Source organism: Heterodontus francisci, chromosome 9 (assembly GCF_036365525.1).
Source record: "Heterodontus francisci isolate sHetFra1 chromosome 9, sHetFra1.hap1, whole genome shotgun sequence".
Taxonomy (NCBI): Eukaryota; Metazoa; Chordata; class Chondrichthyes; order Heterodontiformes; family Heterodontidae; genus Heterodontus; species Heterodontus francisci.
This window is the reverse complement of record NC_090379.1, coordinates 112,747,728-112,891,906: the sequence shown is the minus strand read 5'-3', so window position 1 is coordinate 112,891,906 and position 144,179 is coordinate 112,747,728. Positions and strand designations below refer to the sequence as shown.

Below are 144,179 nucleotides of genomic sequence, written 5' to 3'. Positions count from 1 at the left end.
ATTATTAGGGATGTGTTAACAGAGAATTTTGAAAATCACTAATACGATTAGGCAGAGTCAACACGGATTTATGAAAGGGAAATTGTATTTGACAAATCTGTTAGTTTTTTGAGAATATAATTAGTAAAATGGATAAGGGGGAAACCAATGGATGTGGTGTATTTGAATTTTCATAAAGCATTCGATAAAGTTTCATAATAACACAACAGGTTATTACACAAAATTATAATACTTGGGATGGAGGTAATATATTAGCATGTTTGAGAATTGATTAATGGACAGAAAACAGAGACCAGGAATAAATGGGACATTTTCAGGTTAGCAAGCTGTAACTAGTGGGTACCGCAAAGATCAGTACTTGGGCCTCAGCTATTTACAATCTATTTTAGTGACTTAGATGAGGGGACTCAGTGTAACGTATCCAAGTTTGCTGTCAATGCAAAATTGGTGGGAACGTAAATGATGAGGAGGCTGCAAAGAGGTTGCAGGTTGGGTGAGTAGGCACTAACCCATTAATGGACCCTACCTCAGTAATGGACCCTATCCCAGTAATACATCCTACCCTGGTAATCTCAAACTACTCCCACTGCTCTGCTCATTCCCCATAGCCCTGCATTAATCCCAAACTAATCTTACTTTTCCGTTCTCTTCTCAAAGTTCTGCATCAATCCCAAACCTAATCCCTGCTTTAACCACTCCCTGTGGCAAAGCATTCCCCGCTCCAACAATCAACCTCTCCTCACTCTCAGTGACAATCTCAAATTGATGACCTGTTTTCACTGACTCCCCAACTAGAAGAAACAGCCCCTCCCTATTCACTCTCAAACCTTTTCATATTTCTAAAAAAACCTCTACGAAATCCCCTCTTAGCTTCCTCTGCTCCAGTGGAAACATTCCCAGTTTCTCAAGTCTCTCCTCATAATTAAAGTCTCCCATCCCCGAAATGTGGCAAATTGGCAACAATTTGGATTTCTTTAGAGTTTTTGTTCCATCGTCGACTAATTCCCCAAAGAGGAGGGACTGGGTAGTGCAGTGGGTTAAAATACAGGGCCAATCCAGCTGAATTTGCCACCTGTAAGAGTCTGAAGTGATATGAGTTTGGACAAACCCAACCCAGGTCCCAATAGATGATAAATCTCAGCACAAACCGTTGAAGTATGTGGTGCGGGAAATGGAACTGACACTGAGTTACTGACCAGGGGCTAATTCTGGCTACCAGCCAGACTGGTGTACTTCGGGCACAGAAACAAGATACTTTATTCCGCATCCAACCTGTGCTATACCTGGAAGCAGCCAAGACTGAATCTGGTTCTGAGGAGTGTTCGAATACCAGTATCATCACGTCCTACCTGGACCTAAATATATAAACACACACATCAATATCTCAACTTAATCAAAGCCAAGATCTAATCAGGGTGCTTGGGTGACATTCAAGACTCTGTCGGAATGTGGAGGCTGGATTCAAGCTAGAACTTGCTCCTTGCTACCATCTGAATAGGGCACTGTGTGCAGAACACACCGGTTAATACACAGAGTGAGCTGAGAGACCCAAGAAAGCACAGATAGTAACATTACTGTTCCCATACTTGCCGACATGAATGGCACTTCAAGATCATTAAGTGATATTTCAGGAGATTTACAGCACTCAGTACATCTTATCAAAAAATGTGTTATTGCCAGGTACAGTTTATAAAACAAGGTCCATGTGTCCACATGATTGTGTCATTTGCGACAGGGAAATTCTTTGAGTTGTTCCTGCTCTCGCTCCGCTGACATTATTTCACCTGACAAGTGATAGGAATAATGCATACCTGCATAATCGAAGAATGAGCAGGAAGGGAATTCCCGAATGAGCAACAAGCTGGCAGCCAGGATCTCAAGCACAGAGAGAGAGAGAGAGACTGTTATTGCCCAGGAAACAGAAACCCGCATCAGAACAAGCACAACCATCCCTTTTACTACCAAACTCCTCCCAACTCCCTCAACCCCACTGCCAAACTCCCTCAACCCCACTGCCAAACTCCCTCAACCCCACTGTCCAACCTCCTCAACCCCACAGTCCAACCCAGTCAACCCCACAGTCCAACTCCCTCAACCCCACTGACCAACCCCCTCAACCCCACTGTCCAACCCCCTCAACCCCACTGTCCAACCCCCTCAACCCCACTGTCCAACTCCTTCAACCCCACTGCCCAACTCCCTCAACCCCACTGTCCAACTCCTTAAACCCCACTGCCCAACTCCCTCAACCCCACTGACCAACCCCCTCAACCCCACTGCCCAACTCCCTCAACCCCACTGACCAACTCCCTCAACCCCACTGACCAACCTCCTCAACCCCACTGTCCAACTCCCTAAAGCCCACTGCCCAACCCTCTCAACCCCACTGTCCAACTCCCTCAACCCCACTGACCAACCTCCTCAACCTCATTGCCCAACTCCCTCAACCCCACTGCCCAGCTCCCTCAACCCCACTAACCAACCTCCTCAACCCCATTGCCAACTGCCTCAACCCCACTGTCCAACTCCTTCAACCCCACTGCCCAACTCCCTCAACCCCACTGTCCAACTCCCTCAACCCCACTGACCAACCTCCTCAACCCCACTGCCCAACACCCTCAACCCCACTGTCCAACTCCTTCAACCTCACTGCCCAACTCCCTCAACCCCACTGACCAACTCCCTCAACCCCACTGACCAACCTCCTCAACCTCATTGCCCAACTCCTTCAACCCCACTGTCCAACTCCTTCAACCCCACTGCCCAAGTCCCTCAACCCCACTGTCCAACTCCTTCAACCCCACTGCCCAACTCCCTCAACCCCACTGACCAACCTCCTCAACCCCACTGCCCAACTCCCTCAACCCCACTAACCAACCTCCTCAACCCCATTGCCAACTCCCTCAACCCCACTGTCGAACTCCTTCAACCCCACTGCCCAACTCCCTCAACCCAAATGACCAACCTCCTCAACCCGACTGCCCAACTCCCTCAACCCCACTGCCCAACTCCCTCAAGCCCACTGCCCAATCCCCTCATCCCCACTGCCCAACTCCCTCAACCCCAATGACCAACCTCCTCAACCCGACTGCCCAACTCCCTCAGCCCCACTGCCCAACTCCCTCAAGCCCACTGCCCGATCCCCTCATCCCCACTGCCCAACTCCCTCAACCCCACTGACCAACCTCCTCAACCCCACTGTCCAACTCCCTCAACCCCACTGCCCAACTCCCTCAACCCCACTGCCCAACTCCCTCAACCCCACTGTCCAACCACGTCAACTCCACTGTCCAACCTCCTCAACCCCTGTGTCCAACCCCGTCAACTCCACTGTCCAACCCCCTCCACCCCACTGCCCAAGCCCCTCAACCCCACTGCCCAACTCCCTCAACCCCACTGACCAACCTCTTCAACCCCACTGCCCAACCCCCTCAACCCCACTGTCCAACTCCTTCAACACCACTGCCCAACTCCGTCAGCCCCACTGACCAACTCCCTCAACCCCACTGACCAACTCCCTCAATCCCACTGACCAACCTCCTCAACCTCATTGCCCAACTCCCACAACCCCACTGTCCAACTCCTTCAACCCCACTGCCCAACTCCCTCAACCCCACTGACCAACTCCCTCAACCCCACTGACCAACCTCCTCAACCTCATTGCCCAACTCCTTCAACGCCACTGACCAACTCCCTCAACCCCACTGACCAACCTCCTCAACCTTATTGCCCAACTCCTTCAACCCCACTGTCCAACTCCTTCAACCCCACTGCCCAACTCCAACAACCCCACTGTCCAACTCCTTCAACCCCACTGCCCAACTCCCTCAACCCCACTGACCAACTCCCTCAACCCCACTGACCAACCTCCTCAACCTCATTGCCCAACTCCCACAACCCCACTGTCCAACTCCCTCAACCCCACTGTCCAACCTCCTCAACCCCACTGCCCAACCTCCTCAACTCCACTGCCCAACTCCCTCAACTCCACTGCTCAACTCCCTCAACTCCACTGTCCAACCTCCTCAACCCCACTGCCCAACCTCCTCAACTCCACTGCCCAACTCCTTAAACCCCACTGCCCAACTCCCTCAACCCCACTGTCCAACCCCCTCAACCCCACTGTCCAGCTCCTTAAACCCCACTGCGCAACTCCCTCAACCCCACTGACCAACCTCCTCAACCCCACTGCCCAACTCCCTCAACCCCACTGCCCAACTCCCTCAACCCCACTGTCCAACCTCTTCAACCCCACTGTCCAACCTCCTCAACCCCACTGCCCAACTCCCTCAACCCCACTGACCAATCTCCTCAACCCCACTGCTCAACTCCCTCAACCCCACTGCCCAACTCCCTCAACCCCACTGTCCAAATCCCTCAAGCCCACTGCCCAACTCCCTCAAGCCCACTACCCAACCCCCTCAACCCCACTGCCCAACTCCCTCAACCCCACTGCCCAACTCCCTCAAACCCACTGTCCAACCTCCTCAGCCCCACTGTCCAACCCCGTCAACTCCACTGTCCAACCCCCTCAACCCCACTGCCCAACTCCCTCAACCCCACTGACCAACCTCCTCAACCCCACTGTCCAAATCCCTCAAGCCCACTGCCCAACTCCCTCAAGCCCACTGCCCAACCCCCTCAACCCCACTGCCCAACTCCCTCAACCCCACTGCCCAACCCCCTCAACCCCACTGCACAAGCCCCTCAACGCCACTGCCCAACTCCCTCAACCCCACTGCCCAATCCCCACAACCCCACTGCCCAACTCCCGCAACCCCACTGACCAACTCCCTCAACCCCACTGACCAACCTCCTCAACCCCATTGCCCAACTCCATCAACCCCACTGCCCAACTCCCTCAACCCCACTGCCCAACCTCCTCAACCCCACTGCCCAACTCCCGCAACCCCACTGACCAACTCCCTCAACCCCACTGACCAACCTCCTCAACCCCACTGCCCAACTCCCGCAACCCCACTGACCAACTCCCTCAACCCCACTGACCAACCTCCTCAACCCCATTGCCCAACTCCATCAACCCCACTGACCAACCTCCTCAACCCCATTGCCCAACTCCATCAACCCCACTGACGAACTCCCTCAACCCCACTGACCATCCTCCTCAACCCCACTGCCCAACCCCCTCAACCCCACTACCCAACTCCCTCAACCCCACTGCCCAACCCCCTCAACCCCACTGCCCAAGCCCCTCAACGCCACTGCCCAACTCCCTCAACCCCACTGACCAACTCCCTCAACCCCACTGACCAACCTCCTCAACCCCATTGCCCAACTCCATCAACCCCACTGACCAACTCCCACAACCCCACTGACCATCCTCCTCAACCCCACTGCCCAACCCCCTCAACCCCACTGCCCAACTCCCTCAACCCCACTGCCCAACCCCCTCAACCCCACTGCCCAACCCCCTCAACCCCACTGCCCAAGCCCCTCAAGGCCACTGCCCAACTCCCTCAACCCCACTGACCAACTCCCTCAACCCCACTGACCAACCTCCTCAACCCCATTGCCCAACTCCATCAACCCCACTGACCAACTCCCTCAACCCCACTGACCATCCTCCTCAACCCCACTGCCCAACCCCCTCAACCCCACTGCCCAACTCCCGCAACCCCACTGCCCAACTCCAACAACCCCACTGTCCAACTCCTTCAACCCCACTGACCAACCTCCTCAACCTCATTGCCCAACTCCTTCAACCCCACTGTCCAACTCCTTCAACCCCACTGCCCAACTCCAACAACCCCACTGTCCAACTCCTTCAACCCCACTGCCCAACCCCCTCAACCCCACTGCCCAACTCCCTCAACCCCACTGCCCAACCCCCTCAACCCCACTGCCCAACCCCCTCAACCCCACTGCCCAAGCCCCTCAAGGCCACTGCCCAACTCCCTCAACCCCACTGACCAACTCCCTCAATCCCACTGACCAACCTCCTCAACCTCATTGCCCAACTCCCACAACCCCACTGTCCAACTCCTTCAACCCCACTGCCCAACTCCCTCAACCCCACTGACCAACTCCCTCAACCCCACTGACCAACCTCCTCAACCTCATTGCCCAACTCCTTCAACGCCACTGACCAACTCCCTCAACCCCACTGACCAACCTCCTCAACCTCATTGCCCAACTCCTTCAACCCCACTGTCCAACTCCTTCAACCCCACTGCCCAACTCCAACAACCCCACTGTCCAACTCCTTCAACCCCACTGCCCAACTCCCTCAACCCCACTGACCAACTCCCTCAACCCCACTGACCAACCTCCTCAACCTCATTGCCCAACTCCCACAACCCCACTGTCCAACTCCCTCAACCCCACTGTCCAACCTCCTCAACCCCACTGCCCAACCTCCTCAACTCCACTGCCCAACTCCCTCAACTCCACTGCTCAACTCCCTCAACTCCACTGTCCAACCTCCTCAACCCCACTGCCCAACCTCCTCAACTCCACTGCCCAACTCCTTAAACCCCACTGCCCAACTCCCTCAACCCCACTGTCCAACCCCCTCAACCCCACTGTCCAGCTCCTTAAACCCCACTGCGCAACTCCCTCAACCCCACTGACCAACCTCCTCAACCCCACTGCCCAACTCCCTCAACCCCACTGCCCAACTCCCTCAACCCCACTGTCCAACCTCTTCAACCCCACTGTCCAACCTCCTCAACCCCACTGCCCAACTCCCTCAACCCCACTGACCAATCTCCTCAACCCCACTGCTCAACTCCCTCAACCCCACTGCCCAACTCCCTCAACCCCACTGTCCAAATCCCTCAAGCCCACTGCCCAACTCCCTCAAGCCCACTACCCAACCCCCTCAACCCCACTGCCCAACTCCCTCAACCCCACTGCCCAACTCCCTCAAACCCACTGTCCAACCTCCTCAGCCCCACTGTCCAACCCCGTCAACTCCACTGTCCAACCCCCTCAACCCCACTGCCCAACTCCCTCAACCCCACTGACCAACCTCCTCAACCCCACTGTCCAAATCCCTCAAGCCCACTGCCCAACTCCCTCAAGCCCACTGCCCAACCCCCTCAACCCCACTGCCCAACTCCCTCAACCCCACTGCCCAACCCCCTCAACCCCACTGCACAAGCCCCTCAACGCCACTGCCCAACTCCCTCAACCCCACTGCCCAATCCCCACAACCCCACTGCCCAACTCCCGCAACCCCACTGACCAACTCCCTCAACCCCACTGACCAACCTCCTCAACCCCATTGCCCAACTCCATCAACCCCACTGCCCAACTCCCTCAACCCCACTGCCCAACCTCCTCAACCCCACTGCCCAACTCCCGCAACCCCACTGACCAACTCCCTCAACCCCACTGACCAACCTCCTCAACCCCACTGCCCAACTCCCGCAACCCCACTGACCAACTCCCTCAACCCCACTGACCAACCTCCTCAACCCCATTGCCCAACTCCATCAACCCCACTGACCAACCTCCTCAACCCCATTGCCCAACTCCATCAACCCCACTGACGAACTCCCTCAACCCCACTGACCATCCTCCTCAACCCCACTGCCCAACCCCCTCAACCCCACTACCCAACTCCCTCAACCCCACTGCCCAACCCCCTCAACCCCACTGCCCAAGCCCCTCAACGCCACTGCCCAACTCCCTCAACCCCACTGACCAACTCCCTCAACCCCACTGACCAACCTCCTCAACCCCATTGCCCAACTCCATCAACCCCACTGACCAACTCCCACAACCCCACTGACCATCCTCCTCAACCCCACTGCCCAACCCCCTCAACCCCACTGCCCAACTCCCTCAACCCCACTGCCCAACCCCCTCAACCCCACTGCCCAACCCCCTCAACCCCACTGCCCAAGCCCCTCAAGGCCACTGCCCAACTCCCTCAACCCCACTGACCAACTCCCTCAACCCCACTGACCAACCTCCTCAACCCCATTGCCCAACTCCATCAACCCCACTGACCAACTCCCTCAACCCCACTGACCATCCTCCTCAACCCCACTGCCCAACCCCCTCAACCCCACTGCCCAACTCCCGCAACCCCACTGACCAACTCCCTCAACCCCATTGACCAACCTCCTCAACCCCATTGCCCAACTCCATCAACCCCACTGACCAACCTCCTCAACCCCACTGCCCAACTCCCTCAACCCCACTGCCCAACTCCCTCAAGCCCACTGCCCAACCCCCTCAAACCCACTGCCCAACTCCCTCAACCTCACTGACCAACTTCCTCAACCCCATTGCCCAACTCCATCAACCCCACTGACCATCCTCCTCAACCCCACTGCCCAACTCCCTCAACCCCACTGACCAACCTCCTCAACCCCACTGCCCAACTCCCTCAACCCCACCGCCCAACTCCCTCAACCCCACTGCCCAACTCCCTCAACCCCACAGCCCAACTCCCTCAACCCCACTGTCCAACCTCCTCAACCCCACTGTCCAACTCCCTCAACCCCACTGTCCACCCTCCTCAACCCCACTGTCCAACCTGCTCAACTCCACTGCCCAACTCCCTCAACCCCACTGTCCACCCTCCTCAACCCCACTGTCCAACCTCCTCAACTCCACTGTCCAACCCCCTCAACCCCACTGTCCAACTCCCTCAACCCCACTGTCCACCCTCCTCAACCCCACTGTCCAACCTCCTCAACTCCACTGCCCAACTCCCTCAACCCCACTGTCCAACCTCTTCAACTCCACTGTCCAACTCCCTCAACCCCACTGTCCACCCTCCTCAACCCCACTGTCCAACCTCCTCAACTCCACTGTCCAACCCCCTCAACCCCACTGCCCAACTCCCACAACCCCACTGCCCAACTCCCTCAACCCCACTGCCCAAATCCCTCAAGCCCACTGCCCAACTCCCTCAACCCCACTGACCAACCTCCTCAACCCCACTGCCCAACTCCCTCAACCCCACTGCCCAATTCCCTCAACCCCACTGTCCAAATCCCTCAAGCCCACTGACCAACTCCCTCAACCCCACTGCCCAAATCCCTCAAGCCCACTGACCAACTCCCTCAACCCCACTGACCAACCTCCTCAACCCCACTGTACAAATCCCTCAAGCCCACTGACCAACCCCCTCAACCCCACTGCCCAACTCCCTCAACCCCACTGCCCAAATCCCTCAACCCCACTGCCCAACTCCCTCAACCCCACTGTCCAAATCCCTCAAGCCCACTGCCCAACTCCCTCAACCCCACTGTCCAAATCCCTCAACCCCACTGACCAACTCCCTCAACCCCACTGTCCAAATCCCTCAAGCCCACTGCCCAACTCCCTCAACCCCACTGCCCAACCCCCTCAAACCCACTGCCCAACTCCCTCAACCCCACTGCCCAACTCCCTCAACCCCACTGTCCAACCTCCTCAACCCCACTGTCCAACTCCTTCAACCCCACTGCTCAGCTCCCTCAACCCCACTGTCCAACCTCCTCAACCCCACTGCCCAACTCCCTCAACCCCACCTTCCAACCCCCTCAACCCCACTGCCCAACTCCCTCAACCCCACTGTCCAACCCCCTCAACCCCACTGCCCAACTCCCTCAACCCCACTGTCCAACCTCCTCAACCCCACTGCCCAACTCCCTCAACCCCACTGTCCAACCTCCTCAACCCCACTGCCCAACTCCCTCAACCCCACTGTCCAACCCCCTCAACCCCACTGCCCAACTCCCTCAACCCCACTGCCCAACTCCTTCAACCCCACTGCTCAGCTCCCTCTACCCCACTGCCCAACCTCCTCAACCCCACTGCCCAACTCCCTCAACCCCATTGTCCAACTCCTTCAACCCCACTGCTCAGCTCCCTCAACCCCACTGTCCAACCTCCTCAACCCCACTGTCCAACTCACTCAACCCCACTGCCCAACTCCCTCAACCCCACTGTCCAACCTCCTCAACCCCACTGCTCAGCTCCCTCAACCCCACTGTCCAACCTCCTCAACCCCACTGTCCAACTCCTTCAACCCCACTGCTCAGCTCACTCAACCCCACTGTACAACCTCCTCAACCCCACTGTCCAACTCCCTCAACCCCACTGCCCAACCCCCTCAACCCCACTGCCCAACCCCCTCAACCCCACTGTCCAACTCCTTCAACCCCACTGCCCAACTCCCTCAACCCCACTGCCCAACTCCCTCAACCCAACTCCCTCTACCCAACTGCCCTATTCCCTCAACCCCACTGTCCAACTCCCTCAACCCCACTGTCCCACTGTCCAACACCCTCAACCACACTGACCCACTGTACAGTTCCATCAACCCCACTGTCCAACCTCCTCAACCCCACTGTCCAACTCCTTCAACCCCACTGCTCAGCTCACTCAACCCCACTGTACAACCTCCTCAACCCCACTGTCCAACTCCCTCAACCTCACTGCCCAACCCCCTCAACCCCACTGTCCAACTCCTTCAACCCCACTGCCCAACTCCCTCAACCCCACTGCCCAACTCCCTCAACCCAACTCCCTCTACCCAACTGTCCTATTCCCTCAACCCCACTGTCCAACTCCCTCAACCCCACTGTCCCACTGTCCAACACCCTCAACCACATTGACCCACTGTACAGTTCCATCATTTCCACTGCCCAACTCCCTCAACCCAACTCCCTCAACCCGACTGCCCTACACCTTCAACCCCACTGTCCAACTCCCTCAACCCGACTGCCCAACTCCCTTAACCCCACTGCCCAACTCCCTCAAACCTACTGCCCAACCCCCTCAACCCCACTGCCCTATTCCCTCAACCCCACTGTCCAACTCCCTCAGCCCCACTGCACACCCTCAACCCCACTGTCCAACACCCTCAACCCCACTGCCCTACTCCCTCAACCTCACTGCCAGACCCCGTCAACCCCACTGTCCACCTCCCTCAACCCCACTGTCCAACTCCCTCAATCCCACTGCCCAACTCCCTCAACCCCACTGCCCAACTCCCTCAACACCACTGTCCAACTCCCTCAACCCTACTGCCCAACCCCCTCAACCCCACTGCCCTACTCCCTCAACCCCACTGTCCAACCTCCTCAACCCCACTGTCCAACTTCCTCAACCCCACTGTCCAACCTCCTCAACTCCACTGCCCAACTTCCTCAACCCCACTGTCCAACCCCGTCAACTCCACTGTCCAACCCCCTCAACCCCACTGCCCAACCCCCTCAAACCCACTGTCCAACTCCTTCAACACCACTGCCCAACTCCCTCAACCCCACTGACCAACTCCCTCAACCCCACTAACCAACATCCTCCCACCACCCTCAATACCACTGACCCACCCTTCCCACCTCCCTCAACACCAATTACCCACCCCCTCCCACCACCCTCAACACCACTGACCCACCCTTCCCACCTCCCTCAACACCAATGACCCACCCCCTCCCACCTCCCTCAACACAACTGACCCACCCTTACCACCTCCCTCAACACCACTGAAACACCCCCTCCCACCACCCTCAACACCACTGACCCACCCTTCCCACCTCCCTCAACACCAATGACCCACCCCCTCCCACCTCCCTCAACACAACTGACCCATCCATCCCACCTCCCTCAACACCACTGACACACCCCCTCCCACCTCCCTCAACACCAATGACCCACCCCCTCCCACCTCCCTCAACACCACTGACACACCCCCTCCCACCGCCCTCAACACCACTGACCCACCCCCTGCCACCTCCCTCAACACCACTGACACACCGCCTCCCACCACCCTCAACACCACTGACCCACCCCCTCCCACCTCCCTCAACACCACTGACACACGCCCTCCCACCTCCCTCAACACCACTGACCCACCCCCTCCCACCAACCTCAACACCGCTGACACACCCCCTACCACCTCCCTCAACACCACTGACACACCCCCTCCCACCTCCCTCAACACCACTGACACACCCCCTCCCACCTTCCTCAACACCACTGACACACCCCCTCCCACCTCCCTCAACACCACTGACACGCCCCCTCCCACCTCCCTCAACACCACTAACCCACCCCCTCCCACCAACCTCAACACCGCTGACACACCCCCTCCCACCTCCCTCAACACCACTGACACACCCCCTCCCACCAACCTCAACACCGCTGACACATCCCCTCCCACCTCCCTCAACACCACTGACACACCCCCTCCCACCTCCCTCAACACCACTGACACACCCCCTCCCACCTTCCTCAACACCACTGACACACCCCCTCCCACCTCCCTCAACACCACTGACACACCCCCTCCCACCTCCCTCAACACCACTGACCCACCCTTCCCACCTCCCTCAACACCACTGACACACCCCCTCCCACCTCCCTCAACACCACTGACCCACCCCCTCCCACCTCCCTCAACACCACTGACACACCGCCTCCCACCTCCCTCAACACCAATGACCAACCCCCTCCCACCTCCGTCAACACCAATGACCCACCACCTCCCACCTTCCTCAACACCAATGACCCACCCCCTCCCACCTCCCTCAACACCAATGACCCACACCTCCCACCTCCCTCAACACCAATGACCCACCACCTCCCACCTCCCTCAACACCAATGACCCACCACCTCCCACCTCCCTCAACACCAATGACCCACCCCCTCCCACCTCCCTCAACACCAATGACCCACCCCCTCCCCAACTCCCTCAACTCCAATGACCCAACCCGTCCCCAACTCCCTCAACACCAACGACCCACCCTTCCCACCTCCCTCAACACCAATGACCCACCCCTTCCCACCTCCCTCAACACCAATGACCCACCGCCTCCCACCTCCCTCAACACCACTGACCCACCACCTCCCACCTCCCTCAACACCAATGACCTGGACCTTCCCACCTCCCTCAACACCAATGACCCACCACCTCCCACCACCTCAACACCACTGACCCACCACCTCCCTCAACACCAATGACCCACCCCCTCCCACCAACCTCAACACCGCTGACACATCCCCTCCCACCTCCCTCAACACCACTGACACACCCCCTCCCACCTCCCTCAACACCACTGACACACCCCCTCCCACCTTCCTCAACACCACTGACACACCCCCTCCCACCTCCCTCAACACCACTGACACGCCCCCTCCCACCTCCCTCAACACCACTGACCCACCCTTCCCACCTCCCTCAACACCACTGACACACCCCCTCCCACCTCCCTCAACACCACTGACCCACCCCTCCCACCTCCCTCAACACCACTGACACACCGCCTCCCACCTCCCTCAACACCAATGACCAACCCCCTCCCACCTCCCTCAACACCAATGACCCACTCCCTCCCACCTCCGTCAACACCAATGACCCACCACCTCCCACCTTCCTCAACACCAATGACCCACCCCCTCCCACCTCCCTCAACACCAATGACCCACTCCCTCCCACCTCCCTCAACACCAATGACCCACTCCCTCCCACCTCCCTCAACACCAATGACCCACTCCCTCCCACCTCCCTCAACACCAATGACCCACTCCCTCCCACCTCCGTCAACACCAATGACCCACCACCTCCCACCTTCCTCAACACCAATGACCCACCCCCTCCCACCTCCCTCAACACCAATGACCAACCCCCTCCCACCTCCCTCAACACCAATGACCCACTCCCTCCCACCTCCGTCAACACCAATGACCCACCACCTCCCACCTCCCTCAACACCAATGACCCACCACCTCCCACCTCCCTCAACACCAATGACCCACCACCTCCCACCTCCCTCAACACCAATGACCCACCCCCTCCCACCTCCCTCAACACCAATGACCCACCCCCTCCCCAACTCCCTCAACTCCAATGACCCAACCCGTCCCCAACTCCCTCAACACCAACGACCCACCCTTCCCACCTCCCTCAACACCAATGACCCACCCCTTCCCACCTCCCTCAACACCAATGACCCACCGCCTCCCACCTCCCTCAACACCACTGACCCACCACCTCCCACCTCCCTCAACACCAATGACTCGGACCTTCCCACCTCCCTCAACACCAATGACCCACCACCTCCCACCACCTCAACACCACTGACCCACCACCTCCCTCAACACCAATGACCCACCCCCTCCCACCTCCCTCAACACCAATGACCCACCCTCTCCCACCTCCCTCAGCACCAATGACCCACCACCTCCCACCTCCCTCAACACCAATGACCCACCCCCTCCCACCTCCCTCAACACCAATGGCCCACCCCCTCCCCAACTCCCTCGACATCAATGACCCACCCGCTCCCCACCTCCCTCAACACCAATGACCCACCCCCTCCCACCTCCCTCAACACCAATGACCCACCAGCTCCCACCACCTGAACACCACTGACCCACTCCCTCCCACCTCCCTCAACACCAATGACCCACCACCTCCCACCACCTCAACACCACTGACCCACCACCTCCCTCAACACCAATGACCCACCCCCTCCCACCAACCTCAACACCGCTGACACATCCCCTCCCACCTCCCTCAACACCACTGACACACCCCCTCCCACCTCCCTCAACACCACTGACACACCCCCTCCCACCTTCCTCAACACCATTGACACACCCCCTCCCACCTCCCTCAACACCACTGACACGCCCCATCCCACCTCCCTCAACACCACTGACCCACCCTTCCCACCTCCCTCAACACCACTGACACACCCCCTCCCACCTCCCTCAACACCACTGACCCACCCCTCCCAACTCCCTCAACACCACTGACACACCGCCTCCCACCTCCCTCAACACCAATGACCAACCCCCTCCCACCTCCCTCAACACCAATGACCCACCCCCTCCCACCTCCGTCAACACCAATGACCCACCACCTCCCACCTTCCTCAACACCAATGACCCACCCCCTCCCACCTCCCTCAACACCAATGACCCACACCTCCCACCTCCCTCAACACCAATGACCCACCACCTCCCACCTCCCTCAACACCAATGACCCACCACCTCCCACCTCCCTCAACACCAATGACCCACCCCCTCCCACCTCCCTCAACACCAATGACCCACCCCCTCCCCAACTCCCTCAACTCCAATGACCCAACCCGTCCCCAACTCCCTCAACACCAACGACCCACCCTTCCCACCTCCCTCAACACCAATGACCCACCCCTTCCCACCTCCCTCAACACCAATGACCCACCGCCTCCCACCTCCCTCAACACCACTGACCCACCACCTCCCACCTCCCTCAACACCAATGACCCGGACCTTCCCACCTCCCTCAACACCAATGACCCACCACCTCCCACCACCTCAACACCACTGACCCACCACCTCCCTCAACACCAATGACCCACCCCCTCCCACCTCCCTCAACACCAATGACCCACCCTCTCCCACCTCCCTCAGCACCAATGACCCACCCCCTCCCACCTCCCTCAACACCAATGACCCACCGCCTCCCACCTCCCTCAACACCACTGACCCACCACCTCCCACCTCCCTCAACACCAATGACCCGGACCTTCCCACCTCCCTCAACACCAATGACCCACCACCTCCCACCACCTCAACACCACTGACCCACCACCTCCCTCAACACCAATGACCCACCCCCTCCCACCTCCCTCAACACCAATGACCCACCCTCTCCCAACTCCCTCAACACCAACGACCCACCCTTCCCACCTCCCTCAACACCAATGACCCACCCCTTCCCACCTCCCTCAACACCAATGACCCACCGCCTCCCACCTCCCTCAACACCAATGACCCGGACCTTCCCACCTCCCTCAACACCAATGACCCACCCTCTCCCAACTCCCTCAACACCAACGACCCACCCTTCCCACCTCCCTCAACACCAATGACCCACCCCTTCCCACCTCCCTCAACACCAATGACCCACCGCCTCCCACCTCCCTCAACACCAATGACCCGGACCTTCCCACCTCCCTCAACACCAATGACCCACCACCTCCCACCACCTCAACACCACTGACCCACCACCTCCCTCAACACCAATGACCCACCCCCTCCCACCTCCCTCAACACCAATGACCCACCCTCTCCCACCTCCCTCAGCACCAATGACCCACCACCTCCCACCTCCCTCAACACCAATGACCCACCCCCTCCCACCTCCCTCAACACCAATGGCCCACCCCCTCCCCAACTCCCTCGACATCAATGACCCACCCACTCCCCACCTCCCTCAACACCAATGACCCACCCCCTCCCACCTCCCTCAACACCAATGACCCACCAGCTCCCACCACCTGAACACCACTGACCCACTCCCTCCCACCTCCCTCAACACCACTGACCCACCGCCTCCCACCACCTCAACACCACTGACCCACCCCCTCCCACCTCCTTCAACACCAATGACCCACCCCCTCCCACCAGCTCAACACCACTGACCCACCCCCTCCCACCTCCCTCAACACCAATGAACCACCGCCTCCCACCTCCCTCAACACCAATGACCCACCCCCTCCCACCACCTCAACACTGACCCACCCCTCCCACCTCCCTCAACACCACTGACCCACCCCTCCCACCTTCCTCAACACCAATGACCCACCCCTTCCCATCCCTCAACACCACTGACCCACCCCCTCCCACCTCCCTCAACACCACTGAACCACCCCCTCCCACCTGCCTCAACACCACTGACCCACCACCTCCCACCTCCCTCAACACCACTGACCCACCCCCTCCCACCTCCCTCAACACCACTGACCCACCACCTCCCACCTCCCTCAACACCACTGACCCACCCCCTGTCACCTCCCTCAACACCACTGCCCCACCCCCTCCCACCTCCCTCAACACCACTGAGGCGCCACCTCCCACCTCCCTCAACACCACTGACCCACCCCCTGTCACCTCCCTCAACACCACTGACGCACCCCCTCCCACCTCCCTCAACACCACTGACCCACCCTTCCCACCTCCCTCAACACCACTTACCCACCACCTCCCACCTCCCTCCACACCAATGACCCACCCCCTCCCACCTCCCTCAACACCAATGACCCACCCCCTCCCACCTCCCTCAACACCAATTACCCACCCCCTCCCACCTCCCTCCACACCAATGACCCACCGCCTCCCACCTCCCTCAACACCAATGACCCACCCCCTCCCACCTCCCTCAACACCAATGACCCACCCCCTCCCACCTCCCTCAATTCCATTGACCCACCCTCTCCCACCTCCCTCAACACCATTGACCCACCCCCTCCCACCTCCCTCAACACCAATGCCCCACCCCCTCCCACCTTCCTCAACACCAATGACCCACCCCCTCCCACCTCCCTCAACACCAATGACCCACCCCCTCCCACCTCCCTCAACACCATTGACCCACCGCCTCCCACCACCTCAACACCAATGACCCACCCCCTCCCACCTCCCTCAACACCAATGACCCACCCTCTCCCACCTCCCTCAACACCAATGACCCACCACCTCCCACCTCCCTCAACACCAATGACCCACCCCCTCCCACCTCCCTCAACACCAATGTCCCACCCCCTCCCCAACTCCCTGGCCATCAATGACCCACCCCCTCCCCACCTCCCTCAACACCAATGACCCACCCCCTCCCACCTCCCTCAACACCAATGACCCACCACCTCCCACCACCTCAACACCACTGACCCACTCCCTTCCACCTCCCTCAACACCAATGATCCACCACCTCCCACCACCTCAACACCACTGACCCACCCCCTCCCACCTCCCTCTACACCAATGAACCACCGCCTCCCACCTCCCTCAACACCAATGACCCACCACCTCCCTCCTCCCTCAACACCAATGACCCACCCCCTCCCACCTCCCTCTACACCAATGAACCACCGCCTCCCACCTCCCTCAACACCAATGACCCACCACCTCCCTCCTCCCTCAACACCAATGACCCACCCCCTCCCACCTCCCTCAACACCAATGACCCACTGCCTCCCACCTCCCTCAACACCAATGACCCACCCCCTCCCACCTCCCTCAACACCAATGACTCACCCCCTCCCACCACCGCAACACCACTGACCCACCCCCTCCCACCTCCCTCGATACCAATGACCCACCCCCTCCCACCTCCCTCAACACCAATGACCCACCCTCTCCCACCTCCCTCAACACCACTGACCCACCTCCTCCTCACCTCCCTCAACACCACTGACCCACCGCCTCCCTCCTCCCTCAACACCAATGACCCACCTCCTCAACACCTCCTCCTCACCTCCCTCAACCTCATTGACCCACCTCCTCCACACCTCCTCCTCACCTCCCTCAACACCACTGACGCACCCTCTCCCACCTCCCTCAACACCACTGACCCACGTCCTCTCACCTCCCTCAATCTCTTTGACCCACCTCCCTCAAAACCACCACCCCTCTGCCCCAGACTCCACTGATCCATTTGCTCCATCGGCACATCAAATCAGCTCATCTCTCAATTCCACCGAAATATCTCCCCCACCCCGTCAACCCAGCTTTTGACTAAATCACTCTCAACAGGAGGAGGGATCTCAGTAGAGTGTAATGAGATCTCTCACTGATAACAAGAGGCTGGCCTATCAATTCAAATTCTAAGAAACTAACAGTTTTTATAGTTGTGTCAGTCATTGGTTCGCTCTGATTAGAAAAGGACTTGTGTTCTTTCAATCTGTCTCTCTAACTAGCAGTGATATATTAATGCTGTCTGAAGATAGGCAGCTGACTGGTATCATCATGTGTGAAGTGAGCTACATGTAATAGCTTGTGCGAGCATTGCTCTCAGTGAGTACACCAGGAGCAACCTCAGAGACAGATTGCACTGAGCACGACCCAGTCTAATCCCACTCTTCTGTACTCTTTAATATCTCACCCAGTCTAATCCCACTCTGCTGCTCGTTGCCTGTACCCTTTAATATCTCACCCAGTCTAATCCCACTCTGCTGCTCATTGCCTGTACTCTTTAATATCCCACCCAGTCTAATCCCACTCTGTTGCTTGCTGCCTGTACCCTTTAATATCCCACCCAGTCTAATCCCACTCTGTTGCTCATTGCCTGTACCCTTTACTATCCCACCCAGTCTAATCCCACTCTGTTGCTCGTTGCCTGTGCCCTTTAATATCTCACCCAGTCTAATCCCACTCTGTTGCTCGTTGCCTGTACCCTTTAATATCCCACAGAATCTAATCCCACTCTGTTGCTCGTTGCCTGTACCCTTTAATATCTCAAGCCGTCTAATCCCACTCTGTTGCTCATTGCCTGTACCCTTTAATATCCCACTCAATCTAATCCCACTCTGCTGCTCGTTGCCTGTACTCTTCAATATCCCACCCAGTCTAATCCCACTCTGTTGCTCGTTGCCTGTACCCTTTAATATCCCACTCAATCTAATCCCACTCTGCTGCTCGTTGCCTGTACTCTTTAATATCCCACCCAGTCTAATCCCACTCTGATGCTCTCTGCCTGTGCTCTTTAATATCTCACCCAGTCTAATCCCACTCTGTTGCTCGTTGCCTGTACCCTTTAATATCCCACTCAATCTAATCCCACTTTGCTGCTCGTTGCCTGTACCCTTTAATATCTCACCCAGTCTAATCCCACTCTGTTGCTCGTTGCCTGTACCCTTTAATATCCCACTCAATCTAATCCCACTCTGCTGCTCGTTGGCTGTACTCTTTAATATCCCACGCAGTCTAATCCCATTCTCCTGCTCGCTGCCTGTACTCTTTAATATCTCACCCAGTCTAATCCCATTCTCCTGCTCGCTGCCTGTACTGTTTAATATCTCACCCAGTCTAATACCATTCTCCTGCTCGCTGCCTGTGCTCTTTAATATCCCACCCAGTCTAATCCCACTCTGCTGCTTGCTGCCTGTGCTCTTTAATATCCCACCCAATCTAATCCCACTCTGTTGCTCGTTGCCTGTACTCTTTAATATCTCACCCAGTCTAATCCCATTCTCCTGCTCGCTGCCTGTACTCTTTAAAATCTCACCCAGTCTAATCCCACTCTGTCGCTTGCTGCCTGTACCCTTTAATATCCCACCCAGTCTAATCCCACTCTGTTGCTCGTTGCCTGTACCCTTTAATATCCCACCCAGTCTAATCCCACTCTGTTGCTCGTTGCCTGTACCCTTTAATATCTCACCCAGTCTAATCCCACTCTGTTGCTCGTTGCCTGTACCCTTTAATATCCCACAGAATCTAATCCCACTCTGTTGCTCGTTGCCTGTACCCTTTAATATCTCAAGCAGTCTAATCCCACTCTGTTGCTCATTGCCTGTACCCTTTAATATCCCACTCAATCTAATCCCACTCTGCTGCTCGTTGTCTGTACTCTTTAATATCCCACCCAGTCTAATCCCACTCTGTTGCTCGTTGCCTGTACTCTTTAATATCTCACCCAGTCTAATCCCACTCTGTTGCTCGTTGCCTGTACCCTTTAATATCCCACTCAATCTAATCCCACTCTGCTGCTCGTTGCCTGTACTCTTTAATATCCCACCCAGTCTAATCCCACTCTGATGCTCGCTGCCTGTGCTCTTTAATATCTCACCCCGTCTAATCCCACTCTGTTGCTCGTTGCCTGTACCCTTTAATATCCCACTCAATCTAATCCCACTCTGCTGCTCGTTGCCTGTACCCTTTAATATCTCACCCAGTCTAATCCCACTCTGCTGCTCGTTGCCTGTACTCTTTAATATCCCACCCAGTCTAATCCCATTCTAATCCCATTCTCCTGCTCGCTGCCTGTACTCTTTAATATCTCACCCAGTCTAATCCCATTCTCCTGCTCGCTGCCTGTACTGTTTAATATCTCACCCAGTCTAACACCATTCTCCTGCTCGCTGCCTGTGCTCTTTAATATCCCACCCAGTCTAATCCCACTCTGCTGCTTGCTGCCTGTGCTCTTTAATATCCCACCCAATCTAATCCCACTCTGTTGCTCATTGCCTGTACTCTTTAATATCTCACCCAGTCTTATCCCATTCTCCTGCTCGCTGCCTGTACTCTTTAATATCTCACCCAGTCTAATCCCACTCTGTCGCTTGCTGCCTGTACACTTTAATATCCCACAGAATCTAATCCCACTCTGCTGCTCGTTGCCTGTACCCTTTAATATCTCACCCAGTCTAATCCCACTCTGTTGCTCGTTGCCTGTACCCTTTAATATCCCACTCAATCTAATCCCACTCTGCTGCTCGTTGCCTGTACCCTTTAATATCTCACCCAGTCTAATCCCACTCTGTTGCTCATTGCCTGCACCCTTTAATATCTCACCCAGTCTAATCCCACTCTGTTGCTTGCTGCCTGTACTCTTTAATATCTCACCCAGTCTAATCCCACTCTGCTGCTCGTTGCCTGTACTCTTTAATATCCCACCCAATCTAATCCCACTCTGTTGCTCACTGCCTGTACCCTTTAATATCTCACCCAGTCTAATCCCACTCTGCTGCTTGCTGCCTGTACTCTTTAACATCCCACCCAGTCTAATCCCACTCTGCTGCTCATTGCCTGTACTCTTTAATATCCCACCCAGTCTAATCCCATTCTCCTGCTCGCTGCCTGTACTCTTTAATATCCCACCCAATCTAATCCCACTCTGTTCCTCGCTGCCTGTACCCTTTAATATCTCACCCAATCTAATCCCACTCTGTTCCTCGCTGCCTGTACCCTTTAATATCTCACCCAGTCTAATCCCACTCTGCTGCTTGCTGCCTGTACTCTTTAATATCCCACCCAGTCTAATCCCACTCTGATGCTCGCTGCCTGTACTATTTAATATCCCACCCAGTCTAATCCCACTCTGCTGCTCGCTGCCTGTACCCTTTAATATCCCACCCAGTCTAATCCCACTCTGCTGCTTGCTGCCTGTACTATTTAATATCCCACCCAGTCTAATCCCACTCTGCTGCTCGCTGCCTGCACCCTTTAATATCTCACCCAGTCTAATCCCAATCCGCTGCTTGCTGCCTGTACTCTTTAATATCCCACCCAGTCTAATCCCAATCCGCTGCTTGCTGCCTGTACTCTTTAATATCTCACCCAGTCTAATCCCACTCTGTTCCTCGCTGTCTGTACTCTTTAATATCTCACCCAGTCTAATCCCACTCTGCTGCTCGCTGCCTTTACTCTTTAATATCCCACCCAGTCTAATCCCACTCTGCTGCTCGTTGCCTGTACTCTTTAATATCCCACCCAGTCTAATCCCACTCTGCTGCTCGTTGCCTGTACTCTTTAATATCCCACCCAGTCTAATCCCACTCTGATGCTCGCTGCCTGTACTATTTAATATCCCACCCAGTCTAATCCCACTCTGATGCTCGCTGCCTGTACTATTTAATATCCCACCCAGTCTAATCCCACTCTGATGCTCGCTGACTGTTCTCTTTAATATCCCACCCAGTCTAATCCCATTCTCCTGCTCGCTGCCTGTACTCTTTAATATCTCACCCAGTCTAATCCCATTCTCCTGCTCGCTGCCTGTACTGTTTAATATCTCACCCAGTCTAATACCATTCTCCTGCTCGCTGCCTGTGCTCTTTAATATCCCACCCAGTCTAATCCCACTCTGCTGCTTGCTGCCTGTGCTCTTTAATATCCCACCCAATCTAATCCCACTCTGTTGCTCGTTGCCTGTACTCTTTAATATCTCACCCAGTCTAATCCCATTCTCCTGCTCGCTGCCTGTACTCTTTAAAATCTCACCCAGTCTAATCCCACTCTGTCGCTTGCTGCCTGTACCCTTTAATATCCCACCCAGTCTAATCCCACTCTGTTGCTCGTTGCCTGTACCCTTTAATATCCCACCCAGTCTAATCCCACTCTGTTGCTCGTTGCCTGTACCCTTTAATATCTCACCCAGTCTAATCCCACTCTGTTGCTCGTTGCCTGTACCCTTTAATATCCCACAGAATCTAATCCCACTCTGTTGCTCGTTGCCTGTACCCTTTAATATCTCAAGCAGTCTAATCCCACTCTGTTGCTCATTGCCTGTACCCTTTAATATCCCACTCAATCTAATCCCACTCTGCTGCTCGTTGTCTGTACTCTTTAATATCCCACCCAGTCTAATCCCACTCTGTTGCTCGTTGCCTGTACTCTTTAATATCTCACCCAGTCTAATCCCACTCTGTTGCTCGTTGCCTGTACCCTTTAATATCCCACTCAATCTAATCCCACTCTGCTGCTCGTTGCCTGTACTCTTTAATATCCCACCCAGTCTAATCCCACTCTGATGCTCGCTGCCTGTGCTCTTTAATATCTCACCCCGTCTAATCCCACTCTGTTGCTCGTTGCCTGTACCCTTTAATATCCCACTCAATCTAATCCCACTCTGCTGCTCGTTGCCTGTACCCTTTAATATCTCACCCAGTCTAATCCCACTCTGCTGCTCGTTGCCTGTACTCTTTAATATCCCACCCAGTCTAATCCCATTCTAATCCCATTCTCCTGCTCGCTGCCTGTACTCTTTAATATCTCACCCAGTCTAATCCCATTCTCCTGCTCGCTGCCTGTACTGTTTAATATCTCACCCAGTCTAACACCATTCTCCTGCTCGCTGCCTGTGCTCTTTAATATCCCACCCAGTCTAATCCCACTCTGCTGCTTGCTGCCTGTGCTCTTTAATATCCCACCCAATCTAATCCCACTCTGTTGCTCATTGCCTGTACTCTTTAATATCTCACCCAGTCTTATCCCATTCTCCTGCTCGCTGCCTGTACTCTTTAATATCTCACCCAGTCTAATCCCACTCTGTCGCTTGCTGCCTGTACACTTTAATATCCCACAGAATCTAATCCCACTCTGCTGCTCGTTGCCTGTACCCTTTAATATCTCACCCAGTCTAATCCCACTCTGTTGCTCGTTGCCTGTACCCTTTAATATCCCACTCAATCTAATCCCACTCTGCTGCTCGTTGCCTGTACCCTTTAATATCTCACCCAGTCTAATCCCACTCTGTTGCTCATTGCCTGCACCCTTTAATATCTCACCCAGTCTAATCCCACTCTGTTGCTTGCTGCCTGTACTCTTTAATATCTCACCCAGTCTAATCCCACTCTGCTGCTCGTTGCCTGTACTCTTTAATATCCCACCCAATCTAATCCCACTCTGTTGCTCACTGCCTGTACCCTTTAATATCTCACCCAGTCTAATCCCACTCTGCTGCTTGCTGCCTGTACTCTTTAACATCCCACCCAGTCTAATCCCACTCTGCTGCTCATTGCCTGTACTCTTTAATATCCCACCCAGTCTAATCCCATTCTCCTGCTCGCTGCCTGTACTCTTTAATATCCCACCCAATCTAATCCCACTCTGTTCCTCGCTGCCTGTACCCTTTAATATCTCACCCAATCTAATCCCACTCTGTTCCTCGCTGCCTGTACCCTTTAATATCTCACCCAGTCTAATCCCACTCTGCTGCTTGCTGCCTGTACTCTTTAATATCCCACCCAGTCTAATCCCACTCTGATGCTCGCTGCCTGTACTATTTAATATCCCACCCAGTCTAATCCCACTCTGCTGCTCGCTGCCTGTACCCTTTAATATCCCACCCAGTCTAATCCCACTCTGCTGCTTGCTGCCTGTACTATTTAATATCCCACCCAGTCTAATCCCACTCTGCTGCTCGCTGCCTGCACCCTTTAATATCTCACCCAGTCTAATCCCAATCCGCTGCTTGCTGCCTGTACTCTTTAATATCCCACCCAGTCTAATCCCAATCCGCTGCTTGCTGCCTGTACTCTTTAATATCTCACCCAGTCTAATCCCACTCTGTTCCTCGCTGTCTGTACTCTTTAATATCTCACCCAGTCTAATCCCACTCTGCTGCTCGCTGCCTTTACTCTTTAATATCCCACCCAGTCTAATCCCACTCTGCTGCTCGTTGCCTGTACTCTTTAATATCCCACCCAGTCTAATCCCACTCTGCTGCTCGTTGCCTGTACTCTTTAATATCCCACCCAGTCTAATCCCACTCTGATGCTCGCTGCCTGTACTATTTAATATCCCACCCAGTCTAATCCCACTCTGATGCTCGCTGACTGTTCTCTTTAATATCCCACCCAGTCTAATCCCACTCTCCTGCTTGCTGCCTATACCCTTTAATATCTCACCCAGTCTAATCCCACTCTGATGCTCGCTGCCTGTACTATTTAATATCCCACCCAGTCTAATCCCACTCTGATGCTCGCTGACTGTTCTCTTTAATATCCCACCCAGTCTAATCCCACTCTCCTGCTTGCTGCCTGTACCCTTTAATATCTCACCCAGTCTAATCTCACTCTGCTGCTCGCTGCTTGTACTCCTTAATATCCCACCCAGTCTAATCCCCCTCTCCTACTCACTCCCCTTGCACTTTAATTATCCCACCTAATGTAATTCCACTCTCCTCATTCTCCATAGTCTCCATATTCTTTAACCAGACACCCATCTCCTGCTCACTCTCCATAACCTTTAATATCCCAATCAGTTTAATCCCATGCAACTTGTTTATATTCCCCCCTGTTAATTCTCCATTCAGTTATTATATTCACCGTTTATTTCCCCCCCCAACCGTTTATTCCTCGTTCAGTTTATATTCATCTGTTTATTCCCCAGTTTATATTCTCCCTGTTTAATATCCATTCTGTTATTATATTCCCCATCAGCTTCTGATTTGTTCAACCATACCCTCACCTTCACATTTGATGCCCTAGTCCCCAATAAAACCATTACTCTCTCTCACTCTGGCTGCTCCCCGATACAGCTCTCATCTGCACTCCCTTAAATCCTAGGGATGCAGACTTGAACGGATGTGGCAGACGACTGGTTTAACCATCACTGCCAGATCTGGCTGGACCACATAAAGCACTGGATCATCCTGGAATGCAAAGATAACCCTTGGTTTCTTTTCTCTACAGCAAACTGTCTTAAAACCCTCTTCCCTCCACCCTCACCTCCAACAATGATGTGAGGAGCTCATGGGTTTTTTGTCACTAAGATTGAGACCATCCAATCAGCTGCCTCTGTCGCTTCCCTCCCTTCCACTAGCTCACAAAGTCAAACTTCCTCTAAAGATTCCGCCTGCCCTAGCCCTGAACTCACATCTTTCTTCAGTTTCTCTCCTATCTCCCCTCATGCCCTCTTCGAACTCATCTTGTCCCTGTGACCCACCTCCTGCCACCTTGACCCTATTCCCACTAAACTGCTGATCACCCAACTCCCCCTCCTGGTCCCCATGTTAGCTGATATTGTTAATGGTTCTCCCTCTTCAGATATGGTCCCTCTCTCATTTAAATCTGCTGTCATCACCCCCTCCTCAAACAAACAACCCTTGACCCCACTGTCCTTGCTAACAACCACCCCATCTCCAACATCCCTTTCCTCGCCAAAGCCTTTGAACATGTTGTTGCCTCCCAAATCCAAGCCCATTTTCCCTGCAATTCCATGTTTGAATCATTCCAATCAAGTTTCCACCCCTGCCTCAATAATGAGGTAGAAAAAACAGAACGGCAGAGTATTTCTTAAATGGTGAGAGGTTGGGAAGTGTTGCTCTCCAAAGAGACCTGGGTGTCCTTGTTCACGAGTCACTAAAAGCTAGTATGTAGATACAGCAAGCAATTAGGAAGGCAAATGGTACATTGGCCTTTATTGCAAGGGGATTTGAATACAGGAGTAAAGATGTATTGTTTCAATTGTATAAAGCCTTGGTGAGACCACTTTATAGTGTGTATGGTTTTGGGCTCCTCATCTAAGGGAAGGATATACTTGCCATAGAAGGAGTGCAACGGATGTTCACTGGACTCATCCCTGGGATGACGGGATTGTCTTATGAGGAAAGATTGCAGAAATTGGGCCTGTGTTCTCTCGAGTCTCGAATAATGAGAGGTGATCTCATTGAAACTTACAAAATTCTAACAGGGTGCGACAGGGTAGATGTGGATAGGGTGTTTCCTCTGGCTGGAGAGTCTGGAACCAGGGGACGCAGTCTCAGAATAAGGGGTAGGCTATTTAAGACTGAGCTGAGGAGGAATTTCTTCACTCAGAGGGATATGGAAGCTCAATTATTGATCATGTTCAAAACAGAAATCAATAGATTTCTAGATACTAATGACATCAAGGGATATGGGGATAGTGAGGAAAAATGGCGTAGAGGTCGATGATCAGCCATGATCTGAATAGCGGAGCAGGCTAGATGGGCCAAATGGCCTACTCCTGCTCCTATTTCTTATGATCCTTTGATTCTAGCTTTTACCAAAGTCACAAAAGACATTCTATGTAACCATGACAAAGGTAAACAATTCCTCCTTGTCCTTCTCAGCCTGTCTGCAGCCTTTGATACAGTTGACCACACCATCCTCCTACAACACCTATCCAGCATCACTCAGCTGGGTGGGACTGCTCTCACCTGGTTCCATTCTTATCTATCTAATCAAGCCAGAGTATCACTTGCAATGGCTTCTGTTCCAGTTTCCTTACCTGTACCTTTGGCATCCCCCAGAATCTATCTTTGGTCCCTTCCTACTTCTTATCTACCTGCTGCCCCTCGGTGACATCATCTGAAAACATGGCATTAGTTTTCACATGTACACTGATGACACTCAGTTCTACCTCACCACCACCTTTCTCGGACTCCTTCACTATTTTTAAATTATCAGACTGCTTATCAAACATCCAGAACTGGATTGGCAGGCGTTTCTTCCAATAAAATATTGGTAAGACCAAAGCCATTGCCTTCAGTCCCTGCTACAATTTCCGCTCCCTAATTACCAGCTCTATCCCTCTCCCTGGAAACTGTCTTGAGGCTGAACAAGACTGTTTGCAACCTTGGTGTCATTTTCAACCCCGAGATGAGCTTCCGGCCATGTATCCATGCCATCACTAAGATTGCGTATTTCCATTTCTGTAACATCACCTGACTCCACACTGCCTCAGCTCTCTGCTACAGAAACCCTTATTCCTGTCTTTCTTACCTCTAGACTTGACTATTCCAATGCACTCCTGACCAGCCTCCTACATTCTACCCTCTGTAAACATGAGGTCATCCAAAACTCACACCAAATCCCCATCACTCCTCTGCTTGTTGATCTACAATGCTTCCCAATTAAACAACACCTTTTTAAAATTCTCATCCTGGTTTTTAAATCCCTCCATGGCCTCACCCCTCCCTATCTCTGTAACCTCCTCCAACCCTCCGAGATACCTAATTCTGGCCACTTGAGCATCCCCGATTTTAATCGCTCCACCAGTGGTAGCTGCACCTTCAGTTGCTGAGGCCCTAAGCTCTGCAATACCCTCCCTAAACCTCTCCACCTCTCCACCTCGCTTTCCTCCTTGAAGACACTCATTGAAACCTACCTCTTTGACCATGTTATTGGTCTGACCTAATATCTCCTGATATTTTGTTTAACAATGCTCCTGTGAAGCACCTTGCGATGTTTTATTACGTTAAAGGCGCTTTATAATTATGAGTTGTTTTTGATAAATATTAACTAGGAAGCCAAGGAGAACTCACCAGCTCTTCTTCAGAATAGTGCCAAGGGATCTTTTATGTCCACCTGTGAGGGCAGATGAGGTCTCAGTTTATTGTTTCATCTGAAAAATAGCATCTCCCTCAGCATTGAAATGTCAGCTTAGATTATGTGCTCAAGTTTCTGGAATGGGACTTCAATCCACAACCTTCTGATTCAGAGAACAGAGTGCTACCCACTGAGCCATGTGACACCAGAGGTAAAGGTGCTAACTGTAGGGCCCAGAGATAGTTGCTTGACACCAGCTGAGGTGTTCCACTGAAAGTATGAGCCACACAGAGTACAATAAGCCTCACAGGGAAAGAGAGCTGGAAGAGGACCTGAGTGGGATATAATGAGGGTCGTGCGGTGTGTAATCAAGGGGAAACAAGTTCAGAGAGATCTCCAGATACCTTGTGTGAACAGTCCACACAATGCTGAATGTTTCCATATGATACACAGCTGAATCTTAGCTCACATCTCAGGAACAGATCAATATTTATATACAGTAAATAACATCTACCGCAAGATACCATCGGGATCAGTGACCACAAGCGAGTATGGGGGAAGGACAAGCCATGTAAGGTCAGGGAGACAGCAAGGGCACAGTTTACCAGTGTTAACTTACCTTAACTAGAATCATAGAATGATACAGCACAGAATGAGGCCATTCTACCCATCTTGCCTGTGCTGGCAATTTGGTAGAGCTATTCAATTAATTCCATTCCCCTGCTCCTATGCATAGCCCTGAAAATTTTTCCTTTTCAAGTATTTAAGTATTCAGGGATCTAATCCTCTCCTCAGATCTATCCCTTCCTCAAATCTAGCCCTCCCTTAGATCTACCACTCCCTCAAATCTACCACTCCCTCAGATCTACCACTCCCTCAAATCTACCACCCCTCCTACCTACCTACCCTAGTGTACTAGCCCTTCTGGCCAGGTGCATCAGCCCACCTACCTACCCGTGTGTACCAGCCCACCTACCTAACCTCATGTAAAAACCCACCTACCTGTGTGTATCAGCCCACCTACCCGTGTGTACCAGCCCACCTACCCATGTGTACCAGCCCACCTACCCACCCTCATGTAAAAACCCACCTACCCGTGTGTACCAGCCCACCTACCTACCCTCATGTAAAAACCCACCTACCCGTGTGTATCAGCCCAGCTACCCATGTGTACCAGCCCACCTACCTACCCTCATGTAAAAACCCACCTACCCATGCGTACCAGCCCACCTACCCATGCGTACCAGCCCACCTACCTACCCTCATGTAAAAACCCACCTACCCGTGTGTATCAGCCCACCTACCCATGTGTATCAGCCCACCTACCCGTGTGTACCAGCCCACCTACCTACCCTCATGTAAAAACCCACCTACCCATGCGTACCAGCCCACCTACCCGTGTGTACCAGCCCATCTACCTACCCTCATGTAAAAACCTACCTACCCGTGTGTACCAGCCCACCTACCCATGTGTACCAGCCCACCTACCTACCCTCATGTAAAAACCCACCTACCCATGCGTACCAGCCCACCTACCCGTGTGTACCAGCCCACCTACCCATGTGTACCAGCCCACCTACCTACCCTCATATAAAAACCCACCTACCCGTGTGTACCAGTCCATCTACCTACCCTCATGTAAAAACCTACCTACCCGTGTGTACCAGCCCACCTACCCATGTGTACCAGCCCACCTACATACCCTCATGTAAAAACCTACCTACCCGTGTGTACCAGCCCACCTACCTACCCTCATGTAAAAACCTACCTACCCGTGTGTACCAGCCCACCTACCTACCCTCATGTAAAAACCCACCTACCCGTGTGTACCAGCCCACCTACATACCCTCATGTAAAAACCTACCTACCCGTGTGTGCCAATCCACCTACCTACCCACAGGTAACAGCCCACCTACCCGTGTGTACCTACACATGGGTAGCTCTGTTAATTAATGATGGTATTAGTGCAATAAAGAGGGATGACCTAAGTTCAGGAGACCAGGATGTAGAAACAGTTTGGGTAGAGATGAGAAATCATAAAGGCCAGAAGTCAATTGTGGGAATGGTGTACAGGCTACCTAACATTAACCACACGGTAGGACGGGGTATAAAGGAAGAAATAATAGCAGCTTGTCAGAAAGGTACAACGATAATTATGGGGGATTTTAACTTACATATAGACTGGAAAAGTTAGATGGGCAGAGGTAGCCTAGATGAGGAGTACATAGAATGTTTTGGGGATAATTTCTTGGAACAATACGTTCTGGAGCCAACCAGAGAGCAGGCTACACTAGACCTGGTATTGTGCAATGAGATATGATTAATTAATGACCTCATAGTTAAGGTGCCCCTAGGTAGTAGCGATCATAATATGTTTGAATTTTGAGGGAGAGAAGAGTGGGTCCAAGACTAGTATTTTAAACTTAAATAAGGGCAATTATGAGGGCATGAAAGCAGAGCTAGCTAAAGTGAACTGGAAAATCAGGTTAAGGGATAGGTCAATAGAGATGCAGTGGCACACATTTAAGGGGATATTTCAGAATACACAGAATAGATATATTTCAACGAGAAAGAAAAATTTCAAAGGTGGGACCCGCCATCCGTGGTTAACTAAAACAGTTAAAGATAGTATCAAACTTAAAGAAAAAGTCTACAATTGCGCAAAGATGGGGGACAGGTCAGAAGATTGGACAGAATATAAAAAACAGCAACAAATGACTAAAAGATTGATAAGGAAGGTAAAATTAGAGTACGAGAGAAAGCTAGCTAGAAATCTAAAGACAGATAGTAAGAGTTTCTATAGATATTTAAAAAAGAAAAGAGTTAACAAAGTGAGCATTTGTCCTATAGAAAGTGAGTCTGGGGAATTAATAATGGATAATAAGGAGATGGCAGATGAACTGAACAGATATTTTGCATCGGTCTTCACTATTGAGGATACAAGTAACATCCCAGTATTAGCTGTAAGTCAGGAAATGGAAGGGAGGGAGGAACTCAAGAAAATTACAATCACCAGGGAAATGGTACTGAGCAAATTGTTGGAGCTGTCCCCGGGTCCTGATGGACTTCATCCTAGGGTGGTAAAAGAAGTGGCTAGTGAGATAGTTGATGCGTTAGTTTTAATTTTCCAAAATTCCCTAGATTCGGGGAAGGTTCCGTTAGATTGGAAAATAGCCAATGTAACTCCTTTATTCAAAAAAGGGAGGGAGACAGAAAGCAGGAAACTACAGGGCAGTTAGCTTGACATCTGTCTAAGGGAAAATGTTAGAAGCTATTATTAAAGACATTATAGCAGGGCATTGAGAAAAATTCAAGGTAATCAGGCAGAGTCGACATGGTTTTGTGAAAGGGAAATCATGTTTAACCAATTTATTGGAATTCTACCTACCTACCCATTTGTACCAGCCCACCTACCCATTTGTACCAGCCCACCTACCTAGCCACATGAACCTGCCCAAGTTAACGGGGACTCTGCATCTGGCATCTAGGTAAGTCCGGGGGGAATTTGTGATCATGGGAATTGGGGGAAAACTGGGGCAGCAGCGTACCAGGATAGTTTTATCACTGAATCAGGAAGGGACCTTGACCATTGATTAAACCCACAGCAAGAGAATGGCGGCCCTGTGGAAATTTACGGCTTTGATTCAAGCACCCATACAGTGCGGAGGGAGTTAAAATCCCCCCTAATTCAGGAGACAGAAAACAAATTCCATGTTAGGGGGGGGGGTCCCAGGGACCAATATGATCATAGCTCAGAGGGAGGGTGCAGTGTCTATCTCTCATGGTACCAAGGTCCATTGGTAACATTCACTCCCAAGTCAAAATGGTACAGTTCACCCACGCCCGCCCCCTGCCCCCACTCCCTGTCCTCACTGTGTACCCTAGGTGTTCAGCCTTGTGTACTGTACACACTGAATGTGATACCTAATATTGTGTTGTAACCAAAGGATAATTGCAACAAACATATCGAATGCCAGTGCTCGCCAGCACTCCTGGTCAAAGAAGTGACAACATGCTCGGCCCTTGGCTCATTTATAACCTGTCTAGAAATGTCCCTTTTAATTCCCTTTCTGCCAAAGGGTGACAGGGCCTCAGTCACATCCAGACAGCTGCAAGAAGCAGCAAACTCAGCAACGGACACAGGATTCTGCTTGCAGAAGGAAATGAGATTGTTTACACAGTTTTCCGAGATTAGAGCCCTTTGTTGTGAGTAAATTGGGATCTCAAAACACAAGAGGAGCAAAGGGCAATGGACAAAACCGGCAGGAAAAGTGCCAGCGGCTGGAATTCGCTGTCATAACAAACACCTTGTCGAGCTCTCTTCACTTTTACTGAGAGGTAATTGGAGCTGTCAAGGTCTCACTCACCCTTCCTGTTTTCTAATCAATAGCTTAACTTCATGGAGCAGACTGTCTAACCAAGCGCAAACAATCCAATTCGGTGGAGTTTCTGTTTCCCAGAAGTCTGCAGCCCCAGTTCCCCTCCTGCCCACAGGTGCTGACTCAGTTCCACCAGCACACGGCAACATGCCCTGTGGAATGACACAGACTGGCCAAGCACCGAGTGTCATTAATGCCAGCCTGCGTATGGGAACTCCTGCTCCTCCAGAACTATTGGGGTCTTCTCAGCACACAATAGGAGCTGGACTGGTATGGAAAAGGAAGCAGTGCAATTGTTAGTACCTGGGCACTGAACTGAAAACCCCGGTGTCTGCATGTGACACAGACAGTTGGCATGTCTTCAATGTGGGAGGGGTACTTGTGTAAGATGATAGAAAGCAGACTGCAACAATGGCACTTTACCCCACTATGAGGGACAGAGACATCAAGAGCATGAGGTGTATCATTGAGAAGTATTCAAAACTATTTACTGCTGGAACAGTGTACAGGGAGAGAGTTCATTGTAAAACATTTCACCTCATCTAAATAGATCAGGTCGCTATACCGGGGAAGATTGTTCGGTGTAAAGCAATGCACCCTGTCTAAATAGAGCAGTACAGTGAACGGGGTGACTATTTATTATTGAGAAGGGATATAATTTTTTTTTATTCATTCAGGAATATGGGCAATGCTGGCAAGGCCAGCATTTATTGCCCGTCCCTAATTGCCCTTGAGAAGGTGGTGGTGAGCTGCCTTCTTGAACCGCTGCAGTCCATTTAAGGTAGGTATACCCACAGTGCTGTTAGGAAGGGAGTTCCAGGATTTTGACCCAGCGACAGTGAAGGAACGGCGATATAGTTCCAAGTCAGGATGGTGTGTGACTTGGAGGGGAACTTGCAGGTGGTGGTGTTCCCATGTATTTGCTGCCCTTGTCCTTCTAGTTGGTGGAGGTCGCGGGTTTGGAAGGTGCTGTCTAAGGAGCCTTGGTGCATTGCTGCAGTGCATCTTGTAGATGGTACACACTGCTGCCACTGTGCGTCGGTGGTGGAGTGAGTGAATGTTTGTAGATGGGGTGCCAATCAAGCGGTCTGCTTTGTCCTGGATGGTGTCGAGCTTCGTGAGTGTTGTTGGAGCTGCACCCATCCAGGCAAGTGGAGAGTATTCCACCACACTCCTGACTTGTGCCTTGTAGATGGTGGACAGGCTTTGGGGAATCAGGAGGATTCCTAGCCTCTGACCTGCTCTTGTAGCCATGGTATTTATATGGCTACTCCAGTTCAGTTACCGGTCAATGGAAACCCCTAGGATGTTGATAGTGGGGGATTCAGCGATGGTAATGCCATTGAATGTCAAGGGAAGATGGTTAGATTCTCTCTTGTTGAAGATGGTCATTGCCTGGCACTTGTGTGATGCGAATGTTACTTATCAGCCACTGATCAGCCCAAGCCTGGATATTGTCCAGGTTTTGCTGCATTTCTACACGGACTGCTTCTGTATCTGAGGAGTCACGAATGGTGCTGAACATTGTGCAATCATCAGCGAACATCCCCACTTCTGACCTTAATGATGGAGGGAAGGTCATTGATGAAGCAGCTGAAGATGGTTGGGCCCAGGACACTACCCTGAGGAACTCCTGCAGTGATGTCCTGGAGCTCAGATGATTGACCTCCAACAACCACAACCATCTTCCTTTGCGCTAGGTATGACTCCAGCCAGTGGAGGGTTTCCCCCTGATTCCCATTGACCTCAGTTTTGCTAGGGCTCCTTGATACCATTCTCGGTCAAATGCTGCCTTGATGTCTAGGGCAGTCACTCTCACCTCACCTCTTGAGTTCAGCTCTTTTGTCCATGTTTGAACCAAGGCTGTGATGAGGTCAGGAGCTGAGTGGCCCTGGCGGAACCCAAACTGAGCGTCACTGAGCAGGTTGTTGCTAAGCAAGTGCCGCTTGATTGCACTGCTGATGACGTCTTCCATCACTTTACTGATGATTGAGAGTAGGCTGATGGGGCGGTAATTGTACGGGGTTGGACTTGTCCTGCTTTTTGTGTACAGGACATACATGGGCAATTTTCCACATTGCAAGGTAGATGCCAGTGTTGTAGCTGTGCTGGAACAACTTGGCTAGGGGCGCGGTAGGTTCTGGAGCACAGGTCTTCAGTACTATTGCCAGAATATTGTCAGGGCCCATAGCTTTTACAGTATCCAGTGACTTCAGTCGTTTCTTGATATCACGCGGAGTGAATTGAATTGGCTGAAGTCTGGCATCTGTGATGCTGGGGACTTCAGGGGGAGGCCGAGATGGATCATCAACTCGGCACTTCTGGCTGAAGATTGTTGCAAATCCTTCAGCCTTATCTTTCGCACTGATATGCTGGGCTCCCCCATCATTGAGGATGGGGATATTTGTGGAGCCACTTCCTCCAGTTAGTTGTTTAATTGCCCACCACCATTCACGGCTGGATGTGGCAGGACTGCAGAGCTTAGATCTGATCCGTTGGTTATGGGATCACTTTGCTCTGTCTATCGCATGCTGCTTACACAGTTTGGCATGCAGATAGTCCTGTGTTGTAGCTTCACCAGGTTGACACCTCATTTTGAGGTATGCCTGGTGCTGCTCCTGGCATGCCCTCCTGCACTCTTCATTGAACCAGGGTTGGTCTCCTGGCTTGATGGTAATGGTAGAGTGGGGGATATGCCGGGCCATGAGTTTACAGATTGTGGTCGAGTACAATTCTGCTGCTGTTGATGGCCCACAACACCTCATGGATGCCCAGTTTTGCATTGCTAGATCTGTTCGAAATCTATCCCATTCAGCACGGTGATAGTGCCACACAACACGACGGACGGTATCCTCAATGTGAAGGCGGGACTTCGTCTCCACAAGGACTGTGCGGTGGTCACTCCTCCCAATACAGTCATGAACAGAAGCATCTGCGGCAGGCAGATTGGTGAGGATGAGGTCAAGTATGTTTTTCCCTCGTTTTGGTTCCCCACCTCCTGCCGCAGACCCAGTCTAGCAGTTATGTCCTTTAGGACTCGGCCAGCTCCATCAGTAGTGGTGCTACCGAGCCACTCTTGGTGATGGACATTGAAGTCCCCCACCCAGAGTACATTTTGTGCCCTTGCCACCCTCAGTGGTTCCTCCAAGTGATGTTCAACATGGAGGAGTACTGAGTCATCAGCTGAGGGAGGGCGGTAGGTGGTAATCAGTAGGAGGTTACCTTGCCCATGTTTGACCTGATGCCATGAGACTTCATGGGGTCCGGAGTTGATGTTGAGGACTCCCAGGGCAACTCCCTCCCTACTGTATACCACTGTGCCGTTACCTCTGCTGGGTCTGTCCTGCTGGTGGGACAGGACGTACCCGGGGATGGTGATGGCAGTGTCTGGGACATTGTCTGTAATTTATGATTCCGTGAGTATGACTACGTCAGGCTGTTGCTTGACTAGTCTGTGGGACAGCTATCCCAACTTTGGCACAAGCCCCCAGATGTTAGTAAGGAGAACTTTGCAGGGTCGACAGGGCTGGGTTTGCCGTTGTCGTTTCCGGTGCCTAGGTCGATGCCGGGTGGTCCGTCCGGTTTTTCATTCCTTTTTGGAATGGGGGAGGAGATGGCTCAGTATATTACGTGGAGGAGATGGGGGGATATAATTGATGAAAGCTTGATGAAGACATTGAGCTTGATGAAGACATTGAGCTTGGTAAAGACATTGAGCTTGGTAAAGACATTGAGCTTGATGAAGACATTGAGCTTGGTAGAGACATTGAGCTTGGTAAAGACATTGAGCTTGATGAAGACATTGAGCTTGGTAAAGACATTGAGCTTGGTAGAGACATTGAGCTTGATGAAGACATTGAGCTTGATGAAGACATTGAGCTTGGTAGAGACATTGAGCTTGGTAAAGACATTGAGCTTGGTAGAGACATTGAGCTTGATGAAGACATTGAGCTTGGTAAAGACATTGAGCTTGGTAGAGACATTGAGCTTGATGAAGACATTGAGCTTGATGAAGACATTGAGCTTGGTAGAGACATTGAGCTTGATGAAGACATTGAGCTTGGTAGAGACATTGAGCTTGATGAAGACATTGAGCTTGATGAAGACATTGAGCTTGGTAGAGACATTGAGCTTGATGAAGACATTGAGCTTGATGAAGACATTGAGCTTGATAAAGACATTGAGGTTGATGAAGACATTGAGCTTGATGAAGACATTGAGCTTGGTAAAGACATTGAGCTTGATGAAGACATTGAGCTTGGTAAAGACATTGAGCTTGATGAAGACATTGAGCTTGGTAGAGACATTGAGGTTGATGAAGACATTGAGCTTGATGAAGACATTGAGCTTGGTAGAGACATTGGGAAGAAATCACGCTCTGAGGCGCTCATTTTATTGTGCGCTAATCAGCCTTCTAAAACTCAAAAATGGTGTCCACAATGCACGTGCACACTTCTGATAGGAGTTTTGCTGGATGCCATATTTGTAAAGGGGTTTGCACACACATACACACACGGCAAACCATGAGGTGAGAGTGATTGCCCTGGTTATCAAGGCAGCATTTGAATGAGTATGGCAGCAAGGATCCCTAGCAAAACTGGAATCAATGGGAATCAGGGAAAATTCTCTGCTGGTTGGAGTCATACCTAGTGCAAAGGAAGATGGTTGTGGTTGTTGGAGGCCAATCATCTCAGTCCCAGGACATCACTGCAGGAGTTCCTCAGGGTAGTGCCCTAGGCCCAACCATCTTCAGCTGCTTCATCAGTGACATTCCTTCCATCATAAGGTCAGAAGTGGGGATATTCACTGATCATTGTATGATCTTAGATTTTAGATTTTTAGATTTAGAGATACAGCACTGAAACAGGCCCTTCGGCCCACCGAGTCTGTGCTAACCATTAACCACCCATTTATACTAATCCTACACTAATCCCATATTCCTACCACATCCTCACCTGTCCCTATATTCCCCTACCACCTACCTATACTAGTGGCAATTTTTTAATAATGGCCAATCCACCTATCAACCTGCAAGTCTTTTGGCTGTGGGAGGAAACCAGAGCACCCGGAGGAAACCCATGCAGACACAGGGAGAACTTGCAAACTCCACACAGGCAGTACCCAGAATTGAACCCAGGTCGCTGGAGCTGTGAGGCTGCAGTGCTAACCACTGCGCCACTGTGCCGCCCTGAATACCAGTCGCAACTCCTCAGGTTCTGAAGCAGTCCATGTTCATTTGCAACACGTCCTGGACAATATCCAGGCTTGGGCTGATAAATGGCAAGTAACATTTGTGCCACACAAGTGCCAGGCAATCACAATCTCCAACAAGAGAGAATCTAACCATCTCCCCTTGACATTCAATGGCATTGCCATTGCTGAATCCCCCACTATCAATATCCTGGGGGTTACCATTGACCAGAAACAGAACTGGAGTAGCCATATAAATACCGTGGCTACAAGAGCAGGTCAGAGGCTGGGAACCCTGCAACAAGTAACTCACCTCCTGACTCCCCAAAGCCTGTCCACCATCTACGAGGCACAAGTCAAGAGTGTGATGGAATACTCTCCACTTGCCTGGATGGGTGCAGGTCCAACAACACTCAAGAAGGTTTGGAAGGTGCTGTCTAAGGAGCCTTGGTGAGTTGCTGCAGTGCATCTTGTAGATGGTACACACTGCTGCCACTGGTGATGGAGGGAGTGAATGTTTGTGGATGGGGTGCCAATCAAGCAGGCTGCTTTGTCCTGGATGGTGTCGAGCTTCTTGAGTGTTGTTGGAGCTGCACCCATCCAGGCAAGTGGAGAGAATTCCATCACACCCCTGACTTGTGCCTTGTAGATGGTGGACAGGCTTTGTGGAGTCAGGAGGTGAGTTACTTGCTGCAGACTTCCCAGCCTCTGACCTGCTCTTGTAGCTACAGTATTAATGTGACTGGTCAATGGTAACCCCCAAGGGTGTTGGTAGTGGGAGATTCAGCAATGGTAATGCCGTTGAATGTCAAGGGGAGATGGTTAGACTCCCTCTTAGTGGAGATGGTCTTTGCCTTGCACTTGTGTAGTGTGAATGTTACTTGCCACTTATCAGGCCAAGCCTGAATTGTGTCCAGATATTGCTGCATGCAGGCACAGACTGCTTGAGTATGTGAGGAAAAGTGAATTGAACTGAACACTGTGCAATCATCAGTGAACATTCCCTCTTCTGACCTTATGATGGAGGGAAGGTCATTGATGAAGCTAGGTTGGGCCTAGGAAACTATCCTGCAGGAACTCCTGGGGCTGAAATGATTGGCCTCCAACAATCACAACCTTCTTCCTTTGTGCTCGGGATGATTCCAATCAGTGGAGAGTTTTCCCCCTATTCCCATTGACTTTAATTTTGCTCGGTCTCCTTGATGCCAAACTGGATCAAATGCTGCCTTTATGTCAAGGGCAATCACTCACATCATCTCCTGAGTTCAGCTCTTTTGTCCATGTTTGGACCAAGGCTGTAATTAGGTCAGGCACTGAGTGGTCCTGGTGGAACCCAAACTGTCAGTGAGCAGGTTGTTGCTGAGTAAGTGCTGCTAGATAACACTGTCAATGACACCTTCCATCACTTTGATGATGATTGAGAGTTAGACTTAGAACTGGCTGAAACGATTGGTCGACCAGGACATTCCTGTTTGTGGATTTTGGGAAGGAGGTAGAAGCAGCTATTCGGGATTGCGGGGCCATGAGGTGGGAAGCTAAAGAGGGAAGATCTCCAGAGGAGATGAGGTCAGTGACTGGCCTGGAGACAGTGGCTTGATGTTCGCTGGTGAAATCATGGTCCAGGGGGAGGCAGGAAGGAGTGTAAGTGCAGTTCTGATGAAAATCACAGACCTGAAACGTTAACCATGTTTCTGCCTCCACAGATGCTGCCTGACCTGCTGTCTATTTCCAGCACTTACTGTTTTTATATGCTCTTCTACACTCCTCATTGAACCAGGGTTGGTCCTGTTGTTTGATGGTAATGGTACAGTGAGGAATATGCCAGGTCATGAGGTTACAGATTGTGATTGAATACAATTTTGCTGCTGATGAGGGCCCACAGCATCTCATGGATGCCCAGTTTTGAGCTGCTTGATCTGTTCAAAATCTATCCCATTTAACATGGTGGTAGTGCCACATAACACAATAGAGGGTATCCTCAATGTGAAGACAGGACTTTTTGTCTCCACAAGGACTGTGCTGTCGTCAATCCTACCAATACTGTCATGGATAGATGCATCTGCGATAGGTAGATTGGTTAGGCTGAGGTCAAGTGGGTTTTTCATCTTGTTGGTTCTCTCACCACCTGCCACTGGCCCAGTCTAGCAGCTATGTCCTTTAGGACTCAGCCAGCTCGGTCAGTAGTGATGCTACTGAAACACTGTTGGTGATGGACATTGAAGTCTTCGACCCAGAGTACATTCTCTTCCCACTGCCTCCTGAGCATGTACCTGGGGGACCTCCTGCCCCACTACAGTACCGGACATCTCTCCTCCATTCCAACTCATCTGCTAAGACCTCCAGTGCAGTGTCTGAAAACCTTGGTGCACGTTCTCTACCATAGTCGTCCATTGTTGAATCTCTCACAACACACTTTTGAAAACATTCTCAGCACCTCCAGCAGCCACAATATACCTCTTCTTTAAGAGGTGCAGGCTGCCTTTAAGTAGTGATAGATACTCATGATAATGGCGCCCCTACTAATGAATGCAGGCAATGAACAGTGTGGAGAGTGCTGGCTGTATGCATCAATCATGGAAATGAGCAGGATGCTTGTAATTGATGTCCTGCCTGCATTGCAATCACTCGGCATGGGTTAACTGTCCATCGCGATCCTTGCGTATATTTTCAAGGGTTATCCGATTTAACCCCTATTGAGCTTAATGAAGACATTGATGAGGGCTTGGTGAGTATACCAGAGACTGAGGACTGGGGTTGGATCGAGACTGAGGAAGAAGAGACTGGGGAATGGTTGTTGGAAGATTAAGGAATGCTGGTCAGGAGACTGGGAAATGGGAATCAGGGAGACTGGGGATTGGGGGTCAGGGGAATGGGGATTGGGCAATGCGGGTTGGGGGAACCAGGGTCAGAAATGGGTGTTGGTGGGAATGGAGATGGGGGGAAAAGGGAATGGGACAGGGGAAGTGGGGTTGGGGCGAATGGGGAATGGGTTTCAGGGCAAGGCGGAGTTGGGATGGGTGGAGAAAGTCAGATGGGGTGTGGGTGGGGTCCAGCATTTCCTGTTCTGGGAGCAACAACAATAACATGGTGAGTGGGAGCAGTGCTGAGAGAAGTGACCAGTGGAGGACTCGAGAGCGAGCGAAACCTGGGGAACTCACTCTGGGTAAATACTGAAAGATTGGTTCTATCGGTGGGAAAAACAGGAACACCCAGTGAGAAGGAAGGTTCCCGAACTGAGGGCTATTAGACCATGGGGTGTTTCACCACGTGGAGCTATTGAGGTAAGCACCAAAACATAATTTAAAATGGAGTGGGATAAATGTTTGAAAAGGAGGAATATAAAAAGATCTATGGGAAGGATAGAATTACAGGAGAGAGCACCAGCTCCAGGGGCCGAATGGCCTCCTTCTGTGCTATAAATAACATAGATGCATTAAAGGGAAAGCTAGATAAACACATAAGGGAGAAAGGAATAGAAGGATATGTTGATAGGGTGAGATGAAGTCGGGTGGGAGGAGGCTTGTGTTGTGGACCATTTGGGTCCAATGACCTTTCTCTGTGCTGTAGACCTAATGTTACTCTTAATTTCTATCATTCTGTGTAAACTCCTCTTTATTGTGTCCGAGCTCAGGGCATGATTTAGAAATGTTGGTGCAGAACTGACTTTAAGACACTGTGCCCAATGAGAAGTGCCCCAAAACACTGAGCCCATTGCCCTTTGTACAACCTCTCAGTTTGGTTCAGCTCAGTCTGAGCTGGCCAGATCTGGCGTGTGAAGTCCAGGTACAGCTCAGCTCTGACTGTGGCTCCCATTTCAAAATGTCGCCTTCACATGAAAGCTGAACCCAAACCTGAGGCCATGGAGATAGGGAGAGAGATTAAGCCTGTTAAAAGTGGCATCGACTGGGAGCCTGACCTCACTTGGTGCAGTGCAGGGAGATTCTGAGTGTAGCTACAGGGTGACTATCAGTAAGTTATAAGATTACTACTAGTTAGGTGTGTTACAGAGAGTTATTGTATTATTGTTGGTTATGAGCAGAATCTGAGCGTTACTAGTATGAACATTAGTTATCAGTACAATTTCAGTGGGTTACTATTAAGTATTGGTGAGATCAAAGCTCCTCCTACCTCTGATTTCCCCTCTGCGAATCCCTCCCTTGTCCTCCATTGCTCCTCCCCCTCCTCAGTCCTGCCCTCCCTGCCCTCGGTTCCCCCCCCCCCCCCACCCCCACCGCCCCTCAGTCTCTCCCCCTGACCCCAATCTCTCCCTCTCCTCCCACATACTCCTCCCACCATCCTCTCCCATTCTCTCCCTACCCCCCACTCCCCCAGTCCTTGGTGTTCCAGATTTCCACTCTCCTTCATATAAAGAAGTGCTTCCTGAATTTATCCCTGAACAGCCTGGCTCTAATTTTGAGTTTATGCCCCTTGTTTTCAACTCTCCCACCAGAGGAAGTACTTTCTCTGCGTCTATCAAATCCTTCCATCATTTGAAACATCTCAATTAAATCACCTCTCAATCTTCAAGGGAATAGAAATCCTCATAATTTAACCCTTTTAGCTCCAGCATCATTCTGGTGAATCTGTACTGCACCCGCTCCAAGGCCAATATAACTTTGCTGAGAAACTAAGCGCAGTACTCCAGATAAGGCCTAACTAGAGCTCCGTACAACAGAAGCATCACTGTACTGTACAGAGCTAGGAGGTAAACTGGAAACAAATGAGGGAACAATCAAGCACTTTCTGTAAAGGGAACCTTTTCCCTAGGGGGCCCTCCATCGACAGACATTCCTGATGCTGCTGCTAGCTTCATTCTTTCCTTATGCATTTCCCAACAGTCAGAGGTTGTGCTGTTCTGATGTGAGGAACATGAGTTCCTATGAGTCTCTGCAGTACGCCTCACAGTATAATGTTAGCTCCTGGGCAAAACACATCTTTGCAACTCAATCCTTCACTCCGTGTGTTGCCATGGCAGCCCGTGTCAACAAGCTGCATCCCTGAAATGATACACAAACAGAAGCCACACAGTCAGGAATCAAACAAGGCCAGTGACAGAGAGATGGGACCTTCAGCTGGTGTGTGCTGGGTGAGCTGGAACTGCCAAAGACTGTCCTTAGAATGTGTCACTGAAAGAGGGAAAGAAAAGAGCTGTCCAGAACAAGACTGTGTCAGCTTTCATTGTGCTGATTAATTAGCAGACACTATTTCCAATAAATAATTGATTGGTTTGTTTACCTATAATATTCCTCTGTGCCAGTCTCACCGGTTCCACACCTGTATCGCCCTGTGCCAGTCTCCGCCACTGGGATAGCAGGCAGTGCCCGGAATGATTCTGCCTTTGATCCTCCTTGCACACTGTGAGGACTCACCAGCTTGTTGTCGCTGCTTCTCACTGTTATGGAGCTGAGAGTTGACACAACAGATCAGTGTGGGCAAGGAGTGGGTCCAGGGCAATGGCCAGACTCCTGCCAGTATGAAGGTCACACATTCAAAACTACTGAGCTTGTTTGCTGGTGTACCAATCGCAGCCAATAGAGTCCCAAACCCAATAGAACTATCGTAACTTGGTCTCATAAAGCAGTTAAAGGATCTCATTCTGTACACTGCACCTCTCTGCTGTCCATCCAACTGTGTGCGATTCACCAGTGAAGATGACGGCCATTACTTAAATATACACCATTGGTCTGGAGCTATACTGGCCGGTAAGGGCTAGTATTTGACCTCCGAGGCTGAACAATAGGCTGATTGTTCTCAGCCAAGGCTGCAGGAACAGCCCTCCTATCGACCTCAGTGCCTGGGCTGGTGAGGGGAAAACCTGGCAGGACTCTCACTGTGTGTTGCCATGCAGTGACCCCCTGGCACTCCGCCCTCGAGAGATCACCATGTGTGGGGGCAGCAGAGGGAAAAGGAAAGGGGCTGATGGCGAGTTGTGATGTCACCTACCCACCCCACTTCACTCCCCCGTTAAGTAACCCATTGGCACTGCCTTCAACCAGGAAGAGGGACTGGCTGCCAGCGAAACTGAAGGAGAAATATGTATAATTAAGACAACTTCATTTAATCAATGGATCCCGGGTCTGATTGAAATATAATTCGGAGAAATGAGAGATCATGCACTCTCGGCAAAGAACAAGGATTGGAAACACTCTCTAGATAATGGAACATGAAACATTTCCCATGGAACAGTTCAGAAAGCCAGGTTTTTGGAAGTGGAGTATTTATTGATAAAAGGGATCTCTTTCCCCAGTGAGTGGTGAGAACGTGGAACACACTGCCACTTGGATTGATTGAAACAGAGCATTGATGCATTTAAGGGAAGGCTTGATGTATACTTGAGGGAGAAGGGAATAGCAGGATAGGGAGTCAGAATGGGGTAAGCTGGTTAGGATGGGAGGAGTCTCGTGTGGAGAACTGTAGGGCCAAAGGACATGTTCCTGTACTACAGATTCTAAGTAAAGTTGTAAAAATAAAACACAGATTGGTGTCCTCATTTTTGTGAATAGGGGCACAGAGTACAGAAGAGGTGATGCTAAACAGTGGTCAGGTTACAGATAGAGCATAGAGTCCAGTTTTAGACACCTTACAATAGGAACATACATAATTGGTGTACAGGAAAAGAGCAGCTGGGCCAACAAGCCTATTCCGAGGATGTCAATGTTATGGAGAGAGTGCAGAAGAGATTAACTAAGATGATCCCAGGTGTGGAGGGTTTTAGTTATGGGGAGAGGTTTGAAAAGCTGGAGCACCAGTTATCAGTTCAATGATAACACTCTCTTCTGAGTCAAAAGGTTACGGGTTCAAATTTCACCGCAGAATTTTGAGCACAAAGTCCAGGCTGACATTCCCCACTGCAGTACTGAGGGCACTGTCAGAGGTGCCGTCTTTAAAATGAAACAACAAACCGAGGCCCTGTCTGCCCACTGAGGTGGATGTAAAATAATTCACTGCACTTTGAAGAAGAGCAGGGGAGCTCTTCCCAGTGACCTGGATAATATTTACCCCTCAACCAACATCGCTTATTGCTATTTTTGTGGGATCTTGCTGTGCGCAAATTGACTGCTGCATTTTCCTACGTTACAACAGTGACTACACTTCAGAAGTCCTTCACTGGCTGTGAAGCTCTTTGTGATGTCCTTAGACTGTAAAAAGCGCTTTTAAGGAGTTTCATCTTTTCATTAGAACAGAGAAGTTTAAGAAACTATAGAGGGGTTCAAAATTTTGAGGCGCTTTGAGAAAGTAATTCCGAGGAAACTATTTCTGTTGGTCGGTGAGTTGGTTACATAAGAAGATTAAGATTTTTGATCATCAAAAGAACAAAGGGAGAGGGTTGTTAGGACATGGGATGCTGATAGCGTGGGAAACAAAATTTATAGTAGATTGTAAAAAGGGAATGTTACAACCAGGTGAGAGGGGTCTAGGGGTTCTCTCTCATAGAGCATGGCTACCCCATCAGAACCCGAACAGACCCGATGACATGTGTCGGGTTTGGGTCGGGTCAGGTCTCTCTTCTGGGTCCGGCATTCGGGCTCGGGTCGGGGCGGGCTGGGTCGGACACAGTACTGCCTTTTGGTCAGGGAGCGAAAAGCTTCCAGATTTGAACAGCCAGGACGTCAAGGCAGGAAACATGCATCCAGACTGTGCACTAGTCTGCAGTGAGCGATTCCATCCAAGATAGAGCATGACCTCTTTAATATAATCAACTTCATTCTGGTGGTCAGGTTGGGTCGGGTTGGGCGCGGGAAAAAATCAAAGAACTCGGGCCAGGTCGGGCTCAGGTCGGATGTGGTTCTGTCGAGCTTGGGTCGAGTTTCAGTTGCAGACCCGAGCAGGCCTTTACCCTCTCAGCCTTTGCCTGGTTTAACCGTAATAGGGTTTAATTTTTTAAAACACCGTGTTTTAGCTCCCCCTTAGTGAATCCTTGTTCACCGCTTTCCAATGGTGAGGCAAAGAAATCAATTCAGACAAATCTTCTTAGATTTTAAACAAGAAAGGCGGAAGTTTATTAATCTTAAACTCTAATCCGGTTACCGACTACGAATATGCCATGCTTGCATGCATATGCGATAAACACACTCGCAGATAGAGACAGAAAAGTAGAAAAGAATAAAGGGGAAAAGCTTGAGGCAATAGATGGGTTTCTATTTTACTGTCCTTTGAGTTTGCTGTGAAGTTTTTGGTTGCCGGTGAGACTTGCAAATCTTTGGGGCCCAGTTCATGCTTCAACTTGTTTCGAGGTCGGAGTCTTTTCTCTCTCAAGGTTTACGTGTCTTCCGTGGTTTGGGAGAAAGCCAGAGAGAGAGAGAGGCTTCCTTGTTCCAGGTTCCAGTTCAAAACTGCCTTCAGGCTCTTTCTCTGTAGCGCAATTCAAAAAACCCCAGGTTGCCCAGCAGGTTAGTCATGTGACTAGCTGATTTGACCACTTCTGTTTGTGGATTCTGCCATCTTAGCAGTCGTCCTGGAATGTGAGCTTCCTCACCTTCCTCACCATTTTGGGTTAAGTGGACCAGGTAATAGTCCTTTGTCTCTCCAAGCACTGTCTGTTAGTATGCAAATATTTTTCCAGCCAAGTGTCTGGTGATTTTCTTTTTAACAAGTCCTTTCTTCACTGCATCAGCAGTTTAAAATCAATGTTCATATAACAAAATTAATATGCCACATTCTTGGCAGGTGAGGGTCTGCATGACAGGAAGTAGATAATTATATGGAACAGAAAAAAATTGAAAGCATGTGGAGAAAGGGAAGGGGATTGGGACTGAAAAAGGAGGCATAGGGATGATGGTCCGAATGGGGAAAGGGGAATAGGGCTGAGGGGAGAAATCTTCCAGAGAAAGGGCACAGGGATGAGGGGCCGAATGGAGGAAGGACAGGGAAAATGCGTGCTGTAAAAGTTCAATGATTATTCCAAACACTGATATATTATAAATACAAATAAAGGTTTTGTAATTCTGAAACAAAAACAAGAATTCTGGCAATGCAGGAGTCAGTCTGAACCAGATAGCTCACTGTTGTCAGTAAAGGATTTCCCTCAATATTACCCTGTCTTTTCCCTGTTCAGATGTCGAAACGCCTGCGGTGTTTTTCCAGCATCTTTTTGTTTTTATTGAGATAATCTTACACCTGTGGAGAGCTTTATTTTATAGGTTTGGGCCTCTCTGATATCCAAGCATCTTGCTTTGACTGAGTGAATGATGCAGGAGGAGACCCACAGACCAGTGTAGATAGACAACTGGGCTCAGGGGAGTAGAGGGTAAGAAATCCTCTTACCCATTGGCTACTTTAATTGGTGAACAATACTCGGGCACCCATCTGCATTACAGCAGGAATACACCACGGACCTTTCCACTTGGTACCAATATATCCTGATCCTGGGAGATAACTGCCTACTTCCAGGATGGCCAGTCCATGGGGCCTTCATTCAGTCAATTTAGAATAGGCTGCAGGTCCTAGAGTGAAGGAACTTTCATTTATTCAGTGTCTTCCATATCTTCAGCTTGCATAGGGCTCAGCGGGGGGCTCAGCGGGGGGGTGGGGTGCGGAAAGGGAGGTTGGGTGCTCAGCAGTCTAGTGGGAATAGGGTCAAGGGAGTAGGAAGTGGGCCTCATGGAAAAGATGAGCTTGGAAAGGCATGGGAAGAAATAGGAGAGAGGCACGGGAGGGAGGGGGTTCAAAGTTTTTCTTGGGTAGGCGTGCATAATGGGTGATAACACACTGCGTGCCCATTAGACACCCACCCTTCTGATGTTCCATTTGGTTGGCTTCAATAAAAGTCCATATTAGGCGGGGAGTCTAACAGGCGGTCAATGCAATACTGCCGGCTGTGCACTATTGCCCAGGAGGAATTTCTACCCCATGGATTCAGGCCTGGGGGAGGGAGGGTGGGGGCAGGGGCAGCTGAATGGACAGTCTCAACCTTAGCGATGAAGACGTCTATGAGGTCCTTGTAGTTGTTGTTGGAAGTGAGGGTGGAGGTGGCAGGGGAGAGAGGATTAAGGAGAAGGTGGGTTGTGGAGAAATAAATTCCAGGGCTTTTCATAAACACACCAGAAACAGTACCCATTTGAAACACGCCAGCACTGTAAATTCACTTAAGCGGAAGCAGTTTGGCAATGCAATTAACAACGCCACTAAACATGTAACAAATCCCTCTGACTATGTACTCTCAGAAAGCGAGAAGTTTGTTCTTGCGCATGGTTTCAATTTTGGTGTGCTTTCATCCCAAATCAAACGGGAAGAGGTATTTGCTGAATTTGAACTCCTCAACTCCCAAATTTCCTGCCACAAACTAGTGTCCACTGAAGACGCTGAATCCTTGAAAGGATGTCTATACAGGCATATTGCAGGATTCTGAATGACATGTCTGATTTCCACATACAACGTGAATGTCTGATAGTCTGTGAGGCCTTAAGACCAACCTGGACATACACATCAGTAAACCTGACAAAGGGATGGGAATAGTCATCCTTAACAAGCATGACTATATCAGCAAAATGCACGCCATTCTTAATGACGGATCCAAATTCGTATCCATTGGACCTGCCGCTCAACATGACTGGACAGCCTTGCTCGAAAGTAAGCTTAAAAAACGCTCGCTAGACTTGTGTAAGAGCAATGAGCTGCCGGTGATGTATATGACCGGGTTCGTCCTCACAGCTCGCCGCGTCCACGTATGTATGGGCTGCCCAAGACATACAAAAGTGATGTCCTTCTACGCCGTATCTAATCTATGACGGGTTCTGCACAACATCAATTGGCCAAATGGTTGGGTGAATTGTTACAACCAGTTTTGAGCAAGTTCTCCACATTCATGGTGAAGGATTCCTTCACATTTGCGAAGACCATACAGGACTTGCATATCGATAGCAATGACATGTCCATGTGCTCATTTGACATTGCTAGCCTATTCACCAATTCACTTAAGGAAGCCATAGATATTTGCACTACAGCATTATATCATGGCGATCTATATCCACCACCATTGCATGAATCAGTATTCATTGAACTTATGAACTCGGCAACGCACACAGTTGAGTTCAGTTTTAATGACACCATGTATGCCCAAATAGACGGTGTTGCTATGGGATTCCCTCTAGGTCCAGCTCTCGCAAACATCTTTGTTGGGTTCCATGAGAAACGTGTCTTTGAGGGAATGACACCAAACCTCCTACCTCTTGCATATTTCCGATATGTAGATGATACATTTTCTATATTTGAATCCACAGCTGCATGCAATAATTTCCTTACACGTCTTAATGGGCTCCATCCTATGCTCAAATTCACCTTTGAAATGCAGCAGTCAAATGAGCTCCCTTTCCTTGACGTACTAGTTGAGAAATCTGCTAATACGTTCTCTACCACGGTCTACCGCAAACCTACCTTCACTGGTCAATACACGCGTTGGGATTCTTACAGTTCCACGTGCTATAAGATTGGCCTTATCGGCAACCTCGTAAATAGGGCCTGAGCCATTTGTTCACCATGCAAGCTTGATGCTGAAATTGGGCGAATCAAAGACATCCTGCGTGACAATGGCTACACTGATCAGATCATTTCTCGCTGTATATCACGCAAACTTATGAACGGGCCTAAGGCCATCATTTTCAGCCCTGAACAGTGCCCAGTCTACCTCAGATTACCCTGGAAAGGTAACATATGCCAAAAATTTGAGCAACTGGTGAAACTATGCAGTAGCAACACCTGTGTTGTCACCACTAACAGGATGCTGCCTTCAAGCCAAAAAACCATCCTGCCTATCACACAAATGAGTAATGTGATATATGAATGTCAATGCCAGTGTGATGCTAGGTATATAGATCGTACATCCCAAAGACTGGTGGATCGTATCAAACAACATGTCCCTTCCGCTGTTCACAATGGGAAAGGTACAGGCCATACCCAACCAGCCCGTGCTTGAAAACTCCAACATTAGATGTGATTCTGCGATTGGACAACATTTGCTAAATAATCCTCAGCGTGCTAAGAATTACGCTAACAACCAATTTAAGATTGTCAGTTGGGCTCGCAGTGTGGTACATTTGTGCATACTGGAAGCTACATATATTAATACACAGGGCCCTGTTCTTTGCAGACAGAAAGAACATGTACACACATTGTGCCTGTTTCAGCTAAACAAAATAAGTGACAGCCATTTGTTAGTGCATCCCTCGGAGCAATGCCTTGACCAATCAGAGTCAAGCTGCCTGGTTTAAATTTCAAACAAAGCTCGGCAGTTAACTGTCAGTCACCGTACGCTGGTGTCTTTGCCATGGCAATGCCTCTACCAATCAGAGTTCACTTGCCAACCAATCAGCACTCCCTTCTCATACAGTATAAAGTTGCCGTTTGCCCTTACATTGGTATTCTTATGGATTGTCCTGATGAATGCAAGACAAAAAGCTTCGACAACATGTCTCTATTTTCAGCAATACAAAAGGGAAATTCTGAGATAGGGTAGAAGGCAGGAGACAGAGAGAAAGAGAGAAAGGGGGACAGAGAGAGATACACAAAGGGGGGCAGAGAGAGAGGAGGGAACAGAGAGAGAAAGGGGACAGAGAGGGGGTGCAGAGAGAGAGAGAAGGGGGACCGAGAGAGTGGGGACAGAGAGAGGGAGAGAGAGAGAGAAAGGGAACAAAGAGAGAGAGAAAGGGGGACAGGAGAGTGAGAGAGGGGACAGAGAGAGGAGGATAGAGAGAGAGAAAGAAAGGGAGACAGAGAGAGAAAAAGGGGGCAGCACGCGCGAGAGAGAAAGGACGATAGGGGGGACAGTGAGAGAGAGAAAGGGGGACAGAGAGAGAGAGAAAGACGGACAGAGAGAGAGAGAGAGAAAAGGGACAGCGAGAGAGAAAGGGGACAGAGGGAGAGAAAGAGGGACAGAGAGAGAGAAAGAGGGACAGAGAGAAAGAGGGGGACAAAGAGAGAAAAGAGAGAGAGAAAGGGGGACAGAGAGAGAGACAAAAGGGGGCAGAGAGAGAGGGGGACAGAGAGAGAGAGGGGGGACAGAGAGAGAGAGAGAAAGGGGGACAGAGAGAGAAAGAAAGGGGGACAGAGAGAGAGGTGGGGACAGAGAGAGGGACAGAGAGAGAGAGAGCAAGGGGGACAGAGAGAGCGATGGGGGATAAAGAGAGAGCAAGGGGGCACAAAGAGAGAGAGAGGGGACAGAGAGAGAAAGAGCGGGGACAGAGGGGAGACACAGAGAGCGTGGATGACACAGAGAGAGGGGGAACAACACACAGAGGGGAGGAACAATACAGCGAGGGGTAACACAGAAAGGTGGGTCACAGAGAAGGGGGACAGAGAGAGAGAGGGAGAGACAGAGAGAGTCAGAGAAGGAGAGAGAGTGATCAAGATCACTCCTGACAGATGGATATCTATCCAGAATACTCTGCATCACTACAAGTGTGTGGGTAAACATTGACTACTTGTGCAAGCAAGAAAAATGCCAGGTATCTCACTAAATCAGTGTCCATCATAGTGACGAGAAAGTAAGCCAATAAATTAATCTTCTCATTGTTCACAAAAATGAACATTTGTTGTTATTTTGATTAATAGTAAGATACATTTTTAATGCCTTTATCTTTCTGAAATAGTCTCACCAGGCCCCTATGTAAGGCAAAAATTGTAATATGAACATACGAATTAGGAACAGAAGTAGGCCATTTGGCCCCTCTAGCCTGCTCCGCCATTCAATAAGATCATCGCTGATCTGTTTGTATTTCAAATTCCACACTCCCATCTACCCTGATAACCTGTGATTCCCTTGCCTAACAAGAATCTACCTACCCCCGACTTAAAATTATTTAATGACCCCGCCTCCACCACCTTCTGAGGCAGAGAGTTCCAAAGTCGCACAACCCTCTGAGAAAAATAAATTCTCCTCATCTCTGTCCTAAAAGGGCGACCCCTAATTTCAAAACAGTGTCCCCTACTTCTGGACTCCGCCATAAGAGGAAACATCCTTTCCACATCCACCTTGTCAAGACCGTTCAGGATCTTATAAACTTCAATCAAGTCTCCCCTCACTCTTCTAAACTCCAGTGAAAACAAGCCCAGTCTGTCCAACCTTTCCTCATAAGACAACCCGCTCATTCCAGGTAGCAATCTAGTAAACCGCTTCTGAACCGCCTCAAACGCAAAGCATAACATCCTTACTTTTATTTTCAATTCCTCTCGTAATAAAGGATAGCATTCCATTAGCCTTCTTTATAACTTCTTGTACCTGTATACTAGCTTTTTGTGATTCCTGCACGAGAACACCTAGATCCCTCTGCATCTCGGAGTTCTGCAGTCATTCTCCGTTTAAGTAATACTCTGCTTTTTTATACTTCCTGCCAAAGTGAACAACTTCACATTTTCCCACATTATACTCCATCTGCTAGATTTTTGCCCACTCACTCAACCTATCTATATCAGACTGCAACCTCCTTCACAACATACTTTCTTACCTATCTTTGTGTCACCTGCAAATTTAGCTACCATGCCATCGCTCCCCTCATTTAAGACATTGATATAAATTGTAAAAAGTTGAGGCCCCAGCACTGACCCCTGCAGGACTCCACTCATCACATCCTGACAATCAGAAAAGGACACATTTATGCATACTCTCTATTTTCTGCCAGCCAGCCAGCTAATCTTCTATCCATGCTAATATGTTATTCACAACACCATGAGCTCCCACTTTGCGCAATAACCTTTTATGTGGCACCTTGCTAAATGCCTTCTGGAAATCCAAGTACAGTACGTCAATGGTCTCCCCATTAGCCACAGTGCATGTTACTCCTTCAGAGAACTCCAATAAATTGGTTAAACATGATTTCCCTTTCACAAAACCATGCTGACTTCCCGATTACCTCAAGTTTTTCTAAGTGCCCAGCTATAGCCTCCTTAATGATCAATTCAAACACCTTCCCCACGACAGATGTCAAGCTAACTGGCCTAAAGTTACTTGTTTTCTGCCTCCCCCACCACCACCCCCTTCTTGAACAGAGGGGTTATATTTGCTACTTTCCAGTCTGATGGAACCTTTCCAGAATCTAGCGAATTTTGAAAGATTAACACCAACGCATCTACTACTTCATTAGCTACCTCTTTTAAGACCCTAGAATGAAGCCCATCAGGACCTGGGGACTTGTCAGCCCGCATCTCCATCAGCTTGGTCAGTACCCCTTCCCTAGTGATTGTAATTTCACCAAGTTCCTCTCTTCCTTCCACCTCCTGATTTATAGCTATTACTGGAATGTTTTTTGTATCCTCTATATTGAAAACAGAAGCAAAATATTTGTTCATTTCATCCATCATTTCCTTATTATCTACTATTAACTCCCCATTCTCACTCTCTAGAGGGCCAACACTCACTTTACTTACTCTTTTCCTTTTTAAATACCTGTAGAAACTCTTGCTATCAGTTTTTACATTTCTAGCTAGATTCCTCTCATACTCTAATTTCTTTCTCCTGATTAACCTTTTAGTCATTCTCTGCCGTTCTTTATATTCTGACCAATCATCTGACCTGCCATTCATCTTTGCGCAATTAAATGCTTTTTCCTTAAGTTTGATGCTTTCCTTAACTTCTTTAGTTAACCAGAGCTGGTGGGTCCTCCCCTTAGAATTTTTTTTTATAGTAGGAATATACTTATTCTGAGTATTCTGAAATATCCCCTTGAATGTCTGCCACTGCTTCTCTATTGATCTATCTCCTAGCCTAGTAACCCAGTTCACTTCAGCTAGCTCAGCTTTCATGTTCACATAATTGCCCTTATTTAAGTTTAAAATACTAGTCTTAGACCCACTCCTCTATCTTTCAAACTGGATGCAAAATTCAATGATTTTGGGGTCCCTGCTACCTAGAGGTGCCTTTACTCTGAGGTCATTAATTAATCCTGTCACATAACACAATAGCAAGTCTAATATAACCTGCTCTCTGGTTGGCTCCAGAACGTGCTGCTCTAAGAAACTATCTCAAAAGCATTCTATGAACACTTCATCCAGGCTACTAATGCCAATCTGATTTTCCCAGTTTATATGTAGATTAAAATCACCCATGATTATTGTCATCCCTTTATCACAAACACCCAATATTTCTTCTTGTATACTTCGTCCTACATTGTGGTTACTGTTAGGGAGCCTGTAGACCACTCCCACTAGTGACTTCTTTCCCCTACTATTTCTCATCTCTACCCAAACCAATTCTACATCCTGATCTCCTGAACCAAGGTCATCTCTAACTATTGCATCAATACCATCCTTAATTAACAGTGCTACCTTTCCACCTTTACCTAGCTTCCTATTCTTCTTAAACGTCATATACCCTTCAATATTTAGGACCCAATCCTTGTCATCCTGCAGTCATGTCTCCATAATGGCTATCAGATCATATTTGTTTACTTCAATGTGCGCTATCAGTTCATCTACTTTGTTATGAATGCTACGTGCATTCAGATACAGAGCCTTTGGTCTTATAGTTTTGTTATCTTTGTAACATCTAGTCTTGACTGTTGGTGTGTTCTTAGAATTTTTCTCTCTGTCCCTTCCTGCCATTCTCTGACCTTCATTTCCCATATTACTATTCTGCTCTCCTGCCTTGACTCTACCCCTTGGTTTACTACATCTACCCAAGCTTGATCCCTCACTGCCCATGTTTAGTTTAAAGCCCTCTCTACTTCCCTAGTTATACGGTTTGCTAGAACACGGTCCTAGCACGGTTCAGGTACAAAGTGTCCCAACGGTACAGCCCCTACTTTCCCCAGTGCTGGTGCCAGTGCCCCACAAACCAAACCCCACTTCTCCCACACCAATCTTTGAGCCATGTATTAATTTCACTAATCTTACCTGCCCTCTGCCAGTTGGCACGTGGCTCAGGTAATAATAGAGATTATTACCCTTGAGCTTCTGCTCTTCAATTTGGTGCCGAGCACCTCATACTGTCAAAGCAGAACCTCTTTCCTAGTCCTACTTATGTCGTTGGTACCTACAGGGACCACAACAACTGGATCCTCCCCCTCCCCACTCCAAGTTCCTGTCCAGCCCTGAGCAGATGTCCCGAACCCTGCCACCAGGTAGACAACAGAGCTTTCTGAACTCAGACTGTGGCCCCCATGCAAAAAGGTTGCACACCCCTCATCCAAAACTCATTATTGGAGCCTTGTTTTGGATTGAGTGCGCTATTCTAAAAAATTGTTTACAAGAAAACTCCCAAACCCTTGAACTCACTAATAAAAATAAGTAACGTCTCTAGAAAATGTGAAGCTGAAAACTCTCAGTGATCTGCCTCTGTTTGCAATGAGTTAACTGTTTGAAGTTGAGACGGATAATATTCGGTATTTGGCCATTCCATTAATGTACCACAGCTGCTGCTGTCTGTTATGGTACAGGCTCCTTCCCTGCAATCAGACCACAGAGAAAACTCGGGCTCTGTATTAATTCTGGGTGTAGCCACCAATTTATCAAGGTGATAAAAGTGAGACAGAAACTGGACTGTCACCAGCTCCCTCCCAGTGACTGACAACCTGGGTAATGCATGCAAAGGAGGAGGACCCCCACCTTCCTCCCTCCCAGTGACTGACAACCTGGGTAATACATGCAAAGGAGGAGGACCCCCACCTTCCTCCCTCCCAGTGACTGACAACCTGGGTAATACATGCAAAGGAGGAGGACCCCCACCTTCCTCCCTCCCAGTGACTGACAACCTGGGTAATACATGCAAAGGAGGAGGACCCCCACCTTCCTCCCTCCCAGTGACTGACAGCCTGGGTAATTGAGCCTCTATTTAAAGGGAGTTAAGGCGCGCAGGCGGTGCAGCTGCAGTGAAGTGTCAGAGAGAGAGGCTGGTGCCTGGATGCAGCCTGTCCCCCATACACATACACACATACACACACACACACACACACATATATACAACACACACACACATCCAGAGGTACGGGGATCTTACCGGAGCAGGAGTTTGGCTCGGATTGACACCTGGTTTGGAGGTTGTTGCGGGAGTGGGGACCAGCTGCAATTTGTCTTTGCCCTGCCTGTCCCAGGATCAGCAGCTTTTGGAGAAGCCAATTTAAAAGCCCGATCCTGCTGATACAACAGATCTGTTTGTTTTGGAAAAGGGACACAAAGCTGCCAGTGGGAGCCGAGGGAATCACAAGCAAACCAGAGGAAATTAGCCGAGCCTTGGAGAATTATCGGTGCCCAGGAGAGGCGTGGGATGGCAGCTTTACCCAGCATTGGCACCGCTTTTTTCCTACTCCTTGTGCCCCAGGTAAACCTTCCAATTACTTCCTCCTCCTGTATTTTACCCCTTACCGGAGGCTACATTCTCCTCTCCCCCACATCAGCATCCCTTTCACCGTTTCTTCCCACCCTCTCTTTCTCTGCCTTCTCTCCAGCCCTGTCACTCTCTCTCTTTTCTCTCCAGACCTGTCACTCTCTCTCTCTCTTCTCTCCAGCCCTGTCACTCTCTCTCCTCTCCAGCCCTGTCACTCTCTCTCTCTTCTCTCCAGCCCTGTCACTCTCTCTCTCTCTTCTCTCTAGCCTTGACTCTCTCTCTCTTCTCTCCAGCCCTGTCTCTCTCTCTCCAGCCCTCCCTCTCTCTCTCTCTTCTCTCCAGCCTTGACTCTCTCTCTCTCTCTCTTCTCTCCAGCCCTCTCTCTCTCTCTTTCTTCTCTCCAGCCCTCTCTCTCTCTCCTCTCCAGCCCTGTCTCTCTCTCCTCTCTGGCCCTCTCTCTCTCTCTCGCCCTCTCTCTCTCTCTCTCTAGCCCTGTCACACACTCTCTCTCTCTCTTCTCTCCAGCCCTGTCTCTCTCTCTCTCTCTATTTACTATGTCTGTTGTATTTTTAAAGGTTTCCAGCAGCGGTACCTTCGAATTGAAGCTCCAGGAATTTGAGAATGGCGGGGGGTTGTTAGCGGCTGGCAGTCGCTGTGTGCCCGAGTGTCGTACCTTCTTTCGGGTTTGTCTCAAGCACTTCCAGATGGTGGTGTCCCCGGAGCCCTGCACCTACGGCAGTGTGTTGACCTCGCTGCTGGGCAGCAACTCGTTCAGGGTGCTGGCGAGTCAGGAGCCGCTCAGGCTCAACTTCACTTTCAAGTGGCCGGTGAGAGCATCTCTGTTGAAGCTGGGCGAGAGAGAGGGCGAGCGGGACAGGATCATTACTGTTTCATATTAGAGAAGGCATCCCACTATTAAATGAAGCGAAATTTCAGAGTGAGATTCAATCAGATTGTGAAGTGTGAGGGTGCCTGGGAATATCAGCTTGGAAAAAGCCAGCAATTGAATAAACCATGTAGAGTTACTGTGTCCTGAGCCTTGAGACCCACTTCAAGAGAGAGACAGAAACACAGAAATAGGCGCACATATACACAGATACACACAGAACACAGTTATGTGATTCTGTGAAACACGCACACACAGGAGACACACAAACATTCACGTAGAAATACAGACAGAAATACACAGCCTCAGAAAGGCACTTGTACTGAAATACACGGGTACAGACGCACACACACACAGATACATACAGACAGAGACACACCGATATAGAGACGGTCACACACAGAGACAGAGACACAGACAGACAGAGAGAGACACAGAGATTCACAGAGACAGACACAGGCACCACAGAGATATACAGACACACGGAGCCAGTGATGTTTAAACCGTTACTGAATGCACACATAAAGAACCATCTTTCCCTTGTCCCCAGTACGGAGTAGCAGGGACACGCTCTTAGACAGGAGAATAACCAGGGTCTGGTCGGAAAAGCAGGCAGAGAATGGGAATGGGAAAGCTGGACCGTGTGCCCGGTGCGGTGAGAATGGGGGAAATTGCAACCAGCTCGCTCCTTGCAACTCAAGCTATATTTAATGTTATTCATATTACAACAGATGCAGATTACTAAATGACCGTTGCTGATTCTAAGTTTTTGCTTCTTCTATTTGACAGGGAACTTTCTCTCTGATAATCGAAGCCTGGAATTCTCCCTCTAAGCAGCCGACCCCCAGTAAGTGCCCGGCATTCAGAGACCGCGAGGGGGCGGTAGCGGACCGCACCTTGTGCACATCAGCACTCAGTAATAGATCCCTCAGTAATAGATCCCTCAGTAATAGATCCCTCAGTAATAGATCCCTCCGTAATAGATCCCTCAGTAACAGGTCCCTCAGTAACAGCCCTCAGTAACACAGCCCTCAGTAATAGATCCCTCAGTAACAGGTCCCTCAGTAACAGCCCTCAGTAACACAGCCCTCAGTAATAGATCCCTCAGTAACAGGTCCCTCAGGAACAGCCCTCAATAACACAGCCCTCAGTAATAGATCCCTCAGTAACAGGTCCCTCAGTAATAGATCCCTCAGTAACAGATCCCTCAGTAATACAGCCCTCAGTAATACAGCCCACAGTGACAGAGCCCTCAGTAATACAGCCCTCAGTAATACAGCCCTCAGTAATACAGCCCACAGTGACAGAGCCCTCAGTAATACAGCCCTCAGTAATACAGCCCTCAGTGATACAGCCCTCAGTAATACAGCCCTCAGTAATACAGCCCACAGTGACAGAGCCCTCAGTAATACAGCCCATAGTAATACAGCCCTCAGTAATACAGCCCACAGTGACAGAGCCCTCAGTAATACAGCCCTCAGTAATACAGCCCTCAGTGATACAGCCCTCAGTAATACAGCCCTCAGTAATACAGCCCTCAGTAATACAGCCCACAGTGACAGAGCCCTCAGTAATACAGCCCTCAGTAATACAGCCCACAGTGATACAGCCCTCAGTAATACAGCCCATAGTAATACAGCCCTCAGTAATACAGCCCACAGTGATACAGCCCACAGTGATACAGCCCACAGTGACAGAGCCCTCAGTAATACAGCCCACAGTGATACAGCCCACAGTGATACAGCCCTCAGTAATACAGCCCACAGTGATACAGCCCACAGTGACAGAGCCCTCAGTAATACAGCCCACAGTGATACAGCCCACAGTGATACAGCCCTCAGTAATACAGCCCTCAGTAATACAGCCCACAGTGATACAGCCCTCAGTAATACAGCCCTCAGTAATACAGCCCACAGTGATACAGCCCACAGTGATACAGCCCTCAGTAATACAGCCCTCAGTAATACAGCCCACAGTGATACAGCCCTCAGTAATACAGCCCACAGTGATACAGCCCACAGTGACAGAGCCCTCAGTAATACAGCCCACAGTGATACAGCCCACAGTGATACAGCCCACAGTGACAGAGCCCTCAGTAATACAGCCCACAGTGATACAGCCCACAGTGACAGAGCCCTCAGTAATACAGCCCACAGTGATACAGCCCACAGTGATACAGCCCTCAGTAATACAGCCCTCAGTAATACAGCCCACAGTGATACAGCCCTCAGTAATACAGCCCTCAGTAATACAGCCCACAGTGATACAGCCCACAGTGATACAGCCCTCAGTAATACAGCCCTCAGTAATACAGCCCACAGTGATACAGCCCTCAGTAATACAGCCCACAGTGATACAGCCCACAGTGACAGAGCCCTCAGTAATACAGCCCACAGTGATACAGCCCACAGTGATACAGCCCTCAGTAATACAGCCCTCAGTAATACAGCCCACAGTGATACAGCCCACAGTGATACAGCCCTCAGTAATACAGCCCTCAGTAACAGAGCCCTCAGTAATACAGCCCTCAGTGATACAGCCCACAGTGATACAGCCCTCAGTGATACAGCCCTCAGTAACAGAGCCCTCAGTAATACAGCCCTCAGTAATACAGCCCACAGTGATACAGCCCACAGTGATACAGCCCACAGTGATACAGCCCTCAGTGATACAGCCCTCAGTAACAGAGCCCTCAGTAATACAGCCCTCAGTAATACAGCCCTCAGTAATACAGCCCACAGTGATACAGCCCTCTGTAATATAGCCCTCAGTGACAGAGCCCTCAGTAATACAGCCCACAGTGATACAACCCTCAGTAATACAGCCCTCAGTGACAGAGCCCTCAGTAATACAGCACTCAGTGATACAGCCCACAGTGACAGAGCCCTCAGTAATACAGCCCACAGTGATACAGCCCACAGTGACAGAGCCCTCAGTAATACAGCCCTCAGTAACAGAGCCCTCAGTATTACAGCCCTCAGTAATACAGCCCTCAGTAACAGAGCCCTCAGTAATACAGCCCTCAGTGATACAGCCCACAGTGACAGAGCCCTCAGTAACAGAGCCCTCAGTAATACAGCCCACAGTGATACAGCCCACAGTGACAGAGCCCTCAGTAACAGCCCTCAGTAACACAGCCCTCAGTAACAGCCCTCAGTAATACAGCCCTCAGTAACAGCCCTCAGTAATACAGCCCTCAGTAATACAGCCCACAGTAACAGAGCCCTCAGTGACAGAGCCCTCAGCAACAGAGCCCTCAGTAATACAGCCCTCAGTAACAGAGCCCTCAGTAACAGAGCCCTCAGTGACAGAGCCCTCAGTAACAGAGCCCTCAGTGACAGAGCCCTCAGTAACAGAGCCCTCAGTAACAGAGCCCTCAGTGACAGAGCCCTCAGTAACAGAGCCCTCAGTAACAGAGCCTTCAGTAACAGAGCCCTCAGTGACAGAGCCCTCAGTAACAGAGCCCTCAGTAACAGAGCCCTCAGTGACAGAGCCCTCAGTGACAGAGCCCTCAGCAACAGAGCCCTCAGTAATACAGCCCTCAGTAACAGAGCCCTCAGTAATACAGCCCTCAGTAACAGAGCCCTCAGTGACAGAGCCCTCAGTGACAGAGCCCTCAGCAACAGAACCCTCAGTAATACAGCCCTCAGTAACAGAGCCCTCAGTAACAGAGCCCTCAGTAACAGAGCCCTCAGCAACAGAGCCCTCAGTAATACAGCCCTCAGTAACAGAGCCCTCAGTAATACAGCCCTCAGTAATACAGCCCTCAGTAACAGAGCCCTCAGTAACAGAGCCCTCAGTGACAGAGCCCTCAGTAACAGAGCCCTCAGTGACTGAGCCCTCAGTAACAGAGCCCTCAGTAACAGAGCCCTCAGTGACAGAGCCCTCAGTAACAGAGCCCTCAGTGACTGAGCCCTCAGTAACAGAGCCCTCAGTAACAGAGCCTTCAGTAACAGAGCCCTCAGTGACAGAGCCCTCAGTAACAGAGCCCTCAGTAACAGAGCCCTCAGTGACAGAGCCCTCAGTAACAGAGCCCTCAGTAACAGAGCCCTCAGTGACAGAGCCCTCAGTGACAGAGCCCTCAGTGACAGAGCCCTCAGCAACAGAGCCCTCAGTAATACAGCCCTCAGTAACAGAGCCCTCAGTAATACAGCCCTCAGTAACAGAGCCCTCAGTAACAGAGCCCTCAGTGACAGAGCCCTCAGTGACAGAGCCCTCAGCAACAGAGCCCTCAGTAATACAGCCCTCAGTAACAGAGCCCTCAGTAACAGAGCCCTCAGTAACAGCCCTCAGCAACAGAGCCCTCAGTAATACAGCCCTCAGTAACAGAGCCCTCAGTAATACAGCCCTCAGTAACAGAGCCCTCAGTAACAGAGCCCTCAGTAACAGAGCTCTCAGTAATACAGCCCTCAGTAATATGGGCAGTTTTAACATGTTGTAAGTTCTAACAAAGGCTTCTTGCTCCCTCAACCCCACACCGCCACTTTTTGAGTTTAATTGCAATGACCAGTGTAGGGTTTTGAAGTTCCAGCCTCCATTTACTCAATGCTGAATTAGCAGCTCTGCATCCCAGAGCCCTGACTGTTCAGCACAATCAACTTCCTTTCGTTTATTTTTGGCGTGGGAAACCGAGCTGGCCGACGGTGAGAAAAGCTAAACCTTGCCAAGAAGTCAAGGCAGCCTTTTCCTGCGCTTTACACCTTTAACAATAAACGCCACCCTTTTTGGAAGGCTTGCATCAGTTGTAGTGGGGGAGGAGGAGGCTGACATTAAGAGGGAAGAAGGGAGATGGCTCAAAGATCCTTCATTCACTCTGTCTCCATCACTCCCGGATTGTCTGTCTCCGTCACTCTGGGATCTGTCCGTCTCCGTCACTCTGGGATCTGTCCGTCTCCATCGCTCCGGGATCTGTCCGTCTCCATCACTCCGGGATCTGTCCATCTCCATCACTCCCGGATTGTCTGTCTCCATCGCTCTGGGATCCGTCTGCCTCCATCACTCTGGGATCTGTCCGTCTCCATCGTTCCCAGATTGTCTGTCTCCACCGCTCTGGGATATGTCTGTCTCCATCACTCCAGGATCAGTCCGTCCCCGTCACTCCGGGATCTGTCCGTCTTCATCACTCCGGGATCTGTCCATCTCCATTGCTCCGGGATATGTCCGTCTCCATCACTCCCGGATTGTCTGTCTCCATCGCTCCAGGATCCGTCTGCCTCCATCACTCTGGGATCTGGCTGTCTCCATCACTCCGGGATCTGTCTGCCTCCGTCACTCCTGGATCTGTCCGTCTCCATTGCTCCGGGATCTGTCCGTCTCCATCACTCCCGGATTGTCCATCTCCATCGCTCCGGGATCTGTCCGTCTCCATCGTTCCCAGATTGTCTGTCTCCATCGCTCCGGGATCTGTCTGTCTCCATCACTCCCGGATTGTCTGTCTCCATCACTCCGGGATCTGTCTGTCTCCATCACTTCTGGATTGTCTGTCTCCATCGCTCCGGAATCTGTCTGTCTCCATCACTCCCGGATTGTCTGTCTCCATCACTCTGGGATCTGTCCGTCTCCATCACTCCCGGATTGTCCATCTCCATTGCTCCGGGATCCGTCTGCCTCCATCACTCTGGGATCTGTCTGTCTCCATCGTTCCCAGATTGTCTGTCTCCATCGCTCCGGGATCTGTCTCTCTCCATCACTCCCGGATTGTCTGTCTCCATCACTCCGGGATCTGTCTGTCTCCATCACGTCTGGATTGTCTGTCTCCATCGCTCCGGGATCTGTCTGTCTCCATCACTCCCGGATTGTCTGTCTCCGTCACTCCGGGATCTGTCTGTCTGCATCACTCGGGATCTGTCCGTCTCCATCGCTCCGGGATCTGTCCGTCTCCGTCACTCCCGGATTGTCTGTCTCCGTCACTCTGGGCTCTATCCGTCTCCGTCACTCCGGGATCTGTCCGTCTCCATCGCTCCGGGATCTGTCCGTCTCCATCGCGCCGGGATCTGTCCGTCTCCATCACTCTGGGATCTGTCCGTCTCCATCACTACGGGATCTGTCCGTCTCCATCGCTCCATGATCTGTCCGTCTCCGTCACTCCCGGATTGTCTGTCTCCGTCACTCTGGGATCTGTCCGTCTCCGTCACTCTGGGATCTGTCCGTCTCCATCACTCCGGGATCTGTCCGTCTCCATCGCTCCGGGATCTGTCTGTTTCCGTCACTCCCGGATTGTCTGTCTCCGTCACTCTGGGATCTATCCGTCTCCGTCACTCTGGGATCTGTCCGTCTCCATCGCTCCGGGATCTGTCCGTCTCCATCAGTCTCGGATTGTCTGTCTCCATCACTCTGGGATCTATCCGTCTCCGTCACTCTGGGATCTGTCCGTCTCCATCAGTCTCGGATTGTCTGTCTCCATCACTCTGGGATCTATCCGTCTCCATCGCTCCGGGATCTGTCCATCTCCATCACTCCCGGATTGTCTGTCTCCATCGCTCAGGGATCCGTCTGCCTCCATCACTCTGGGATCTGTCTGTCTCCATCGTTCCCAGATTGTCTGTCTCCATCGCTCCGGGATCTGTCTGTCTCCATCACTCCCGGATTGTCTGTCTCCATCACTCCAGGATCTGTCTGTCTCCATCACTCCTGTATTGTCTGTCTCCATCACTCTGGGATCTGTCTGTCTCCATCGCTCCCGGATTGTCTGTCTCCGTCACTCCGGGATCTGTCTGTCTGCATCACTCGGGATCTGTCTGCTTCCGTCACTCCTGGATCTGTCCGTCTCCATTGCTCCGGGATCCGTCTGCCTCCATCACTCTGGGATCCGTCTGCCTCCATCACTCTGGGATCTGTCTGTCTCCATCGTTCCCAGATTGTCTGTCTCCATCGCTCTGGGATCTGTCTGTCTCCATCGTTCCCAGATTGGCTGTCTCCATCCTTCCGGGATCTGTCTGTCTCCATCACTCCTGGATTGTTTGTCTCCATCACTCCGGGATCTGTCTGTCTCCATCGCTCCCGGATTGTCTGTCTCCATCACTCCGGGATCTGTCTGTCTCCATCACTCCCAGATTGTCCGTCTCCATCACTCCGGGATCTGTCCATCTCCATCACTCAGGGATCTGTCTGTCTCCATTGCTCCAGGATTTGTCCATCTCCATCACTCTGGGATCTGTCCAACTCCATAACTCCCAGATTGTCCGTCTCCATCACTCCGGGATCTGTCCATCTCCATTGCTCAGGGATCTGTTTGTTTCCATCACTCCCGGATTGTCCGTCTCCATCACTCTGGGATCTGTCCATCTCCATCACTCCGGGATCTGTCCAACTCCATCACTCCGGGATCTGTCCAACTCCATCACTCCCAGATTGTCTGTCTCCATCACTCCGGGATCTGTTTGTCTGCATCACTCGGGATCTGTCCATCTCCGTCACTCAGGGATCTGTCCATCTCCATCACTCCGGGATCTGTCCTTCTCCATCGCTCCCGGATTGTCAGTCTCCATCACTCCGGGATTTGTCTGTCTCCATCACTCCCAGATTATCCATCTCCATCACTCCGGGATCTATCCATCTCCATCTCAGGGATCTGTCCATCTCCATCACTCCGGGATCTGTCCATCTCCATCACTCAGGGATCTGTCTGTCTCCATCACTCTGGGATCTGTCCATCTCCATCACTCTGGGATCTGTCCATCTCCATCACTCTGGGATCTGTCCGTCTCCATCGCTCCGGGATCTGTCCGTCTCCATCGCTCCGGGATCTGTCCGTCTCCGTCACTCTGGGATCTGTCCGTCTCCATCACTCCGGGATCTGTCCGTCTCCATCGCTCCGGGATCTGTCCGTCTCCGTCACTCCCGGATTGTCTGCCTCCGTCACTCTGGGATCTATCCGTCTCCGTCACTCTGGGATCTGTCCGTCTCCGTCACTCTGGGATCTGTCCGTCTCCATCGCTCCGGGATCTGTCCGTCTCCATCACTCCCAGATTGTCTGTCTCCGTCAATCTGGGATCTATCCGTCTCCGTCACTCTGGGATCTGTCCGTCTCCATCGCTCCGGGATCTGTCCGTCTCCATCACTCCCAGATTGTCTGTCTCCGTCAATCTGGGATCTATCCGTCTCCGTCACTCCAGGATCTGTCCGTCTCCATCGCTCCGGGATCTGTCCATCTCCATCACTCCCGGATTGTCTGTCTCCATCGCTCTGGGATCCGTCCGCCTCCATCACTCTGGGATCTGTCCATCTCCATCACTCCCGGATTGTCCATCTCCATCCCTCTGGGATCCGTCTGCCTCCATCACTCTGGGATCTGTCCGTCTCCATCGTTCCCAGATTGTCTGTCTCCACCGCTCCGGGATCTGTCCGTCTCCATCGCTCCGGGATCTGTCAATCTCCATCGATCCGGGATCTGTCCGTCTCCAACACTCCGGGATCTGTCTGTCTCCATCACTCCAGGATCAGTCCGTCTCCGTCACTCCGGGATCTGTCCGTCTTCATCACTCCGGGATCTGTCTGTCTGCATCACTCCCGGATTGTCTGTCTCCATCGCTCCGGGATCTGTCTGCCTCCCTCACTCCTGGATCTGTCCGTCTCCATTGCTCCGGGATCTGTCCGTCTCCATCACTCCCGGATTGTCCGTCTCCATCGCTCCGGGATCCGTCTGCCTCCATCACTCTGGGATCTGTCCGTCTCCATCGTTCCCAGATTGGCTGTCTCCATCCTTCCGGGATCTGTCTGTCTCCATCACTCCTGGATTGTCTGTCCCCATCACTCCGGGATCTGTCTGTCTCCATCGCTCCCGGATTGTCTGTCTCCATCACTCCGGGATCTGTCTGTCTCCATCACTCTGGGATCTGTCCATCTCCATCACTCCGGGATCTGTCTGTCTCCGTCACTCCCAGATTGTCCGTCTGCATCACTCTGGGAAATGTCCATCTCCGTCACTCAGGGATCTGTCCATCTCCATCACTCCGGGATCTGTCCATCTCCATCACTCTGGGATCTGTCCATCTCCATCACTCCGGGATCTGTCCATCTCCATCACTCTGGCATCTGTCCATCTCCATCACTCCGGGATCTGTCCATCTCCGTCACTCCGGGATCTGTCCATCTCCATCACTCTGGGATCTGTCCATCTCCATCACTCCGGGATCTGTCCACCTCCATCACTCCGGGATCTGTCCATCTCCGTCACTCTGGGATCTGTCCATCTCCATCACTCCGGGATCTGTCCATCTCCGTCACTCCGGGATCTGTCCTTCTCCATCGCTCCCGGATTGTCAGTCTCCATCACTCCGGGATCTGTCCATCTCCGTCACTCCGGGATCTGTCCTTCCCATCGCTCCCGGATTGTCAGTCTCCATCACTCCGGGATCTGTCCATCTCCGTCACTCCGGGATCTGTCCTTCTCCATCGCTCCCGGATTGTCAGTCTCCATCACTCCGGGATCTGTCCATCTCCATCACTCCGGGATCTGTCCATCTCCGTCACTCAGGGATCTGTCCATCTCCATCACTCCGGGATCTGTCCATCTCCGTCACTCCGGGATCTGTCCATCTCCATCACTCCGGGATCTGTCCATCTCCGTCACTCAGGGATCTGTCCATCTCCATCACTCCGGGATCTGTCCATCTCCGTCACTCAGGGATCTGTCCATCTCCATCACTCTGGGATCTGTCCATCTCCATCACTCCGGGATCTGTCCATCTCCGTCACTCAGGGATCTGTCCATCGCCATCACTCCAGGATCTGTCCATCTCCGTCACTCAGGGATCTGTCCATCTCCATCACTCCGGGATCTGTCTGTCTCCATCACTCCCAGATTGTCCGTCTCCATCACTCTGGGATCTGTCCATCTCCATTGCTCAGGGATCTGTCTGTTTCCACCACTCCGGGAACTGTCTGTCTCCATCGCTCCCGGATTTTCCGTCTCCGTCACTCAGGGATCTGTCCATCTCCATCACTCCGGGATCTGTCCGTCTCCGTCACTCAGGGATCTGTCCATCTCCATCACTCCGGGATCTGTCCATCTCCGTCACTCAGGGATCTGTCCATCTCCATCACTCCGGGATCTGTCCATCTCCATCGCTCTGGGATCTGTCCGTCTCCATCACTCCGGGATCTGCCTATCTCCATCACTCCAGGATCTGTCCATCTCCATCATTCCGGGATCTATCTGTCTCCATCGCTCCAGGATCTGTCCATCTCCATCACTCCGGGATCTGTCCGTCTCCATTGCTCCAGGATTTGTCCATCTCCATCACTCTGGGATCTGTCAGTCTCCATCACTCCGGGATCTGTCCGTCTCCATCGCTCCAGGATTTGTCCATCTCCATCACTCTGGGATCTGTCTGTCTCCATCACTCAGGGATCTGTCTGTCTCCAGCACTCCCAGATTGTCCGTCTCCATCACTCCGGGATCTGTCTGTCTCCATCACTCCCGGATTGTCCGTCTCCATCACTCTGGGATCTGTCCGTCTCCATCGCTCCCGGATTGTCTGTCTTCATCGCTCCAGGATTTGTCTGTCTCCATCACTCCAGGATCTGTCTGTCTCCATCGCTCCCAGATTGGCTGTCTCCATCGCTCCGGGATCTGTCCACATCTCCATCACTCCAGGATCTGTCTGCGTCTCCATCACTCTGGCAGCTGTCTGTCTCCATCACTCCAGGATCTGTCTGCGTCTCCATCACTCTGGCAGCTGTCTGTCTCCATCACTCCAGGATTGTCTGGAATCAGTCCAGGATCTGTGTCTCTAATACTTTGGGATCACTCCAGCTCTGTGTGTCTCCATCACTTCAGGAACTGTGTGTTTCTTTGTCACTCCGGATTATTCTGAAATCAGTGTGTCTCCATCTCTCGGGATCTGTGTGTCTCCATCACTCTGGAATATGTGTGTCTTCATCACTCTGGAATCTGTGTGTCTTCATCACTCCAGGATCACTCTGGAATCTGTGTGTCCTCATCACTCCAGGATCACTCTGGGCTCTGTGTGTCTTCATCACTCTGGAATCTGTATGTCTTCATCACTCCAGGATCACTCTGGGATCTGTGTGTCTTCATCACTCTGGAATCTGTGTGTCTTCATCACTACAGGATCACTCTGGGATCTGTGTGTTTCTGTCACTCCGGTCTCTGTGTGTCTCCACCACTCCAAGATCTGTGTGTCTCCATCACTCCAGGATCTGTCTGTTCCCATCACTCCGGAATCTGTGTGTCAAGGATCATAGGAACAGGAGGAGGCTATTTAGTCCTTTGAGTCTGTTCTATCACTCAATGAGATCATGGCTGATCTGTAGCCTAACCCACAAATCTGGCTTTGTCCCAGATCCCTTAATACCTTTGGTTAACAAAAATCTATCAATCTCAGATTTAAATTTTACATTTGATCAAGCATCAATTACTGTTTGTGGGAGAGAGTTCCAAACCTCGATCACCCTTTATGTGTAGAAATGTTTCCTAATTTCAGCCCTGAAAGGTCTGGCTCTACTGTTTAAAGTACGCCCACAGTCCTAGTCTCCACAAGCAGTGGAAATAGTTTCACCCGATCTACCCTATCCCCCTGAATAATCTTGAACACTTCAATCACGTCACCGCTTAGCCGTCTAAATTCCAGGGAATACAACCCCTGTAATCGTTCCTCATAATTAAGCCTTGGAGTCCAGGTATCATTCTGGTGAATCTACACTGCACTCTGTCCAAGGCCAATATATCCTTCCGAAGGTGTGTAGCCCAGAACTGCTCACAGTATTCCAGATGAGATCTAACCAGGGCTTTATATAGCTGAAACATGACTTCCAACCTCATGTATTCTAGTCCTCTTGATATAAAAGGACAGCATTCCATTAGTCTTCTGATTATTTTCTGTACCTGTTCACCCTCTATTAGCATCCCCATCATCCTAGGGTTGCGAATTCTGACTCATGCCATGATATCTCCATGGGACAAGGGGAGGAAGCTGGCCCCAAGAACTGCCTCACCTGGCTCAGGGATTGAACCTGCACTGTTGGTGCTATCCTTCACCATACTCTAGCCATCTAAGCTAACCAACCCCATTTGTATCTGTCCATTGGCACTTTCATGATCTATGTACATGAACCCTCAAGACTCTTTGACTGCCACTGCTTCGAGCTATTCACCATTTAGAAAGTGCCGCTGCTCTCCCCATGTCCCTGCTCTTTCCGTGCCCCTGCTCTCCCCATGTCCCTGCTCTCCCCATGTCCCTGCTCTCACCGTGCCCCTGCTCTCTCCGTGCTCCTGCTCTCCCCATGTCCCTGCTCTTTCCGTGCCCCTGCTCTCTCCGTGCCCCTGCTCTCCCCATGCCCCTGCTCTCCCCATGTCCCTGCTCTCACCGTGCCCCTGCTCTCTCCGTGCCCCTGCTCTCTCCGTGCTCCTGCTCTCCCCATGTCCCTGCTCTTTCCGTGCCCCTGCTCTCTCCATGTCCCTGCTCTCTCCCTGTCCCTGCTCTCTCCATGTCCCTGCTCTCTCCATGCCCCTGATCTCCCCATGTCCCTGCTCTTTCCGTGCCCCTGCTCTCTCCGTGCCCCTGCTCTCCCCATGCCCCTGCTCTCCCCATGTCCCTGCTCTCACCGTGCCCCTGCTCTCTCCGTGCCCCTGCTCTCTCCGTGCTCCTGCTCTCCCCATGTCCCTGCTCTTTCCGTGCCCCTGCTCTCTCCATGTCCCTGCTCTCTCCCTGTCCCTGCTCTCTCCATGTCCCTGCTCTCTCCATGCCCCTGCTCTCCCCGTGCCCCAACTCTCCCCTTGTTCCTGCACTCTCCGTGCCCCTGCTCTCCCCGTGCCCCTGCTCTCTCCATGTCCCTGCTCTCTCCATGACCCTGCTCTCCCCGTGCCCCTGCTCTCTCCATGTCCCTACTCTCTCCATGTCCCTACTCTCTCCGTGCCCCTGCTCTCCCCGTGCCCCTGCTCTCCCCGTGCCCCTGCTCTCTCCGTGCCCCTGCTCTCCCCGTGCCCCTGCTCTCTCCATGCCCCTGCTCTCTCTGTGCCCCTGCTCTCTCCATGCCCCTGCTCTCCCCGTGCCCCTGCTCTCTCCGTGCCCCTGCTCTCCCCGTGCCCCTGCTCTCTCCATGCCCCTGCTCTCCCCGTGCCCCTGCTCTCTCCCTGTCCCTGCTCTCTCTCTGTCCCTGCTCTCTCCATGTCCCTGCTGTCCCCGGGCACCTGCTCTCTCCCTGTCCCTGCTCTCCCCGTGCCCCTGCTCTCCCCGTGCCCCTACTCTCTCCATGTCCCTGCGCTCCCCGTGCCCCTGCTCTCTCCCTGTCCCTGCTCTCTCCATGTCCCTGCTCTCTCCCTGTCCCTGCTCTCTCCATGTCCCTGCTCTCCCCGTGCCCCTGCTCTCTCCATGTCCCTGCTCTCCCCGGGCACTGCTCTCTCCATGTCCCTGCTCTCTCCGTGCCCCTGCTCTCTCCATGTCCCTGCTCTCCCCGTGCCCCTGCTCTCTCCATGTCCCTGCTCTCCCCGTGCCCCTGCTCTCTCCATGTCCCTGCTCTCTTCATGTCCCTGCTCTCCCCGTGCCCCTGCTCTGTCCGTGTCCCTGCTCTCCCCGTGCCCCTGCTCTCTCCATGTCCCTGCTGTCTCCGTGCCCCTGCTCTCTCCATGTCCCTGCTCTCCCCGTGCCCCTGCTCTGTCCGTGTCCCTGCTCTCCCCGTGCCCCTGCTCTCTCCATGTCCCTGCTCTCTCCGTGCCCCTGCTCTCTCCGTCCCTGCTCTCCCCGTGCCCCTGCTCTCTCCATGTCCCTGCTCTCTCCCAGTCCCTGCTCTCTCCATGTCCCTGCTCTCCCGTGCCCCTGCTCTCTCCATGTCCCTGCTCTCTCCCTGTCCCTGCTCTCTCCATGTCCCTGCTCTCTCCATGCCCCTGCTCTCCCCGTGCCCCTGCTCTCTCCATGCCCCTGCTCTCCCCGTGCCCCTGCTCTCTCCATGCCCCTGCTCTCCCCGTGCCCCTGCTCTCTCCATGTCCCTGCTCTCTCCATGTCCCTGCTCTCTCCCTGTCCCTGCTCTCTCCATGTCCCTGCTCTCTCCATGCCCCTGCTCTCTCCATGTCCCTGCTCTCCCCGTGCCCCTGCTCTCTCCATGTCCCTGCTCTCTCCATGTCCCTGCTCACCCCAGGCACCTGCTCTCTCCAGGTCCCTGCTCTCTCCATGTCCCTGCTCTCCCCGTGCACCTGCTCTCTCCATGTCCCTGCTCTCCCTGTGCCCCTGCTCTCTCCATGTCCCTGCTCTCCCCGTGCCCCTGCTCTCTCCATGTCCCTGCTCTCCCTGTGCCCCTGCTCTCTCCATGCCCCTGCTCTCCCCGTGCCCCTGCTCTCTCCATGTCCCTGCTCTCCCCATGTCCCTGCTCTCCCCGGGCACCTGCTCTCTCCATGTCCCTGCTCTCCCCGGGCACCTGCTCCCTCCATGTCCCTGCTCTCCCCGGGCACCTGCTCTCTCCATGTCCCTGCTCTCCCCGGGCACCTGCTCTCTCCATGCCCCTGCTCTCTCCATGTTCCTGCTCTCCCCGTGCCCCTGCTCTCTCCATGTCCCTGCTGTCCCCGTGCCCCTGCTCTCCCCGTGCCCCTGCTCTCCCCATGCCCCTGCTCTCTCCTTGCCCCTGCTCTCTCCATGCCCCTGCTCTCTCCGTGCTCCTGCTCTCTCCCTGTCCCTTTTCTCTCCATGTCCCTGCTCTCTCCCCGTCCCTGCTCTCTCCATGTCCCTACTCTCTCCATGTCCCTGCTCTCTCCATGTCCCTACTCTCTCCGTACCTCTGCTCTCTCCATGTCCCTACTCTCTCCGTACCTCTGCTCTCTCCATGTCCCTGCTGTCCCCGGGCACCTGCTCTCTCCCTGTCCCTGCTCTCCCCGTGCCCCTGCTCTCCCCGTGCCCCTACTCTCTCCATGTCCCTGCGCTCCCCGTGCCCCTGCTCTCTCCCTGTCCCTGCTCTCTCCATGTCCCTGCTCTCTCCCTGTCCCTGCTCTCTCCATGTCCCTGCTCTCCCCGTGCCCCTGCTCTCTCCATGTCCCTGCTCTCCCCGGGCACTGCTCTCTCCATGTCCCTGCTCTCTCCGTGCCCCTGCTCTCTCCATGTCCCTGCTCTCCCCGTGCCCCTGCTCTCTCCATGTCCCTGCTCTCCCCGTGCCCCTGCTCTCTCCATGTCCCTGCTCTCTTCATGTCCCTGCTCTCCCCGTGCCCCTGCTCTGTCCGTGTCCCTGCTCTCCCCGTGCCCCTGCTCTCTCCATGTCCCTGCTGTCTCCGTGCCCCTGCTCTCTCCATGTCCCTGCTCTCCCCGTGCCCCTGCTCTGTCCGTGTCCCTGATCTCCCCGTGCCCCTGCTCTCTCCATGTCCCTGCTCTCTCCGTGCCCCTGCTCTCTCCGTCCCTGCTCTCCCCGTGCCCCTGCTCTCTCCATGTCCCTGCTCTCTCCCAGTCCCTGCTCTCTCCATGTCCCTGCTCTCCCGTGCCCCTGCTCTCTCTATGTCCCTGCTCTCTCCCTGTCCCTGCTCTCTCCATGTCCCTGCTCTCTCCATGCCCCTGCTCTCCCCGTGCCCCTGCTCTCTCCATGCCCCTGCTCTCCCCGTGCCCCTGCTCTCTCCATGTCCCTGCTCTCTCCATGTCCCTGCTCTCTCCCTGTCCCTGCTCTCTCCATGTCCCTGCTCTCTCCATGCCCCTGCTCTCTCCATGTCCCTGCTCTCCCCGTGCCCCTGCTCTCTCCATGTCCCTGCTCTCTCCATGTCCCTGCTCACCCCGGGCACCTGCTCTCTCCAGGTCCCTGCTCTCTCCATGTCCCTGCTCTCCCCGTGCCCCTGCTCTCTCCATGTCCCTGCTCTCTCCATGTCCCTGCTCACCCCAGGCACCTGCTCTCTCCAGGTCCCTGCTCTCTCCATGTCCCTGCTCTCCCCGTGCACCTGCTCTCTCCATGTCCCTGCTCTCCCTGTGCCCCTGCTCTCTCCATGTCCCTGCTCTCCCCGTGCCCCTGCTCTCTCCATGTCCCTGCTCTCCCCGTGCCCCTGCTCTCTCCATGCCCCTGCTCTCCCCGTGCCCCTGCTCTCTCCATGTCCCTGCTCTCCCCATGTCCCTGCTCTCCCCGGGCACCTGCTCTCTCCATGTCCCTGCTCTCCCCGGGCACCTGCTCCCTCCATGCCCCTGCTCTCTCCATGTCCCTGCTCTCCCCATGTCCCTGCTCTCCCCGGGCACCTGCTCTCTCCATGTCCCTGCTCTCCCCGGGCACCTGCTCTCTCCATGCCCCTGCTCTCTCCATGTTCCTGCTCTCCCCGTGCCCCTGCTCTCTCCATGTCCCTGCTGTCCCCGTGCCCCTGCTCTCCCCGTGCCCCTGCTCTCCCCATGCCCCTGCTCTCTCCTTGCCCCTGCTCTCTCCATGCCCCTGCTCTCTCCGTGCTCCTGCTCTCTCCCTGTCCCTTCTCTCTCCATGTCCCTGCTCTCTCCCCGTCCCTGCTCTCTCCATGTCCCTACTCTCTCCATGTCCCTGCTCTCTCCATGTCCCTACTCTCTCTGTACCTCTGCTCTCTCCATGTCCCTACTCTCTCCGTACCTCTGCTCTCTCCATGTCCCTGCTCTCCCCAGGCCCCTGCTCTCCCCGTGCCCCTGCTCTCCCCGTGCCCCTGCTCTCCCCATGCCCCTGCTCTCTCCATGTCCCTGCTCTCCCCAGGCCCCTGCTCTCCCCGTGCCCCTGCTCTGTCCGTGCCCTTGCTCTCCCCATGTCCCTGCTCTCTCCGTGCCCCTGCTCTCCCCATGTCCCTGCTCTCTCCATGTCCCTACTCACTCCGTACCCCTGCTCTCTCCCTGTCCCTGCTCTCTCCCTGTCCCTGCTCTCTCCCTGTCCCTGCTCTCTCCGTGCCCCTGCTCTCTCCATGTCCCTGCTCTCCCCAGGCCCCTGCTCTCCCCATGCCCCTGCTCTCCCCGTGCCCCTGCTCTCCCCATGTCCCTGCTCTCTCCGTGCCCCTGCTCTCCCCATGTCCCTGCTCTCTCCATGTCCCTACTCTCTCCATGCCCCTGCTCTCTCCGTGCCCCTGCTCTCCCCATGTCCCTGCTCTCTCCATGTCCCTACTCTCTCCGTGCCCCTGCTCTCCCCATGTCCCTGCTCTCTCCATATTCCTACTCTCTCCGTACCTCTGCTCTCTCCATGTCCCTACTCTCTCCGTGCCATTGCTCTCTCCGTGCCCCCGCTCTCTCCATGTCCCTACTCTCTCCGTGCCCCTGCTCTCCCCATGTCCCTGCTCTCTCCATATTCCTACTCTCTCCGTACCTCTGCTCTCTCCATGTCCCTACTCTCTCCGTGCCCCTGCTCTGTCCGTGTCCCTGCTCTCCCCGTGCCCCTGCTCTCTCCATGTCCCTGCTGTCTCCGTGCCCCTGCTCTCTCCATGTCCCTGCTCTCCCCGTGCCCCTGCTCTGTCCGTGTCCCTGCTCTCCCCGTGCCCCTGCTCTCTCCATGTCCCTGCTCTCTCCGTGCCCCTGCTCTCTCCATGTCCCTGCTCTCCCCGTGCCCCTGCTCTCTCCATGTCCCTGCTCTCTCCCTGTCCCTGCTCTCTCCATGTCCCTGCTCTCCCGTGCCCCTGCTCTCTCCATGTCCCTGCTCGCTCCCTGTCCCTGCTCTCTCCATGTCCCTGCTCTCTCCATGCCCCTGCTCTCCCCGTGCCCCTGCTCTCTCCATGCCCCTGCTCTCCCCGTGCCCCTGCTCTCTCCATGTCCCTGCTCTCTCCATGTCCCTGCTCTCTCCCTGTCCCTGCTCTCTCCATGTCCCTGCTCTCTCCATGCCCCTGCTCTCTCCATGTCCCTGCTCTCCCCGTGCTCCTGCTCTCTCCATGTCCCTGCTCTCTCCATGTCCCTGCTCACCCCGGGCACCTGCTCTCTCCAGGTCCCTGCTCTCTCCATGTCCCTGCTCTCCCCGTGCACCTGCTCTCTCCATGTCCCTGCTCTCCCTGTGCCCCTGCTCTCTCCATGTCCCTGCTCTCCCCGTGCCCCTGCTCTCTCCATGCCCCTGCTCTCCCCGTGCCCCTGCTCTCTCCATGTCCCTGCTCTCCCCATGTCCCTGCTCTCCCCGGGCACCTGCTCTCTCCATGTCCCTGCTCTCCCCGGACACCTGCTCCCTCCATGTCCCTGCTCTCCCCGGGCACCTGCTCTCTCCATGTCCCTGCTCTCCCCGGGCACCTGCTCTCTCCATGCCCCTGCTCTCTCCATGTTCCTGCTCTCCCCGTGCCCCTGCTCTCTCCATGTCCCTGCTGTCCCCGTGCCCCTGCTCTCCCCGTGCTCCTGCTCTCCCCATGCCCCTGCTCTCTCCTTGCCCCTGCTCTCTCCATGCCCCTGCTCTCTCCGTGCTCCTGCTCTCTCCCTGTCCCTTCTCTCTCCATGTCCCTGCTCTCTCCCCGTCCCTGCTCTCTCCATGTCCCTACTCTCTCCATGTCCCTGCTCTCTCCATGTCCCTACTCTCTCCGTACCTCTGCTCTCTCCATGTCCCTACTCTCTCCGTACCTCTGCTCTCTCCATGTCCCTGCTCTCCCCAGGCCCCTGCTCTCCCCGTGCCCCTGCTCTCCCCGTGCCCCTGCTCTCCCCATGCCCCTGCTCTCTCCATGTCCCTGCTCTCCCCAGGCCCCTGCTCTCCCCGTGCCCCTGCTCTGTCCGTGCCCTTGCTCTCCCCATGTCCTTGCTCTCTCCGTGCCCCTGCTCTCCCCATGTCCCTGCTCTCTCCATGTCCCTACTCACTCCGTACCCCTGCTCTCTCCCTGTCCCTGCTCTCTCCCTGTCCCTGCTCTCTCCGTGCCCCTGCTCTCTCCATGTCCCTGCTCTCCCCAGGCCCCTGCTCTCCCCATGCCCCTGCTCTCCCCGTGCCCCTGCTCTCCCCATGTCCCTGCTCTCTCCGTGCCCCTGCTCTCCCCATGTCCCTGCTCTCTCCGTGCCCCTGCTCTCTCCGTGCCCCTGCTCTCCCCATGTCCCTGCTCTCTCCATGTCCCTACTCTCTCCGTGCCCCTGCTCTCCCCATGTCCCTGCTCTCTCCATATTCCTACTCTCTCCGTACCTCTGCTCTCTCCATGTCCCTACTCTCTCCGTGCCCCTGCTCTCTCCGTGCCCCCGCTCTCTCCATGTCCCTACTCTCTCCGTGCCCCTGCTCTCCCCATGTCCCTGCTCTCTCCATATTCCTACTCTCTCCGTACCTCTGCTCTCTCCATGTCCCTACTCTCTCCGTGCCCCTGCTCTCTCCGTGCCCCTGCTCTCTCCATGTCCCTACTCTCTCCGTGCCCCTGCTCTCTCCGTGCCCCTGCTCTCTCCGTGCCCCTGCTCTCTCCATGTCCCTACTCTCTCCGTGCCCCTGCTCTCTCCATGTCCCTGCTCTCTCCGTGCCCCTGCTCTCTCCATGTCCCTACTCTCTCCGTGCCCCTGCTCTCTCCGTGCCCCTGCTCTCTCCGTGCCCCTGCTCTCTCCGTGTCCCTGCTCTCTCCGTGCCCCTGCTCTCTCCGTGCCCCTGCTCTCTCCGTGTCCCTACTCTCTCCGTGCCCCTGCTCTCTCCGTGTCCCTGCTCTCTCCCTGTCCCTGCTCTCTCCGTGCCCCTGCTCTCTCCGTGCCCCTGCTCTCTCCATGTCCCTACTCTCTCCGTGCCCCTACTCTCTCCGTGCCCCTGCTCTCTCCGTGCCCCTGCTCTCTCCGTGTCCCTACTCTCTCCGTGCCCCTACTCTCTCCGTGTCCCTGCTCTCTCCGTGCCCCTGCTCTCTCCGTGCTCCTGCTCTCTCCGTGCCCCTGCTCTCTCCGTGTCCCTACTCTCTCCGTGCCCCTACTCTCTCCGTGCCCCTGCTCTCTCCGTGCCCCTGCTCTCTCCGTGTCCCTACTCTCTCCGTGCCCCTGCTCTCTCCGTGCCCCTGCTCTCTCCGTGCCCCTACTCTCTCCGTGCCCCTGCTCTCTCCGTGTCCCTGCTCTCTCCATGCCCCTGCTCTCTCCATGTCCCTACTCTCTCCGTGTCCCTGCTCTCTCCGTGTCCCTGCTCTCTCCATGCCCCTGCTCTCTCCGTGCCCCTGCTCTCTCCGTGTCCCTGCTCTCTCCGTGTCCCTGCTCTCTCCGTGCCCCTGCTCTCTCCGTGCCCCTGCTCTCTCCGTGTCCCTGCTCTCTCCGTGTCCCTGCTCTCTCCGTGCCCCTGCTCTCTCCCTGTCCCTGCTCTCTCCGTGCCCCTGCTCTCTCCGTGTCCCTACTCTCTCCGTGCCCCTACTCTCTCCGTGTCCCTGCTCTCTCCGTGTCCCTGCTCTCTCCGTGCCCCTGCTCTCTCCATGTCCCTACTCTCTCCGTGCCCCTGCTCTCTCCGTGCCCCTGCTCTCTCCGTACCCCTGCTCTCTCCGTGCCCCTGCTCTCTCCGTACCCCTGCTCTCTCCGTGCCCCTGCTCTCTCCGTGCCCCTGCTCTCTCCGTGCCCCTGCTCTCTCCGTGTCCCTGCTCTCTCCGTGTCCCTACTCTCTCCGTGCCCCTACTCTCTCCGTGCCCCTGCTCTCTCCGTGCCCCTGCTCTCCCCATGCTGCTGCCAAAGACAGACTCTGTAGTGAGAAGCAGGAGCACCCATTTCACTGATCTCTTTCGGGGTTGTTTTTTTAAGAGGATTATTAAAACTCTCTTTACACCCAGCATCCATAATAATAGTATTATATATTGTAATTTAGATGGGAGGTGTGGGGTCTGTGATTACTTTTCCTTTCAAATAGGGGTCCTTCAACCAAAATAGTTTGAGAATCACTGGTTGAGACTGCTTTCAGTGCTGCCTGTCCTTTTGTCATTGCTGATGTTTGGATATGTGGCTTTCCATCCCTCATCTAAGTCATTAATAAATCTGGTTAGTAGTTGAGGCCCCAACACCGATAGCTGTGGGACTCCACTAGGCACATCCTGCCCAGGAGAGCACCTGTCCATTATCCCTACTCTCCGTCTCCTGCCACTCAACTAATTTCCTAACCAGGTCAATAAGTTGCCTTCAATTTCATGAGCTTCAACTTTAGTTAACAGTCTGTTATTAAGAACTTTATCAAATGTCCTCTGGCAGTTCCCTAACTCCAGGATCTGATTATCTCCATCACTCCAGAATCTGTGTGGACCAGTTTACAGCCATCACTCTAGGAACAGTATCACTCCATTATTCCAGAATCTACATGTCTCTATCACTCTGGATCAATTCAACTCCATCAGTCTGGAATCTGTGTATCTCTATCAGTTGTAGGGGAATCAAAGAACAGTCCGTGATGATAACAAGATTTGATCTGTAAAAGTTCCTTGTTTTCTGCATCCCGAAATGCCAGTTATTAGGGTTTTTGAGGGGTTCATTTTCTGGTTAAATTCTTATCCCCCACTCCCATGAGCTGCATTTAACTGCAATATCATTGGTTTTGGAACTCACATTAGGTTGAGGATTGCCCTGGATCAAGCTTGGCAATTGTCCCTGTCCTCTCCCGTTCCCTTCCTGCCCACCAGCCCTCAAGCCTTCTCATCCCCTCTGTCTGTGCCCCTTCTCCCATACACCCGCTCTCCCACCTCCCCACCCCCCACTCCTATCACCCCATTCTCATTCACCCCCTCCCTGCCAAGAACCCCTCCCATCCCATTAACCCACCCTCCCCCGCCCACCTCCTCCCATCCTCCTGCTTCCGCATCCCCCGTCCACCCCACCTGCTCCCACATCCCCTCTGCATTCCTGTCTCCGCATTCCCAACACCCCACCCATTCCCAGCTGCCTGACCCACAGACCCACACCACACGCACACACAGACCCACACACACACACACACAGACCCACACACACACAGACCCACACACACACACACACAGACCCACACACACCCAGACCCACACCACACACACACACAGACCCACACACACACAGACCCACACCACATGCACACACAGACCTACACACACACAGACCCACACACACACAGACCCACACCACACGCACACACAGACCCACACACACCCAGACCCACACCACACACACACACAGACCCACACACACACAGACCCACACCACATGCACACACAGACCTACACACACACAGACCCACACACACACAGACCCACACCACACGCACACACAGACCCACACACACACACACAGACCCACACCACACACACACACACACAGACCCACACCACACGCATACACAGACCCACACACACACACAGACCCACACCACACACACACACACACACACACACACACACACACACACACACAGACCCACACCACACACACACACACACACAGACCCACACACACAGAGACCCACACCACATGCACACACAGACCCACACACACACACACAGACCCACACACACACAGACCCACACCACATGCACACACAGACCCACACACACACAGACCCACACCACATGCACACACAGACCCACACACACACACATACAGACCCACACACACACAGACCCACACCACACACACACAGACCCACACACACACAGACCCACACCACATGCACACACAGACCCACACAAACACAGACCCACACCACATGCACACACAGACCCACACACACACACACAGACCCATACACACACACACACAGACCCACACCACACACACACAGACCCACACACACACAGACCCACACCACATGCACACACAGACCCACACACACACACACAGACCCACACACACACAGACCCACACACACACACACACACAGACCCACACACACACAGACCCACACCCATGCACACACAGACCCACACACACACACACACACACAGACCCACACACACACAGACCCACACCACACGCACACACAGACCCACACACACACAGACCCACACCACACACACACACAGACCCACACACACACAGACCCACACCACACGCACACAGACCCACACACACACACACACAGACCCACACACACACACAGACCCACACACACACACACACAGACCCACACACACACAGACCCACACCACACGCACACAGACCCACACACACACAGACCCACACACACACAGACCCACACCCATGCACACACAGACCCACACACACACACACACACACACACACACACAGACCCACACACACACAGACCCACACACACACACACACAGACCCACACCACACGCACACACAGACCCACACACACACAGACCCACACCACACGCACACAGACCCACACACACCCAGACCCACACCACACACACACACAGACCCACACACACACAGACCCACACCACACGCACACAGACCCACACACACACACACACAGACCTACACACACACAGACCCACACACACACACACAGACCCACACACACACAGACCCACACCACACGCACACAGACCCACACACACACAGACCCACACACACACAGACCCACACCACACGCACACAGACCCACACACACACAGACCCACACCACACGCACACAGACCCACACACACACAGACCCACACACACACAGACCCACACCCATGCACACACAGACCCACACACACACACACACACACACACACAGACCCACACACACACAGACCCACACCACACGCACACAGACCCACATACACACACACACAGACCCACACACACACACACAGACCCACACACACACAGACCCACACACACACACACACACACAGACCCACACACACACAGACCCACACCACACGCACACAGACCCACACACACACAGACCCACACACACACAGACCCACACCCATGCACACACAGACCCACACACACACACACACACACACACACACACAGACCCACACACACACAGACCCACACACACACACACACACACACAGAGACCCACACACACACAGACCCACACGCACACACACACAACCCACACATGCACGCACACATACAGACACACGCTGATTTGAGGAAGTTCCTTCTGAACATTTATCCAGTGTAGGTCCAGATGTCTGCAGTTAATAGGTGAACCTTCATGTCACTGGGAGTAAACCAGTGCCCATTTTGAATGACAGCTCCTGACTTTAATAGAAGTGGGTGTAATGATGGGAAGTACGGCATAAGAGAAGTGGGTTCGGGAGGCTGTGAGGGGCAGGTCTGCATTTGTTTTGCTAAAACCACTTGTAACCATGCCAAAAGTTTCTGTGTTCTTGTCTCACACACTTATCCATTTGCCCTGTGTTAACCCGGGTTGTTTGTTGTACAGATGTCACCAGCCCTGAGATGCTGATCAGTCGCTTTGCTATTCAGGGACGCCAGCCTGTGGGCATGGCCTGGTCCCGGGATGTCCTGCGAGGGGAGCACACCCAACTACACTACTCATACCGTGTGGTCTGCAGTCACCATTACTACGGCGAGGGATGCTCCGATTACTGCCGGCCCAGGAACGATACCTTCGGACACTACACCTGCGGCCAGGAGGGGCAGAGACTCTGCATGGCTGGCTGGGAGAACGAGTACTGCACACAACGTAAGGGAGAGGGATCCACACTGACCCAGCTAGGGAGTGGGAGAGAGGGGGAGAGGGAATGGCAAAGGATGGGAAGAGGGAGAGGAGATGGAGAGGGGTTTGAGGAAGAGGGAGGGGAGGGAAGGGTGAAGCGGAGGGGAGGGGAGTGGGAGAAGGTGAGAGGCACTATGAGTTATTACTGCCTCTGGTCTGTTAATACTGGAGATGATTACTGACACTGGGGGTGATTACTGACACTGGGGGTGATTACTGACACTGGAGATGATAACTGACACTGGGGGTGATTACTGACACTGTGGGTGATTACTGACACTGGAGATGATTGCTTACACTGGAGATGATTACTGACACTGGCGGTGCTGACTGACACTGGGGATGATGACTGACACTGGAGATGATTACTGACACTGTGGGTGATTACTGACACTGGGGATGATTACTGACACTGGGGATGATTACTGACACTGGGGGTGATTACTGACACTGTGGGTGATTACTGACACTGGAGATGATTGCTTACACTGGAGATGATTACTGACACTGGCGGTGCTGACTGACACTGGGGATGATGACTGACACTGGAGATGATTACTGACACTGTGGGTGATTACTGACACTGGGGATGATTACTGACACGAGATGATTACTGACACTGGGGATGATTACTGACACTGTGGGTGATTACTGACACTGGGGATGATTACTGACACTGGGGGTGATTACTGACACTGGAGATGATTACTGACATTGGGGGTGATGACTGACACTGGGGGTGATGACTGACACTGGAGATGATTACTGACACTGGAGATGATTACTGACACTGGGGATGATTACTGACACTGGGGGTGATGACTGACACTGGGGATGATTACTGACACTGGGGGTGATGACTGACACTGGGGATGATTGCTTACACTGGAGATGATTACTGACACTGGCGGTGCTGACTGACACTGGGGATGATTACTGACACTGGGGGTGATTACTGACACTGGAGATGATTACTGACATTGGGGGTGATTACTGACACTGGGGGTGATTACTGACACTGGAGATGATTACTGACATTGGGGGTGATGACTGACACTGGGGGTGATGACTGACACTGGAGATGATTGCTTACACTGGAGATGATTACTGACACTGGCGGTGCTGACTGACACTGGGGATGATGACTGACACTGGAGATGATTACTGACACTGTGGGTGATTACTGACACTGGGGATGATTACTGACACTGGGGATGATTACTGACACTGGGGATGATAACTGACACGAGATGATTACTGACACTGGGGATGATTACTGACACTGTGGGTGATTACTGACACTGGAGATGATTACTGACATTGGGGGTGATGACTGACACTGGGGGTGATGACTGACACTGGAGATGATTACTGACACTGGAGATGATTACTGACACTGGGGGTGATGACTGACACTGGAGATGATTACTGACACTGGGGGTGATTACTGACACTGGGGATGATTACTGACACTGGGGGTGATGACTGACACTGGGGATGATTACTGACACTGGGGGTGATGACTGACACTGGGGATGATTGCTTACACTGGAGATGATTACTGACACTGGAGATGATTACTGACACTGGGGATGATTACTGACACTGGGGGTGATGACTGACACTGGGGATGATTACTGACACTGGGGGTGATGACTGACACTGGGGATGATTACTGACATTGGGGGTGATGACTGACACTGGGGGTGATGACTGACACTGGAGATGATTACTGACACTGGAGATGATTACTGACACTGGGGGTGATGACTGACACTGGAGATGATTACTGACACTGGGGGTGATGACTGACACTGGAGATGATTACTGACACTGGAGATGATTACTGACACTGGGGATGATTACTGACACTGGGGGTGATGACTGACACTGGGGATGATTACTGACACTGGGGGTGATGACTGACACTGGGGATGATTACTGACACTGGGGATGATTACTGACATTGTGGGTGATTACTGACACGGGGGATGATTACTGACACTGGGGGTGATGACTGACACTGGAGATGATTACTGACACTGGAGATGATTACTGACACTGGGGGTGATGACTGACACTGGGGATGATTACTGACACTGGAGATGATTACTGACACTGGGGATGATTACTGACACTGGGGGTGATGACTGACACTGGGGATGATTACTGACACTGGGGGTGATGACTGACACTGGGGGTGATGACTGACACTGGGGATGATTACTGACACTGTGGGTGATTACTGACACTGGGGATGATTACTGACACTGGGGATGATTACTGACATTGTGGGTGATTACTGACACGGGGGATGATTACTGACACTGGGGATGATTACTGACATTGGGGGTGATTACTGACACTGGAGATGATTACTGACATTGAGGGTGATGGCTGACACTGGGGGTGATGACTGACACTGGAGATGATTACTGACACTGGAGATGATTACTGACACTGGAGATGATTGCTTACACTGGAGATGATTACTGACACTGGGGGTGATGACTGACACTGGGGATGATTACTGACACTGTGGGTGATTACTGACACTGCGGATGATTACTGACACTGGGGATGATTACTGACACTGGGGGTGATGACTGACACTGGGGATGATTACTGACACTGGAGGTGATTACTGACACTGGGGATGATTACTGACACCGTGGGTGATTACTGACATTGGGGGTGATTACTGACACTGGAGATGATTACTGACACTGGGGATGATTACTGACACTGGAGATGATTACTGACACTGGAGATGATGACTGACACTGTGGGTGATTACTGACACTGGTGGTGATTACTGACACTGTGGATGATTACTGACACGGGGGGTGATTACTGACACTGTGGGTGATTACTGACACTGGGGGTGATTACTGACACTGGAGATGATTACTGACACTGTGGATGATTACTGACACTGTGGGTGATTGCTGACAGTGGGGTTGATTACTGACACTGGAGATGATTACTGACACTGGAGATGATTACTGACACTGGGGGTGATTACTGACACTGGAGATGATTACTGACACTGGGGATGATTACTGACACTGGAGATGATTACTGACACTGTGGGTGATTACTGACACTGGGGTTGATTACTGACACTGGAGATGATTACTGACACTGTGGATGATTACTGACACTGTGGGTGATTGCTGACAGTGGGGTTGATTACTGACACTGGAGATGATTACTGACACTGGGGGTGATTACTGACACTGGAGATGATTACTGACACTGGGGGTGATTACTGGCACTGAGGTGATTACTGACACTGGAGATGATTACTGACATTGTGGGTGATTACTGACACTGGGGTGATTACTGACACTGGAGATGATTACTGACACTGTGGGTGATTACTGACACTGGGGATGATTACTGACATTGTGGGTGATTACTGACATGGGGGATGATTACTGACACTGGGGATGATTACTGACACTGTGGGTGATTACTGACACGGAAGGTGATTACTGACACTGGGGATGATTACTGACACTGGGGTGATTACTGACACTGTGGGTGATTACTGACACTGGAGATGATAACTGACACTGTGGATGATTACTGACAGTAGGGGTGATTACTGACACTAGGGGTGATTACTGACACTTGGGTGATTACTGACACTGGGGGTGATTACTGACACTGGAGATGATTTCTGACACTGGTGGTGATTACTGACACTGTGGATGATTACTGACACTAGGGGTGATTACTGACACTTGGGTGATTACTGAAACTGGGGGTGATTACTGACACTGGAGATGATTACTGACACTGGGGATGATTTCTGACACTGGTGGTGATTACTGACACTGTGGATGATTACTGACACGGGGGGTGATTTCTGACACTGGTTGTGATTACTGACACTGGGGGTGATTACTGACACTGGAGATGATTACAGACACTGGAGATGATTACTGTCACTAGGGATGATTACAGACACTGGTGGTGATTACTGACACTGGAAATGATTACAGAGACTGGAAATGATTACTGACACTGGGGATGATTACTGACACTGGAGATTATTACTGACACTGGGGATGATTACTGACACTGGGGGTGATTACTGACACTGTGGGTGATTACTGACAGTGGGGTTGATTACTGACACTGGAGATGATTACTGACACTGGAGATTATTACTGACACTGGAGATGATTACTGACACTGGGGGTGATTACTGACACTGTGTGTTATTACTGACACTGGAGATGATTACTGACACTGTGGGTGATTGCTGACACGGGGGATGATTACTGACACTGGGGATGATTACTGACACTGTGGGTGATTACTGACACGGGGGATGATTACTGACACTGGGGATGATTACTGACATTGTGGGTGATTACTGACACGGGGGATGATTACTGACACTGGGGATGATTACTGACGCTGTGGGTGATTACTGACACGGAAGGTGATTACTGACACTGGGGATGATTACTGACACTGGGGTGATTACTGACACTGTGGGTGATTACTGACACTGGAGATGATTACTGACACTGGGGATGGTTTCTGACACTTGGGGTGATTACTGACACTGTGGATGATTACTGACACTAGGGGTGATTACTGACACTTGGGTGATTACTGACACTGGGGGTGATTACTGACACTGGAGATGATTACTGACACTGGGGATGATTTCTGACACTGGTGGTGATTACTGACACTGTGGATGATTACTGACACGGGGGGTGATTTCTGACACTGGCTGTGATTACTGACACTGGGGGTGATTACTGACACTGGAGATGATTACAGACACTGGAGGTGATTACTGTCACTGGGGATGATTACAGACACTGGTGATGATTACTGACACTGGAAATGATTACAGAGACTGGAGATGATTACTGACACTGGGGATGATTACTGACACTGGAGATTATTACTGACACTGGGGATGATTACTGACACTGGGGGTGATTACTGACACTGTGGGTGATTACTGACAGTGGGGTTGATTACTGACACTGGAGATGATTACTGACACTGGAGATTATTACTGACACTGGGGATGATTACTGACACTGGGGGTGATTACTGACACTGTGGGTGATTACTGACACTGGAGATGATTACTGACACGGTGGGTGATTACTGACACTGGGGATGATTACTGACACTGTGGGTGATTACTGACACGGGGGATGATTACTGACACTGGGGATGATTACTGACACTGTGGGTGATTACTGACACGGGGGATGATTACTGACACTGGGGATGATTACTGACACTGTGGGTGATTACTGACACGGGAGGTGATTACTGACACTGGGGATGATTACTGACACTGGGGTGATTACTGACACTGTGGGTGATTACTGACAGTGGGGTTGATTACTGACACTGGAGATGATTACTGACACTGGAGATTATTACTGACACTGGGGATGATTACTGACACTGGGGGTGATTACTGACACTGTGGGTGATTACTGACACTGGAGATGATTACTGACACGGTGGGTGATTACTGACACTGGGGATGATTACTGACACTGTGGGTGATTACTGACACGGGGGATGATTACTGACACTGGGGATGATTACTGACACTGTGGGTGATTACTGACACGGGGGATGATTACTGACACTGGGGATGATTACTGACACTGTGGGTGATTACTGACACGGGAGGTGATTACTGACACTGGGGATGATTACTGACACTGGGGTGATTACTGACACTGTGGCTGATTACTGACACTGGAGATGATTACTGACACTGGGGATGATTTCTGACACTGGGGGTGATTACTGACACTGGGGGTGATTACTGACACTGGAGATGATTACTGACACTGGGGATGATTTCTGACACTGGGGTGATTACTGACACTGGGGGTGATTACTGACACTGGAGATGATTACTGACACTGGGGATGATTTCTGACACTGGTGATGATTACAGACACTGGAGATGATTACTGTCACTGGGGATGATTACAGACACTGGTGATGATTACTGACACTGGAGATGATTACTGACACTGGGGATGATTACTGACACTGGGGATGATTGCTGACACTGGGGATGATTACTGACACTGGGGATGATTACAGAGACTGGAGATGATTACTGACACTGGGGGTGATTACTGACACTGGTGGTGATTACAGACACTGGAGATGATTACTGACACTGGGGGTGATTACTGACACTGGGGATGATTGCTGACACTGGGGATGATTACTGACACTGGGGATGATTATTGACACTGGGGATGATTACAGAGACTGGGGATGATTACAGAGACTGGAGATGATTACTGACACTGGGGATGATTACTGACACTGGGGATGATTACTGACACTGGAGATGATTACTGACACTGGGGATGATTACTGACACTGGAGATGATTACTGACACTGGGGATGATTACTGACACTGGGGATGATTGCTGACACTGGGGATGATTACTGGAAATGGTGTGATTACTGGGTCTGTCTAGTGTATACTTGTCACTGGGGTTTATTACAGGCACGGTGGGCTATTACTAACTGTCCATGATGTAGCTCTCACTGTGGGGTATTTACTGGCACTGGGGATTATTACGGTGTGTTGGATATTTGATACTTTTTTATTCTGACACTATCTTCTGTTCCTTGCAGCGATCTGCCAGGCTGGGTGCAGCACACAGCATGGATACTGTGATCGACCAGGCGAGTGCAAGTAAGTTACTGATGGGCATCAGATGTGAGTTTGTGATTCCAGCCACATTGATGGAACATCCTTCACTGCCACCCAGCTGCGCACATCAGATTTTAATCCACCAGTTTTGACATGGACCAAATGTTGTTATTTCTTCTTAATTACTCACTGTTATTGCTGCCCCACCCTGTCCCACGTTACTGCTGCCACCAAAACTCACCCAAATCTCCCCCACACTATCCCACCCCACGCCATCCTTGCACAGAACATCCCACCTCACCTTAACCCTTCCCGACCCAGCCCACACGAATCCAGCTCCCCTCCTGCCACACCTTATCATGTACCATGCTTACCTATGCCTATACTATTCCATCCCACCCTATTCTACCCCACCCATCATTGGGAGAGGGATGCTGTTTGTTGCTATATCTGTATCTGAGGATGGGATTTGTTGGTGTATCTGTATCTGAGGATGTGATTTGTTGGTATATCTGTATCTAAGGGTGGGATTTGTTGGTATATCTGTATCTGAGGATGGGATTTGTTGGTATATCTGTATCAGAGGATGGGATTTGTTGGTATATCTGTATCAGAGGATGGGATTTGTTGGTATATCTGTATCAGAGGATGGGATTTGTTGGTATATCTGTATCTGAGGATGTGATTTGTTGGTATATCTGTATCTGAGGATGGGATTTGTTGGTATATCTGTATCAGAGGATGGGATTTGTTGGTATATCTGTATCTGACGATGGGGTTTGTTGGTATATCTGTATCTGAGGATGGGATTTGTTGGTATATCTGTATCTGAGGATGGGATTTGTTGGTGTATCTGTATCTGAGGATGTGATTTGTTGGTATATCTGTATCTAAGGATGGGATTTGTTGGTATATCTGTATCTGACGATGGGGTTTGTTGGTATATCTGTATCTGAGGATGGGATTTGTTGGTATATCTGTATCAGAGGATGGGATTTGTTGGTATATCTGTATCAGAGGATGGGATTTGTTGGTATATCTGTATCTGAGGATGGGATTTGTTGGTATATCTGTATCTGACGATGGGGTTTGTTGGTATATCTGTATCTGAGGATGGGATTTGTTGGTATATCTGTATCTGACGATGGGGTTTGTTGGTATATCTGTATCTGACGATGGGGTTTGTTGGTATATCTGTATCTGAGGATGGGATTTGTTGGTATATCTGTATCTAAGGATGGGATTTGTTGGTATATCTGTATCTGACGATGGGGTTTGTTGGTATATCTGTATCTGAGGATGGGATTTGTTGGTATATCTGTATCAGAGGATGGGATTTGTTGGTATATCTGTATCTAACGATGGGGTTTGTTGGTATATCTGTATCTGAGGATGGGATTTGTTGGTATATCTGTATCTGACGATGGGGTTTGTTGGTGTATCTGTATCTGAGGATGTGATTTGTTGGTATATCTGTATCTAAGGATGGGATTTGTTGGTATATCTGTATCTGACGATGGGGTTTGTTGGTATATCTGTATCTGAGGATGGGATTTGTTGGTATATCTGTATCAGAGGATGGGATTTGTTGGTATATCTGTATCAGAGGATGGGATTTGTTGGTATATCTGTATCAGAGGATGGGATTTGTTGGTATATCTGTATCTGAGGATGGGATTTGTTGGTATATCTGTATCTGAGGATGGGATTTGTTGGTATATCTGTATCAGAGGATGGGATTTGTTGGTATATCTGTATCTGACGATGGGGTTTGTTGGTATATCTGTATCTGAGGATGGGATTTGTTGGTATATCTGTATCTGAGGATGGGATTTGTTGGTGTATCTGTATCTGAGGATGTGATTTGTTGGTATATCTGTATCTAAGGATGGGATTTGTTGGTATATCTGTATCTGACGATGGGGTTTGTTGGTATATCTGTATCTGAGGATGGGATTTGTTGGTATATCTGTATCAGAGGATGGTATTTGTTGGTATATCTGTATCTGAGGATGGAATTTGTTGGTATATCTGTATCTGAGGATGGGGTTTGTTGGTGTATCTGTATCTGAGGATGGGGTTTGTTGGTCTATCTGTATCTGAGGATGGGGTTTGTTGGTGTATCTGTATCTGAGGATGGGGTTTGTTGGTGTATCTGTATCTGAGGATGGGATTTGTTGGTATATCTGTATCTGACGATGGGGTTTGTTAGTGTATCTGTATCTGAGGATGGGATTTGTTGGTATATCTGTATCTGAGGTTGGGGTTTATTGGTGTATCTGTATCTGAGGATGGGGTTTGTTGGTATATCTGTATCTGACGATGGGATTTGTTCGTGTATCTGTATCTGAGGATGGGGTTTGTTGGTATATCTGTATCTGAGGATGTGATTTGTTGGTATATCTGTATCTGAGGATGGGATTTGTTGGTATATCTGTATCTGTGGATGGGATTTGTTGGTATATCTGTATCTGACGATGGGGTTTGTTGGTGTATCTGTATCTGAGGATGTGATTTGTTGGTATATCTGTATCTGAGGATGGGATTTGTTGGTATATCTGTATCTGAGGATGGGATTTGTTGGTATATCTGTATCTGACGATGGGGTTTGATGGTATATCTGTATCTGAGAATGGGGTTTGTTGGTACATCTGTATCTGAGGATGGGATTTGATGGTATATCTGTATCTGTGGATGTGATTTGTTGGTATATCTGTATCTGAGGATGGGGTTTGTTGGTATATCTGTATCTGACGATGGGATTTGTTCGTGTATCTGTATCTGAGGATGGGGTTTGTTGGTGTATCTGTATCTGAGGATGGGGTTTGTTGGTCTATCTGTATCTGAGGATGGGGTTTGTTGGTGTATCTGTATCTGAGGATGGGGTTTGTTGGTGTATCTGTATCTGAGGATGGGATTTGTTGGTATATCTGTATCTGACGATGGGGTTTGTTAGTGTATCTGTATCTGAGGATGGGATTTGTTGGTATATCTGTATCTGAGGATGGGGTTTATTGGTGTATCTGTATCTGAGGATGGGGTTTGTTGGTATATCTGTATCTGACGATGGGATTTGTTCGTGTATCTGTATCTGAGGATGGGGTTTGTTGGTATATCTGTATCTGAGGATGTGATTTGTTGGTATATCTGTATCTGAGGATGGGATTTGTTGGTATATCTGTATCTGTGGATGGGATTTGTTGGTATATCTGTATCTGACGATGGGGTTTGTTGGTGTATCTGTATCTGAGGATGTGATTTGTTGGTATATCTGTATCTGAGGATGGGATTTGTTGGTATATCTGTATCTGAGGATGGGATTTGTTGGTATATCTGTATCTGACGATGGGGTTTGATGGTATATCTGTATCTGAGAATGGGGTTTGTTGGTACATCTGTATCTGAGGATGGGATTTGATGGTATATCTGTATCTGTGGATGTGATTTGTTGGTATATCTGTATCTGAGGATGGGGTTTGTTGGTATATCTGTATCTGACGATGGGATTTGTTCGTGTATCTGTATCTGAGGATGGGGTTTTGTTGGTATATCTGTATCTGAGGATGGGATTTGTTGGTGTATCTGTATCTGAGGATGGTATTTGTTGGTATATCTGTATCTGAGAATGGGATTTGTTGCTATACCTGTATCTGACGATGGGTTTTGTTGGTATATCTGTATTGGAGGATGGGTTTTGTTGGTATATCTGTATCTGAGGATGGGATTTGATGGTATATCTGTATCTGAGGATGGGATTTGTTGGTATACCTGTATCTGACGATGGGTTTTGTTGGTATATCTATCTAACAATGGGGTTTGTTGGTATATCTGTATCTGAGGATGGGGTTTGTTGGTATATCTGTATCTGAGGATGTGATTTGTTGGTATATCTTTATCTGAGGATGGTGTTTGTTGGTATATCTGTATCTGAGGATGGGTTTTGTTCGTATATCTGTATCTGAGAATGGGATTTGTTGGTATATCTGTATCTGACGATGGGGTTTGTTGGTATATCTATATCTGAGGATGGGTTTTGTTAATATATGTGTATCTGAGGATGGGATTTGTTGGTATATGTGTATCTGAGGATGGGATTTGTTGGTATATCTGTATCTGACGATGGGGTTTGTTGGTATATCTATATCTGAGAATGGGCTTTGTTGATATATGTGTATCTGAGGATGGGATTTGATGGTATATCTGTATCTGAGGATAGGGTTTGTTGGTATATCTGTATTTGAGGATGGGGTTTGTTGGTATATCTCTATCTGATGATGGGGTTCATTGGTATATCTGTATCTGAGGACAGGGTTTGTTCGTATATCTGTATCTGAGAATGGGATTTGTTGGTATATCTGTATCTGACGATGGGGTTTGTTGGTATATCTATATCTGAGGATGGGTTTTGTTAATATATGTGTATCTGAGGATGGGATTTGTTGGTATATGTGTATCTGAGGATGGGATTTGTTGGTATATCTGTATCTGACGATGGGGTTTGTTGGTATATCTATATCTGAGAATGGGCTTTGTTGATATATGTGTATCTGAGGATGGGATTTGTTTGTATATCTGTATCTGAGGATGGGGTTTGTTGGTATATCTGTATCTGAGGATGGGTTTTGTTGGTATATCTGTATCTGACGATGGGGTTTGTTGGTATATCTGTATCTGTGGATGGGTTTTGTTGGTATATCTGTATCTGAGGATGGGATTTGATGGTATATCTGTATCTGAGGATGGGGTTTGTTAGTATATCTGTATCTGACGATGGGATTTGTTGGTATATCTGTATCTGAGGATGGAGTTTGTTCGTATATCTCTATCTGAGGATGGGATTTGTTGGTATATCTGTATCTGGAGATGGGTTTTGTTGATATATCTGTATCTGAGGATGGGTTTTGTTGGTATATCTGTATCTGACGATGGGGTTTGTTGGTATATCTGTATCTGTCGATGGGTTTTGTTGGTATATCTGTATCTGAGGATGGGATTTGATGGTATATCTGTATCTGAGGATGGGGTTTGTTAGTATATCTGTATCTGAGGATGGGTTTTGTTGGTATATCTGTATCTGAGGATGGGGTTTGTTGGTATATCTGTATCTGTGGATGGGTTTTGTTGGTATATCTGTATCTGAGGATGGGATTTGATGGTATATCTGTATCTGAGGATGGGGTTTGTTGGTATATCTGTATCTGAGGATGGGATTTGATGGTATATCTGTATCTGAGGATAGGATTTGTTGGTGTATCTGTATCTGAGGATGGGATTTGTTGGTATATCTCTGTCTGAGCATGGGTTTTGTTGGTGTATCTGTATCTGAGGATGGGGTTTTGTTGGTATATCTGTATCTGCTGATGGGGTTTGTTGGTATATCTCTCTCTGAGCATGGGTTTTGTTGGTGTATCTGTATCTGAGGATGGGGTTTTGTTGGTATATCTGTATCTGAGGATGGGATTTGTTGGTGTATCTGTATCTGAGAATGGAATTTGTTGGTATATCTGTATCTGAGGATGGGATTTGTTGGTATATCTGTATCTGAGAATGGGGTTTGTTGGTATATCTGTATCTGAGGATGCGATGTGTTGGTGTATCTGTATCTGACGATGGGTTTTGTTGGTATATCTGTATTGGAGGATGGGTTTTGTTGGTATATCTGTATCTGAGGATGAGATTTGTTGGTATATCTGTATCTGAGGATGGCATTTATTGGTATACCTGTATCTGACGATGGGTTTTGTTGGTATATCTATCTAACAATGGGGTTTGTTGGTATATCTGTATCTGAGGATGGGATTTGTTGGTATATCTATCTGACAATGGGGTTTGTTGGTATATTTGTATCTGAGGATGTGATTTGTTGGTGTATCTGTATCTGAGGATGGTATTTATTGGTATATCTGTATCTGAGGATGTGATTTGTTGGTATATCTGTCCCTGAGGATGGGGTTTGTTGGTATATCTGTATCTGCTGATGGGGTTTGTTGGTATATCTGTCCCTGAGGATGGGTTTTGTTGGTATATCTTTATCTGAGGATGGGGTTTGTTGGTATATCTGTATCTGAGGATGGGGTTTGTTGGTGTATCTGTATCTGAGCATGGGTTTAGTTGGTATATCTGTATTTGAGGATGGGGTTTGTTGGCCTATCTCTATCTGATGATGGGGTTCATTGGTATATCTGTATCTGAGGACAGGGTTTGTTGGCATATCTCTATCTGATGATGGGGTTTGTTGGTATATCAATGTTTCCAAGTTTCACGTTGATTTTCAGGATAATTATTTCTGTGCCTTTCTCTCTTTCTCTCAAGATGTCACTTTGGATGGCAGGGGTCTTTGTGTGATGACTGCATGCACTATCCCGGCTGTCTACATGGAACCTGTCAACAGCCCTTTCAATGTACCTGTAAGGAAGGATGGGGTGGCCTCTTCTGTAACCAAGGTGAGTGTCCGATATCAGATCTACAGGAAAGCTCATTTGCTGTTCAGCCTTCACCTCTCCACACCCTTCATGGAACACATTTCGCAAGTCTATGACAAAACATACCCCTAGTTAACTGTTTGAAACTCTAGCGGTGTTTCACTGGATTGGGTCAGTCGGGTCTGGAGGGGACGAGACCCCAGCCTCTTTATACCATATCTGACAGGAGGGCTGGCGGTTCCCCGCCACTGGTTACTGATTGGGACTGGTGAGTGCAACTGGTACCGGATTACACGCCTGACCAGCAGGAACCCACTGCCTTACCCTGGGGGGGTCACATCCCAGGGAGGTTGGGAGAAAAAGCCATTGTAGGGACCTCAACCCAATCCTCCCCACAGTGTGTCACGGACCCTTATCCTGCCCCTCCGTTCCCCCTCTTAGTCAGAAGAGTCCTCATCCCACCTCTCATTCTGCCCCTTTCTCCCACAACCTGTGATATTCCTATTGATCATCCTGCAGGGTTATTTTAGAGGAAGGCAGGGGTGCACCCACTGAGGAGGGAGTTCCTAGATCTGCTTTATGTCGCTTGTAAATTGTAACTAACCTTTCTCTCTTTGCCTTTCTGCTCTACCCACAGATCTCAACTACTGCACCCACAACAAGCCATGCAAGAATAACGCAACCTGCACCAACACAGGACAGGGCAGTTACACCTGTACCTGTCAGCCTGGCTACACTGGCATCGACTGTCAATTGGCCATTCACAAGTGTGACAGTAGCCCCTGCAGCAACGGGGGTACCTGCACGGTAAGGGACAGCCCCCTCTCCACTTCTACTTAGCTTTGACCTGCCGTGTGCTCCTACCATCACCACAAGGGAACCCAGTGACATCCTCATCCAGCAGAAGGGGGTGCCAGGGAGGGGAGCTTACCATCAGGGAAGGGAGATTCCCATTAGAAGGAGAAGCTAACCCACCAGCTGGACAAATTTAAATATTTTCCTGTCGAGTACATCCATCATTCACTCTGAGACACCCAAATTAACTGCTGAGTCTCTTGTCCCACTTCTATCCCCTCTCCTGATATTCTCAGCTCAGCTCACACATCTCCAAGTTGTGCCAAGTTGTTGGTGGTAACTGGTCAATGAGAGTAGGGGACAACCAACTACATTCCCAGCAGGTAAACTTGCAACAGGAACTACTGCAGCTACAGCAGGTTGAGAAAATGGTTAAAAAAGGTATACAGGATCCTGTGCTTTCTAAAACGAGGCATAGAGTACAAAAACAAGGAAGTTATGATGACCTATTATGAAACACTGGCTCAGCCTCAACCTTTTGTACTCTTTCCTGGGACATGGGCGTCACTGGCAAGGCCAGCGTTTGTTGCCCATCCCTAATTTCCCTTGAACTGAGTGGCTAGGCCATTTCAGAGGGCAGTTAAGAGTCAACCACATTGCTGTGGGTCTGGAGTCACATGTAGGCCAGACCAGGGAAGGATGGCAGATTTCCTTCCCTAAAGGACATTAGTGAACCAGATGGGTTTTTCCAACAATTGATAGTTTTGTGGCACCATCACTGAGGCTAGCTTTCAATTCCAGATTATTTTTTAAAAAATAAACTAACTGAATGTATTAATTGAATTTAAATTCCACCAGCTGCCATGGTGGGATTTGAACCTGTGTCCCCAGGGTATTAAACTGGGCCTCTGGATTACCAGCCCAGTGATATTACCACCAGGTCACCATCTCCAATTCTGGGCCCCACACTTTAGAAAGGATGTTAAGGCATTAGAGAGGGTGCAGAAAATTTTTCCAAGAATGGTTCCAGGGATGAAGAATGTCAGTTACGCGGATAGATTGGAGAAGCTGGGGCTGTTCTCCTTGGAGAAGAGAAGGGTGAGAGGAGATTTGATAAAAACCATGAAGAACCTGGACAGAACAGATAGCAAGAAACTGTTCCCATTGGCAGAAGGATCCAGAACCAGAGGACACCGACTTAAGATGATTGGCAAAAGAACCAAAGGTGACAGGGAGGAGAAACATTTTTACACAGCGAGTGGTTGGGATCTGGAATGCGCTGCCTGAGTCTGTGGTGGAGGCATGTTCAATAATGGCTTTCAAAAGGGAATTGGATAAGCAACTTAGGAGAAAAAAATTTACAGGGCTGCAGGGAAAGACAGGGGAGTGGGACTAGCTGAGTTGCTCTTGCAGAGAGGCAGCATGGACATGATGGGCTGAATGGTCTCCTGTGCTGTAGCCATTCTATCTTGCAGACAGAGACACTCAAGGGTGCATGTACCTTTAATCACCTTCCCTTAAAATAGGCCATTTGTTCCTAATGTGGTGGTCCTTTTATTGCAGGAACTGGGCGACACATACCACTGTTCTTGTCTACCTGGCTTTGTCGGGCAGAACTGTGAGGACAGCACGCTGACCTGCGCTGAGTTCCCCTGCTTCAATGGTGGTTCCTGCTTCGAGAGATCCCAGGGGGTCCCTTACAGCTGTAGCTGCCCCCTGGGGTTCACCGGCTTAAACTGTGAACAGAAAGTGGACCGGTGTACCAGCAACCCATGTGCAAACGGTAATGCATGGGCTCTTGTCCATTTTCATTGTATCCATGTGCTCGAATGTAAAGGAAACTGATTCAGAACTATACTTTGCATTGAACTATACAGCCTTCTGACACAGAAGGAGGCCATTCGGCCCATTGTGTCTTTGCTCTATCAATCCCAAACTATTCCCACTGCTCCTCCGCTCACTCCCCATAGCCCAGTATTAATCCCAAACTATTCCCACTGCTCCTCCGCTCACTCCCCATAGCCCAGTATTAATCCCAAACTATTCCCACTGCTCCTCCGCTCACTCCCCATAGCCCAGTATTAATCCCAAACTATTCCCACTGCTCCTCCGCTCACTCCCCATAGCCCAGTATTAATCCCAAACTATTCCCACTGCTCCTCCGCTCACTCTCCATAGCCCAGTATCAATCCCAAACTATTCCCACTGCTCCTCCGCTCACTCCCCATAGCCCAGTATCAATCCCAAACTATTCCCACTGCTCCTCCGCTCACTCCCCATAGCCCAGTATCAATCCCAAACTATTCCCACTGCTCCTCCGCTCACTCCCCATAGCCCAGTATCAATCCCAAACTATTCCCACTGCTCCTCCGCTCACTCCCCATAGCCCAGTATCAATCCCAAACTATTCCCACTGCTCCTCCGCTCACTCCCCATAGCCCAGTATCAATCCCAAACTATTCCCACTGCTCCTCCGCTCACTCCCCATAGCCCATGTATCAATCCCAAACTATTCCCACTGCTCCTCCGCTCACTCTCCATAGCCCAGTATCAATCCCAAACTATTCCCACTGCTCCTCCGCTTACTACCCATAGCCCAGTATCAATCCCAAACTCATCCCACTGCTCCTCCGCTCACGCCCCGCAGCCCAGTATCAATCCCAAACTGTTCCCACTGCTCCTCCGCTCACTCCCCATAGCCCAGTATCAATCCCAAACTATTCCCACTGCTCCTCCGCTCACTCCCCATAGCCCAGTATCAATCCCAAACTATTCCCACTGCTCCTCCGCTCACTCCCCATAGCCCAGTATCAATCCCAAACTATTCCCACTGCTCCTCCGCTCACTCCCCATAGCCCAGTATCAATCCCAAACTATTTCCACTGCTCCTCCGCTCACTCCCCATAGCCCAGTATCAATCCCAAACTATTCCCACTGCTCCTCCGCTCACTCCCCATAGCCCAGTATCAATCCCAAACTATTCCCACTGCTCCTCCGCTCACTCCCCATAGCCCATGTATCAATCCCAAACTATTCCCACTGCTCCTCCGCTCACTCTTCATAGCCCAGTATCAATCCCAAACTATTTCCACTGCTCCTCCGCTCACGCCCCATAGCCCAGTATCAATCCCAATCAATCCCAAACTATTCCCACTGCTCCTCCGCTCACTCCCCATAGCCCAGTATCAATCCCAAACTATTCCCACTGCTCCTCCGCTCACTCCCCATAGCCCAGTATCAATCCCAAACTAATCCCACTGCTCCTCCGCTCACTCCCCATAGCCCAGTATCAATCCCAAACTATTCCCACTGCTCCTCCGCTCACGCCCCATAGCCCAGTATCAATCCCAAACTATTCCCACTGCTCCTTCGCTCACGCCCCGCAGCCCAGTATCAATCCCAAACTATTCCCACTGCTCCTCCGCTCACTCCCCATAGCCCAGTATCAATCCCAAACTATTCCCACTGCTCCTCCACTCACACCCCGTAGCCCAGTATCAATCCCAAACTATTCCTACTGCTCCTCCGCTCACTCCCCATAGCCCAGTATCAATCCCAAACTATTCCCTCTGCTCCTCCGCTCACTCCCCATAGCCCAGTATCAATCCCAAACTATTCCCACTGCTCCTCCGCTCACTCCCCATAGCCCAGTATCAATCCCAAACTATTCCCACTGCTCCTCCGCTCACTCCCCATAGCCCAGTATCAATTCCAAACTATTCCCACTGCTCCTCCGCTCACTCCCCATAGCCCAGTATCAATCCCAAACTATTCCCACTGCTCCTCCGCTCACTCCCCATAGCCCAGTATCAATCCCAAACTATTCCCACTGCTCCTCCGCTCACTCCCCATAGCCCAGTATCAATCCCAAACTCATCCCACTGCTCCTCCGCTCACTCCCCATCGCCCAGTATCAATCCCAAACTCATCCCATCCTACTCTAAAATGTGACTCTGGTATAAGAGGAATGCCTTCATTCCACCCCTCAGTCCCTAAACTAAGCCTGCATCTCCTGGATTATGAAGGAAGTCATTGCATGTATGTACGCGTGTGCGTATGTGTGTGTGGTCACATGTGTGTGTGCATGTGTGTGTGTGTGCACATGTGTGTGTGCATGTGTGTGTGCGGATGACAAAAATGACAAAAAACATTTTTTTTTCTTTTTTCTTTGTTTTGGCCCAGTAATTTAAATCAGGCGATGTCATTACAGGTTAAGAGTACACTTAAATAGTTCTTTTTTCCCTTAAATACTGAGATCCAAATTAATTAATTAAATAGAATAGAGATGGCTGGGCAGGCGATGTGTTGCTGGTGTAGTATGTGGGAGCTGTTGGACGCCGGTGTGATCCACTGTGACCACATCTGCAGCAAGTGTTGGCTGCTCGAGGAACTTCGGCTCAGAGTTGATGACCTGGAGTCCGAGCTGCGGACACTGCGACACATCAGGGAGGGGGAGAGTTACCTGGACACTGTGTTTCAGGAGACAGTCACACCCCTTAGATTAACTACATCCAATTTGGACCATGGTCAGGGAGGGTGGGACTGCGAGTGAGGCAGGTATGGGGATCCAGAATTTAGCTTTGGAGGAGCCTCAGCCACTGCCCATATCCAATAGGTACAAGGTTCTTGCTCCCAGTGTGAACGAGGGCACAGTCTGCAGGGAGGATGAGCGAACTAACCACAGAACCATGGTTCAGAGTGCCATTCTAGTGGGAGGAGGAAAGAGAAATGTAGTAGTAATAGGAGATAGCGTAGTTAGGGGAATAGATACTGTTCTCTACAGCAAAGACAGGGAGTCCCGAAGGCTGTGTTGCCTAACTGGTGCCAAGGTTAAGGACATCTCTTCTGGGCTGGAGAGAAACTTGGAGTGAGAGGGGAGGGATCTAGTTGTGGTGGTCCAATTAGGTACCAATGACATAGGTAGGACTAGAAAAGAGGTTCTGCTCAGGGACTATGAGCAGCTCGGGGCTAAATTAAAAAGCAGAACCACAAAGGTAATAATCTCCATATTACTACCTGAGCCACATGCAAATTGGCAAAGGATCAATAAGAATAGAGAGGTAAATGTGTGGCTCAAAGATTAGTGTGGGAGAAATGGGTTCCGATGCATGGGACACTGGCACCAGTACTGGGGAAAGAGAGAGCTGTTCCATTGGGATGGGCTTCACTTGAACCAAGCTGGGACCAGTGTCCTGGTGAATCATATAACTAGGGTTGTAGATAAAGCTTTAAACTAAATAGTGGGGGGGGGGGGGGGGAGGGTTCAATTGAAAGGAAGTTTAAAATGTTGAAAAGTAACGAGAGAGCAGGGGTGCAGGGGAGTGAAGGGACATACATTAATCAGAGAGTGACAGGAAGGGACAGAGAATACAAGTATAAGATTACAGCAGAAATAAGAACCAGAGTAGGTAAAAATGGTAAGAAGTCAAAGCTTAAGGCTCTTTATCTGAATGCATGTAATATTTGTAACAAGATAGATGAGCTGACAGCACAGATAGAAATAAATGAATATGATTTGATAGCTATCACAGAGACATGGTTGCAGGATGACCAGGACTGGAAACTCAATGTTCAAGGATATTCAACATTCCGGAAGAATAGGCAGAAAGGAAAAGGAGGTGGGGTAGCTTTGTTATTAAAGGAAGGGATCAATGCAGTTGTGAATAATGATATAGGTGTAATAGATCATGATGTAGAATTCAGTTTGGGTGGAAATAAGGAATAGCAAGGGGAAGAAGTCACGGGTGGGAGTGGTCTACAGGCCCCCGAAGAGTTACCTCTCTGTAGGACAAGATATTAATCAGGAAGTAATGGAGGTGTGTAAGAAGGGCAATGCAATTATCATGGGTGATTTTAAGCTGCATATAGACTGGACAAATCAAATTGGCAAGGGTAACATGGAAGACGAATTTATAGAGTGCCTCAGGGACTGTTACTTCGAACAATACGTTGCAGAACCTACCAGGGAACAGGCTATTTTAGATTTAGTAATGTGTAATGAGGTAGGATTAATAAGAAATCTCGTAGTTAAGGATCCTCTAGGGGGAAGCGATCATAACATGGTAGAATTTCAAATTCAGTTTGAGGATGAGCAACTCGGGTCTCAAACCAGTGTCTTCAACTTAAACAAGGGCAATTACAGAGGTATGAAGAAAGAGTTGTCTAAAGCAGGCTGGGAAAGTCAGTAAATGAGCAGTGGCAGACTTTGAAGCAGAGATTTCATAGCACTCAGCAAACATTTATTCCAGTCAGAAGGAAGGACTCGAAGAGAATGATGAACCACCCGTGGATAACAAAGGAAGTTGAGAGTATCAAATCTAAAACAAAGGCGTACATTGTGGTGAAAACGAGTGGTAGGCCAGAGGATTGGGAATTTTTTTTAGAAACCAGCAGTGGATGACTAAAAAACTAATAAAGAGGGAGAAAATTGATTATGAGAGTAAATTGGCAAGAAATATAAAAACAAACAATAAGAGCTTCTACGGGTATATTAAAAGGAAGAGAGTAGCTAAAGTAAGTGTGGGATCCTTACAGGATGAGAATGGGGAATTAATAACAGGGAACAGGGAAATGGCAGATAATTTAAACCAATATTTTGTATCGGTCTTCACGGTGGAGGACACTATAAACATCCCAACAATAATAGATGAGCAAGGTGTCAATGGAGGGAACTTGTAACAATCTCTATCACGAGGGAAAAGGTGCTGGACAAACTGATGGGACTAAAGGCAGACAAGTCGCCAGGACCTGATGGCCTGCACCCAAGGGTTTTAAAAGGAAGTGGCTACAGAGATAGTGGAAGCATTGGTCAAAATATACCAAAACTACTGGATTCCGGTCGGGTACCAGCAGATTGGAAAACCGTTAATGTGACACCCCTATTCAAGAAAGGAGGGAGACAGAAAGCAGGAAATTACAGACCAGTTAGCTTAACATCAGTCATTGGGAAAATGCTAGAGTGCATTATTAAGGAAGAAATAGCAGGACATTTAGAAAAACATAATGCAATCAAAGAGAGTCAACATGGTTTTATGAAAGGGAAATCATGTTTGACAAATTTGTTAGAGTTCTTTGAGGATATAACAAGCAGAGTGGACAAAGGGGAACCAGTAGATGTAGTGTATTTGGATTTTCAGAAGGCATTTGATAAGGTGCCACATAAAAGGTTATTGCACAAAATAGGAGCTCAGGGTATTGGGGTTAATGTGTTGGCATGGATTGAGGACTGGCTAACACACAGAAGGCAGAGAGTCGGGATCAATGGGTCTTTTTCAGGTTGTAAAGCCGTAACTAGTGGGGTACCACAAGGATCGGTCCTAGGGACTCAGCTATTTACTATCTATATTCATGACTTGGAGGAAGGGACAGAGTGTAGTGTATCCAAATTTGCTGACGATACAAAAATAGGTGGGAAGGCATATTGTGATGAGGACACAAAGAATCTGCAAAGGGATATAGATAGGTTAAGTGAGTGGAAAAAAACTTGGCAGATGGTGTTCAATGTGGGAAAGTGTGAAGTCATCCACTTTGATAGGAAGAATAAAAAGGCAGATTATTATTTAAATAGAGAGAGACTTCAAAAAAGTGCAGTACAGAGGGATCTGGGTGTTCTTGTGCATGAAACACAAAAGGTTAGCATGCAGGTGCAGCAAGTAATTAGGAAGGCAAATGGAATTTTGGCCTTTATTGCTGGGGGATTAGAGTTTAAAAATAGGAACGTCCTGTTACAACTGTACAGGGTGTTGGTGAGGCCACACCTGGAGTACTGTGTACAGTTTTGGTCCCCATATTTAAAGAAGGATATACTAGCATTGGAGGCAGTTCAGAAAAGGTTCACTCGGCTGATTCCTGGGATGAAGGGGTTGTCTTATCAAGAACGGCTAAACAGGTTAGGCCTTTATTCATTGGAGTTTAGAAGAATGAGAGGTGATCTTAGAGAAACGTATAAGATTTTAAGGGGGCTTGACAGGGTAGATGTTGAGAAGATGTTTCCACTAGTGGGGGAATCTCGAACTAGGGGACATAGTTACAGAATAAGGGGGCACACATTTAAAACTGAGATATGAAGGAATTTCTTCTCCCAGAGGGTGGTGAATCTCTGGAATTCTCTGCCTCAGAGTTGTGGAGGCTAGGTCAATAAATGTATTTAAAGGAGGAGGTAGATAAATTTTTGAAATCTCAGGGAGTCGAGGGTTAGGTGGAGCAGGCCTGAAAGAGGAGTTGAGGCCTGGGACAGATCAGCCATGATCTTATTGAATGGCAGGGCAGGCTTGAGGGGCTGAATGGCCTACTCCTGCTCCTATTTCTTATGTTCTTATGTAAGACGAGGTGGTATAATTTTAAGAAATCTTCAAAAGGCAATTAAGGTCAATCAGGAAGGATGCCCCAGTCTAAAAGGATCAAAGACAGGGAAATGGTTTAGTTGAGGACAATTGCAGAGGAAGGTGCTGAGAGTGAGAATGTGTTTCCTGAAAAGTAATCTGTTACTGTTTTGTTCATCTCTTCACTTAAAGACACCACAGCTGTGGCTGAATAAATCTCACTAGTTTTAAAAACATTTATGATCTAGTCTAATTGACCACTGGCTCCTAGGTCTGCTTCAGTGTGCAACAGTGTGTATTTGGCTGTGTGCATGTTTGTGTATGTATATCTGTGTGTGTTCATGTCACTGTGCCTCTGTGTCTGTGCTCCTGGCAGGCAGTGGCTGTTCAGCTGCTATTTCAGGGCAGGTGGTTCAGGTCCCTCGTGGCTGGGGAAGGATGTGTAGGTGGAGTTTTGCGGCTGGTGACTCCCCATCCCGTGTCATAGCCTGTGAATCGCCGGAGGGGGCCTAGACTGTATTTGTTGAGTTTGAGAGCTGATTTTTCTTGAACAGTTGCTGAACTCTTTCCCTTCCTTCCTGCAGGAGGCCAGTGCTTTGATCTGGGGCTGTCGAGAATGTGCCGCTGTCAGCTGGGCTTTGCTGGGCAAAGGTGCGAGATTAACGTGAACGACTGCGCCAGGAACCCGTGCGCCAATGGAGCCACCTGCACCGACCACGTCAACAACTACACTTGTGTCTGCACAGCCGGCTTCTCAGGCCGGGACTGCAGTCAACGGCTGGGGGATGAGTGTGACTCCAGACCGTGCCACAATGGCGGGACGTGCCACGCTGGCATATATGACAGGAGCTTTGTGTGCCAATGCCCGTTCAACTTCATGGGCGCACTGTGCGAGATCCCTGTATTTCCCAGCCCGTCACAGAAGCGGCAGCAACCACCAAACCCCTTCCCCTGGGTGGCTGTGTCACTGGCCTTCGGACTGATGGCTTTCGTCATGTTGCTGTGTGTCCTGGGTATTGCACTGAGGCACATTCAGAGACCTCGTGGGCAGCAGCACCGAGACACCGAAACCATGAACAACCTGACCGAGTCCCAGAGGGACAACCTGATCGCAGCGTCCCAGCTGAAAATGACCAATAAGAAGGCTGATTTGGAAGTGGACTGCATCATGGAGAAGACCAATTACAAAGACAGGAACTGTGCCTTGGATTGGAATTTAGCTGCAGCCCTCAAGGCCGATCTGTCTCAAGAATTCAAATGCCATAAAAATCACAAATGTAGAAAAGAGGAAACCCTGCCCCTCAGAAGCGCATGGTAAGATATTTACCACTCTTAAAAGATCCGTAGTGAGTGGCAGTTTGAGAACCAGAGGACTTCAGCTCCTCAGATCAGGGCCCAGTGAGGCTTAGACTTGAAAACAAATTGCATCTACTTTAGTCTCATGTCCATAATCAGATTAAAGGGATACAGCAGCACTGCACTGACTAACCAAAGTCTGTCAGCAACTTCGAGACGTGACGTCACTGCCCTGTGCATTCTGTGCAGGGAATGGTGTGTGGGGGTGGGATGGTGAGGGGTGAGGGGTGGGAAGGGAAAGTGTGTGGGCCTAGACTGTATGGGGCGTCCCTTCCTTCATCCCTCCCTTCATTTGTCTTACCATGTGCTGAGGTGGGGAGAGGACATACAGATACAGGGTTTTGCAGCATGTCCAGCCTGCTCGATATTAAATCTCCAGGGGACTGAGTCTCCGAGCCTCGTGAATCTGCAGCTGCGGCTGACTGACCAGCTGTAATATTAGACTAGTAATATATCATGGTATTAACTGTCCTGTAAAAGACACGGGTTTAGGTTGCAGATCGAGCAGGCCTCTGTCATAACACCCAACACCTTGTGTTATAGAAAAGCTTCTCCGTCACCATCAGGCCATATCAACCAGGGCTCACCGTCGTCATGGGGAACCCGAGATCCCAGACGCACTTGCTGTTGTCATGGAGATCCAAGACAGCACTGGATGTTGTCATGGAGATCCCAGGTTGGCGCTCACTGACGTCATGGAGATCCCAGACTCCCAGCTGGGGAAGGAGTGTGATTTGTTGGTGGGATGAGAGTGAGCTGGTGGCGGTGTCACTGCTCGCTGCCTTCACCCTTCAGAGCTCTGGGTGGGCTGGGGTCCACCGCCAGACCATCCGTGCATGGTGCGACAAGGGCTGGTACCCTGACGTGGAGTACGAAGAAATCCCGCCCACTGAACAGAGCCAAGACAAAATCCCGGGTAGGAGAGGGAGGGGAGTGGAGGGAGAGACTGCTTAGGATCTCTGACACTGATCCCACACTGAGTTAAACAGAAGCTCAGGGAAGTAACCACTGATCCTTGGCCAGGTTGAGGTCCCAGAATCTCCCAGCTCCATAAACTCCAAGCACCCGCTCCTGAGGTTGGATAGGGCCTGGGGCAAGGGCTGAGGGCAGAGCAGGGCAGAGGTGGGCCTGGGACTGAATGGAACCTGGGACCTGTTCCTCGTAACATTGATATAAAGTGAAGCGAGATGTGCCCAGCATGTAACTCAATGCGAATGTAATGAGATCCTGAAGGGACAAGTTTGGTAATCGGAGACTGTCAAGGAGAGTTCAGCTCCAGCACCCAGGCTGATACATTGGGCCTTTGATATAGTAGCCAGTCCATTCATTCTGTAGAGCACTAACTGCCAGGCATGGTAACACAGGGGATTGTTTTGTATGTTGGGTTAAACACTGACCTTTCCACTCTGGAAAACAAGTCCACGCTGAACTGAGGGATCTGAGGCTCGTCCACTGCCTGAAGTGAGCCTGCATGGTCCCAGTCCGCTCTCAGTGAACATAAGAACATAAATAGGAGCAGGAGTAGACCATACAGCCCATTGAACCTGCTGCACCATTCTTGGCTGATCTTTAGCTTCAACTCCACTTTCCCGCCAACTGCCCGTATCCCTTGATTCTTTGAGAGAACAAAAATCTGATTATTTCAACCTAGGCCCGAAGCTGTGGAAGACCCTCTCCGCTGTCAATCTCAATCTCCTCCTTGACGACAATCCTTAAAACCTACCTCTTTGACCAAGCTTTTGGTCATCTGACCTAATATCTCCTTTTGTGACTCAGTGTCGAATTTTGTTTCAATGCTCCTGTTAAGGGCCTTGGATGTTTTATTACATTAAAGGTGCTATCTAAATATAAGTTGTTGTTGTTAAATATACTCAATGACGGATCATCCACAACCCTCTGGGGTAGGGAATTCCAAAGTTTCACAACTCTTTGAGTGAAGAAGTCACTCCTCATCCCAGTCCTAAATGATCAGCCCTTATCCCGAGACAGTGCCCCTGTGTTTTAGATTCCCCAGCCAGGGGTAACAACCTCACAGTTTTTACCCTGTCTAGCCCATCAAAATCTTGTATGTTTCAATGCGATCACCTCTCATTCTTCTAAACGCCAAAGAGTTTACATAACCTCTCATTATAGGACAACCCCCTCATCCCAGGGACCAACCTAGTGAACCTTCAGTGTACTGCCTCTATGGCAAATATATCCTTCCTTAAATATGGACCAAAATTGCAAAGTATTGCAGATGTTGTCTCACCAAAACCCTGTACAATTGTAGCAATACTTCCTTATTCCTGTACTCCAATCCCCTTGTAATAAAGGCCAACATACCATTTGCCTTCCTAGTTGCTTGCTGTACCTGCATGTTAACTTTCTGCGTTCCTTCTACAAGCACACTCAACTCCCTCTGAACATCAACACAAAAATTTCACGCACTCACCTCTGAGTCAGAACCATTCTTGAGACTTGAACGCAATAGTCTATGCTGATGCTCCAGTGCAAAGAACAAAGAACAGTACAGCACAAGAACAGGCCATTCGGCCCTCCAAGCCTGCGCCAATCTTGATGTCTGTCTAAACTAAAACCTTCTGCACTTCCGGGGACCTTACCCCTCTATTCCCATCCTATTCATGTATTTGTCAAGATGCCTCTTAAACGTCGCTATCGTACCTGCTTCCACCACCTCCCCCGGCAGCACGTTCCAGGCACTCACCACCCTCTGTGTAAAGAACTTGCCTCGCACATCCCCTCGAAACTTTGTCCCTCTCACCTTAAACCTATGTCCCCTAGTAACTGACTCTTCCACCCTGGGAAAAAGCTTCGGACTATCCACTCTGTCCATGCCACTCGTAACTTTGTAAACCTCTATCATGTCGCCCCTCCACCTCTGTCGTTCCAGTGAAAACAATCCGAGTTTATCCAATCTCTCCTCATAGCTAATGCCCTCCAGACCAGGCAACATCCTGGTAAACCTCTTCTGTACCCTCTCCAAAGCCTCCACATCCTTCTGGTAGTGTGGCGACCAGAATTGCACGCAATATTCTAAGTGTGGCCTAACTAAGGTTCTGTACAGCTGCAACATGACTTGCCAATTTTTATACTCTATGCCCCGACCGATGAAGGCAAGCATGCCGTATGCCTTCTTGATGACCTTATCCACCTGCGTTGCCACTTTCAGTGACCTGTGGATCTGTATGCCCAGATCTCACTGCCTGTCAATACTCCTAAGGGTTCTTCCATTTACTGTATACTTCCCACCTGTATTAGATCTTCCAAAATGCATTACCTCACATTTGTCCGGATTAAACAGTACTGAGGGAGCGCTGCACTGTCACAGGGTCAGTACTGAGGGAGCGCTGCACTGTCACAGGGTCAGTATTGAGGGAGTGCTGCACTGTCACAGGGTCAGTCCTGAGGGAGTTCTGCACTGTCACAGGGTCAGTACTGAGGGAGCGCTCCATTATCGGAGGGGCAGTAGTGAGGGAGTTCTGCACTGTTGGAGGGTCAGTACTGAGGGAGCGCTCCATTATTGAAGGGTCAGTAGTGAGGGAGCGGTGCATTGTCGGAGGGTCAGTACTGAGGGAACACTGCACTGTCGGAGGGTCAGTAGTGAGGGAGTGCTCCACTATCGGAGGGGCAGTGGTGAGGGAGTGCTGCACTATTGGGGAGTCGGTACTGAGGGAGCGCTGCACTGTCGGAGGGTCAGTACTGAGGGAGTGCTGCACTGTTGGAGGAGCAGTAGCGAGGGAGCGCTAAACTGCCGGAGGGACATAGTGAGGGAGCGCTCCACCACTGGAGGGGCAGTAGTGAGGAAGTTCTGCACTGTCGCAGGGTCAGTAATGAGGGAGCGCTGCACTGTCGGAGGGGCAGTAGTGAGGGAGTACTGCACTGTTGGAGGGTCAGTACTGAGGGAGCGCTGCACTGTCAGAGGGGCAGTACTGAGGGAGCGCTGCACTGTCAGAGGGGCAGTACTGAGGGAGTGCTGCACTGTCGGAGGGTCAGTACTGAGGGAGCGCTGCACTGTCGGAGGGGCAGTAGTGAGGGAGTACTGCACTGTCAGAGGGCCAGTAGTGAGGGAGTTCTGCACTGTCGAAGGGTCAGTATTGAGGGAGCGCTGCACTGTTGGAGGGTCAGTACTGAGGGAGTGCTGCACTGTCGGAGGGGCAGTACTGAGGGAGCGCTGCACTGTCAAAGGGGCAGTACTGAGGGAGCACTGCACTGTCGAAGGGGCAGTACTGAGGGAGCGCTGCACTGTTGGAGGGTCAGTACTGAGGGAGTGCTGCACTGTCGGAGGGTCAGTACTGAGGGAGTGCTGCACTGTCGGAGGGGCAGTACTGAGGGAGCGCTGCACTGTCGAAGGGGCAGTACTGAGGGAGCGCTGCACTGTTGGAGGGTCAGTACTAAGGGAGTGCTGCACTTAGAGCATGAGTTCAACTCTGAATAGAATTCCCACATTAAGTGGATCAGCTGACAGTGTGGGAATCAGTTTATGAACTGACTTCTCTTCTAGTCTCCATTAACCTGAGGCGGGGGTGGAGGCGGGGGTGGAGGTCGGGGAAGAGGTGGGGGTAGAGGTGGAGGTGGGGGTAGAGGTCGGGGTAGGGGTGGAGGAGGGGGTAGAGGTCGGGGTAGAGGTGGGGGTAGAGGTGGGGGTAGAGGTCGGGGTAGAGGTGGGGGTAGAGGTGGGGGTAGAGGTGGAGGTGGGGGTAGAGGTCGGGGTAGGGGTGGAGGAGGGGGTAGAGGTGGAGGTGGGGGTAGAGGTGGGGGTAGAGGTGGGGGTAGAGGTGGAGGTGGGGGTAGAGGTCGGGGTAGGGGTGGAGGAGGGGGTAGAGGTCGGGGTAGAGGTGGGGGTAGAGGTGGGGGTAGAGGTGGAGGTGGGGGTAGAGGTCGGGGTAGGGGTGGAGGAGGGGGTAGAGGTGGAGGTGGAGGTGGGGGTAGAGGTGGAGGTGGGGGTGGAGGTGGAGGTGGAGGTGGAGGTGGAGGTGGGGGTAGAGGTGGAGGTGGAGGTGGAGGTGGGGGTGGGGGTGGAGGTGGAGGTGGGGGTGGGGGTAGGGGTGGGGGTAAAGGTGGAGGTGGAGGTGGGGGTGGGGGTAGAGGTCGGGGTAGAGGTGGAGGTGGGGGTGGGGGTAAAGGTGGAGGTGGAGGTGGGGGTGGGGGTAGAGGTCGGGGTAGAGGTGGAGGTGGGAATGGGGGTGGGGGTGGAGGTCGGGGTGGGGGTGGGGGTGGGAGTGGGGGTGGGGGTAGAGGTGGGGGTGAGGGTAGAGGTGGAGGCGGAGGTGGGGGTAGAGGTCGGGGTAGAGGTGGAGGTGGGAATGGGGGTGGGGGTGGAGGTCGGGGTGGGGGTGGGGGTGGGAGTGGGGGTGGGGGTAGAGGTGGGGGTGGGGGTAGAGATGGGGTGGGGGTGAGGGTAGAGGTGGGGGTGGGGGTAGAGGTGGGGGTGGGGGTGAGGGTAGAGGTGGGGGTGGGGTTGAAGGTAGAGGTGGGGGTGGGGGTGGGGGTAGAGGTGGGGGTGGGGGTGAGGGTAGAGGTGGGGGTGGGGGTGGGGCTAGAGGTGGAGGTGGGGGTGGGGGTGGGGGTAATCCCCCTTGGCTTTTTGATCCAAACCTGTTGCCTGCTCCCGGATTCCATTATGGGACCCCATCACTCCTGGTGTAAATTAAAAAGCAAACCTGATTTCTGTGCTTCACTAGTTTTCCTCTCTCTTCCCCTCCCCTCTTGTCCTGTCAGTCCCCATTTACCCCCAATGGGTACAAAATGGCACTGTCACAGAGTCCCTCACCACCCTGGACCCTTCCTGCACCCATCCCCCTGGACCCTTCCTGCACCCATCCCCCTGGACCCTTCCTGCACCCATCCCCCTGGACCCTTCCTACACCCATCCCCCTGGACCCTTCCTACACCCATCCCCCTGGACCCTTCCTGCACCCACCCCACTGGACCCTTCCTACACCCATCCCCCTGGACCCTTCCTACACCCACCGCCCTGGACCCTTCCTGCACCCACCCCACTGGACCCTTCCTGCACCCGCCCCCCTGGACCCTTCCCGCACCCACCGCCCTGCACCCTTCCTGCACCCACCGCCCTGGACCCTTCCTGCACCCATCCCCCTGGACCCACCGCCCTGGACCCTTCCTGCACCCATCCCCCTGGACCCTTCCTGCACCCCCCCCCGACCTCACCCCACCCCACACTGGACCCTTTCGGTGCTGTTTGTTTTCTACCCCAGAGGGTTGTGGATGCTCCATCATTAAATACATTTAAAGCTGGGATTGATAGATTAGATTAGATTAGATTAGAGATACAGCACTGAAACAGGCCCTTCGGCCCACCGAGTCTGTGCCGAACATCAACCACCCATTTATACTAATCCTACACTAGTCCCATATTACTACCAAACATCCCCACCTGTCCCTATATTTCCCTACCACCTACCTACACTAGTGACAATTTATAATGGCCAATTTACCTATCAACCTGCAAGTCTTTTGGCTTGTGGGAGGAAACCGGAGCACCCGGAGAAAACCCACGCAGACACAGGGAGAACTTGCAAACTCCACACAGGCAGTACCCGGAATCGAACCCGGGTCCTTCGAGCTGCGAGGCTGCGGTGCTAACCACTGCGCCACTGTGCCGCCCTAGAGGTTCGGTCTCGCAGGGAATGAAGGGATATGGGGAGTGGGCAGGAAAGTGGAATTGAAGCCCAAGATCAGCCATGATCGTATTGAATGGCGGAGCAAGCTCGAGGGGCTGTATGGTCTGCTCCTGCTCCTATTTTCTTCTGGTCTTGTTTCTTGGTGCAGTTTGTACTTGATACACAAGACTGTGAGAATATGACTCCCTGTTTGTCAGCACCATTTAAACCACAGGCCCCCACAGGGAACAGCACAGTCTACCTGCAGCAGCCAACTCCTTAGCCGTCTCTGCCTGGACAAAGATTCAGCTCCACCCCCCCCCCCCCACCCCCCGCCGTCCCCCCCCTCATCACACCCCAGTGAAACTCTCTCAGGTCAGTGGGTGACCCACGGGAAGGATGTCTGTTGTGAACTATTGCTGACTGGACTGGCCACTGAGTTGGGTTCACTCACTAACACCGGCAGCAGGAATAGACTGCTTTCCTATTTAACTTTCCCTGCTGAGTGTTAGAGTGTTGTCGTGCTGCTGTCGGGTGCTTCTGCTGAGAGCTCAGCCGGACTCCTTCCTCACTGATTTCCTCTTTGTTTAACAGTGAAAAGCTGGAGTGCAGAATATCCACGATATCGAGTCCCCATGAGCTGATGTTCCAGTCCGTGTACCAGTCTGCTGAGGGCAGCAGACAGGACATCATCACTGAGGTAAAACAGGCCACCGTGTAGAGCTCTGGGAGAAAGGCCTCAGTGGGGAGGGAATACACGGGGGTGGGGGGCTGGGGGGAGATACCCAGGCTGGGGAAGGTACACTGGGGTACAATAGGTAGGGGAAGGTACACAGGGGTCGAGGGTTTGGAGAGGGGTTCAAGGACAGAGAAACATGAGGGAGGGAGAGAAAGGTAGTGAGGCACAGAGGTACCCTGAATGGAGAGAGTGTGCATGAGGTTGAGACACTGGGGAAGGAAAGAGGTACACTGAAGGAGGGAGGTTACGTGAGCTAGAGGGACACTGGAGGAAGAACACTAGGGGAGGGAGGGTATATGAGGGGGGAGCGACACGGGGGAGGGAGGGTATATGAGGGGGGGACACTGGGGGAGGGAGGGTATATGGGGGGACACTGGGGGAGGGAGGGTATATGAGGAGGGGAGCGACACTGGGGGAGGGAGGGTATATGAGGGGGGGAGGGACATTGGGGGAGGGAGGGTATATGAGGGAGGAGGGACACTGGGTCGAGGTTGAGAGGGACAGTGGGTGATGGAGTCAGGCTGGGGGGTAGTCCGGTCCTGTTCCACCCCTTGACCTGGAGTTCGATCCGCCCCAGACTGCTGACTGTTCCTCTGGCAGTCGGGCTGGTGGAGGAAGATTCAGCGATTCTGTATCTGACTGCTCTTCAGGCTGCAGCCCGTTTATACCCACACATACCAGAACATTACACTGCGTTTAGGGATTTGGGGCCTACTTTCAATGCAACAGTACTAAGGGCCAGGCTGGCAGCACACTCTAACTGGGCAGTGAGAGAGTTGCTGGGAGTGAAGCAGGTTGCCTTTGAATGAAGGTTTCAGTCTCCACACCTTTGACTGCTTGTCTGTATTTAAAATCCAAGATCACAGGATGAGAAAGGTGTCAATTTAAAAGGGAAATGTGTTAGTGAAAGACATTTTAAATGACCCGCTCACTCTCTCTCTCTCTCTCTCTGCAGGTTTAAGGCTGTAATGCAGGAGAGGTTACAGACTGTCTGAGGTCTCCAGGTCTGTCTGTTTACAACAAAGTGGGACTGGTGTTTTATTTATTTGTGATTCGCTACTGGGAAGAAGAATTGTTTGAAGAGTGGAGGCTGTGACTTTGTGTGGAGCTAGCTCTGGCTTTCGGTTTCTGACGGGGACGTGGGATGGTGAAAAATCTCCTGGAAGCCTTGGGCCCGGTGAGCCGCTGCAGTTGGTGGAGAATGGAAGGCGTGATAAGCTCTGGGAGCAGGCTGACCGCAGACGGAATGAAAAGCTCTGTCAGTGGGCGTAGCCTCTGCAGGATACGATGCTCAGACCACTGATTTAATGCCGCTGCCTGGGAGCAACTGTTGTCACCGGAGATCCTGGTGCAGTGTGAAGAGAGACAAACACAGGAGTGTGATCGATCGCAATCCCCGCAGACTGGCCTCTATTTATTATTTTTGAAGAGTTGGGTATATTTAACCGGTTCCCACTTTAACCCTGAGGCAGTGACTCACTCACAGTGACTGAAATAGGCCAGGCTTTGAGACTGAGATGAGCCAGAGATGAGTGCACTCACTGATAGATCCACGGCACACTCCCCTACCCCTGAACCCCGGGACTGGATCAACATTCCCCCGGAGAGCAGACAGGGAGCAGAGCCTCATGTACAGACCACCCATTGCTGGTCCTTTAAATCAAGTCGTGACTCAATGACTGAGACAATCAATAATGTTATTTTTTTAAGGTTAGTATTTCATAATTAATTTAAATGTGAAGCACTGAACTTTATACTTTTATAGAATTATTTTGTATATAATGTATATTTATAAATGTCTTCACATGTAAATACACTTATCACTTCATCTACGGTTTCAACTTGTTGGCAAAGTTTGAATTTATTTTTTTGTTCAAACAATGAAATCATTCCTGCTACAACATCTGGTGTTTGTGTCCTTCATTAAAACCAATTACTTTACAAGCATCAACAACTGACTCAAGGGGGACTCCAGATCATTGTCAGTGATACAGAGCAGAAACCTGCCTTTAATTGGCCATTTTCACTCAAACTAGTTACAGGTTTGACAGTGAAAAATGCAGACCGTGTGTGAGCAATGCTTTACTCTGTATCTGACCCATTTTTTCTTTTTTTTTTCTTTTTTGCTTTACTCTGTATCTAACCCCCGTTTTTTTTTTTTTTCTTCCCGTGCTGTCCCTGTCCTGGGAGTGTTTGATGGGGATAGTGTAGAGGGAGCTTTACTCTGTATCTAACCCCGTTTTATTTATTTATTTATTTTATAAGGTGGCCTTTATACCCCAGGCCCCTTTTATATTTTACATGTCGAGGGGGCCTTTATTCCTCAGGCCCCCTTTATATACATACTTATATATTTAAAATAACTTTATTAAAAACAGAAATAAACAAAAACTGAAATTAAAATGCCATTTTCGGCGTCGACAATGCACTCCAGTCCCTGTGGTGCCCACCGGTCGCGGAAGGCCTCAAGCGTACCGGCGGACACCGCATGCTCCTTCTCCAGGGACACCCGGGCGCGAACGTAACCGCAGAAGAGGGGCAGGCAATCGGGGAGGACGGACCCCCCCCAACGGCCCACAGCCTGGACCTGTGAATTGCCACCTTGGCCAGGCCCATGAGCAGACCGACGAGGAGATCCCCCTCCCGGCCCACGCCCCTCCGCACTGGGTGCCCAAAGATCAGGAGCGTGGGGCTGAAGTGCAGCCAGAACTTGAGGAGCAGCCCCTTCAGATACTCAAAGAGGGGCTGCAACCTCGCACTCTCCATATATACATGGAACACGGACTCGTCCAGGCCGCAGAAAGTACAGGAGGCCTGGGAGTCTGTGAACCTACTTAAAAGTCTATTGCACGGGACTGCCCTGTGCAACACCCTCCACCCCAGGTCCCCGATGTAAAGGGGTAGACTCCCGCGTAGAGAGACTTCCATCGGGGTTTCCCCTCGCTGCCAGATGGCAAAGCGGACCGCCAGGGCGTGTCCGGCCGGTTGATGAGGGCGAGGAAGTGGAGAGTGTGCAGGAGCAGCCCGTAAAGGAAACCCCTCCGCACCGATTGGAATGGCACGGAGGGCATTTCCGAGAGGCGGCTCGGGTTGTGCGGGACCGGCTCCCGAGGAGGGTTTTGGGGCCTGGGTCCGATGAGCAGTTCCAGCCGAGCTGACCCCCAGTTGGTTTATGACCAGCGCTCGGCCCCTGTAGGAAAGCACTCCGAGCAGTCCTGCCCAGCGCCCCAGCCGAGCGGTGACTTTCATCTCCAACTCCTGCAAGTTTGCCGGCCAGGCTTCCTCAGCGGGGCTAAGGTGAACTCCCAGATAGAGGAAGTGCAAAAGATGTCAACTCCTCCGGCAGGCAGTCCACCCGCCACTGACCCATCAGGAGTCCGGAACATTTCTCCCAATTGATCCTCGCAGAGGATGCGGCAGAAAAGGTCTGCTGGCAGTCGTGCATCCTCCGCAAGTCAACGGGATCTGTGACAGCGAGGAGCACGTCGTCGGTGTAAGCCGAGAGGACGACCCGCATGGCTGGCTCGCGCAGAGCCAATCCCGTCAACCTCCTGCGAAGCAGGCACAGGAAGGGCTCCACGCAGATGGTGTACAATTGGCCGGACACGGGGCATCCCTGACGCACTCCTCTCCCAAAGCGAAGGGGCGCCGTCAAGGACCCGGTAACCTTGACTAGACACTCTGCGGCGGCGTATAAAAGTCGGACCCGGGCCACGAAATGCGGCCCGAGTCCGAAAGCGCGCAGAGTCCCGAAAAGGTATTCGTGATCCACCCTGTCGAACGCCTTCTCCTGATCGAGGGAGAGAAAGGCGACCGACTGACCAGTCCTCTGGGAAAGATGGATCAGGTCCCAGACCAGGTGGATGTTGTCCTGGATGGACCGGCCCGGGACCGTGTAGGACTGGTCGGGGTGGATCATGTGGGCCAGCACGGAGCCCAGGCCGGTAGACATAGCCCGGGCAAAGATCTTATAATCCGTGCTGAGGAGGGAGACCGGACGCCAGTTTTTAAGCAGGCGGAGATCGCCCCTCTTCGGTAGCAGGACGATGACCGCCCTGCGCCACGAGAGGGGCATCTCCCCGGTTGCCACGCTTTCCCCCAGGACCTGCGCGTAATCGTCCCCCAGGACGTCACAGAACGCCCTGAGGAACTCCACGGTCAGCCCGTCCAGCCCTGGGGATTTGCCCCTTGAGAGCTGGTGGAGGGCGCCAGTCAGTTCCGCCAACGTGAGCGGAGCCTCCAATCCTTCGGCGCCCTCCGGGCTGACCTGCGGCAGGGCCTCCCACAAAACTCTGCGCGCATCCTCGCTGGACGGATCCGGAGAGAGCAACGCACTGTAATAAGTACGGACCAGGAGGCCCATTCCCTCCGGATCCGTGATGGAGGATCCGTCATCGGCCAGCAGCTCAACGAGCTGCTTACGGACCCCCTGCCATTTTTCCAGCGAGTAGAAGAAGGGTGAGGCGCGGTCCAAATCTTCCAGGATCTGGATCCGCGACCTCAAGTGCGCACCTCGGGACCCTATGAGCTGCAGGTCCCTGAGCGCGCCCTTCTTCTCTTTGTATACCTGCTACAGGGCCGGGTCCGCGACGGCATGACCGAGGCGGGAGTTCAAGTTGAGCACCTCCTTCTCTAGACGCCCGATCTCAGCTTCCCGCCTCTTGGTCTACCCCTTCGCGTACTCCTGACAGAAGATGCAGATGTGAGTCTTGCCCACATCCCACCATAGCCTCAAGGAGGGTAAGCCCCCGTGCTTCCTTCTCCAGTCGGCCCAGAATCGACAGAACGAGTCCCGGAATTGTTCGTCTTCCAGCAGCCGGTTGTTAAAGTGCCAGTATGCGGACCCCGCCCGCGTGCGGAGTGGAGTGAACTCCGCCCACACCAGGTGGTGGTCCGAGCACGGCACCAGCCGCATGGAGGCCGCCGAGACGCGGGAGACGTACGCCTGCGAAAAGTAGAGGCGGTCGATTCGGGACCCTCCTCCTCCAGACCTCCACGTGAAGGCGCTGGAGTCGGGATGGAGATTCCGCCAGACGTCCACCAAGTTAAGGGAGCTGATCAGTCCCCTCAACTTCTCCACCGACGCTTGGCCCCGCTGGGGACCGGAGCGATCCCCCACCTCGAGGGTGCAGTTAAAATCCCCCCCGAGGATGATGCACTCGCCGCTATCGATGGAGCTCAAGAGAGCGGACACTTCTTCAAAGAAGCGCACTTGCAACGCGCCGGGCCTGGGCACGTACACGTTCACAAAGTGGAGCGGCACGCTACCCAGGCGAACGGCGAGGTGGAGCAAGCGGCCCGGCACTAGCTCCTTGAGCCCCAAGATCTCCGGCTGAAAAGTCGGGGCCAACAAGATAGCCACCCCACTAGAAATAGTGGTGAGGTGACTCATGTAGACCCCACCCTGCCACTCCAGGAGCCAGGTGGCTTCATCTCCCGGAACGGTGTGAGTTTCCTGCAGAAGGCTCACCGCGTATCTCCCTTCCCTAAGGACTGAGAGATTGTGAAATCTGCGGTGAGACCCCCTGCTGCCGTTGATGTTGAGGCTGGCTATGGTTATCTTCATGTCAAAGGTACTTAAAACCCGTCACCAACAGCTCACTGTGAGGAGCGTGGGGAGTGGAAGTGCACCTGGCCTTCCATTCCCCCAGCAACCCATTGAGGAACACATTAAAACGGCGCCTCTCAACCAGTTTCACGCCCGCGCGCTTGCTCCCTTTCTTGAGGACAGCACGGACGGACTGTATGATCAGCGCTAGATTTGACCAACGGCCGAGGGCCAGCTGAACTTTATTCCGGCAACCCCTGCAAGCCGCGAGGAAATCCCGGAGTTCCGCCGTGGGGATGAGAGGAGATTCGGTGGGAGGCACGAGGGACTCCACCACCTCACTGGCGATGGAATCAAGGTCATCCTCCGTGCCCCACACCGAATCCCCATCCTCCTCCGGGTTGTCACCGCCAGCGGCCGACACATCCACCACACTCTGTGGGGCGGACGTCCCGGCCGCGCCAGCTGGTCCCGCCTCCGTCACGATCCCACCCCCAGGATCGATGGCGGAGGAGTTCTCTCCGGATTCTATTGTGAAACTGGAGCCTGTGGGTACCAGCAGCGTGGGACCCCCCTCCACCTCCGTCCCCAGGCCAATGAGTGGTCCAGGGGAGACATAAGATCCCGACTCCGGAAATCCAGCCGGAGCCGAGACCGGAGGCGGAGAGAGGAGGCTATCTCCCGCTCCGCCAGCACCCATAGGTCCAGCAGATGGGGCAGCATTCTCAGTTTTCACCAGGTCGGGTGCCTCCTGGTTGGTGGTGGACTCCGGCTGGGAGGGCTGACCCTCTGGGGCGTCGCCCTCCCCTTCATTTCGGGCACCCGACCCAGTAGCAGTGGCGGAATGGGCGGCGTCCCCAGGCTCCCCCACCACAAGCAGGGCCCCACTTACTCCTTCAGGAGGGGCCTCATGTACCGGGGCTTTCCCCTCCCCTCCATCCTGAGGAATAGGGAGCTTCTGCCCGGACTTTGTAGCCTTGGTGGTGGCGGTAGGGGGAACCTGAGGACAGGAGACAGCTCCCCTCCAACAGATGGGCCCTGCACCTCAGGGCCCTGTGTTATTTCTGTGGAGGGGTGCCTTCTCCTCTTTTTCGCACTAGGGCGCGGAGACTCAGAGACCTGCATGTCATCAGAGGCCTCCGCCTCTGCACCCTTTTTTTCCTTTTTAGTCACCCTGGGCCTGAGCCCAGCCCTGGGACAGGTGGATTCCATGGGAATGGGCTTTGGGCTGAGCTCAGGCTCGGGTTGTGTCAAAGTGTCCAGGGGACGCGCCTCATGATGTTTCTTTTTTCCCCGCGTCTTCCTTCCACTCGGACGGACGCTCCCCTCCCCGCCGGAGGCTGTGAAAACCACAGCCTCCGGAACCGACTGAGCAGTGTCTATTGGATGTGTGGGGGGAGTGGGAGGAGGTGCTGTGGAACCACTCTGGGCCGCCGAGGTGGAGCTGGTGGCCGGGAGGTTGGGGCAGTTCTTACGAACATGCCCCACCCCCTTGCAGACATGGCACCGCGCCCCGTCCGAGGTCCAGAAGACGCGGTAGGCCGTCCCCTGGAACTGCACATCAAACTGGCCTTCCGAGTCCTCCTCCCGCGCCAGCTGCATAAATAACTGGCGGCGGAAGGAGTAGACATGTTGGAGGCTGTGCCCGAAGACCAAGCCGGACTGGGGTGATCCCCGACCTCACCTCCCCCATGTGGTGCAGGTGGGGAAGGAGGAGCTCACTGGGAATAAAGGGCGGGACGTTTGATAACATTAACCGCAGCGCAGTGGCCCCTAGAGGGTCCACCGGCAGGAAAGTCCCACCCACAGTGAGTCCTTTATTCAGGGCCAGGGACACGGCTCGCTCGGTCTTCAGGAAGAACACAGCCTTCCCGTACATTTTTGAGGCTGCCACAATGGCCGAGGGGCCAACAACCTTGGCCATTGCCTTTACACAGGCCTCTATAGACATACTGGGGTGGGGATAGATCTTTACCCCATGGTTTGAAGTAATTAATTTAAAAGGTGACGGGGTCACACGGGCGGCCACAGAGGCTGCAGCCGCATAGGTATGAGAAGGCCCCGCCACCGGTGATGATGGGCCTGCCATGGCTCAAGAGCCAAACCCACCCCCAAATTGCAGGCAAGCAAGCAAACAAACAAGCAAACAAACAAAGAAACCAACTAGGAGGTTTGGGGAGAGGCTGAGGGTATACAGGAAAAGGGAAAGACAGGCTGCAAGCGATGACTTTGCTTTTTTTTTCTCCTTGAAGGGTGGTACTCTGAGCACTGTAAACACTTCTGGTCTTCTGGTTGGGGGAGGCGTCTTCACCTGGGTCAGCTGAAGCTGCCCAGGCACTATTTATCCCCTTCTGTATATTAGCCAAGCAGCTTCAGCTGACTCAGGCTGGGCAATTGGGGTGGGGAGGGAGCTTCCCTGCAACTTTAGTGCAACTGCACAGCTCCCTGCAGAATTGTATAGTCCCCACCCCTTGTTCTTCTGGCCTCTTCCACCTCCCACAACAGTCCAAATAAGGTAACAGTCTGGTGCTCAACACCCACCTCGAAATACAGGCTTAATCCTCCTCTGCAGCAAAAGTTGTTGAAAAGTTTTTGCAGTGTCTCCTCAGCACTCCTTCTCCAGCAGCACCTCCAGCAACTGACTGCAGCACTGTCAGTGGCACCTCGTTGAGGCACTCAGCACTCAGTATTCCCAATCACAGAGGAGCCAATTCCCGTGCTGGACCTGTCCTGGGAGTGTTTGATGGGGACAGTGTAGAGGGAGATTTAGTCTGTACCTAACCCTTTTTTTAAAAAACGGGAGCAGGAAGCTCTCACAAAGAACGAGCAGCAGGTTTCAGGCAGACCAAAGTGCGCCTTTCAGCTAGTTGATGGCTGTTTTTTTTTTAGAGGGAGCTTTACTCTGTATCTAACCCCCCGTTTTTTTTTTTGCCAATCCCAGTTTTTTTTAAGGTGACCTTTATACCCCAGGCCCCTTTTATATATATTTTTTATGTCGAGGGGGCCTTTATTCCTCAGGCCCCCTTTATATACACACTTATATTTTTAAAATAACTTTATTAAAACCAGATAAATAAACAAAAAAAAAAACTCAAATTAAAATGCCATTCTCGGCGTCGACGATGCACTCCAGTCCCTGCGGTGCCCACCGGTCGCGGAAGGCCTCAAGCGTACCGGCGGACACCGCATGCTCCTTTTCCAGGGACACCCGGGCGCGAACGTAACCGCGGAAGAGGGGCAGGCAATCGGGGAGGACGGACCCCCCGACAGCCCGCAACCTGGACCTGTGAATTGCCACCTTGGCCAGGCCCAGGAGCAGACCGACGAGGAGATCCTCCTCCCGGCCCAAGCCCCTCCGCACCGGGTGCCCAAAGATCAGGAGCGTGGGACTGAAGTGCAGCCAGAATTTGAGGAGCAGCCCCTTCAGATACTCAAATAGGGGCTGCAACCTCGTACACTCCGTATAAATGTGGAACACGGACTCGTCCAGGCCGCAGAAAGTACAGCTGGCCTGGGAGTCCGTGAACCTACTTAAAAGCCTATTGCACGGGACTGCTCTGTGCAGCACCCTCCACCCCAGGTCCCCGATGTAAAGGGGGAAGACTCCCGCGTAGAGAGACCTCCATCGGGGTTTCCCCTCGCAGCCAGATGGCAACGCGGACCGCCAGGGCGTGTCCGGCCGGCTGACGAGGGCGAGGAAGTGGAGAGTGTGCAGGAGCAGCCCGTACAGGAAACCCCTCCGCGCCGATTGGAGGGCATTTCCGAGAGGCGGCTCGGGTTGTGCGGGACCGGCTCCCGAGGAGGGTTTCGGGGCCTGGGTCCGATGAGCAGTTCCGGCCGAGCGGGGGTCAGCTCGGCCGGGATCGCTCCGCACTCCCGAGCCCCCTCGCCACCCGCAATGAGGGGCGTCCCGGGGGTTTCGGCTACTCCTCCGTCCGCCGGACCGTCCCCGGAGTCGGCCGCCCGGACAGCCGAGGCGCTCTCCGCCGGCGGGGGAGCGCCCTGACTGGAGGCGACCATGTTCCAGACTCGGAAAAGATCCCGGTAAAAGACAGGCAACTCCCTCAGAGAGGCGCGGCTAACGGACTCCACCGGGAGCTGCGTGTCGTCTTTAAGGCAGTGACACTGGCGGAAAAAATACGTCGCCAGCGCACACCATCTGGGAGGACGCTCGACGTACAGGTATCTCTGCAGGGTCCGAAGGCGGAGAGTCGCAGCCTGGGTGCGGACGCACACCAGCGACTGACTGCCCTCCTCGATCGGGAGACTCAGGACCGCGGCAGAGACCCAGTGTTTCCGCTTGCCCCAGAAGAAATCGACGATGGCTGTGCTGTACCTGCCCTGGGAGTGTTTGATGGGACAGTGTCGAGGGAGCTTTACTCTATATCTAAGCCGTGCTGTACCTGTCCTGGGAGTGTTTGTACCAAAACCTACTGGTGTCTTACCCGTAGGTGATCTGCTTTCTGGTACCCAGTCTTTGGTACCATACCCCAAGATGCCCAACTGCCCCCCCCACCAATGCGCTGATGTCGTCTCCCCAGTGCCCTGGTGCTATGTGCCTTGAACCCAATGCCCTGTCTCCAGTCCTGAGCTGTGTCGCATGCCCCAAGTGCATGATTCCGTGCCCCGATGCCCCGTGGGCAGTGCCTGCCCCAATGCCCTGCCTCCAATTCCCAGTGCCCTGCCCCCAGTGCCCATCCCCCAGTGCCCTGCCCCCCAGTGCCCTGCCCCCAATGCCCTGCCCAGTGCCCTGCCTCCAATGCCCTGCTCCCAATGCCCTGTCCCCAGTGCCCTGCCCCCAGTGCCCTGCCCCCAATGCCCTGCCCCCAATGCCCTGTCCCCAGAGCCCTGCCCCCAGTTCCCTGCCCCCAGTGCCCAGTGCCCTGCCCCCAGTGCCCTGCCCCCAGTGCCCTGCCCCCATTGCCTGCCCCCAATGCCCTGACCCCAGTGCCCTGCCCCCAATGCCCTGCCCCAATGCCCTGTCCCCAGAGCCCTGTCCCCAGTGCCCTGCCCCCAATGCCCTGTCCCCAGTGCCCTGCCCCCAATGCCCTGCCCCAATGCCCTGTCCCCAGAGCCCTGTCCCCAGTGCCCTGCCCCCAATGCCCTGCCCCAGTGCCCTGTCCCCAGAGCCCTGTCCCCAGTGCCCTGCCCCCAATGCCCTGACCCCAGTGCCCTGCCCCCAATGCCCTGCCCCAATGCCCTGTCCCCAGAGCCCTGTCCCCAGAGCCCTGTCCCCAGTGCCCTGCCCCCAATGCCCTGCCCCAGTGCCCTGTCCCCAGTGCCCTGCCCCCAGTGCCCTGCCCCCAATGCCCTGCCCCCAGTGCCCTGCCCCCAATGCCCTGACCCCAGTGCCCTGCCCCCAATGCCCTGCCCCAATGCCCTGTCCCCAGAGCCCTGTCCCCAGTGCCCTGCCCCCAATGCCCTGTCCCCAGTGCCCTGCCCCCAATGCCCTGCCCCCAATGCCCTGTCCCCAGAGCCCTGTCCCCAGTGCCCTGCCCTCAGTGCCCTGTCCCCAGTGCCCTGCCCCCAGTTCCCTGCCCCCAGTGCCCTGGCCCCAGTGCCCTGCCCCCAATGCCCTGCCCCCAGTGCCCTGTCCCCAGTGCCCTGTCCCTGATGCCCTACCCCCAGTGCCCTGCCACGGTGCCCTGTCCCCAGTGCCCTGTCCCCGGTGCGCTGTCCCCAGTGCCCTGTGCCCTGCCCCCAGTGCCCTGTCCCCAGTGCCCTGTCCCCGATGCCCTGTCCCCAGAGCCCTGCCCCCAGTGCCCTGCCCCCAATGCCCTGCCCCCAGTGCCCTGTCCCCGATGCCCTGCCCCCGATGCCCTGTCCCCAGTGAACCGCCCCTGATGCACTGTCCCCAATGTCCTGTCCCCAATGCCCTGCCCCCGATGCCCTGTCCCCTGCCCCCAATGCCCTGTCCCCAGTGCCCTGTCCCCGATGCCCTGCCCCCAGTGCCCTGCCCCCGATGCCCTGACCCCAGTGCCCTGCCCCCAATGCCCTGCCCCAATGCCCTGTCCCCAGAGCCCTGTCCCCAGTGCCCTGCCCCCAATGCCCTGTCCCCAGTGCCCTGCCCCCAATGCCCTGCCCCAATGCCCTGTCCCCAGAGCCCTGTCCCCAGTGCCCTGCCCCCAATGCCCTGCCCCAGTGCCCTGTCCCCAGAGCCCTGTCCCCAGTGCCCTGCCCCCAATGCCCTGACCCCAGTGCCCTGCCCCCAATGCCCTGCCCCAATGCCCTGTCCCCAGAGCCCTGTCCCCAGAGCCCTGTCCCCAGTGCCCTGCCCCCAATGCCCTGCCCCAGTGCCCTGTCCCCAGTGCCCTGCCCCCAGTGCCCTGCCCCCAATGCCCTGCCCCCAGTGCCCTGCCCCCAATGCCCTGACCCCAGTGCCCTGCCCCCAATGCCCTGCCCCAATGCCCTGTCCCCAGAGCCCTGTCCCCAGTGCCCTGCCCCCAATGCCCTGTCCCCAGTGCCCTGCCCCCAATGCCCTGCCCCCAATGCCCTGTCCCCAGAGCCCTGTCCCCAGTGCCCTGCCCTCAGTGCCCTGTCCCCAGTGCCCTGCCCCCAGTTCCCTGCCCCCAGTGCCCTGGCCCCAGTGCCCTGCCCCCAATGCCCTGCCCCCAGTGCCCTGTCCCCAGTGCCCTGTCCCTGATGCCCTACCCCCAGTGCCCTGCCACGGTGCCCTGTCCCCAGTGCCCTGTCCCCGGTGCGCTGTCCCCAGTGCCCTGTGCCCTGCCCCCAGTGCCCTGTCCCCAGTGCCCTGTCCCCGATGCCCTGTCCCCAGAGCCCTGCCCCCAGTGCCCTGCCCCCAATGCCCTGCCCCCAGTGCCCTGTCCCCGATGCCCTGCCCCCGATGCCCTGTCCCCAGTGCCCTGCCCCTGATGCCCTCTCCCCAATGTCCTGTCCCCAATGCCCTGCCCCCGATGCCCTGTCCCCTGCCCCCAATGCCCTGTCCCCAGTGCCCTGTCCCCGATGCCCTGCCCCCAGTGCCCTGCCCCCGATGCCCTGTCCCCAGTGCCCTGTCCCCGTTGCCCTGCCCCCGATGCCCTGTCCCCAGTGCCCTGTCCCCAGTGCCCTGCCCCTGATGCCCTGTCCCCAATGTCCTGTCCCCTGTCCCCAGTGCCCTGCCCCCGATGCCCTGCCCCCAATGCCCTGTCCCCTTTCCCCAGTGCCCTGCCCCCGATGCCCTGTCCCCGATGCCCTGTCCCCTGTCCCCAGTGCCCTGCCCCCAATGCCCTGTCCCCAGTGCCCTGCCCCCAATGCCTTGCCCCCAGTGCCCTGTCCCCGATGCCCTGCCCCCGATGCCCTGTCCCCTGTCCCTGATGCCCTGCCCCCGATGCTCTGTCCCCAGTGCCCTGCCCCCAATGCCTTGCCCCCAGTGCCCTGTCCCCGATGCCCTGCCCCCGATGCCCTGTCCCCTGTCCCTGATGCCCTGCCCCGATGCCCTGTCCCCAGTGCCCTGCCCCCGATGCCCTGTCCCCGATGCCCTGCCCCAGTGCCCTGTCCCCGGTGCCCTGCCCCCGATGCCCTGTCCCCGATGCCCTGTCCCCTGCCCCCGATGCCCTGCCCCTGATGCCCTGTCCCCAGTGCCCTGTCCCCGGTGCCCTGCTCCCAGTGCCCTGTCCCCGATGCCCTGCCCCGGTGCCCTGTCCCCAGTGCCCTGTCCCCAGTGCCCTGCCCCCAGTGCCCTGTCCCCAGTGCCCTGTCCCCTGTCCCCAGTGCCCTGCCCCCGATGCCCTGTCCCCGATGCCCTGTCCCCTGTCCCCAGTGCCCTGCCCCCAATGCCCTGTCCCCAGTGCCCTGCCCCCAATGCCTTGCCCCCAGTGCCCTGTCCCCTGTCCCTGATACCCTGCCCCCGATGCTCTGTCCCCAGTGCCCTGCCCCCAATGCCTTGCCCCCACTGCCCTGTCCCCGATGCCCTGCCCCCGATGCCCTGTCCCCTGTCCCTGATGCCCTGCCCCGATGCCCTGTCCCCAGTGCCCTGCCCCGATGCCCTGTCCCCGATGCCCTGCCCCCGATGCCCTGTCCCCGATGCCCTGCCCCAGTGCCCTGTCCCCGGTGCCCTGCCCCCAATGCCCTGTCCCCTGCACCCGATGCCCTGCCCCTGATGCTTTGTCCCCAGTGCCCTGTCCCCGGTGCCCTGCCCCCAGTGCCCTGTCCCCGAGGCCCTGCCCCGGTGCCCTGTCCCCAGTGCCCTGCCCCCAGTGCCCTGTGCCCTGCCCCCAGTGCCCTGTCCCCAGTGCCCTGTCCCCGATGCCCTGTCCCCGTTTCCCTGCCCCCAATGCCCTGTCCCCAGTGCCCTGTCCCCGATGCCCTGTCCCCAGTGCCCTGCCCCAGTGCCCTGTCCCCAGTGCCCCGTCCCCGATGCCCTGTCCCCAGTGCCCTGTCCCCGATGCCCTGTCCCCTGTGCCCTGCCCCCAGTGCCCTGTCCCCGTTTCCCTGCCCCAATGCCCTGTCCCCAGTGCCCTGCCCCGATGCCCTGTCCCCAGTGCCCAGTCCCCAGTGCCCTGTGCCCTACCCCCGATGCCCTGGCCCCAGTGCCCTGTGCCCGATGCCCTGCCCCAGTGCCCTGCCCCCAATGCCCTGGCCCCCGATGCCCTGCCCCCAATGCCCTGCCCTCAGTGCCCTGTCCCCAGTGCCCAGTCCCCAGCCCTCAATGCCCTGTCCCCAATGCCCTGTCCCCAGAGCCCTGTCCCCAGTGCCCTTCCCCCAGTGTCCTGTCCCCAGAGCCCAGTCCCCAGTGCCCTGTCCCCAATGTCCTGCCCCCAGTGCCCTGTCCCCGATGCCCTGTCCTCGATGCCCTGCCCCCAGTGCCCTGTCCCCGATAACCTGCCCCCAGTGCCCTGAACCCGATGCTCTGTCCCCAGTGCCCTGTCCCCAGTGCCCTGTCCCCGATGCCCTGCCCCCAGTGCCCTTTCCCGGTGCCCTGTCCCCAGTGCCCTGCCCCCAGTGCCCTGTCCCCGATGCCCTGTCCCCAGTGCCCTGTTCCCGTTTCCCTGCCCCCAATGCCCTGTCCCCAGTGCCCTGCCCCCGATGCCCTGCCCCCAGTGCCCTGACCCAGTGCCCTGTCCCCGATGCCCTGCCCCCAGTGCCCTGCCCCAGTGCCCTGTCCCCGATGCCCTGCCCCCAGTGCCCTGTCCCCGATGCCCTGTCCCCTGTGCCCTGCCCCCAGTGCCCTGTCCCCGTTTCCCTGCCCCAATGCCCTGTCCCCAGTGCCATGCCCCTGAAGCCCAGTGCCCAGTCCACCGTGCCCTGCCCCCGATGCCCTGTCCCCAGTGCCCTGCCCCCGATGCCGTCCCCAGTGCCCTGTCCCCAGTGCCCTGTCCCCGATGCCCTGCCCCCAGTGCCCTGTCCCCGATGCCCTGCCCCAGTGCCCTGTCCCCGATGCCCTGCCCCCAGTGCCCTGCCCCAGTGCCCTGTCCCCGATGCCCTGCCCCCAGTGCCCTGTCCCCGATGCCCTGTCCCCTGTGCCCTGCCCCCAGTGCCCTGCCCCCAGTGCCCTGTCCCCGTTTCCCTGCCCCAATGCCCTGTCCCGAAGCCCAGTGCCCAGTCCACCGTGCCCTGCCCCCGATGCCCTGTCCCCAGTGCCCTGCCCCCGATGCCCTGTCCCCAGTGCCCTGTCCCCAGTGCCCTGCCCCTGATGCCCTGTCCCCAATGTCCTGTCCCCAGTGCCCTGCCCCCGATGCCCTGTCCCCAGTGTCCTGCCCCCGATGCCCTGTCCCCGATGCCCTGCCCGCAATGCCTTGCCCCCAGTCCCCTGTCTCCGATGCCCTGCCCCTGATGCCCTGTCCCCAGTGCCCTGCCCCCGATGCCCTGTCCCCGATGCCCTGCCTGCAATGCCGTGCCCCCAGTTCCCTGTCCCCGATGCCCTGCCCCCGATGCCCTGTCCCCAGTGCCCTGTCCCCAGTGCCCTGCCCCCGATGCCCTGTCCCTGATGCCCTGCCTGCAATGCCGTGCCCCCAGTTCCCTGTCCCCGATGCCCTGCCCCCGATGCCCTGTCCCCAGTGCCCTGTCCCCAGTGCCCTGCCCCCGATGCCCTGCCCCAATGCCCTGTCCCCAGAGCCCTGTCCCCAGTGCCCTGCCCCCAATGCCCTGTCCCCAGTGCCCTGCCCCCAATGCCCTGCCCCAATGCCCTGTCCCCAGAGCCCTGTCCCCAGTGCCCTGCCCCCAATGCCCTGCCCCAGTGCCCTGTCCCCAGAGCCCTGTCCCCAGTGCCCTGCCCCCAATGCCCTGACCCCAGTGCCCTGCCCCCAATGCCCTGCCCCAATGCCCTGTCCCCAGAGCCCTGTCCCCAGAGCCCTGTCCCCAGTGCCCTGCCCCCAATGCCCTGCCCCAGTGCCCTGTCCCCAGTGCCCTGCCCCCAGTGCCCTGCCCCCAATGCCCTGCCCCCAGTGCCCTGCCCCCAATGCCCTGACCCCAGTGCCCTGCCCCCAATGCCCTGCCCCAATGCCCTGTCCCCAGAGCCCTGTCCCCAGTGCCCTGCCCCCAATGCCCTGTCCCCAGTGCCCTGCCCCCAATGCCCTGCCCCCAATGCCCTGTCCCCAGAGCCCTGTCCCCAGTGCCCTGCCCTCAGTGCCCTGCCCCCAGTGCCCTGTCCCCAGTGCCCTGTCCCTGATGCCCTACCCCCAGTGCCCTGCCACGGTGCCCTGTCCCCAGTGCCCTGTCCCTGATGCCCTACCCCCAGTGCCCTGCCACGGTGCCCTGTCCCCAGTGCCCTGTCCCCGGTGCGCTGTCCCCAGTGCCCTGTGCCCTGCCCCCAGTGCCCTGTCCCCAGTGCCCTGTCCCCGATGCCCTGTCCCCAGAGCCCTGTCCCCAGTGCCCTGCCCCCAATGCCCTGCCCCCAGTGCCCTGTCCCCGATGCCCTGCCCCCGATGCCCTGTCCCCAGTGCCCTGCCCCTGATGCCCTCTCCCCAATGTCCTGTCCCCAATGCCCTGCCCCCGATGCCCTGTCCCCTGCCCCCAATGCCCTGTCCCCAGTGCCCTGTCCCCGATGCCCTGCCCCCAGTGCCCTTCCCCCGATGCCCTGTCCCCAGTGCCCTGTCCCCGTTGCCCTGCCCCCGATGCCCTGTCCCCAGTGCCCTGTCCCCAGTGCCCTGCCCCTGATGCCCTGTCCCCAATGTCCTGTCCCCTGTCCCCAGTGCCCTGCCCCCGATGCCCTGCCCCCAATGCCCTGTCCCCTTTCCCCAGTGCCCTGCCCCCGATGCCCTGTCCCCGATGCCCTGTCCCCTGTCCCCAGTGCCCTGCCCCCAATGCCCTGTCCCCAGTGCCCTGCCCCCAATGCCTTGCCCCCAGTGCCCTGTCCCCGATGCCCTGCCCCCGATGCCCTGTCCCCTGTCCCTGATGCCCTGCCCCCGATGCTCTGTCCCCAGTGCCCTGCCCCCAATGCCTTGCCCCCAGTGCCCTGTCCCCGATGCCCTGCCCCCGATGCCCTGTCCCCTGTCCCTGATGCCCTGCCCCGATGCCCTGTCCCCAGTGCCCTGCCCCCGATGCCCTGTCCCCGATGCCCTGCCCCAGTGCCCTGTCCCCGGTGCCCTGCCCCCGATGCCCTGTCCCCGATGCCCTGTCCCCTGCCCCCGATGCCCTGCCCCTGATGCCCTGTCCCCAGTGCCCTGTCCCCGGTGCCCTGCTCCCAGTGCCCTGTCCCCGATGCCCTGCCCCGGTGCCCTGTCCCCAGTGCCCTGTCCCCAGTGCCCTGCCCCCAGTGCCCTGTCCCCAGTGCCCTGTCCCCTGTCCCCAGTGCCCTGCCCCCGATGCCCTGTCCCCGATGCCCTGTCCCCTGTCCCCAGTGCCCTGCCCCCAATGCCCTGTCCCCAGTGCCCTGCCCCCAATGCCTTGCCCCCAGTGCCCTGTCCCCTGTCCCTGATACCCTGCCCCCGATGCTCTGTCCCCAGTGCCCTGCCCCCAATGCCTTGCCCCCACTGCCCTGTCCCCGATGCCCTGCCCCCGATGCCCTGTCCCCTGTCCCTGATGCCCTGCCCCGATGCCCTGTCCCCAGTGCCCTGCCCCGATGCCCTGTCCCCGATGCCCTGCCCCCGATGCCCTGTCCCCGATGCCCTGCCCCAGTGCCCTGTCCCCGGTGCCCTGCCCCCAATGCCCTGTCCCCTGCACCCGATGCCCTGCCCCTGATGCTTTGTCCCCAGTGCCCTGTCCCCGGTGCCCTGCCCCCAGTGCCCTGTCCCCGAGGCCCTGCCCCGGTGCCCTGTCCCCAGTGCCCTGCCCCCAGTGCCCTGTGCCCTGCCCCCAGTGCCCTGTCCCCAGTGCCCTGTCCCCGATGCCCTGTCCCCGTTTCCCTGCCCCCAATGCCCTGTCCCCAGTGCCCTGTCCCCGATGCCCTGTCCCCAGTGCCCTGCCCCAGTGCCCTGTCCCCAGTGCCCCGTCCCCGATGCCCTGTCCCCAGTGCCCTGTCCCCGATGCCCTGTCCCCTGTGCCCTGCCCCCAGTGCCCTGTCCCCGTTTCCCTGCCCCCAATGCCCTGTCCCCAGTGCCCTGCCCCGATGCCCTGTCCCCAGTGCCCAGTCCCCAGTGCCCTGTGCCCTACCCCCGATGCCCTGGCCCCAGTGCCCTGTGCCCGATGCCCTGCCCCAGTGCCCTGCCCCCAATGCCCTGGCCCCCGATGCCCTGCCCCCAATGCCCTGCCCTCAGTGCCCTGTCCCCAGTGCCCAGTCCCCAGCCCTCAATGCCCTGTCCCCAATGCCCTGTCCCCAGAGCCCTGTCCCCAGTGCCCTTCCCCCAGTGTCCTGTCCCCAGAGCCCAGTCCCCAGTGCCCTGTCCCCAATGTCCTGCCCCCAGTGCCCTGTCCCCGATGCCCTGTCCTCGATGCCCTGCCCCCAGTGCCCTGTCCCCGATAACCTGCCCCCAGTGCCCTGAACCCGATGCTCTGTCCCCAGTGCCCTGTCCCCAGTGCCCTGTCCCCGATGCCCTGCCCCCAGTGCCCTTTCCCGGTGCCCTGTCCCCAGTGCCCTGCCCCCAGTGCCCTGTCCCCGATGCCCTGTCCCCAGTGCCCTGTTCCCGTTTCCCTGCCCCCAATGCCCTGTCCCCAGTGCCCTGCCCCCGATGCCCTGCCCCCAGTGCCCTGACCCAGTGCCCTGTCCCCGATGCCCTGCCCCCAGTGCCCTGCCCCAGTGCCCTGTCCCCGATGCCCTGCCCCCAGTGCCCTGTCCCCGATGCCCTGTCCCCTGTGCCCTGCCCCCAGTGCCCTGTCCCCGTTTCCCTGCCCCAATGCCCTGTCCCCAGTGCCATGCCCCTGAAGCCCAGTGCCCAGTCCACCGTGCCCTGCCCCCGATGCCCTGTCCCCAGTGCCCTGCCCCCGATGCCGTCCCCAGTGCCCTGTCCCCAGTGCCCTGTCCCCGATGCCCTGCCCCCAGTGCCCTGTCCCCGATGCCCTGCCCCAGTGCCCTGTCCCCGATGCCCTGCCCCCAGTGCCCTGCCCCAGTGCCCTGTCCCCGATGCCCTGCCCCCAGTGCCCTGTCCCCGATGCCCTGTCCCCTGTGCCCTGCCCCCAGTGCCCTGCCCCCAGTGCCCTGTCCCCGTTTCCCTGCCCCAATGCCCTGTCCCGAAGCCCAGTGCCCAGTCCACCGTGCCCTGCCCCCGATGCCCTGTCCCCAGTGCCCTGCCCCCGATGCCCTGTCCCCAGTGCCCTGTCCCCAGTGCCCTGCCCCTGATGCCCTGTCCCCAATGTCCTGTCCCCAGTGCCCTGCCCCCGATGCCCTGTCCCCAGTGTCCTGCCCCCGATGCCCTGTCCCCGATGCCCTGCCCGCAATGCCTTGCCCCCAGTCCCCTGTCTCCGATGCCCTGCCCCTGATGCCCTGTCCCCAGTGCCCTGCCCCCGATGCCCTGTCCCCGATGCCCTGCCTGCAATGCCGTGCCCCCAGTTCCCTGTCCCCGATGCCCTGCCCCCGATGCCCTGTCCCCAGTGCCCTGTCCCCAGTGCCCTGCCCCCGATGCCCTGTCCCTGATGCCCTGCCCCAGTGCCCTGTCCCCAGTGCCCTGCCGCCCGGTGCCCTGCCCCCAGTGCCCTGTCCCCGGTGCCCTGCCCCCGATTACCTGTCCCAGTGCCCTGTCCCAATGCCCTTCCCCCAATGCCCTGCCCCCGATGCCCTGCCCCGATGCCCTGTCCGTGCCGTGTCCCAATGCCCTGTCCCCAATGTCCTGTCCCCAGTGCCCTGCCCCCGATGCCCTGTCCCCAGTGTCCTGCCCCCGATGCCCTGTCCCCGATGCCCTGCCTGCAATGCCGTGCCTCCAGTTCCCTGTCCCCGATGCCCTGCCCCCGATGCCCTGTCCCCAGTGCCCTGTCCCCAGTGCCCTGCCCCCGATGCTCTGTCCCTGATGCCCTGCCCCAGTGCCCTGTCCCCAGTGCCCTGCTGCCCGGTGCCCTGCCTCCAGTGCCCTGTCCCCGGTGCCCTGTCCCAGTGCCCTGCCCCCGATTACCTGTCCCAGTGCCCTGTCCCAATGCCCTTCCCCCAATGCCCTGCCCCCGATGCCCTGCCCCGATGCCCTGTCCGTGCCGTGTCCCAATGCCCTGTCCCCGATGCCCTGTCCCAGTGCCCTGTCCCCGATGCCCTGCCCCCGATGCCCTGTCCCAGTGCCCTGTCCCCGATGCCCTGTCCCCGGAGTCCTGCCCCCAATGCCCAGTCCCCTGTGCCCTGCCCCCGATGCCCTGTCCCCAGTGCCCTGCCCCCAATGCCCTGTCCCCAGTGCCCTGCCCCCGATGCCCTGTCCCCAGTGCCCTGCCCCCAATGCCCTGTCCCCAGTGCCCTGTCCCCGATGCCCTGCCCCCGATGCCCTGTCCCCAGTGCCCTGCCCCCAATGCCCTGTCCCCAGTGCCCTGTCCCCGATGCCCTGAACCCAGTGCCCTGTCCCAAATGCCCTGTCCCCAGTGCCCTGTCCCCGATGCCCTGAACCCAGTGCCCTGTCCCCAATGCCCTGTCCCCAGTGCCCTGTCCCCGATGCCCTGAACCCAGTGCCCTGTCCCCAATGCCCTGTCCCCAATGCCCTGTCCCCAGTGCCCTGCCCCCGATGCCCTGTCCCCAATGTCCTGTCCCCGATGCCCTGTCCCCGATGCCCTGTCCCCTGTTCCCAGTGCCCTGCCCCCGATGCCCTGCCCCAATGCCTTGCCCCCAGTGCCCTGTCCCCTGTCCCCGATGCCCTGCCCCCGATGCCCTGTCCCCTGTCCCCAGTGCCCTGCCCCCGATGCCCTGTCCCCGATGCCCTGTCCCAGTGCCCTGTCACAATGCCCTGTCCCAGTGCCCTGTCACAATGCCCTGCCCCCAATGCCCTGCCCCCGATGCTCTGCCCGCGTAGCTGTCCCAGTGCCCTGTCCCAATGCCCTGCCCCCGATGCCCTGTCCCAGTGCCCTGTCACAATGCCCTGCCCCCAATGCCCTGCCCCCGATGCCCTGCCCCCGATGCCCTGTCCGAGTGCCCTGTCCCAATGCCCTGCCCCGATGCCCTGTCCCCAGTCCCCGATGCCCTGTCCCCGATGCCCTGCCCCAGTGCCCTGTCCCCGGTGCCCTGCCCCCGATGCCCTGTCCCCGATGCCCTGTCCCCGATGCCCTGTCCCCTGCCCCCGATGCCCTGCCCCTGATGCCCTGTCCCCAGTGCCCTGTCCCCGGTGCCCTGCTCCCAGTGCCCTGTCCCCGATGCCCTGCCCCGGTGCCCTGTCCCCAGTGCCCTGTCCCCAGTGCCCTGCCCCCAGTGCCCTGTCCCCAGTGCCCTGTCCCCTGTCCCCAGTGCCCTGCCCCCGATGCCCTGTCCCCGATGCCCTGTCCCCTGTCCCCAGTGCCCTGCCCCCAATGCCCTGTCCCCAGTGCCCTGCCCCCAATGCCTTGCCCCCAGTGCCCTGTCCCCTGTCCCTGATACCCTGCCCCCGATGCTCTGTCCCCAGTGCCCTGCCCCCAATGCCTTGCCCCCAGTGCCCTGTCCCCGATGACCTGCCCCCGATGCCCTGTCCCCTGTCCCTGATGCCCTGCCCCGATGCCCTGTCCCCAGTGCCCTGCCCCCGATGCCCTGTCCCCGATGCCCTGCCCCAGTGCCCTGTCCCCGGTGCCCTGCCCCCAATGCCCTGTCCCCTGCACCCGATGCCCTGCCCCTGATGCTTTGTCCCCAGTGCCCTGTCCCCGGTGCCCTGCCCCCAGTGCCCTGTCCCCGAGGCCCTGCCCCGGTGCCCTGTCCCCAGTGCCCTGCCCCCAGTGCCCTGTGCCCTGCCCCCAGTGCCCTGTCCCCAGTGCCCTGTCCCCGATGCCCTGTCCCCGTTTCCCTGCCCCCAATGCCCTGTCCCCAGTGCCCTGTCCCCGATGCCCTGTCCCCAGTGCCCTGCCCCAGTGCCCTGTCCCCAGTGCCCCGTCCCCGATGCCCTGTCCCCAGTGCCCTGTCCCCGATGCCCTGTCCCCTGTGCCCTGCCCCCAGTGCCCTGTCCCCGTTTCCCTGCCCCAATGCCCTGTCCCCAGTGCCCTGCCCCGATGCCCTGTCCCCAGTGCCCAGTCCCCAGTGCCCTGTGCCCTACCCCCGATGCCCTGGCCCCAGTGCCCTGTGCCCGATGCCCTGCCCCAGTGCCCTGCCCCCAATGCCCTGGCCCCCGATGCCCTGCCCCCAATGCCCTGCCCTCAGTGCCCTGTCCCCAGTGCCCAGTCCCCAGCCCTCAATGCCCTGTCCCCAATGCCCTGTCCCCAGAGCCCTGTCCCCAGTGCCCTTCCCCCAGTGTCCTGTCCCCAGAGCCCAGTCCCCAGTGCCCTGTCCCCAATGTCCTGCCCCCAGTGCCCTGTCCCCGATGCCCTGTCCTCGATGCCCTGCCCCCAGTGCCCTGTCCCCGATAACCTGCCCCCAGTGCCCTGAACCCGATGCTCTGTCCCCAGTGCCCTGTCCCCAGTGCCCTGTCCCCGATGCCCTGCCCCCAGTGCCCTTTCCCGGTGCCCTGTCCCCAGTGCCCTGCCCCCAGTGCCCTGTCCCCGATGCCCTGTCCCCAGTGCCCTGTTCCCGTTTCCCTGCCCCCAATGCCCTGTCCCCAGTGCCCTGCCCCCGATGCCCTGCCCCCAGTGCCCTGACCCAGTGCCCTGTCCCCGATGCCCTGCCCCCAGTGCCCTGCCCCAGTGCCCTGTCCCCGATGCCCTGCCCCCAGTGCCCTGTCCCCGATGCCCTGTCCCCTGTGCCCTGCCCCCAGTGCCCTGTCCCCGTTTCCCTGCCCCAATGCCCTGTCCCCAGTGCCATGCCCCTGAAGCCCAGTGCCCAGTCCACCGTGCCCTGCCCCCGATGCCCTGTCCCCAGTGCCCTGCCCCCGATGCCGTCCCCAGTGCCCTGTCCCCAGTGCCCTGTCCCCGATGCCCTGCCCCCAGTGCCCTGTCCCCGATGCCCTGCCCCAGTGCCCTGTCCCCGATGCCCTGCCCCCAGTGCCCTGCCCCAGTGCCCTGTCCCCGATGCCCTGCCCCCAGTGCCCTGTCCCCGATGCCCTGTCCCCTGTGCCCTGCCCCCAGTGCCCTGCCCCCAGTGCCCTGTCCCCGTTTCCCTGCCCCAATGCCCTGTCCCGAAGCCCAGTGCCCAGTCCACCGTGCCCTGCCCCCGATGCCCTGTCCCCAGTGCCCTGCCCCCGATGCCCTGTCCCCAGTGCCCTGTCCCCAGTGCCCTGCCCCTGATGCCCTGTCCCCAATGTCCTGTCCCCAGTGCCCTGCCCCCGATGCCCTGTCCCCAGTGTCCTGCCCCCGATGCCCTGTCCCCGATGCCCTGCCCGCAATGCCTTGCCCCCAGTCCCCTGTCTCCGATGCCCTGCCCCTGATGCCCTGTCCCCAGTGCCCTGCCCCCGATGCCCTGTCCCCGATGCCCTGCCTGCAATGCCGTGCCCCCAGTTCCCTGTCCCCGATGCCCTGCCCCCGATGCCCTGTCCCCAGTGCCCTGTCCCCAGTGCCCTGCCCCCGATGCCCTGTCCCTGATGCCCTGCCCCAGTGCCCTGTCCCCAGTGCCCTGCCGCCCGGTGCCCTGCCCCCAGTGCCCTGTCCCCGGTGCCCTGCCCCCGATTACCTGTCCCAGTGCCCTGTCCCAATGCCCTTCCCCCAATGCCCTGCCCCCGATGCCCTGCCCCGATGCCCTGTCCGTGCCGTGTCCCAATGCCCTGTCCCCAATGTCCTGTCCCCAGTGCCCTGCCCCCGATGCCCTGTCCCCAGTGTCCTGCCCCCGATGCCCTGTCCCCGATGCCCTGCCTGCAATGCCGTGCCCCCAGTTCCCTGTCCCCGATGCCCTGCCCCCGATGCCCTGTCCCCAGTGCCCTGTCCCCAGTGCCCTGCCCCCGATGCTCTGTCCCTGATGCCCTGCCCCAGTGCCCTGTCCCCAGTGCCCTGCTGCCCGGTGCCCTGCCTCCAGTGCCCTGTCCCCGGTGCCCTGTCCCAGTGCCCTGCCCCCGATTACCTGTCCCAGTGCCCTGTCCCAATGCCCTTCCCCCAATGCCCTGCCCCCGATGCCCTGCCCCGATGCCCTGTCCGTGCCGTGTCCCAATGCCCTGTCCCCGATGCCCTGTCCCAGTGCCCTGTCCCCGATGCCCTGCCCCCGATGCCCTGTCCCAGTGCCCTGTCCCCGATGCCCTGTCCCCGGAGTCCTGCCCCCAATGCCCAGTCCCCTGTGCCCTGCCCCCGATGCCCTGTCCCCAGTGCCCTGCCCCCAATGCCCTGTCCCCAGTGCCCTGCCCCCGATGCCCTGTCCCCAGTGCCCTGCCCCCAATGCCCTGTCCCCAGTGCCCTGTCCCCGATGCCCTGCCCCCGATGCCCTGTCCCCAGTGCCCTGCCCCCAATGCCCTGTCCCCAGTGCCCTGTCCCCGATGCCCTGAACCCAGTGCCCTGTCCCAAATGCCCTGTCCCCAGTGCCCTGTCCCCGATGCCCTGAACCCAGTGCCCTGTCCCCAATGCCCTGTCCCCAGTGCCCTGTCCCCGATGCCCTGAACCCAGTGCCCTGTCCCCAATGCCCTGTCCCCAATGCCCTGTCCCCAGTGCCCTGCCCCCGATGCCCTGTCCCCAATGTCCTGTCCCCGATGCCCTGTCCCCGATGCCCTGTCCCCTGTTCCCAGTGCCCTGCCCCCGATGCCCTGCCCCAATGCCTTGCCCCCAGTGCCCTGTCCCCTGTCCCCGATGCCCTGCCCCCGATGCCCTGTCCCCTGTCCCCAGTGCCCTGCCCCCGATGCCCTGTCCCCGATGCCCTGTCCCAGTGCCCTGTCACAATGCCCTGTCCCAGTGCCCTGTCACAATGCCCTGCCCCCAATGCCCTGCCCCCGATGCTCTGCCCGCGTAGCTGTCCCAGTGCCCTGTCCCAATGCCCTGCCCCCGATGCCCTGTCCCAGTGCCCTGTCACAATGCCCTGCCCCCAATGCCCTGCCCCCGATGCCCTGCCCCCGATGCCCTGTCCGAGTGCCCTGTCCCAATGCCCTGCCCCGATGCCCTGTCCCCAGTCCCCGATGCCCTGTCCCCGATGCCCTGCCCCAGTGCCCTGTCCCCGGTGCCCTGCCCCCGATGCCCTGTCCCCGATGCCCTGTCCCCGATGCCCTGTCCCCTGCCCCCGATGCCCTGCCCCTGATGCCCTGTCCCCAGTGCCCTGTCCCCGGTGCCCTGCTCCCAGTGCCCTGTCCCCGATGCCCTGCCCCGGTGCCCTGTCCCCAGTGCCCTGTCCCCAGTGCCCTGCCCCCAGTGCCCTGTCCCCAGTGCCCTGTCCCCTGTCCCCAGTGCCCTGCCCCCGATGCCCTGTCCCCGATGCCCTGTCCCCTGTCCCCAGTGCCCTGCCCCCAATGCCCTGTCCCCAGTGCCCTGCCCCCAATGCCTTGCCCCCAGTGCCCTGTCCCCTGTCCCTGATACCCTGCCCCCGATGCTCTGTCCCCAGTGCCCTGCCCCCAATGCCTTGCCCCCAGTGCCCTGTCCCCGATGCCCTGCCCCCGATGCCCTGTCCCCTGTCCCTGATGCCCTGCCCCGATGCCCTGTCCCCAGTGCCCTGCCCCCGATGCCCTGTCCCCGATGCCCTGCCCCCGATGCCCTGTCCCCGATGCCCTGCCCCAGTGCCCTGTACCCGGTGCCCTGCCCCCAATGCCCTGTCCCCTGCACCCGATGCCCTGCCCCTGATGCTTTGTCCCCAGTGCCCTGTCCCCGGTGCCCTGCCCCCAGTGCCCTGTCCCCGAGGCCCTGCCCCGGTGCCCTGTCCCCAGTGCCCTGCCCCCAGTGCCCTGTGCCCTGCCCCCAGTGCCCTGTCCCCAGTGCCCTGTCCCCGATGCCCTGTCCCCGTTTCCCTGCCCCCAATGCCCTGTCCCCAGTGCCCTGTCCCCGATGCCCTGTCCCCAGTGCCCTGCCCCAGTGCCCTGTCCCCAGTGCCCCGTCCCCGATGCCCTGTCCCCAGTGCCCTGTCCCCGATGCCCTGTCCCCTGTGCCCTGCCCCCAGTGCCCTGTCCCCGTTTCCCTGCCCCCAATGCCCTGTCCCCAGTGCCCTGCCCCGATGCCCTGTCCCCAGTGCCCAGTCCCCAGTGCCCTGTGCCCTACCCCCGATGCCCTGGCCCCAGTGCCCTGTGCCCGATGCCCTGCCCCAGTGCCCTGCCCCCAATGCCCTGGCCCCCGATGCCCTGCCCCCAATGCCCTGCCCCCAGTGCCCTGTCCCCAGTGCCCAGTCCCCAGCCCTCAATGCCCTGTCCCCAATGCCCTGTCCCCAGAGCCCTGTCCCCAGTGCCCTTCCCCCAGTGTCCTGTCCCCAGAGCCCAGTCCCCAGTGCCCTGTCCCCAATGTCCTGCCCCCAGTGCCCTGTCCCCGATGCCCTGTCCTCGATGCCCTGCCCCCAGTGCCCTGTCCCCGATAACCTGCCCCCAGTGCCCTGAACCCGATGCTCTGTCCCCAGTGGCCTGTCCCCAGTGCCCTGTCCCCGATGCCCTGCCCCCAGTGCCCTTTCCCGGTGCCCTGTCCCCAGTGCCCTGCCCCCAGTGCCCTGTCCCCGATGCCCTGTCCCCAGTGCCCTGTTCCCGTTTCCCTGCCCCCAATGCCCTGTCCCCAGTGCCCTGTCCCCGATGCCCTGCCCCCAGTGCCCTGACCCACTGCCCTGTCCCCGATGCCCTGCCCCCAGTGCCCTGCCCCAGTGCCCTGTCCCCGATGCCCTGCCCCCAGTGCCCTGTCCCCGATGCCCTGTCCCCTGTGCCCTGCCCCCAGTGCCCTGTCCCCGTTTCCCTGCCCCAATGCCCTGTCCCCAGTGCCATGCCCCCGAAGCCCAGTGCCCAGTCCACCGTGCCCTGCCCCCGATGCCCTGTCCCCAGTGCCCTGCCCCCGATGCCCTGTCCCCAGTGCCCTGTCCCCGATGCCCTGCCCCCAGTGCCCTGTCCCCGATGCCCTGCCCCAGTGCCCTGTCCCCGATGCCCTGCCCCCAGTGCCCTGCCCCAGTGCCCTGTCCCCGATGCCCTGCCCCCAGTGCCCTGTCCCCGATGCCCTGTCCCCTGTGCCCTGCCCCCAGTGCCCTGTCCCCGTTTCCCTGCCCCAATGCCCTGTCCCCAGTGCCCTGCCCCGAAGCCCAGTGCCCAGTCCACCGTGCCCTGCCCCCGATGCCCTGTCCCCAGTGCCCTGCCCCCGATGCCCTGTCCCCAGTGCCCTGTCCCCAGTGCCCTGCCCCTGATGCCCTGTCCCCAATGTCCTGTCCCCAGTGCCCTGCCCCCGATGCCCTGTCCCCAGTGTCCTGCCCCCGATGCCCTGTCCCCGATGCCCTGCCCACAATGCCTTGCCCCCAGTCCCCTGTCCCCGATGCCCTGCCCCTGATGCCCTGTCCCCAGTGCCCTGCCCCCGATGCCCTGTCCCCGATGCCCTGCCTGCAATGCCGTGCCCCCAGTTCCCTGTCCCCGATGCCCTGCCCCCGATGCCCTGTCCCCAGTGCCCTGTCCCCAGTGCCCTGCCCCCGATGACCTGTCCCTGATGCCATGCCCCAGTGCCCTGTCCCCAGTGCCCTGCCGCCCGGTGCCCTGCCCCCAGTGCCCTGTCCCCGGTGCCCTGCCCTCGATGCCCTGTCCCAGTGCCCTGCCCCCGATTACCTGTCCCAGTGCCCTGTCCCAATGCCCTTCCCCCAATGCCCTGCCCCCGATGCCCTGCCCCGATGCCCTGTCCGTGCCGTGTCCCAATGCCCTGTCCCCAATGTCCTGTCCCCAGTGCCCTGCCCCCGATGCCCTGTCCCCAGTGTCCTGCCCCCGATGCCCTGTCCCCGATGCCCTGCCTGCAATGCCGTGCCCCCAGTTCCCTGTCCCCGATGCCCTGCCCCCGATGCCCTGTCCCCAGTGCCCTGTCCCCAGTGCCCTGCCCCCGATGCTCTGTCCCTGATGCCCTGCCCCAGTGCCCTGTCCCCAGTGCCCTGCTGCCCGGTGCCCTGCCCCCAGTGCCCTGTCCCCGGTGCCCTGTCCCAGTGCCCTGCCCCCGATTACCTGTCCCAGTGCCCTGTCCCAATGCCCTTCCCCCAATGCCCTGCCCCCGATGCCCTGCCCCGATGCCCTGTCCGTGCCGTGTCCCAATGCCCTGTCCCCGATGCCCTGTCCCAGTGCCCTGTCCCCGATGCCCTGCCCCCGATGCCCTGTCCCAGTGCCCTGTCCCCGATGCCCTGTCCCCGGAGTCCTGCCCCCAATGCCCAGTCCCCTGTGCCCTGCCCCCGATGCCCTGTCCCCAGTGCCCTGCCCCCAATGCCCTGTCCCCAGTGCCCTGCCCCCGATGCCCTGAACCCAGTGCCCTGTCCCCAATGCCCTGTCCCCGATGCCCTGTCCCCAGTGCCCTGCCCCCGATGCCCTGTCCCCAGTGCCCTGTCCCCAATGCCCTGTCCCCAGTGCCCTGCCCCCGATGCCCTGTCCCCAATGTCCTGTCCCCATTGCCCTGCCCCCGATGCCCTGTCCCCGATGCCCTGTCCCCTGTTCCCAGTGGCCTGCCCCCGATGCCCTGCCCCAATGCCTTGCCCCCAGTGCCCTGTCCCCTGTCCTCGATGCCCTGCCCCCGATGCCCTGTCCCCTGTCCCCAGTGCCCTGCCCCCGATGCCCTGTCCCCGATGCCCTGTCCCAGTGCCCTGTCACAATGCCCTGTCCCAGTGCCCTGTCACAATGCCCTGCCCCCAATGCCCTGCCCCCGATGCTCTGCCCGCGTAGCCGTCCCAGTGCCCTGTCCCAATGCCCTGCCCCCGATGCCCTGTCCCAGTGCCCTGTCACAATGCCCTGCCCCCAATGCCCTGCCCCCGATGCCCTGCCCCCGATGCCCTGTCCGAGTGCCCTGTCCCAATGCCCTGCCCCGATGCCCTGTCCCCAGTCCCCGATGCCCTGTCGCCAGTGCCCTGCCCCCGATGCCCTGTCCCAGTGCCCTGCCCCCCATGCCCTGTCCCCAGTGCCCTGCCCCCGATGCCCTGTCCCCAGTGCCCTGCCCCCGATGCCCTGTCCCCAGTGCCCTGTCCCCAGTGCCCTGCCCCTGATGCCCTGTCCCCAATGTCCTGTCCCCAGTGCCCTGCCCCCGATGCCCTGTCCCCAGTGTCCTGCCCCCGATGCCCTGTCCCCGATGCCCTGCCCACAATGCCTTGCCCCCAGTCCCCTGTCCCCGATGCCCTGCCCCTGATGCCCTGTCCCCAGTGCCCTGCCCCCGATGCCCTGTCCCCGATGCCCTGCCTGCAATGCCGTGCCCCCAGTTCCCTGTCCCCGATGCCCTGCCCCCGATGCCCTGTCCCCAGTGCCCTGTCCCCAGTGCCCTGCCCCCGATGCCCTGTCCCTGATGCCCTGCCCCAGTGCCCTGTCCCCAGTGCCCTGCCGCCCGGTGCCCTGCCCCCAGTGCCCTGTCCCCGGTGCCCTGCCCTCGATGCCCTGTCCCAGTGCCCTGCCCCCGATTACCTGTCCCAGTGCCCTGTCCCAATGCCCTTCCCCCAATGCCCTGCCCCCGATGCCCTGCCCCGATGCCCTGTCCGTGCCGTGTCCCAATGCCCTGTCCCCAATGTCCTGTCCCCAGTGCCCTGCCCCCGATGCCCTGTCCCCAGTGTCCTGCCCCCGATGCCCTGTCCCCGATGCCCTGCCTGCAATGCCGTGCCCCCAGTTCCCTGTCCCCGATGCCCTGCCCCCGATGCCCTGTCCCCAGTTCCCTGTCCCCGATGCCCTGCCCCCGATGCCCTGTCCCCAGTGCCCTGTCCCCAGTGCCCTGCCCCCGATGCTCTGTCCCTGATGCCCTGCCCCAGTGCCCTGTCCCCAGTGCCCTGTCCCCAGTGCCCTGCTGCCCGGTGCCCTGTCCCCAGTGCCCTGCTGCCCGGTGCCCTGCCCCCAGTGCCCTGTCCCCGATGCCCTGTCCGTGCCGTGTCCCAATGCCCTGTCCCCGATGCCCTGTCCCAGTGCCCTGTCCCCGATGCCCTGCCCCCGATGCCCTGTCCCAGTGCCCTGTCCCCGATGCCCTGTCCCCGGAGTCCTGCCCCCAATGCCCAGTCCCCTGTGCCCTGCCCCCTGTCCTCGATGCCCTGCCCCCGATGCCCTGTCCCCTGTCCCCAGTGCCCTGCCCCCGATGCCCTGTCCCCGATGCCCTGTCCCAGTGCCCTGTCACAATGCCCTGTCCCAGTGCCCTGTCACAATGCCCTGCCCCCAATGCCCTGCCCCCGATGCTCTGCCCGCGTAGCCGTCCCAGTGCCCTGTCCCAATGCCCTGCCCCCGATGCCCTGTCCCAGTGCCCTGTCACAATGCCCTGCCCCCAATGCCCTGCCCCCGATGCCCTGCCCCCGATGCCCTGTCCGAGTGCCCTGTCCCAATGCCCTGCCCCGATGCCCTGTCCCCAGTCCCCGATGCCCTGTCGCCAGTGCCCTGCCCCCGATGCCCTGTCCCAGTGCCCTGCCCCCCATGCCCTGTCCCCAGTGCCCTGTCCCCGATGCCCTGCCCCCGATGCCCTGTCCCCAGTGCCCTGCCCCCGATGCCCTGCCTCCGATGCCCTGTCCCCGATGCCCTGTTCCCAGTGCCCTATCCCCAGTGCCCTGCCCCCGATGCCCTGTCCACGATGCCCTGCCCCCGATGCCCTGTCCCAGTGCCCTGACCCGATGCCCTGTCCCCATTGCCCTGTCCCCGATGCCCTGCCCCCGATGCCCTGCTCCCGATGCCCTGTCCCCAGTCCCCGATGCCCTGTCCCCAGTCCCCGATGCCCTATCCCCAGTGCCCGATGCCCTGTCCCTGATGCCCTGCCCCCAGTGCCCTGTCCCCGATGCCCTGCCCCGGTGCCCTGTCCCCGGTGCCCTGTCCCCAGTGCCCTGCCCCCAGTGCCCTGTCCCCAGTGCCCTGCCCCAGTGCCCTGTCCCCGGTGCCCTGCCCCCGATGCCCTGTCCCCGATGCCCTGCCCCTGATGCTCTGTCCCCAGTGCCCTGTCCCCGGTGCCCTGCCCCCGATGCCCTGTCCCAGTGCCCTGTCACAATGCCCTGCCCCCAATGCCCTGCCCCCGATGCCCTGCCCCCGATGCCCTGTCCGAGTGCCCTGTCCCAATGCCCTGCCCCGATGCCCTGTCCCCAGTCCCCGATGCCCTGTCGCCAGTGCCCTGCCCCCGATGCCCTGTCCCAGTGCCCTGCCCCCCATGCCCTGTCCCCAGTGCCCTGTCCCCGATGCCCTGCCCCCGATGCCCTGTCCCCAGTGCCCTGCCCCCGATGCCCTGCCTCCGATGCCCTGTCCCCGATGCCCTGTTCCCAGTGCCCTATCCCCAGTGCCCTGCCCCCGATGCCCTGTCCACGATGCCCTGCCCCCGATGCCCTGTCCCAGTGCCCTGACCCGATGCCCTGTCCCCATTGCCCTGTCCCCGATGCCCTGCCCCCGATGCCCTGCTCCCGATGCCCTGTCCCCAGTCCCCGATGCCCTGTCCCCGATGCCCTGTCCCCGATGCCCTGCCCACAATGCCTTGCCCCCAGTCCCCTGTCCCCGATGCCCTGCCCCTGATGCCCTGTCCCCAGTGCCCTGCCCCCGATGCCCTGTCCCCGATGCCCTGCCTGCAATGCCGTGCCCCCAGTTCCCTGTCCCCGATGCCCTGCCCCCGATGCCCTGTCCCCAGTGCCCTGTCCCCAGTGCCCTGCCCCCGATGCCCTGTCCCTGATGCCCTGCCCCAGTGCCCTGTCCCCAGTGCCCTGCCGCCCGGTGCCCTGCCCCCAGTGCCCTGTCCCCGGT

At 54.7% G+C, this 144,179-nt stretch overlaps 1 protein-coding gene across 1 annotated transcript; it reads left to right on the top strand.

Moving 5' to 3' along the window:
* The first annotated feature begins 55,838 nt into the window (after nt 1–55,838).
* Nucleotides 55,839–114,375, top strand: dll4 (delta-like 4 (Drosophila)). Its single transcript, XM_068038390.1, has 11 exons — nt 55,839–56,281; nt 56,863–57,114; nt 57,963–58,020; nt 81,294–81,557; nt 88,255–88,315; nt 94,586–94,716; nt 95,333–95,502; nt 97,054–97,273; nt 104,396–105,125; nt 112,388–112,493; nt 113,488–114,375. The coding sequence occupies exons 1-11, from the start codon at nt 56,228–56,230 to the stop codon at nt 113,491–113,493; spliced, it is 2,052 nt and encodes a 683-aa protein (XP_067894491.1). The 5' UTR covers nt 55,839–56,227; the 3' UTR covers nt 113,494–114,375.
* The last annotated feature ends 29,804 nt before the right edge of the window (nt 114,376–144,179 follow it).

What these genes read in the sequence shown, in the direction of transcription:
- dll4 (XM_068038390.1), top strand. Translation starts at nt 56,228, where the DNA reads ATGGCAGCTTTACCCAGCATTGGCACCGCTTTTTTCCTACTCCTTGTG. An exon ending in GCAACGGGGGTACCTGCACG is followed by an intron (nt 95,503 to 97,053) that starts GTAAGGGACAGC and finishes CTTTTATTGCAG; the next exon opens with GAACTGGGCGACACATACCA. An exon ending in CAGCAACCCATGTGCAAACG is followed by an intron (nt 97,274 to 104,395) that starts GTAATGCATGGG and finishes TCCTTCCTGCAG; the next exon opens with GAGGCCAGTGCTTTGATCTG.